Source organism: Poromitra crassiceps (genome assembly GCF_964638095.1).
Source record: "Poromitra crassiceps genome assembly, contig: HAP1_SCAFFOLD_59, whole genome shotgun sequence".
NCBI classification, from domain to species: domain Eukaryota; kingdom Metazoa; phylum Chordata; class Actinopteri; order Beryciformes; family Melamphaidae; genus Poromitra; species Poromitra crassiceps.
The window spans coordinates 1,167,948-1,312,126 of NW_028152258.1; the positions used below are offsets into that span (position 1 = coordinate 1,167,948).

Genomic DNA, 144,179 nt, shown 5'->3' on the forward strand with positions numbered 1-144,179 from the left:
TGTCCGGGGCCATTGGAAGGGCTTTTGGAGCTTTGGAGGAAGAGAGGGGGTGGGTCGAATAAAGCCAAGTTGTTTAGCTGTTGTGTATGGGGACAGGAATACAACTTTTGGGGGACAAGGGGACTTCTTTTTTTTTAGGTAGTTATTTTTAGATAGTTATTTTTGTTTTTTTATTACAACTTAAAAATATATAAATAGTTTGTGCCCTACTTATCCAGATTGTTTACTGTTCAAAGAAATAATCCAATAACTCAGCACATCCAGTCACTCACTGCTCCACCACAATAACAATTAATAGAAACAGCAATAACAATTATAAGTACAGTAATAGGTTATCATAAACCAGAAAGCAATAACCAACTAAGGGGGGGGGGGGGGGGGGGGGGTTGTTTTTTAAACTGTTTTTGTATTGACTGTTTGTGTGGTTTGACACTTTATTTTTTATTCTACTTCATTGTTTGCTGATTGAAATATTTTATGCCACATATAAAACATTTATTTACTGAGTTGTGTTGTTTTGGTGTGTGTAAATTACCTCAATGTCACAGCAAGCCGTTGTTTAGGTTCGATGGCTTGACGGTAACTAGTTGTCTGTCTGGTCAGATCTGGGCCAATCATAGTCAGCAGATGATCCATCTGTGTAGCTTCCATTCTGAAATATTTCACATGGCGGTCTCTGTCCAGCCGCAATTCGGCCACAAGATGATTGAACGCTCCAAGTTGTTTTCTTTTTTGGTTTATGGGATGTATCCACAGTCTTCTCCTCTGCAGACGCCTCCTTCGCAGCAAAAGATAAAGAGCGAGGGCTCTCCTACGATCTACAAAGATTGGCGCTGACAAATGTGAAAAGAAAACAATGTTATAGGCTACCTTATTAAACACAGATCCGCAAATGTAAGTGGCGGGCATGCATGGTGGGGCTATGTCTCGGATATCATTAAGCTACTGACCGAAATAAAATAGGCTGGTTAAAATTACAACACTTTGTTTGTGCACACTCCATTGTGCTATAGTCAGCGCAAATTCATTCACATGATTACCCGAGGGAAAAGAACAATTACAGCCGACCAGGAAATAGACAGACATCGTCACTTGCACATTACAATAAAAAATAGGTTTTTATTACTCACCCATGCTATAAATCAGATCGGAAAAGTGTAAAAAAACCCGCTGCTCATGTGTTCAGCGTAGCGCAGAGCGTGGCGTCCTGTGTGAACGAAAATAGGCGCCAGGCGTGCATGAAGCAATGCCTATATGCGTAGGCGTAGCTTAAAGCGTATGCGCAAGGCGTCGCGCAAAGCGTGTGTGTGAATCGGCCGTTACAGCCACTCAGCCTGAGGAAGAATTAGCCATGAACAAGATGTTTGAAAATATTTTTTCTGTATACATTTCATACTTAATACATCAAGTTATGCATGCACCTACAGAGATTTATTGGAGGCTTTGACCACTGGCAGCAGCCTCAGAAGAGCATCCTCTGAAGTATTTCTGAGTATTTCTTCAGGTCAAACACATCAAGCTCTTCTTCTGATGACAGTAAGATGAAGACCAGAGCTGACCACTGAGCAGGGGAGAGCTCATCTGTGGAGAGACTCCCTGCTCTCAGATACTGTTGGATCTCATCGACTAGAGAACGGTCATTCAGCTCATTCAGACAGTGGAAGAGATTGATGCTTCTCTCCGGAGAGGGATTCTCCCTGATCTTTTCCTGGATGTACTGAACTGTTTTCTGATTGGTCTTCCAGCTACTTCCTATCTGTGTCAGCAGGCCTCGTAGGAGACTCTGATTGGTCTGCAGTGAAAGGCCCAGGAGGAAGCGGAGGAACAAGTCCAGGGCCCCTATCGTTGCATCGGCGTAGTTTCTAGGCCGAGCGCCTGGCGCAGCGCTGATCAGTGGGCGTGGACCAGCGCACTTGATATATTGGTGCTGGCGCTCCACTCAGCCTAACGCATTACAACCACGCCTTTTAAGCGTAAAATTATGCACCGTCAGTTCATTGGATAAGTGCAATAAACGAACCACAAGCTTGCCTTTTAAGCTCCAATTCCAGTGGTCCAGTAAAACCAGACAAACCCAAGCCTCTGCTTCCCCCCCCCCTCCCTTCATCCCGTCTGTCCGTCTCCATATATCGGCTATTATTCCATATTATGATGCTTCTCAAACCAATCTAACTGCAGTTTAAATACTGCAAGCATGTAAATACGCTACACTATAGCAAGATCAAAGTGAAAATAATGTTCTAAACGCATCGGATAGAAAAAAATATAGCCGGCTGGATGTCATGAGATTAGATGAAAGTTTGGCCAGAATGATATCGTTTTCTCTCTTCTCCCCCACTGCACGATGCAACATCCTCTGAATGACACCTATCACTTTTACTGGATCTGATTACTTTATTCTATTTTATTTACTGGATTTTATTATTGAGTATTTGTATTTTATTTGGCCTATGCTTCCCCCCACCCCCTGCCCACAGGCTCTGACAAATATGTTAATTCTCAATAAAATCTTCAGTAATCAATCAGACTGGCTTTAAAAGCCAGGGGGTGCCTGGGAGGGGAGCGGCCAGGCCTCGAGCGACCTGTCGGCGACCCAGGCCAGTTGCGGGAGCGGGCGCCGCACATCCCAGGTCCCGGTGGAGGGGAGGGGGAGTGGATGGGAGGAGAGCAGTCGCCCTCGCCCTCCGACTCAGTGGTTTCCACTGCTGTAAATAAAATAATTGTATGAGCACTCAATCTGTTTGTCAGTCAGCTCCACTGTTGCACGACCCGCCTGCACGACCACCAGCGCCTCATAGCGCACCAGCGCGGCTCCGCTCCCCGCATCTCCTGCGTGATGCCCGGCGTCCTGTGAGGAGGAGAGGACGGCCCCGTGCAGGGAGAGGAGAACGTTGAGGACGCCCCTATTAATTTAATATTTTGCTTTGTCCCTTTTGCTTTGTCATTGTTTTTCATATTTTATTTAGAATTGTAGCCTAATTAAATATCCCCCTCCCTTGAGATCGTTTTGTGTCCAGTCTTTCTTGCACTTAATGTAGGCTACACGGCACCTCGGACAGCTCCGCTGCCACAGACGGGGGAAACATTTGGAAATAATTCTAACTACTCTGCTTTGCACACAGAAAATATAAATACAACAGACAATTCTGTAATGAATAGCTGTAATGAAGAGTGGGGTTTGAAGAAGCACTACACAAAAGTTTCTCCAGTTTCTTTCTCTCTTTCTTTCTCTCACATTAAACGATATACATGCCTATAATGTCAATTATCTGAATGAAATAATAATACATATTAATTAGGAATATTAGTAATATTAGAAGCCTAGCTAATTTCGGGGGGGGGGGTAATAAAACGTTGAGCTATATTAATACAAGTTAATATTGCTAATCAAAATGTTCCAAAACGATTTTTTTATACATCAAATATGTGTAGTTAGACAGCTATCCCATTTGAAATAGATCAGACAGATATAACTCTGCTGCTGTCTGGATGCTGCACATAAATGGGGATGATTATGATATGAAAAAAGGCGATGATTACTACTAAACTATGATTACTACTAAACGATGATTACTACTAAACTAAATAAATTAAACTGTGCATTACAGCTTCACCCAAAGCCTGAGAAGGGTTGCCACTGCATGCTGTAATCTTCCAATCTTATATTCTATTGTATTCTAAACTATTTTTTTCTATATATTCTATTCTCCATTCACTATCCTGTCCCCGGCGCACTGAATAGGCCTGCTTTTCAAAAGCGCAAAGCGCTAAATTTATGCCAGGTGGGAAGATATCAGTACGCCGAGATTTAAGGCCGACACGCCCATTCTGGCCCATTCTGCGACTGCGCCACGCCCATTCGGTCTAAAGCGCATTTGGCAGCGTAAAGCCATATTGATATCTTTCCGAAACAGGCGCAAGGCACGTTTTTTTGCGTTTAAGGCCCGTTTTAGCGCCGAAGGCCTGTGGGAGAATAGGGCCCCAGGTGTCCATTTGGACTCTGTAAGGCCTTGTTCACAGCAGTCCGGTAGAAGGGCGTCAGTTTAGATTTGACTCTTGATACTGCTGACCACCAGGATGTTTCTGACAGTAGATTGACACCAGTGTTGATGAAGGATAGAAAGACATAAACTGCAGCCAGAAAGAAAGACATACACTGCAGCCAGAAACTCTTGAATGCTCAGATGGACAAAGCAGAACACTTTGTCCTGGTTCAGCCCATGCTCCTCTTTAAATAGCTGTGTGAATACTCCCGTATACAAGGAGGCTGCTCTGATATCAATCCCACACTCTGTCAGGTCGGCTTCATAGAAAATCAGGTTGCCTTTCTCCAGCTCCTCAAAAGCCAGTTTTCCCAGAGAAAGAATCATCTCCCTGGTCTCTGTATCCCAGACTGGATCTGTTTCAGCTCTCCGATGATACTTGAGGCTCCCCTGTTTGGACTGAACTACCAGGAAGTGGATGTACATCTCAGTCAGGGTCTTGGGCAGCTCTCCTCCCTCTCTGGTTTTCAATTCATTCTCCAGAACTGTAGCAGAGATCCAGCAGAAGACTGGGATGTGGCACATGATGTGGAGGCTTTGATGTGGGAGATGATTCTGCTGGCCTGCTCCTCATCTCCTCATCTCTTTCTGAAGTACTCCTTCTGTGAATCAGTGAAGCCTCTCACCTCTGTCACCACGTCAATGCACTCAGGAGGGATCTTGGCTGCTGCAGGTCGTGTAGTCATCCAGAGGCGAGCTGTGGGAAGCAGTTTCCGCTTGATGATGTTTGTCAGCAGCACGTCCACTGAGGTCGACTCTGTAACATCAGTCACAATGTCGTTGTTCTGGAAGTCCAGAGGCAGTCGACACTCATCCAGACCGTCAAAGATTTACACAACCTCTCTCGGAAAGCGAATGGAAATATGAACTGTATATCTTGGTTGGCTTTGTCTTCAGCCCAGTCCAGAGTGTTCTTCTGTGTTAAGACTGTTTTCCCAATGCCAGCCACTCCCGTTGTCATCATTGTTCTGGTTGGTTCATCTCTTCCAGGTAAAGGTTTAAAGATGTCTTCACATTTGATTGTTGTTTCTGGTCTCACTGGTTTCCGGGATGCTGCTTCAATCAGTCTGACCTCATGTTCATCATTGACCTCTCCACTTGCTCCCTCTGTGAGGTAATGCTCTGTGTAGATCTGATTCAGAAGTGTTGGGTTTCCTGATTTAGCAATCCCCTCAAACAGACACTGAAACTTCTCCTTCAGAGTGGATTTGTGATTACGTTGGCACACTGCAGCAAGAGTTTCTGAAAGAACACATTACATCAGTCAGTGGGTGGTACTGTAAATATGAGAAGTGTAAATAATTCTCAGTTAATGCATTCTTTTCCTAATCCCATGGCATTTATTCTGCTCATCACTGGTGGACAAACTAGTCCTGACTTTGTGTGCTGCCCATTGTGAAAGGCAATCGTGGTGGCATTTCTTTGTTTTTAACCTCTTGCATGGCACCGTAACCCCGGCGTTACGTTTCAGATTTTTTGCTGTTCATCTGTCATTTATGTGATTAATTAGGTAGTTAATTCTGAACAATGCTATTCATGCTACATACCAAATTAACCGGCTGAATCTTGCGCATCGAACCATGTCTTCCTTTTTCAGATCAGATCAACACAGCAGAAGTTATAGCTGTCTTTGTACAAAGACAAAGACAACATTTTGGCTTTTTCAAATGGCTTTTTATAATGGCTTTTTGGAAATCCGCCTAGGTATCTCCCTACAAAAACCACTACCAAATACTCATGTTTTGGTATTTTTTCATCTTCTTTGAGTTGGGATGTGGTAAGGCCTCTGGCTATGTCTCCATTGGGTTTCTAGCCATAAATACAACAACCACAGGTAACTGTTTACACTCTAAAAGTGTTTTTTTATTCTAGGCGAGAATCAACCACTGTGTTTGAGCTGGTGTTACTCGGGGTGAGTAACACATAGAGTCATTCTGACACTTGGAACAGAAACTTCAAAGTCTTACCTTTCAGAAAAGGTCAGGCACTTGTCTGTAACCCTAGCGGTTCAGCCACAGTAAGCATTTTAGTTTGGGTATGTCGTTTTCACCATTTTCTTCAGAAATAGGTGGCTTTAAATAGACAATACTGTGTTCAGCATTATACACCTTCATTAATACTTACTTTCCAATCTAGGATTTAATCGATGTTTCTTGAGAAATGTCTATATTTACCTACATCATATCTCTCCCATTTTCCCACCACTTCCCCTCTCCATCATGTTAAAGCTGTTAAAGCTCTTACTGCTATGTAGAGTCAGCCAGCTCCTCCTGCTTCATTCTCCTTAGGAAGAGCAGTGTGATGTTTAGAAGACCCTCTGTGCTTCTCCTCCTCTGCTCTTCCTCCTCACCGTGCACCTCATTCTCCCTTGGGCTCTCTAAGCATTCTGGGTAATCTGGACTCAGAACCCTCTGGAATCTCTTCAGCTCCTTCTTCACAAAAGTGACAATGTTCTCCTCAAGCAGCTGCAAAAGAATAATATTTGAATTAAACTTTCTTACAAAAATAACAACATCAGATCCATCTGGCATATAGACTGAAAGGTCTAAAGACTGCAGCTTGAAGACTGTGACCAGACTGGTTGTTTTGTCTTTATTTGTAGTAAAAAGTAAAATGTGGTGTTGTACATTTACACACCATAAATATGGAGTCCAGGTCAGGTTGAAGCTCCTGGACAGACTGACCACTGGAAACCTCTGCCTCTCCTGATGGACTCTGGAGAAAACATGACGTATTACAGTGGGTCATATAATGTCACTCACACACGCACGCACGCACGCACGCACACACACACACACACACACACACACACACACACACACACACACACACACACACACTTGCTGTGATTATTTGATGTGATGTTTTGAGAGAAGAAACTAAGCGCCCATTTATGCTCCATTTTTATTATGAAAATAAATGTCTGTTTCAAACGGTGTAACCGTCACTGCCCACATACTTCCATGCGTCTTTCACGTTGGTATTATGTTAAGCAATACAACCACCAAATTAAAACACTTTATGGAGTTTAATGATAACGGTGAAGTATCAGACTCACATTATGGGAAACATTAAAAGTTGTTATTCGTGGGGATATAATTTCATACGAGTCCACGGCCAGGAAAGAGAGAGAGGCGGTTATTGGAGATTGAAAATGATCTTCCTTCCCTTGAAGCGGCATATCAGATCTCAAAATCCTTGGAAGATTATAATAAGATATTGAAGCTGAAATATGAATATAATTGCATCCTGGGTGGTCAAATAAACTCTTCTTTTAAAACAAAAACGAGACAAAAGCAATTTGAATTGGGAGATAAGCCTGAGGCGCTCCTGGCACGGCAGCTCAAGGGCGCCCAGGCTTCCAGATCAATCCTTTCCATCAAATCGAGGGGGGGCACCCTGCTGACCAACCCCAAAGAGATAAATTATCATTTTAGGGAGCTTTACAGTGAACTCTACTCGTCTAAATGTGGTTGCACTCGGTCTGACTTGAGCTACTTTTTTGACCCTCTTGAGACACCCAAGCTTAGTGACGCCGCCAGAGAGGACTTAGACTCTGATTTTACATTGGAAGAAATAACTTCTGCCGTTAAAAAATTCCCATCTGGCAAAGCAGCTGGGCCGGATGGATTCGGTGCTGAATTTTACAAGAAATTCTGTGACATCCTGGGACAAAATTTTGCCTAAGACACTGTATGAAGCCAACATCTCACTCATCTTAAAAAAGGGGAAGGAGGAAGATGACCCGGCCAGCTATAGACCCATAGCGCTCCAGAACTTTGACAGAAAGGTAATCACTAAAATGGTGGCTACCCGTTTGAATACGCATTTGTCATCCATCATTCACACTGACCAGACAGGGTTTATTCCGAATAGGTTCTCTTTCTTTAATGTCAGGCGCCTTCTTAACACCATATACGCAGACCACATTAAGACCCGTGGTGAAGCGATTTTGTCACTTGACGCACAGAAGGCGTTCGATCAGGTTGAGTGGCCTTATATGTTGGAGTCAGTGCACAGGTTCAGATTTTATCTTGGATAAAGCTCATATATGCTATAGTCCAACATGTTCAGTTCAAGATTCAAGATTCAAGATTTTTTATTGTCACTCCGTAGTACAAGTATCACGTGTGGAATTCTTGTGCTGTAGGCCCCGTTACAACATAGTGCAAATAACAGTATAACAGTGCAAAAACAGGGCATATGCAGTAAAACAAGAGAACAACAAGCAATAACAGTAAATGTTTCCTTTTCTTTTCTAGTGTAGACACGTTAAAACATGATTAAACATTCTGTTTGCACAGGTGCAAATAACATAGGCATAATTATCATATGGTAGCAGCTGCTACATGATTGTTTATTTGTATGTGTTAAGGAGTCTCGTGGCCTGCGGGAAGAAACTGTCCCTCAGGTGATTTGTTCGTGCTTTTGGGACCCTGTATCTCCTCCCTGAGGGTAACAGGGAGAACAGGCTGTTGTGGGGCTGGTATGTGTCCTTGATGATCTTCAGGTACCTCCTGAGGCACCGCTGATTGTACAGTTCCTGCAGTTCTGGTAGCTCACATCCTGTTACGTGCTGGGCCGCGCGCCTCACTCTTCTTAGCGCCCTGCGGTCCATGGTGGTACAGTTCCCGTACCAGGTGGTGAAGCAGCCAGTCACCAGGCTTTCAATGGCGCCTCTGTAGAAGTCCCTGAGGATTTGTGGCCTTAGCCCAAATTTCTTCAGGCGTCTGAGTCTGTGTAGTCGCTGTTGGGCCTTTTAGACAACAGTGGCGGTGTGGCTGGCCCATGTCAGGTCATGGTGGATGTTGACTCCCAGGTACTTGAAGCTGTCCACCTTTTCCACCACTGTGCCATTGATGGTGATTGGGGGGGGTGCGCCCCCCCCCCCCCCCCCCCCCCTCCTGTAGTCTACAATGATCTCCTTGCTCTTGGAGACGTTTAGAGAGAGGTGGTTGTCCTGGCACCATTGTTCCAGGGCCTCCACCTCCTTTCTGTAGGCCATCTCGTCGCTCCGGAGATCAGCCCCACGACCGCTGTGTCATCTGCAAACTTTTAGGTGGGATGAGGGGTGGGGGCAGAGGTGGCGGGGAGGGGAAGGAGAGGTGGCGGAGAGGGGGGGGGGGGTGGGTTGGGGAGAGGTGAGGGGTGAGGGGGAGGAGAGGAGAGGAGAGGAGGAGGGGTGGTGGGGGGGAGAGGTGGCGGAGAGGGGTAGGAGAGGAGGGGGGGGCGCTCTGGCAGAGGGGTCAAACCTTGCGTAGAACGCGTTGAGTTTGTCCGGCAAGGTGGGTGATATGTTTGCATTTTGTTGTTTTTCCCCTTTGAAGTCTGTAGCAGCATGGAGTCCACTCCACAGATGTCTGGGGTTGTTAGTGTCCAGTTTGGACTCCAGCTGCTTTCCGTATTCTCTCCGTGCTTTTTTGATTGAGACTCGGAGGGCGTATCGTGTCTGCTTGTATTCTTTAGGCGTTCCGGACTTGAAGGCAGTGGTCCTGGCGTGAAGGGCAGCCCGAACATCGCTGTTGATCCAGGGTTTCTGATTTGGCATTATTTTTACTATTTTTGTTGGGACTATGTCCTCGGTGCATTTTTTTTATGAAGCATGCCACCGTTTCTGCATATTCTTCCAAGCCTCCTGTGTTGAACTCCTCCCATGCCACTTGGCCAAAGCAGTCTCTCAGGATGTCGTCTGATTGGTCTCACCAGCAGTGGGCGGTTCGGAGGGCCGGGGGGTGTCGCTTGAGTTTTTGTTTGGGCCTGGGAACGAGGAAGAGCGTGGTCCAATTTGCAGAAGGGGGGTTGGGGTGTCGCCTTGTAAGAATGGGGGATGTTTGTATAGCATTGATCCAGTATGTTTTTGCCTCGTGTGTTGAAGTGGATGTGCTGATGAAGGGTGGGCATTCTCCTTTTCATGTTAACCCTGTTGAAGTCGCCCTCCACTACCAGCGCTGTTTCAGTTATAACCAATGGTGATAAGTTGACCAGGTTTCCACTACTTCGTTCGGTCCAGCAGGGCTGCCCTCTCTCGCTGGCCCTCTTCGCCGTTGTGCTCGAGCCCCTTGCCTTAAAAATACGTGGTCACCCAAGTTATGCGGGCCTGAAGATCGGAGGTATTGAGATGCGTATTAGTTTGTACGCTGACAACGTAATATTATATCTACATGACTCAGAGAAATCGATTCCCCCTCTCCTAGAACTAATCACCTCCTTCGGCAAGCTGTCCGGATACACAATTAACTGGACAAAGAGTGACTGTATGCCTCTATCCGATGTTTTCACTCCCGGTTTCTTGGGAAATCTCCCATTCAAATTGGCAAAGGACCACCTCACCTATTTTGGCCTGACCATACCCAAAGATCCAAAATTAATATTTAAGTTGAACTGGTTCAAGACTTAAACAATGTATAGTAAACTGGAAAATTATCCCTTTGTCTATGATTGCCGCATAAATTCAGTTAAGATGGTTTCACTTCCCAGGTTCCTATATTTGTGTCAAAACCTTCCCATTTTTCTTACATCTGCTTTTTTCAAGGAGCTGGACTCTATAATCCTGTCTTTACATTACATTACATTACATTACGTCATTTGGCAGACGCTTTTATCCAAAGCGACTTACAATAACACATTTTTGTCAGCAATAGAGCAATCTACTATGGAGCACAGTCTATGATAACTACAACTTCTGAAGGAACAGTGGTACAAGTTTAGGTTAGTGGTACAAGTTTGGGTTAGTTTTTTTTTTTTTTTTTTTTTTTTTAGAAAGAGAGAGAACGAAGTTAGATCAAGAAGGGCCCAGATGGAGCCTGAACAGGTGTGTCTTTAGTCTTTTCCGAAAGATCGGCAGTGATTCAGCTGTCCTGACCGAAGGTGGAAGCTCGTTCCACCATTGAGGTGCCAGGGACGAGAAGAGTCGAGATCGGGATGAGCGACTTTTGAGCCCCCGTAGCGAAGGAGGGGTGAGGCGACCTGCAGTGGTGGAGGAGCGAAGGGAGCGCTGAGAGGTTTGGAACCTGACCATAGATTGCAGGTACAGGGGAGCTGACTGGTGTACAGCCCTGTAGGCCAGTACCAGTGTCTTGAATTTGATGCGGGCCGAGATGGGAAGCCAGTGGAGGTCCTGGAAGAGGGGAGTGACGTGAGAGAATTTGGGTTGGTTGAATACCAGACGGGCTGCAGCGTTCTGAATGAGCTGAAGCGGTCGGATGTCAGTGGCAGGTAGGCCGGCCAGGAGCACGTTGCAGTAGTCCAGGCGGGAGATGACAAGAGACTGGACCAGGAGTTGAGTCGCTTCTCTTGTGAGAAAGGGACGGATTTTGCGGATGTTGTAGAGAGAGAACCTACAGGAGCGTGCTGTTGCAGCGATGTTGGCTGAGCTAGACAGCTGGTTGTCAAGGATCACCCCAAGGTTCTTAGCTGTTTGGGAGGGAAGTACAGTGGTGTTGTCAATGGAGATGGAGAGATCTGCGAGAGGGCAGTCTTTCCCTGGGAGGAAGAGTAGCTCTGTCTTACCAAGGTTGAGCTTGAGGTGGTGGGCAGACATCCAGTCGCCAATGTCTTTGAGGCATGCAGAGATGCGAGCCTCGATTTGAGTGTCGGAGGGGGGGAATGAAAGGAAAAGCTGGGTGTCATCAGCGTAGCAGTGATAAGAAAAGCCATGAGAAGAGATCACATAGGCAAGAGATCTGATATAGAGAAGGAAAAGTAAGGGGCCCAGGATTGAGCCCTGGGGGACACCGGTGGTAAGAGGACAGGATCTGGAGAGGGACCCTCTCCATGAGACCTGGTATGAGCGGTTCGAGAGGTAGGAAGCAAACCAGGAGAGTGCAGAACCTGAAATGCCGAGGTCAGACAGAGTGGAAAGAAGGATTTGGTGGTTGACTGTATCGAAGGCAGCAGACAGGTCAATGAGGACAAGAACAGAGGAGAGGGATGAGGCCTTAGCACTGTGAAGGGCCTCTGTGACAGCAAGAAGCGCTGTCTCAGTGGAGTGAGAAGCCTTGAAACCGGACTGCAGAGGGTCCAGGAGGTCATTTTGGGAGAGATAGAGAGAAAGTTGTTCGGACGCTGCTCGTTCGAGGGTTTTGGAAAGGAATGAGAGAAGAGAGACAGGTCTGTAGTTCTGAATAGCAGTAGGGTCAAGGGAGGGTTTCTTAAGCAGAGGCTTGACTCTTGCAGTCTTTAGAGCAGGCGGAACAAGACCAGAGGACAGAGAGGAGTTAATGAAGGTAGTGAGGAAGGGAGATATGTTAGGTGAGATGGTTTGGAGGAGAGAGGAAGGGATAGGATCGAGGGGGCAGTAGGTGGCTCGGTTCGAGCTGATGAGTTTAAGCACTTCATCGGGAGAGAGGGGAGAGAAGGAAGGAAATCCAGGAACAGGGGGCCGGGAAGCAGGATTGGAGTCGGGAGTGTTAGTGAGGGTGCCTGGAGGATGGAAGGAGGAGCTGATGTCATCCACCTTTTTAGTAAAGAAAGTTACACAATCATCAGCAGAGAGGGAGGAGGGAGGGGGAGGGGAGGGAGGGTTGAGGAGCATGGAGAAGGTGGAGAACAGTTTACTGGGGTTGGATGCAGAGGACTGGATTTCAGAGATGAAGAAGGAGGTTTTTGCTTTGGAGACAGCAGAGGTGAAGTTGGAGTGGATAAGGTGGTAGGAAGAGAGATCTTCAGGGTGATGTGATTTTCTCCATTTTCTCTCAGCTGCCCGAAGCTCAGTTCGATAAGTTCGCAGAGATTCAGTCAGCCAAGGAGAAGGCGGTGAAGATCAGGCAGGCTTAGTGGTGAGTGGGCAAAGAGAATCAAGAGCAGAGGAGAGAGAGGATAGAAGAGCGGTGGAAGCCTCGTCAGTGGACAGGAGAGCAAATTGCTCGGCTGGGGGAAGCAAGGAGAGGACGGTAGAAGAGAGGGAGTTGGGTGAGAGAGTTTTAAGGTTGCGTCGGGTGGTGGTAGAGTGAGGGGGAGATGGGTGGGAGGAGGGGAGGGGGATGGGAAGAGAGAAGGTGATAAAGTGGTGGTCGGATACAGGAAGAGGAGTCACAGTGAGGTTAGAGGTGGAGCAGGATCTGGTGAAGACCAGGTCAAGCACATTCCCTGCTTTGTGAGTGGGAGGAGATTGAGAGAGGTAGAGGTCGAAGGATGAGAAGAAGTTAAGGAAAGGCAGAGATTGTAAGGTTACTGGCTGGATGTTGAAGTCTCCCAGAAGGATGAGTGGAATACCATCCTCAGGAAAGATGGAGAGAAGGGTGTCCAGCTCGTCCAGAAAGTCACCAAGCAGACCAGGCGGGCGGTAGATTACCACAATGTTGAGCTTGATGGGTAGGGATACGGCAACTGCATGGGACTCAAAAGATGAGATAGACAGATGAGAGAGAGAGGTGCCAGTGTAGGTCCATTTGGGAGAGATAAGGAGACCAGTGCCTCCGCCACGGCCAGAGGCTCTGGGGGTGTGTGAGAAGGAATAAGGAGCAGAGAGAGCTGCAGGAGTAGCAGTGTTTTCAGGAATGATCCAGGTCTCTGTGAGAGCTAGGAAGTGGAGGGTTTGAGATAGAGCATGAGCCGAGATGGTCTCAGTTTTTTTAACAGCCGACTGACAGTTCCAGAGACCTCCGGCAATAGTAAAAGGACTATTTGCGCGCTTAGGGTAGGAAAGATTACCGGGGTTACTACACCTGAAGCTGCCATGTCAACGGCATCTGTGGGCTGATGTTACAACAGGGATGGGGAGAAAACACATAGTTAGGTAGATGAGTAGTTAGAATAAGAGAGGTAGTAAAAACCCTATTATCTTCGTGCCGCTTTACAGCTGCCGCTTTAGACTGACTATGCTAAGAAATACTCGTTCAGCAGGGGCTCAGAGCTCCGCCTACGCTATCAATCGATACAGCACGCCAGGTGTAGCAATCAGAGCAATCAGAGGGTCGTTGAAAAAATGTGTTCTGATAAGCAAGCCAGGTGGAGCACTTTTAAACTACAGTGACTCCTCCCCTCACAGCAATCAGAGGGTCGTTGAAAGAGGTCACCTGATACCAGTCAGCTGATTATCAGAGCCCACAAGACACTTTTCTTTTAAAATACAGTAAAGCTACTAAAACTCAAACTAAACTTACCAATTATACCAGCAGAGTAGAGTAGAGTAAAACAGATCAGTACAGCACACTAGACAGCTTAGAGCAGAAACTCAAATGTGTTCTGATAAGCAAGCCAGGTGGAGCACTTTTAAACTACAGTGACTCCTCCCCTCACAGCAATCAGAGGGTCGTTGAAAGAGGTCACCTGATACCAGTCAGCTGATTATCAGAGCCCACAAGACACTTTTCTTTTAAAATACAGTAAAGCTACTAAAACTCAAACTAAACTTACCAATTATACCAGCAGAGTAGAGTAGAGTAAAACAGATCAGTACAGCACACTAGACAGCTTAGAGCAGAAACTCAAATGTGTCTTACATCTGGAATTACATCTGGAATTATAAGAACCATAGAATTTCGAAAATTCACCTGCAAAAACCCAAGTCTGAGGAAGGGTTGGCCTTACCGGTGTTTAGACACTACTATTGGGCTGCTAATGTTAGAGCTTTAATGTTGGACTCATGACAATTTGGTTCTCGGGGCCCCCTTATGGCTAAAAATGGAGGTCAGCCCTATTGTAAACTCCTCCCTGTCGGCCATGTTATTCTCTAGGCTAGAGATGCCAGGGGCTCTAAAGGATTTAAGTTTTGTTGTGAATCCTGAACCAGATCAGGAGAGTTCTGAGTATACCAGATCTTTCTGTTCATACACCAATTTGTTTTAATCACTCCTTTCTGCCCGCATGGTCAGACAGAACCTATCGTGCCTGGAGTGAGAAAGGGCTGTTTTCCATCAGATACATAGATGGTCATTTCGCATCCTTTGATCTTCTGAGGAGGAAATTTGAGTTGGCCAACACACATTGGTTCAGATACCTACAAGTCAGAGATTATGTTCGGTCCAAGATTCGTGACTTTGAAATAATTCTCCCAGATGAACATGCTTTTTTGATGTCTTCTTGAGCCCCCCCCCCCCCCCCCCACCCCACTCCAGGCACCTTATCTCTATATCTGTTTGATGGCTGTGTCAGGGCCTCTACTGAGAGGATTAGAGAGGCATGGCAGGAGGAACGTGGTGTTGATTTGTCTGAAATTATATGGGACAGGAGTTTGTCTGTGGTCCAAGTCTGCTCGATTAACAGTAGACACCAGCTGATCCCATTTAAAGTCACTCACCGTCTTCACTATTCCAAGTCAAGGTTGCACAAGATCTACCCTTCTGCCTCTCCATTATGTGATAGATGTCAGCTGTTAAGAGGGTACACTCTCACATGCTTTTTGGTTTTGCCCTTCACTATCCGGATTCTGGGCCAAGATATTTGACTGGTACTCTAAGGCCTATAAAATAACCCTCCAGCTGGAGGCAGAACTCGCCATCTTCGGCTGCTCGGAATCCTCTCTGCTGCTCCCCACGGCTGTGCAGCAGTCTCTGACACGCAGGGTATGACTGTCGCCAAAAAACTCATTCTGAAACATTGGAAGTCCCCCTCCCCGCCTACTTTTCAATTGTGGCTGGCAGACATGGTTTACGTATGGAAAGACTCAGGTTCTTGAGGACCAACTCACTCGGGAAGTTCTCAACTATATGGGACCCGTTTCTGGCCTACTTGGACGAGGTTAGAAATGACTTGCCCAGTTGATTTCACATGGACTCCGCATGAGATTTTATATATGGGCACATAGGCATGTTAGGTAGCTGGTAGCACCATGTCGCAATGTTGGTATGTTTTTTTCTCTCTCTCTCTTTGTGTTTGAGTTTGTTTTGCTTCTTTATGTTTTTTGTTTATTGTTTTGTTTTTCATGTTCTAAAAGTTGAAAAATTTAAATATATATAAATAAAATAATGGAAAAAAAATATGTTAAAGCCCCATTCAACAACTTTTCCAAGTTTTGCTATTGGAGAAACTGCGCCCTCTGCGTGCAACAGTATCGATATCGATATCGCCGTTCAATGTCCTCAAAACACAGCGCCAGAAAGCTCTATGTACATGTTGTGACATCGGGTACTCACCACGTGATGAAATAATAATCAATAGTTACGTGAAACGTCATTTTCGTAGCAAATCCGCATCGACTTACTTCCTTGTTTCCAGGAACACAACGCTCCCGCTGTAGAGCGCATGCGCGCATCTTGCCTCTGGGACGCAGGCACCAAATTGCTTAGTTTCAGGAGAGGCCTTTGGAGGGCAGTGTGTGACCAATAGAGGTGACATTCTCCCTGTTACAAGTCACTCTACCATCCTCAATGACTAAAAAGCTGTTATATTAAGGTAAAAAAGTTACTGATTGGGGCTTTACGCAATACATACACTAGTGGGCAGTAGAGAGTCAAATGTGTGAGTCTGTGTGTGGTACTCCTCCCTTCCATCCGTATCCATAAGGTTTCAGAAACCGTGCAGAATCTAACTATTACTGACACCGGTGGCCGTTAGAGTAACTGCAGGCAGGCAGGCTGGCGCTTATTGATTATATTCGTTAGCTGCTTTTACTCTAGCACCAAGCTAAGCTTTCGAGAAATGATTTCTTAGCTAAACAAAATAATAGCGTAATGAAAGTTTGTAGGGTACCACATGAGTAAAAAAAAATAAAAAATTGCTGACCAGTTCTTCCTTCCCCCCTCCAGTCATTCATACCACTCCTTGCTCTGACCCAAACCCACTGCCTCCTACTTCCGTCATTTCTTCCTTCTCTTCTCTCTCATCGGAAGAAGTCCTTAAAATTATAATATCAAATCGTGCCACCTCCTGCCCCCTAGATCCCATCCCTTCCCCTCTCCTCCAGTCCATCTCCCCTGACATTTCTCTGTTCCTCACTTCCCTTATCAACTCCTCCCTGTCCTCTGGTGTTTTTCCGGCTGCCCTAAAAACGGCTAGGGTAAAACCACTCCTCAAGAAACCATCCCTCAATCCCACCGTCATTAATAACTACCGTCCCGTCTCCCTCCTGTCTTTCATTTCAAAAACTCTCGAAAGAGCAGTATCTGGTCAACTCTCTTCCCACCTCTCCCGAAATAATCTCTCTGACCCCCTTCAATCTGGCTTCAAACCTGCAGACTCCACTGAAACCGCTCTCCTCTCTGTCACCGAAGCCCTCCACTCTGCCAAATCTTCATCACTTTCTTCAGTACTTATACTTCTCGATGTCTCCGCAGCCTTCGATACTGTCAACCATCAAATCCTTCTCTCCACCCTCTCTGACCTGGGAATCACTGGCACCGCACTATCCTGGTTTTCCTCCTACCTGTCTGACCGCACATTCCAAGTCCTCTGGCGAGAAACTCTTTCACAGCCCTGCACTCTCACCACCGGTGTCCCCCAAGGTTCAGTCTTAGGTCCATTTCTCTTCCTTCTTTACATGCACTCCATCCCTTGGCCATATAATATCATCCCACGGTTTCACCTATCACTCCTACGCCGACGACACCCAGCTTTACATTTCATTCCCCCCCTCTGACACACATATCAAATCACGCATCTCCTCCTGCCTCAGAGACATATGTGAGTGGATGTCTGCTCACCATCTAAAACTCAACCTCTCTAAAACTGAACTCCTCATCCCCAGTAAAGACTGCCCTCTGACCGACCTTTCCATCTCCATCAACAACACCACTGTAGTCCCCTCCCCGTCTGCCAAGAACCTTGGAGTTATCATTCACAACCATCTTTCCTTCTCCTATTTTATTGCAGCAACGGCACGTTCCTGTAGGTTCTCCCTCTATAATATTCGCAAAATTCGCCCATTTTTAACCATAGCCACAACTCAACTTCTCGTCCAAGCACCTCGCCGGCCTCCCTGCCTCCACTACTCATCCCCTTCAGCTCATCCAGAACGCTGCAGCCCGCCTGATCTTTACTCAACCAAAATTCTCCCATGTCACTCCCCTTTTCCGTGACCTTCATTGGCTACCCATCTCAGCACGCATCAAATTCAAGACTTTAGTACTGACCTTCAAGGCAGTTCACTCCACAGCTCCTCCATACCTACAATCCATGATCAAATTCCAAACCTCCCACCGTTCCCTCCGCCCCTCCACCAGTGCAGGCCGTCTCGCCCCTCCGCCACTTCATGGATCATATCGCTGCACCTCACGACTGTTCCCACACCTTGCACCAAAATGGTGGAACGAACTCCCCGCCGCAATCAGAACCAGAGAAACATTACCCTCTTTCCGCAAAAAACTAAAGACACATCTTTTTAGATCCCATCTGATTCCCCCCTGACTGATTTCCTCATGCACCACCTATACACTGTTTTTAAAACACTGAACTATAGACTTGATATTTGGTTTCACCTGATTGTAGTATGAATCATTGAATTAATTATTATTGCTGTCTATTCAAATTGTCTGCTGCTGGTTTGTACTGTTTTTCTATCTGTTTTTATTGCTGTGCTGTACATAATCTCTGTACGTCGCTTTGGATAAAAGCATCTGCTAAATGCCAATAAAGTAAAAGTAAACATGAGCCCCTTCTAAACATGCAGTGGAATCCGGATTATAACCAGCTCCTAGCCGGTTGGCCTGCATGTTTAGAAACAATTAGCCAGCTTATGCGCACTCCCGCGAGTGCGGATCATGACCCTAGTATAGGATCCGCATTATAGGAAAAGCGGCTGTTGTTTAACACTGGCAGCTCATGATCCGGATCATGTAGCTGTTATGTCTGAGTGGGCGGGCGGGTGGTGGCACTTTACAAACCATTAATGTTGCAGTGATCATTATTTTCATGAATGGACTAGCTAGTTATGTGGCTGGATTATTTGGAAGAGAGCCAAATTAGGTGAGTACACAAGTGTTACGGTCTTCAACACAAAATATGGCTCCACAGAAGACCAGAACATATTAAGGACACCAGACAGTTGTACCAATAATCCAAATGTTTATTTTAACCAAAAGAAAGAAGAAAACGACCAAAGTAGTAAATAATATAAAGAAAGGAGGCTGAAGATCCGGCCAAACAGAGGAAAAGGCCTGGGCCAACCCCTTTGGGCCGTCGAAGCCAGCTAACTGTCCTGAAGAGACAAAAGAACAAAGGGTTAAAGAGGAACAGTCGAAAACATAACTACCGGGGACTTCAGCCTAAACAAATAAACAAAATAACAAAACAAAGTACAACTAAACAAAGTACAACTAAAGTAGAAAGTACAAATAATAATTACCACTGGAGAGGCAGAACCCTCTCCAGGCGCTGCTCTGTGTGTGTGTGTGGAAGCTCTCCTGTTCTCCACTCCAACCTCCATTTAAATAACCCTTGGGTTGATTGACTCCAGGTGTTGCTGCTCAGGCAATTAAGATAGAGCAGGAACTCCAGAGGGAGGGGAGAGAGCAAGAAGAGGAGGAGACTGGCTGGTCACATAACACCCCCACCCCTAAGATGGTAAATAGCCGAACATGATAGAGGCTATTCAGTCCATCCAACAGCGCGACAACGTGTCAGCCAGAACATTATCCTTGCCCTTGATATGTCTGACCTCCACGTTGAACGCCTGCAGGAACAGTGACCAGCGCATGAGCCGTCGATTCGAATTACGCATCTGATTTATGAAAACGAGAGGATTGTGGTCAGTATAAATTATAATAGGCGCACTAGCCGCCCCGACGTACACTTCAAAGTGTTTGAGAGCCAATAAAAGAGCAAGGGCCTCCTTCTCAATCACAGCGTACGCCCGTTGATGCCGATTAAATTTCTTAGAGTAATACGAGACCGGGTGCTCCACACCATCATCTCCATCTTGCAGGAGGACAGCACCCGCTCCGACATCACTCGCATCAACTGCAAGTTTGAACAGCCGCTCAAACATAGGCGCAGCAAGAACAGGTGCGTTTGTCAGCAAAGCCTTCACACTCTCAAATGAAGACTGGCAAGTAGGAGACCAGCGATAACGCACTTTTGGACTCAGCATATCGGTGAGCGGTGCAGCCACGGTCGAGAAGTTTTTGCAAAAACTTCTATAATAGCCTGCCATGCCTAAGAACCGCATTAGGCTACGTCGAGAAACTGGAGCAGGGAATGACACGACCGCCTCAACCTTGGAGTACACTGGTTTAACTTGGCCTCGACCGACAATTTTGCCCAAGTACGTCACAGTAGCCTGACCAAACTCACACTTTGCCAGATTTAATGTGAGATTGGCATCGCGCAGCCTCCCAAACACAGCATGAAGCTGCTGAATGTGGTCATCCCACGACTTGGAATACACAACAATGTCGTCCAGATAAGCTTCACAGCCTGGCAAGCCTGACAACACTGTATTTACCAAGCGCTGAAATGTAGCGGGAGCATTACGCACGCCAAAAGGCATTACTGTGTACTCGAGAAAAGCATCAGGGGTCACAAAGGCAGAGATCGCTTTCGCCCGGGGTGTGAGCGGCACTTGCCAATATCCCTTCAACATGTCCAACTTTGTGACATAATTGGCACCGCCGACATGATCAACACAATCCTCCACCCGAGGAAGCGGAAAACAGTCAGGTTTTGTGACCCCATTTACTTTGCGAAAATCTGTGCAAAACCTGTCTGAGCCATCAGCTTTGTCAGCTAGAAGACACGGTGAACTCCAAGAACTCATGCTAGTTACTGCAATGCCGTTGTCCAACATATATGTCACCTGCTTTTGCAAACGAAGGCGTTTATCAGGGTTCACCCTGTATGCATGTTGTTTAATCGGCGGTGAATCCCCCACATCAATGTCGTGTTGCAACACATGGGTTTGACTCGGCACGTCTGAAAACAGAGATAAATGACATTCAATTAAACTGACCACATCCTCGCGCTGAGACTGAATCAAATGTGCAAAACGATCATCCAGTTTGGATAGTATTTCAGAATTTTTTAACCGTCCATGAACGACAGCATTAGACAAGCCATCCACGTCATCATCGGTTTCAGGATCAGGCAACAGCAAGTCAGCCTGGGATTCAGGAGGACCCACGCTGGACAGTGCCATAACTACACCGGACTTTTGGCTTAGTTCAGCACTGGACAGCTCCTCAGCTCCAACAGGACAAGGTAGGGCAGCCTCCCTGTCAAGATAAGGTTTCAGCATGTTAATGTGACATAGCCTATTCCGTCGCCTGCGCTCCGGAGTGGCAATGATGTAATCTCGGTCATTAACCTTCTCTTTGACCAGGTAAGGACCACTGTAACGTGCCTGCAGAGCAGAACCAGGGATAGGCAACAATATCAATACCTTATCTCCTGGATCAAAACTCCTGTTTTTAGCATTTTTGTCGAACCATCGTTTCATTCTGGACTGCGCAACACTCATGTTTTGCTTAGCCAATTCACAAGCGCGATGTAGTTTGAAGCGAAATCCACAAACATAATCCAACAAGTTTTGTGGTTCACTATCACTGTCACCCAACCATTTATCCTGCAAGAGCTTAAGAGGGCCGCGCACCGTATGCGCAAACACGAGCTCCGCCGGACTGAAGCCCAAGGACTCCTGCACCACCTCACGAGCCGCAAAAAGGAGTAAATGAACCCCCTCGTCCCAGTCCTTGTCAAACTCCAGACAGTAAGCCCGAAGCATGGACTTTAAAGTCTGGTGAAAGCGTTCAATCGCCCCCTGACTTTCCGGATGGTATGCGCTCGACCAACAGTGAGTGATATCAAGTTGCTTCATCACCTGCGCAAAAACTCGCGACATGAAATTTGAGCCTTGATCAGTTTGTATTACCTTAGGTAACCCAAACATTGAAAAAAATTTCACCAAGGCCTTCACCACCACAGGGGCGGTTATTTTTCGCAAAGGAATGGCTTCAGGAAAACGAGTTGCAGAACACATAATTGTTAAGAGGAACTGGTTACCACCCTTTGTGCGGGGAAGCGGCCCAACACAGTCCACGATTACACGTTCAAAAGGCTCACCAACAACTGGTATTGGATAAAGCGGGTATGGAGAGATGGTTTGGTTCGGTTTACCAGTAATCTGACAGACATGGCATGTTTTGCAATGTTGCCGCACGTCGCCCTTAAGCCCCGGCCAGAAAAAGCATCGCAACACACGATCAAAAGTTTTATTTATCCCCAGATGGCCAGCAAGTGGATTGTCATGAGCCAATTTCAGGATTTCACTTCTAAAGGCCTGTGGAACTACAATTTGGTTCACCACACCCCAATCATCCTCCACGGACACGCGCAACGGTGTCCATTTACGCATGAGCACATCCCCCTTCAAAAAATAACCAGTAGGCGTTTTCTCAAAATCATCCACTGGAATAACCGCATCAAAAAGAAGGGACAGAGACTGATCTCGTTTCTGTTCAATAATAAGCTGCTCCCGTGACATGTGTATGTCAGAGCCTAGCTCATTCGCGGGAAAAGAAAACACAGTCGGAGGTGCGGTAGAAGACACTGGAGAAGCACTCTGAGTTGGAGGAGAAGCAGCAGGAGAAGAGTTCAACTTATCAACACTTGCCATAAAGCTATGAGCCAACTCTACTTCCTCTTTCAACCCAGATAAATCCTCTCCCTCCTTTTTCGCCATTGCACGCGTCATAGCGCAGACAGAGAAGACTTTTGGAAATCTGAGCACCAAATCATCTGGATGCTCTGACAGAGGTACAGCCGTAACCTCTGGATTCACGAGTACTTTGCCCCCAGCCAAATCATTTCCCAAAATAAAAGACACGCCCTCTATGGGAAACTCCGAGCAAACTCCCACTTTGACGCGCCCTTTAACTAGGTCTGAGTCCATGTAAATGAAATGCAGGGGGACACCCACAAACTCCATACCAAACCCCCTAACTAAAGCATCGGACCTAACCGAGGTTTCCTCCGATAATGGCAACACACTACTCAAAATCACTGACTGAGAAGCTGCAGTGTCTCTCAAGATGGAAACCGGCACTTTGTGACCTCCATCCGTCAGAGAAACACAGCCCTTCATAACAAAGGGAGCAAATACTGGGTCAGGAACCATTGGAACAGGTAGACTGGGCGGGGTTTTACCTGTCACCAAGGTGACTTTGGGTGGAATTTCTGTTTTTATCAGAACAATTGCTTTTGGCTTACCCCGGTTCTTACTATCCAGGGCAAAACAAGTATTCATGGCGTGACCACGCTTCTTACAGTAAGCACAAACAATTCTGTCCTTAGACCCCACCCCCTCTCTACCACCAGGCTTTCCTTCCCCATATACACTCTGCCTGGGTGGGAAAAAGAAAGGTTTGGCTACGGAAACATTACGCTCAGAGGAGGAAGGAAACTTCTCAAACGTCTCCCTGTGAGTGAGTACATACTCATCCGCGAGTACAGCTGCCTCAGACAGTTTGGACACTTTTTGCTCATTAATATAAGTCGCAATTCTGTCCGGCACGCAGTTCCTAAACTCCTCCACCAGTAACAGATCACGAAGTTTGTCAAAGTCATTCACATTTTTAGAATGGCACCAACGATCAAACAGAGCTTCTTTCTCGTGACCAAACTCAACGTATGTTTGATTTTCCATTTTCCTGAAGCGGCGAAATTTCTGCCGATATGCCTCAGGAACCAATTCATACGCACGAAGCACAGCGACTTTCACATTATCATATTCAAGACTTAATTCAGGAGACAAGGATGCATACGCCTCCTGCGCTTTACCAGTAAGTACGCACTGAAGAAGCAGAGGCCAGATATGTTTGGGCCATTTTAATGTCACCGCGACACGCTCAAACAGGACAAAATATTTGTCCACATCCTTCCCACTAAAAGGAGGAACCATGCGGATACATTTATTCACATCAAAGTCATCAGACCGACGACTTTCAGACCGAGGTTCGGATGTAATGGAGGAGGAAGCCTGCTTTATTTCAAGCTCCCGTAAGCGCATCTCATGCCTTTTAGTTTCCTCAAGGATCTCCTGCCTTTTAGTTTCCTCAAGGATCTCCTGCCTTTTAGTTTCCCCAAGGATCTCCTGCCTTTTAGTTTCCTCCTCCATTCTCCGAAGCTCCAACCTAGTGTCCATTTCTTTCGCCTGTAGTTCTAAACGGTACCTCTCCAGTTCTAATTCCCTCTCCCGGATCGCGTCCCCCGCGTGCACTGGAGACTTCGCCTCTGGCGACGCACAAGCCAAAACGCCTTTCTCAGTCAACGCGGACAATAGCTCTGATTTGATCGTTTGTTTATTTCCCTGTCTGGAAACAGTGACCTCAAAATGTTCGGCGATTAACATCAAATCATCTCGCCTACATTTATGAAAAACCCCAAGCGATGGTTGTGCCACAAACTCCTGTAAATTAAAGTCACCCATCTTCTGGACTAGACTATCAAAAACGTTCTTCGTCAGCTACAAAATATCAGGTCTCAAGCCTGATAACACACAACACAGCGCGCACACAAGAAAAAATCACTGCTCACACCGCAGCTTAATTAGTGGTGTCCAACACACGCGCGCAAAAGTTACCTAACAGGCAACAGGCACCAAGCCAAAATACTGCGCACAATACAAAGTCGCAAAGCAACACTTCACACTGTCAACTAGACAACATGTGAAGGAAAACAAATTGCTTTTAGACAGCTAGTGATCAAAAAATAACTATGTATAAAAGGTTACTTAAATGACAGCAAATGAACACAAAGTGTCCAGCAACACACACATGTCAATTGGACACATGGAGAAAAAAGTTGCTCTGACACAGTTTGCTATCACCAGTACCTTAACACAGCTACAACACTGAGGCCCAATCAATCAGACCACCAGCACCAGCGCGGAAAACAGCGTTCCCTGAAAAAGATGAAAAAATAGGATTACGCACCGCACAGATCACAAAACTTTGAGACGAGCCCCCATAATATGTTACGGTCTTCAACACAAAATATGGCTCCACAGAAGACCAGAACATATTAAGGACACCAGACAGTTGTACCAATAATCCAAATGTTTATTTTAACCAAAAGAAAGAAGAAAACGACCAAAGTAGTAAATAATATAAAGAAAGGAGGCTGAAGATCCGGCCAAACAGAGGAAAAGGCCTGGGCCAACCCCTTTGGGCCGTCGAAGCCAGCTAACTGTCCTGAAGAGACAAAAGAACAAAGGGTTAAAGAGGAACAGTCGAAAACATAACTACCGGGGACTTCAGCCTAAACAAATAAACAAAATAACAAAACAAAGTACAACTAAACAAAGTACAACTAAAGTAGAAAGTACAAATAATAATTACCACTGGAGAGGCAGAACCCTCTCCAGGCGCTGCTCTGTGTGTGTGTGTGGAAGCTCTCCTGTTCTCCACTCCAACCTCCATTTAAATAACCCTTGGGTTGATTGACTCCAGGTGTTGCTGCTCAGGCAATTAAGATAGAGCAGGAACTCCAGAGGGAGGGGAGAGAGCAAGAAGAGGAGGAGACTGGCTGGTCACATAACAACAAGTAAAAGTTGAATTGTTTCTTTGTCCCCCATCTGCCAGTTTAAAAATGCAACAAAGAGATGATAGCCTACTACTAGAGTTGCGCGATCTTGACCTCAGTCAGATCGTCAATCGCCACCCTTTGACATGTCATCGCGCAAGCACATGGCTAATTAATATGTATGTTAACATCCATATTAATTAGCCATGTGCTTCAGATGCACTCTCCCTGTACTTTGCTAACTTTGCATCGATGCTAGCGGGACTTACCCAGTTGAGAAGATCAGCTCCCATATGAACCTGACCCTCCCCCTCATAACACCGCCATACAGATTTTTAGCCCAATCCGACCTGGGGAGGTGGTTTCAAAGACTTTCAAGGTGGGTTCCAGGATCTTCCAGGAAACCACCTGGAATGTCCTGGAAACCAACTGGATCGTCCCATGACATTCCCTGGATCATACACCGCTATAAAAAAAATCAACCCAATCCAACCTTGGGAGGTGGTTTCCAGGACTTTCCAGGTGGGTTCCAGGACTTTCCAGTAACTACCTGGAAAGTCCTGGAAACCAACTGGACCTTCTCCCATGACCTTCCCCGGATCATAACACACGGTCATACAAATTTTCAGCCCAATCCTACCTGAGGTGTGGGCGTAGTAGTAGTAGCAGGAGAACTGATTACATCACTCACCGATGACATCACAATTGCTTGAGTGACATCACTGATGACATCATCATTGAGTGCTTGAGTGAAATCACTGGTGACATCACCAATCACCAGCAATAGTAGTAGTAGCAGTAGTAGTAATAGTAGGAGTAGTAGTGGTGGTAGTGACAACTCAGACTTTTTTTTGTATGTTTGAATGATTTATCTAATAAATGTTTCACAATTTATGTCAAACGTTGAGGCAGTTTTTCTCAAAAACATAGTTTGGAAACAGTCAAAACATAAACGGGTGTATCTCACTCAATATTACTTATTATTATAAGTACAAAGATAATATTTATATCCCCATAAAGTTTATGGTCTCCTCTTTCCAACAGTGTATTACACTCTAAATGTGTTTTGGGGTCAATGTGACTCAAAATGATGGAACAGGTCACAAATAAGAAGTGACAGTTAATGTAAGGGCAGAGAATCTGCTTTTTTGGCCCGTCGTTGTTGTCTTGTTGGCCAAGGAGACGTTTTTGCGCCAAAATGGTGGTAGCGCTATTGTCTAAATTAAAGCATACAGTTGTTGACTCTTGCCTTCAATACTCTTTGATAGCTAGCTTGATCTAGCTAGCCTGCTGGTTGCTAGTGTTAGGCTGTGGCCGGCCACACTGTTCTGTCAGAAAATGGACAGAATTATAAAATGGATAGGCTAGATGTAACGCTACAGTATGTCCGTTGCAGTGTTTTTGAGATCACCTGGGGAAGCGCTGCATGCACACTGTAGTCAGGAGGACATGGGCTCAGAGCTAGAACATGTGTGTGTGTGTGTGTGTGTGTGTGTGTGTGTGTGTGTCAGCACACTAGCCTATCAGCTGTCGTTGTGTATGTTATAGATAGATTATACATAGTTGTGTATGTTATAGATAGATTATACATACAATATTACAAAAAGGAAAGAAAAAGAAAAGACAGTCACCCCCTAGCTATCATGGAGACATGAAGAATTCCATGACGTGAAATTTTCTACTTTAGCGCCATGCATACGGGCCACCGACATCTGTATTTAAATTTTCTTTAAGAAAAAATATTCATGTTTAATGCAAATAACAACTTACCTTTTGTCAGATAAATGCTCTATTTTAAAATCAAAAAAGAAATCCTCAAAGCATCACTCTTCATGGACACACAGCTGGGCACAGGGGAGTCTGCTCTCTCCTGCTGGACTGGGCTTGATAATAAAGGGTTAATGATGGCACTGAGCTGTAATGATGTCACTGCTGCAGCTGCCTGAATGTGAACTGGAAGTCGGAATTTCATGCAGGAAAGGCGGAGAAATATGGAATTGAAATTTTTTTTGAGGTGGTATTGTTCACAAAACATCTGAAAAATGACTTTTTGAAAAGGAATTATTGTGCAGGAAATACATTCAAGTCATTCAACATGTTTATTTGACGACAAATAACCAATCGAGGAAGCAAAAGTTACAACAAAAGTTGTAATCAAAACAGATATTGGAGTCATTAAACCTGTCAAAATAAGAAAAGGTGTAAAACAAAGCAATATTCTCTCAGCCATATTAAATTAAATTGACCCAATCTCTTTTGACTGTTCCTTCCTCCCTTCCTCTCTCCTTATTTCCATCCTCCATCCTCCTTCCTTCATCCTCCTTCTTCCCCTCCATCCCTCTTTCCTCCTCCCTCCCTCCCTTCCCTCCTTTCTTTCCTCCTTCCTTCCTTCCTTCCTTCCTCCTCCCCCCTCCTTCTCTCCTTCATCCTCCTTTCTTTCTTTCTTTCTTTCTTTCCTCCCTCCTTTCTTCCTTCCTTCCTCCCTCCCTCCCTCCTTTATTTCCTCGTTCCTCCCTTCCTCCCTTCCTTCCTACTTCCTCAGAAGTGGACAATACAGTACTGGACAGCGTTCCAATATTGTTCAAGGGTGGTACTCCTCGCTGGTACTGCCGCCGCAGCCTCTGCAGCCTTTCCTCCACCCTTCGCCACTTTCGATGTTGGGGGGGTGGAGGATCCCCCCGTTCGGCGGTCACACAAACCCTCTCCACCTTCTGCTGTTCATCTTTAAGGCGGCGGATGAAAACCCACAGCGAGGGGTGGCGCCTGTCCATCGCTGCATTCCATCTGTGATGGAAGCCTGAAATAATCATAAATGTATAAGAATTACATGCAGCACACATGGCACATGGCCCACTGACATTCATTCATACGTTTCTCAGTGACATTCAAGCTAATTAAAACGATTTTGAGTGAGAAGATGCACTATTTAATCCCTGGTTCACTTGCGGGAAAGCTTTTCAGCACCATGGACAGCAACGGGGCAGCCTCCGTGCTCTGTGAGCGGCTGGACAGGTTTCTCCACGCAGCCAGGAGGGACAACAGAATTAGCCTATATGTTCCTGCGGGCGTGTCAGCATGTGTGTGCGCTGCTCTCTAAGCAGGGTGTGTGCGTTGTGCACCCGCCTATAGAGACACATAGCCTATTACTATCTTGCACATTGTGGAGTTAGAGGGAGCACCAACAACATCTTTGAACAACACGTCTTTATTTTAATTTTGCTGGGCTCCACAATCATTTCGAGGATTCGAGGCAACCCATTTAGCAGCATCTCAGAGAGGAAGAGAGAGAGAGAGAGAGAGAAAGCGAGAGAGAGAGAGAGAGAGAGAGAGAGAGAGAGAAAGAGAGCGAGAGAGAGAGAGAGAGAGAGAGAGAGAGAGAGAGATAATTGCGCACACAGCCTACAGAAGTTTAAAAGTCCAATCGAAAATGTTTATTGACAAAGTAGATTTTGGGAAAGATGTAGCTTTCACGGTTTGGTTCATAGTTCAGGTTTGGTTAATATTTAGACACCAGATATATTATATATTGGAGGGCTCGAGTGCGGCTTGTAGAGGTGGGCTGCCGTGGTTTTGTGGCAAAGTCCGTTATTGCCTCTTCTGTTCTCGCCCTTGGACTGAGCGGACGCCTCCTCCTCCTCTCCAGCTTTCCTGACTTACCCAGCCTGCTCCCTGCAAAAAACCTTCTCCTCTCCGCTGTCTATTCATAAACCAAAACCTGAGGAATTATGGAATTAATAAGCTGGTCTCTCAACACGATTGATAAAATTATCTCAACAAAGAATGCTGGGTCGGGTGAGCCAAAATGCCCGGACGGAACGTTTTCAGCGGGGTACGTGATGGATGGTTGGATGAAATGGCAGACCCTTTGCCTTGCCATTTTGACAGTAGAAGATGTAGAAGATGTCTACCAATTCGGATTCATGATAGCTGGACATTTGCTAATTGGTGTTGGCATTGGAGTCGTCTATCGGAAAATTTGCATGTTGATGGGGAAGAAGGAAAGCCCACAGATAGCCACTCTTGTCAACATGATAAACGAGTTGGCCCGTGTTGTGAACTCTCAGTCTAATGCGATCATAGAACGCATGAACTTTCAGACTAATGCGATCACTGAACGCATTTCAAAGGTGGATGCTATGCTTGCAGAAGTGGTCAAGAAACTGGACGAGATCTTGGTGATGATGCAATAACGGGACTGAAGTGTCTGAAGCTGAAGAGACAAGCTCCGAGAGAAAGATTTGGATTATACTTTCACTCGGATAACCAAATTATCCATCATTGTTTTTCATTTGGACCCCCAGACTGCCGGATGGTGCATGATAAATTATCCCCGTTTGAAGGGCTGTGGAGACGAGGAGCCAACCCCCCCCTCACAGGTCACCCCTCACCTAGACAGCTGCAAGATAAAGACATTGGTCGAGGCCGTTCAACAACCGAGGAGGCCTCCATTATCTGGTTGTTTAGGCTTATAGCTCACATGGACAATCTACGGACATTCCTGCCAACAAGCAAACTGACTCACACACATATCCTCCCCCCACCCCCCACCCCCCATGCCGCCCAGTCCGGCCTGTCGCTCTTGCAAAACTCTTCCTGGACGCCACACCCCCCCCGCCCCCTTTCTCTCGGTCACACACATTGGAGCCCTAGTGGATGATGTTATGCCAGATATGCATAGCCTTCAATCATGCGTGAGCGAGCTTCTCCACCCCCCTCCCTCTGCTATACCCCCATTCCCTGCAACCCCTACTCCCTCCCCCCCCCCTAGTTTGTTTGCAACGGATGTTAATTCCTTACATGTAACAACAAATGTATATGTATTGTATAATATTCAAGCGTGCCATTATTCCTTTCAATCTAGAAATAATGTAAATAGTCTTAATTCGAGTATTGAATGGTGATTCCCATTCGTGTGTGTTTATGTCTCTAAATGTTGTACGTTGAGGACCGCAATGGAAATAAGCCGCAAGGCTTTATTGTGTTTTTATCCTCGGTGAACTGTCTGTTTCCCTGTTTCTGTGTTGACTTTTTCACCAAAATCAATCAATCAATCAATCAATCAATCACTAACTGAGTTGGGCATTCGGGGACGGAGCCTGAAACTTGCGGTTAGCAACATGTCTCAGGCAGCAGAACGAGCAAGTGAATGGCTGTGGATAGGGAGGAAACATGCTAGCTGGGGAGCTCGCTAAGGTCAGATTGATTGTTTGTTGTTGGTCATGATTAACGGTCCGCATCAACAGGGCTGAATCATTGACAGTGGTGGTGTAGTTAGGGATGGTTTGTTGTTGGTCATGATTGACGGTCCGCATCAACAGGGCTGAATCATTGACAGTGGTGGTGTAGTCAGGAATGTCATACTGAACCGACCTGGATAGCTAGGCTTAGATAGTGAGGTAATATGCAGTTGTGCGGTGGTAGCATGGAGGGGGGTGTTTCCAGGACGCTGGATTACACCGTTAAGCCTTCTTGAGGTGTCGTGGGCCTAACTTAACGAAACATCGGTGAAGGAAGGTGCCCACTTGAAAACCCCAATGACATGCTTCATACTGCTGTTGGCTAGGGTAGGTAACTGGTGATTTGTGTCTTGTTTATTAGTTTGTTAGCCTGTTAGCTTGTTTTATTCTGGATTGGGCTTCTAAATGTGTTTTTCCTCGGATTTTGGCACAAGGGATAGTAACATCTTGTCCTGTGTATTAATTAATATTGTAGCGAATTTACATGTAATGTGGTGTTTCCGTGTTTAGCTAGGAACTGATGTGTGTGGGTGTGTTCCTGGGGGGAAGGGGGTGTAGGTTGCCATCCTGTCTCGTGGCAGGAGTCAGTCTGGATATGTGAGCGAGCTAGCTGGGTGTGTGTATAGCTAGCAGCGAAGCTACCGCTAGGAGCTGTGTGTGAAGCCAAGAATAAAAGCCCTGTACCAACTTCAAGTCTCCGGTTCCTTGGACGAATACCTGATTTGTTACATTGGTGTCAAGAAGTAAAGCGGTATCGCCTCTGCGTCGGCCGAGAGGGGAGAGGGTGAGAAGGAACGGCAAAAGAGACTGTGTGTGGGACGGCTTTTGGGCTCGAGCGACCTAGCGGTAGTAGGTTAGCTACCAGGGGTGCTAACTACTAGCTGTTACGAGCACCACGTGCGATGGTGCGCGGCGGAGAATGGCCGTCGGTGAACGGGAGGAAAGAGGAGCTGACGGCGGGGATCAGCTCGGTGCTGGCGGGCATGGAAGCCCGTTTGTTGAAAGAAGTCAGACGGCTGGTGGAAGCGACTCCTGCCTGGGCAGTGGAGCTGATGCGGGCGCTGCGGGAAGTCATGCAGCGTGTGGACTTGATGAGCACAGAGGTAATGCAGCGGGGAGAATGGCCGGAGGAGCCGCAAAAGAGACTGTGTTGGACATGCGGGGAACCGGGCCATCTAGCAAGGTGGTGTCGCAGCGGTCCCGGGGGAAAGACCAGGTACGCAGCGCAACGGTACTGGGAAAGGCCGGGAGCCTACTGGTTATGTGGAGCGATTGGACACCTGGCCAGGGAGTGTCAAGAGGCTGTCGGAGACCGGAGGACAGCGGGAGAAGAGAGACGTGCAGGCGGCGGGCAGGTGAGGCTCTGTTGGACGTGCCGTTCGCCGGAGCACTTAGCCAGAGAGTGCACTGAGACTTTGGGGAATGGAGGAGACATGCAGCCGGAGCAACAGGCAGCGGAGCAGCGGAGCAGTGCAGAGCCGGTTATTCAGGGCAGGAGAGTGACACTTGAGCCGGCCCAGGCTAGCTGCTCTGCATACCAGCCGGTAGAGGGGGAAATCATCATCAGTGACGAGACAATCAGGAGAGCGGGGATCGTGCTCACAGCCAGAGGGAAGTGAGAGACATCATCTGCAGCGCTGTTACAGTCGGGAGAGCGAGGCTCGTGTCTCCGGGTGAGCGAGAGGGGTTACTGCCGGAGGAGCCGGCCCAATCTAGCCGCTACACACCCCCCACGGTTGCTGTGCAGAAAGCCGAGGTGGAGATGGATGCCGGTGGTGTTCGCCCTGCTGCCCTGAGCACGCCGCCCCCTGGGGGAGGGGGACGGGAGGACGACCGAGTGCAAGAGGTGGAGGAAGACGAGGAGGACTGTGTAGAAGTGGACCTGACAGATGACGACATGGCCATCTGGGATGTCGATGTGGGTGAGTGGAGACGCAGGCAGGCGGAGGATGCGGATATCGGTCCGGTGTACGCATGGGTAGCGGCCGGACGCCGGCCCCCTGTGGAGGAGATTCACACATGCTCCAGTGCCACGAAGGGACTGTGGAACATGTTTTCGGACCTGCAGCTGTGTAAAAATGGCCGTTTGGAGAGAAAGGAGCGCAATAAAAGATGGTGGGTGGTACCCGGCTGCCTACGGGAGTTGGCGCTACGGTGGGCACACAGGGGCCTCGGACCCGATCATCGGGGGGTTGAGGAGACGCTGCGCCGGGTTCGTCTGGGATTCTACTGGGGCAAACACAAGGAGGATGTGCGGAGCTACTGCAGTGCATGCGGTGGCTGTGGAGCGCAGAAAAGGGACCGAGAAGAGTCACCCTGCGGGGGACTAACCCCACTGGGGGCTGAGAGGGACTAAGGTGCTTCAGGTGGGACCGAAGCTTTGAAAGGGGGGAGGGAAATGGTGGTGGTTGAATGAAGGTAAAAGGGGAAAAGAAATAAGGGAAAGGGAATAATGTAAATGTTGGGGCTTGTGTTGGATTGAAATGTGGGTGATGTGAAGTAGCTAAATGTTGGTGGTGGTGGAACGGAAATTAAGTGGTGTGTGGAAAAAAAAGAAAAGACTGTTGTTGAGAATTAGAATTTGATGCGGTAACGGGAAAAAAGATGGTGGGGGTAAAAAGTGTTGGTGTGTTTTGGTACAGGGGGATATGTGTGGGTTGTGGGTGTCAACGTGGGCATTGACTTATTGTTGGGCGGGGAATATGTAGCGATCCGGGGTTTTACATGTAATGTGGTGTTTCCGTGTTTAGCTAGGAACTGATGTGTGTGGGTGTGTTCCTGGGGGGAAGGGGGTGTAGGTTGCCATCCTGTCTCATGGCAGGAGTCAGTCTGGATATGTGAGCGAGCTAGCTGGGTGTGTGTATAGCTAGCAGCGAAGCTACCGCTAGGAGCTGTGTGTGAAGCCAAGAATAAAAGCCCTGTACCAACTTCAAGTCTCCGGTTCCTTGGACGAATACCTGATTCGTTACAATATAGACATAAGAAATCACAGAATGCAAGTTGCAGGCCGCGGCAATGCCCGAGTAGCCTACTTTATCTGACACCCGGCCGGTTCAGCACCCTGGACAGCTGCCCTGAACGGGAACTGGAAGTCAAATCAAGTTCAGAGTGGCGGACCTTATGAAAATCGGAGTGGCGGGATTTCTGAGTGGCAATATTTCTGAGTGCCGATATTACTGAGTGGCGGAACGTCGGAGTGACAGCACGTCGGAATGGCGGCATGTAACCAAATGTAGTCTAATGCCGTGCATCCCGCAGTAATGTTTGATCATTTAGAGATGTGGGTTTATGTTGTGTATGTGTCATGTTAAAATGTGTTAGTACTTTATCAGTGTTTACAAATTAGATGTATTATTTCTAGAGTAACTTTATGCTTGTTGAGTTGCCACAGCCATATTATGCACCTTATCAACAGAGTACTAGTGAATAGATACAACATAATATTAAAACAGTTTTGATACAGTAATGGCCGAATTATTGTTTTGGTTTGAGAATTTGGGATTTTGATATCAATAAGCATATGTTTCAGTAATGGGACCAATGCAATTATTATTTTCAAATGGTTTATATTTTATTTGGTACATAATCTATTTTTATTTTATTAATACAGTATGCATCGGACAAGGAAGCTGGAAGGTGGGTGCTGAGGGTGCTGCAGCAGCCCCTGGTGGCAAGAGATGGGATTTTTGAAATTGTTGGATTTGGCTGTCTTGTGTTTATACCACCAACAAAATGCATTAAAAAACAGTTTGTGCTTCCCAGCTCTAATCTTGTTTCATACGCTCTCTCTTCAAAAGTGTTTGATTTTCATCATAATCTGGTTTTCCATAATAATAATAATAAGTTCAGTGTTTATGCCTGTGTTGCTGTCTGTTGTAGTGTAAAACGACTAAAGGGAGAGCAGGTGCTTACATGAAAGTGAGTGAGAAAAGGAGAAGATACTGAATAATGACATCACAACAGTATAATCCTAATGTTAATTTAAAATTAAATATTCTTCTAAATATGGATGAAAGTCCAAAAAACGTCTTTGTTTTCTTCGCCGCTGCCCTTGCGGGCACTACCGAGAGTCCTTACTTACAGCACCCTCTACCCAAAAGTACTTCCAGCGCCACTGTCGGTGAATATAATGAAGTCTATAGACCAATATGGAAAGATGTGTTTTTCTATTATTTTTGAAAGTAAAGTGAACATAAAGAAAGTGAATAAGTGAATTAACATAAATATGTTGATGTCAGAAATAAATGGCGCTGGCTTGGTGAAAACGTTCACTCTTCGTCTCTCTCTACTAATTCATTCACAGTCATCAGCCAGTGGTCCAAGGATCCACGGTGCTCTTTCTTAGCCTGTGTATCTCATGGGCCGGAGCCAGATAACCTCTAGGTCTGGCGCCGGTTACACAGACACACATACATTTGCATATTATATGTCCCAACATGCATTGTGGCATTCATAACTTGACAAGGAAGCAACCAAATCAAGGTAAATAAGTGGTAAATAGTAATGATTTTTTATTTTTAGCACACCATGCAATTCTGGAATATTTCAATGTTGGCCAAAATAAAAAATAAAAAATTACTATATGAATTAACACCCTAAGTCTAAAGCACATTTTTCGAAGGGGGTATATATAGATCCCGAAAGTAGAACGAGTTATAAGGATGACTGGGAACTTTGGAGACCGTGTTGCGGCAAAGCATGTGCATAATATTTTAATATCCGGGGCAACGCCAATGTGTGGGATGTGATTATTTGTGTAAGTTGTCTTGTTTACTTTTAAACCATAATAGGTCGGAACATTGAGTAGTCGAACTGAGGGGAGGTCGGACTAAGGGGAGGTCGGACCAGCGACATGTTACCGTGATCACGTCACCTATATGGGAAAAAGAAACAACAACAACAAATGGACATTCCCTTTATTCTCAGTGGAAAATGCAATACTGTATTTGCAGATTTTCTCATTTCATGGGCACAAGCCATCCCAGTAAAGTTCACTATGACCTGCACTCAAGATTTTTTTTTCTATTTCTACAACACAATGTCATAGTTTCAGACATCTCAGCTCCTGCCTTGGACATTCCAAGGAGAATTTTTTTCTGTGAGGTAAACAGAGAGAGAAGATAAAACACTGCCCATGTGCTTATATTACCGAGATTATATATGATGCAAAGTGGTTGATTACCGGTAAAGCCATCCTTTAAATATCCAATAGAGCTTCTTTACAGATCATTTCTGCCTTCACCAATCCCATAAATCTCAGTCCTCCAGTTCACTCCAGTTACAAATGGGCCCACCTTTGACTTAATCTGCCTGACTGAACATGCAATTTTGTTGTTTAGTTGAATATTTTGAATAAAGTTTGTGTGTCTTGTTTGCGGGAAAAAAGGTAAATAGTCAGTCAAACTCGGACTACGTCTGTGTGCACCCCTTTTCTGTAGAGCAGACGAGCGATGTACGTAACGTAAGTGGACTGGTCGTAGACCTGCTTCGTTCTGGTGGCTACACCTGCAGCGGACATACAGCCTAATGCTACGTTCACACAATACGCCTTACCTTGCCTCAACCCACGCCTACGCCTACATACCTTGAGCTGGGTTTGAACCTATCACACGCTTTTGCGATCACACTGGATGCCTATTCCACGCTGAACCTGAGCCGAGTCACAAGCGCCTCTCCTCTCTCCCGAGTGTTTTTTTTTGTCACGTGTGGTCCCGAATTATCATGGGTAGGTAAAATAAATCTGATGTATTTAATGTCCATCTTGCTTCTTCATGTAAGGCTGTGCGTGTGTGTGGACCCAAATGCAGAGACACGGAGACAAAAGCAGGTTCAATGTCTTTACTTGACTTGACCAAACGTAAAATAACAACAAAGGTTTTGCAAGTAATTGCTGCAGACTAAAACTGACTTAAACGGGGCTGCGGAGCCAAATAAACTAAACTAACACAGGAAGAATTGTCCAAAGAATAGGTCAGGATAGTCCAACAGGAAAAGTCACAAGGAGTCGAATAATCCAACAGGCACAGGAGAATCTCAGAACAGGTCAGGACCACAGCAGCACAAGATAATAATCAGCGACTGGGTCTGAAATGACACGTGTTTAAATAGACAGTTGACCAGGTGCAGAAAATCACAGAATCAGTGGGGTTATTGAATTATTGTCTTTGCCTTCCTATTGGCTCTGGCGCTGCTCTGTCTCCCGCCATCGTTCCTGAGGCGGGAAGGCAGATCAGCACCTCGGACAGGGACGGGACAACTTCCGCGTGCCCGGGTCGCTCGTCCTCCAGCCCTTTCAGCACCACGGCCAGCTCCGCTCCTGTGACCCCTTCCAGTGCCGCTAGGCCCTGCCTCTGCGTGCATGTCACTTCAGTCACTATTCTCTCCTGAAGATGTGTTTACCGATGGGGAGAAAGCCCCACGTGATAGCCACCCGTCAATCACTCTCTCTCTCTCTGCTCAACACTGTTGTAGTAACACCATTTTATTTTGAAATTCAGTTGACTTTGCCATTTCCCACGGATATTGTCGCGTTTTTACTTCATGGCTTGACAGAAAAAGTCTGCCTTCACGCGCCTAGTCGGCTTGAAAATAGAACTCACGCCTAAACGATCAAATTGGCGCAGCTCAGGCAAGGCGTGGGTACACGCAATTTTCACGTTGAGGCGCCCTGTGTACACAGCCTCATTGACTAAAAAGGACGCCTATTTAAAAGCGTGGGTAAAGGCAAGGCGTAGGCAAGGCTTGGGTGCTGTGTGTGAACGTAGCCTAATGTCACGGTCAACACAAGATGTTGGATCTTGGGTTTGGGATCGTGTCTTCAGCTTTTGGACCTCTGAAAAGCTCTCTCTGGTGGACAGATCCATAACTGCGTTTAGATCGCATAAAAAAAAAAAAGAAGACAGGTCTATAATTATTACTTATTGTATTAACAGCATGCTTGCCCACTTGGGTAACACTTTATAATAATGTTTCTGTCATAATTCATGTATAAGCCTTTAGTTGAAGTGATCATCTCAAAGATTTCGTTGATCTTGTGCTGAAAGAAGACCACAAATCTATCGCAGAGATTTAGTTTACTTTATTTGACACTCATTTAAAAATACACGCTACACAAGACATGCATCTTTAAAAAAACATCAAGGATATCACAAAAACTCAAAGACTTGTTTCCAGTGGGGTCCTTGGTTTCGACAGACAATATAAAAAATAAACCCATTATCAACATTTTAAAAATAATTTATTTTTAAAAGCACTGGACTAAAAAACGGTAGAAAACGAGACATTTAGGTGTTCATCCAAACACCATCATCAGTTGTAAATGCAGCAGGAAGTAACTGGCAAATAAATCCAAACAAGAAAAGTCACATGCCAAGGCATGAAGTCACATGACTTCTTGAGATATAAACATCAACAAGCACAGATCAGAGGAGGATGAGGAGTGCCCACGTAGTCCGGCTCAAGTCTAAACACATGTTGTAAATTCATCCGCTCCCTAACCTGCACAGCTGTTGAATAAAACAGCACAGCTAACATTATTCAACTCACTATCTCAGCTTCTATGAGCTGAGCGGACTAGCTTCCCTGCACCATACTGGCTCGGATCCAAGGTTTGTCCTATTTACTGGAACAGCAAACTTGCTTGTTCCAGGTATTAGTCGGTTTGGTAAATGGTAAATGGATTGCATTTATATAGCGCTTTTATCCAAATCGCTTTACAATGTGCCTACATTCACCCATTCACACACCGAAGGCGGCAAGCTGCCACGCAGGGTCCTGGCACAGTCATCCGGAGCAATTAGGGGTTCAGTGTCTTGCCCAAGGACACTTCGACATGCGGACTGGAGGAGCGGGGGATCGAACCACCGACCTTCTGATTAGTGGACGACCTCCTGAGCCACAGCCGCCCACAGTTTCCCAACTGCTGCTATAGTTGCTGTTGGCTTGTGAAAAACTTAAGATTTTGATTTCTAAACTAACAAACGCTAGTGTTGGCAAATGACCATGGTATAGACGGGATAATCAACTCGTATGTGTGCATTATATGATTTTAATGCACTTTGCCTCTGTTGCCAGTCATGCATTAAAATCGTATAACGCACATCTAGTCGTTGATTATCCCTTACATAATGAAGGGTCAAACGGTGAAACGCACATGTTGCAAATTCACCCGCTCCGCAACCTGCACAGCTGTTGAATAAAACAGCACAGCTAACTATTATTCAACTTGTTACCTCAGCTTCTATGAGCTGAGCGGACTAGATTTCCTGCACCATACTCGTGTCCAAGGTTCACCCTATTTACTGGAACAGCAAACAACGTTTCTCTTGCATGAGAAGCTGACGGGATGGTAATGATCTTGTCCTGTCAGAGGTGCAGGCTGATCTTCTTCTCCGTGGCCAGGCGGTGGATGATCTGGATCTCAAAGCCCGGGCTGTGAGGGTCAGGCTTCCTGACAGCTCCACCGCCGCCGTTCTTCTCAAAGTAGTGATGCCAGTTTCCCTGCTGGTTGGGCCCGAAGCCAAACACCGACACCTGCACACAGGTTGACACTTAAAACCCCCTGAGATTAATCATGTTGTTTTCAAGAGGGTCCATAAACAAACAACAATATAATAAGAAAGCAACAACAAAACTAGAGGGCACTCGGCAGAGTGCCTCTGCCACGGCGTGGTGTTACGTGAATCCGTTTGGAACTTAAGTTGGGCGCCTTTTTGTGATTAACAGGTTGACTCTTTAGTGAAGGATAAAACTTCTTGAGATTAGTCATCAGAACATAGGACCACACACACACACACACGCACACACACACACACATACACACACACCTGGTCACACATGTGCAGGGCGAACACCAAGGTCAGCATGCCGGTGGAAGGGTAGCGTCCATGACGCTCGGTCCAGCGCTCGTGAACATAGTTATGGAACACCGGGTTCACCACGAGAATCTACACACACACACACACACACACACACACACACACACACACACACACACACACACACACACACACACACACACACACACACACATGCACAAACACACACACACACACACACACACACACAAGGCCGGATTAACCATAGGGCAACTGGGGCAGGTGCCCCGGGGCCCTCGGGGTGAAGGGGCCCTCCAAAAAAAAAAAAAAAAAAAATTGGTCCGGCTCATGTTGGGCTCAACAGAACTATGACACAAATCTAAGACCAATCAGGACAAAATAAAATGTGTTTCCAAGAAGATTAAGTCTGATGATTTAGTCTCAGTGGATGCCTGTGGGCAAGTGGTGACCAGGGGCGCGGGAAGTGGGGGTGCTTGTGGTGCTGCGGCACCCTCTGCTGTTTTGTATTGGAAATGTAATGTAAATTATTTTTTCATCATTGTAAAGCCACAGCACAGTGAAGAGGATATTAATGTGAAGATTAGCCTCTTCCTTTTTCTCTCAGAGTGCATCAGATTCATGCATTTTACTTTAAAATGTACAAAATTTCTTTGAAACCCCCCAGTCAGACTAATATTTTTATCCTGCTGGTGCTACCGGTTTGCAAAGCCTAGAATCGCCTATGAGTGAGTGAGAAACTGAATCTCAGAAACTGAATAATGACATAACAGTATAATACTAATGTTAATTTAAAATGAGATATTCCTCTAAATATGGCGAAAAAACATCCAAACATCCGGACAATGGGTGGGGGGCCCCTGGGAGCTTCAGTGCCCAGGGGCCCCTGGGGGTGTTAATCTGGCTCTGCACACACACACCCCATGGCTCCGCTCACTACTCAATATCTCCATTGATTGATTGATTTGTTGGTTGATTTGATGTTAGGTTAAAAACACATGAAATAAAAGACATGCACATCTCAATACAAACTAGAACGACCGCACCGCATATTTATGCCTCCGCCATTAGTTCATTCTTGAGTCCAAATCACAATTTGAGGCAAATTGGAAGAAATTTCATGAAGACATTCCTGAGATATTGCGTTAACCAGCTTGAAAATGGCATTTGAGAGGTCACAGTGACCTTGACCTTTGACCTTTGATAACCAAAATGGAATCTGTTCATCATTGCGTCCAAGTCGATGTTTGAGCCAAATCAGAAGAAATTCCATCAAGCCGTTCTTGAGATATCGCGTTAACTTGGGAATGGTGTTTGTGAGGTCACAGTGACCTTGAACTTTGACCACCAAAATGTAATCAGTTCATCCTTGAGGCCAAGTTAATGTTTGAGACAAATTTGATGAAATTCCGTCAAGGCATTCCTGAGATATGGCGTTAACAAGCTTGAAAATGGCGTTAAGAGAGGTCACAGTGACATTGGCCTTTGATCACCAGAATGTAATCCGCTCATCCTTGTGCCCAAGTCGACGTTTGAGCCAAATTGGAAGAAATTCCATCAAGCCGTTCTTGAGATATCGCTTTAATGAACTTGGGAAGGGCATTCGTGAGGTCACAGTGACCTTGACCTTTGACAAAAATCAAATCAGTTCATCCTTGAGTCCAAGTCGATGTTTGAGGCAAATTTGATGAAATTCTGTGAAGGCATTCCTGAGATATCGCATTAACAAGCTTGAAAATGGCGTTCGAAAGGTCACAGTGACCTTGACCTTTGACCTTTGATCACCAAAATCTAATCAGATCATCCTTAAGTTTAAGTCGATGTTTGAGGCAAATTTGATGTAATTCCGTCAAGGCGTTCTTCAGATATTGCATTAACGAACATCGGACGGACGGACGTACATACGTACGTACGTACGTACGTACGTACGGACGGACGGACGGACGGACGGACGGACGTACGGACGTATGGACAACCCGGATCCATAATGCCTCTGGCCTAGCTATCGCCGACGGAGGCATAAAAATATCAAGGATAGACGTCAGTGGGATAGACACAATACATTCATGTACTTATTTCAGACAGACAAAACAATCCAACAAAGAACAGCCATCAGTACATACTATCCTGTTCATCAGTACATCCTATCTTCTTAGTTAAAATTGGCTACATGGGTGGTGTCATCAGTGTTGATGTCATGGGATCATGTCTATGTTCCCCGGGTTCAATATTCCCCGTTTTTCACTAACCTCTCCCAGCCCCCACGCCAAACCTAACCTCCCCCCATGCCTAAACCTAACCTCCCCCAGACCCTAACCCAAAACCTAACCTCTCCCACCTCCACGCCTAAACCTAAGGTCGGCATTGCGGGTGGTCGGCATAGCGGGTGGACACCATTTGGGAAAAACGGGGAACATAGGACCCAGGGAACATAGGACCCGGGGAACATAGGGATGACCCCGATGTCATCAGTGATGGCATCAGAGTGCAATGTCGAATAGCACGAATAGCACCACCTACTGGCAAAGACAAAAAGTGGTTTATCTTGAGAACCATTTGTCTCATCGAATTCAAACAGGGGGATTGCGTTTAGGGGGAACTGACGGAGTTCAGTGCCGAATTTTGTGCTATTCGGCATAGCGCCACCTACTGGCAAACACAAAAAGTGGTTTACCTCGAGAACCATTGGTTGAATCGACTTCAAACTCGGGGAATGTGCTTAGAGGACCTGCCAGAGTTCAATGCCGAATTTTGGGCAATTTGGTATAGCGCCACCTACTTCCAACACAAAAAGTGGTTTATCACGGAACATTCGTCCGATCGACTTCAAACTTGGGGAGTGTGCTGCTGGGAACTCGACAGAGTGTAGTGCCGAATTTCGTGCAATTTGGCATAGCGCCACCTACTGGCAACACAAAAAGTGGTTATCTCAAGTAGAGGCCGACCGATGTATCAGCATACCGATATATCGGGACCGATGGCGCCCTCATTTGGCAAATCAGTATCGGATAAAAAAATCCATATTCCTCGGGCTCTAATCTCGAGAACCGTTCATCCAATCGAGTTTAAAACAGATTTGTAACATTTGTATAAAAAAATGGATAATCTTTTTAATATAAAAATAAAAACATGTAAAATCCCAAACTATAAAAACCCACGGAATATTCTGCAGGAAAACTGAAGCCTACCTTGTCTTTAGCAGCCACACCTCCGTCTTTAACTTTCTTCAGAGTCCTAAGCACACAGACACACACATCCACGCACACGTGCGCGCACACACACACACACACACACACACACACACACACACACACACACACACACGCACACACACACACACACACTCGCACACACACACACACACACACACACACACACACACACACACACACACACACACACGCACAACTCATTAATGTGTTTGTTTCGGCAAGTCACACTGATACACCAGCTGATTTACTTATTTTCACACACTCACACCTTGTCACGGTTGGGGGTAACACGTTGCATAACACAGAGTAATCAGATTACTTTGGTAACTTAACATGTCACTTATTAGCTACTTACTCAACGTTACATTTCGGTACTTTCATTTTTCTTTCAGGGGGAATTGGCAAAGTACAATAGTGCTTAAATCCCACCCTCTTCCGGGTTCTGCATGGGATCTATAGGATTATATATTTCCCCATCCATTTTTTTCCATTGACATTTTGTAAAATACTTATGAAAAGAGTTTTACTTTGACGAAGCGATTCAGCTATGAGACAAATCAGAACATTTGACAATAACAACAACAACAAAATACACTCTATTGTACTTGGCCAATTCCCCCGTCTGCTGACCTGGGGAGAGTTTTAAGGTCCTTACACATCGGGAGCGTTTTTTTTCGTGCGATTGATTCGCACGTCAATAATATTTTCCGAACCTATATCAGTTAATGCAACCATGCATACCAACGGCGAAGTTTCGCCGAACGTTATTGCGGTGTTTATTTTTTCGAACCACGGTCGATTTTTCAGAAATTCGCTTCCGACGTGTACACATATGTGGCTGTGATTGACAGGTGGGTCAAAACTCGCATCGCAATTTCATGCCGTATATTCGCATCGCTCTTGATGTGTAAGGACCTTTAGACTACTGTAGCATTATGCTTCCTCCGATACATGTGCAGCCGCCAGCCGCTTCTTTTCACCTGAAAGTGAGGAGTTTCGGATGTAAGAAACGATCACGCTATTCCCCCAATAACTTCTTTCCTTTGTTCACTTTCTTACTGTTGCCATAAGGTCCGCCATATCGTTTTTTAATGGGTTGCCATGGTGAAGTACTGTCGGCTGGAGCTTACACCAGTGGGGAAGGCTTAAAGGAAGCCTTTCCGGGTTGGGGTGACCTCTCGTCTCAAGCTACTTATCCACTTCTGCATATACTGTATAGGAACACTGTTGTTGGTCCAATCAGGTGCAGCAAGGTACACATATCGAAGGCCTCCTACAAGCGTGCAATTCTGGGGAGGAAGGGCGCCCTCTACCACAAGCTGTGCTCCGCTGCTATCTATCGCTTGCCTGCTTTTGCTATCTCCTGCGGCCTCTATCTACCAGCCTGCCTGGTGTGGATTTGGGACCCTGTCCCCGCTAAGGGCATGTCGCCCTGTAAAGGATGTACTGGCCACCCTCAAAAAATTGCAATACTGGAAACTACCATATATTGTTTGAAAGACACTGGGATTACCTCTACACAGCCTCAGAGCTCCGTTTCCAATGGATTCACAGAAGCTACGATGCCGAATGCTAACTTAGCGTTAGCTACTCCCTCATCGGGTAATGTATCTTCCATCACAGATACCACGAATGCTAACAGTCTGCTAGCTCCCACATCCTTGGGTAAACTGCCCACTCATGTTCCCGAAAACATTGCCTCCCAAGCCTGTGCTATCTCGGGGAAACAAACTGATACTGTCCTCTGGAATGTCCAGGGAGCGAAGCCGAAAAGATTAGTGATCCCTGGTCCCTCAGAGACTGCCTCTTATCACCCGGAAATTAGCTCAGCCACGGGCTGGCCTGCATTAGCTACTATAGCCCCTGTTAGCACTAGCACTGATCAACCATGGATTGTTGTGAGAAGTGGAAAGAAGAGTTTTGCTCCTCCACCACTGATGTCCCTACAGCTGGTAAACAGATTTCAACCGCTATTGGGTAGCCCTGTATCGACTGCCGATATGGATATTGGACTGGCCCATCGGCTATCCGACAACCTAGGTAGCCCCAAAGCTAGGAGGCTATCAAGAGCAAGCAGGCCACAGCCTCAAAGGCTATCAAGAGCTAGCAGGCCGCAGCCCCCTATAACATCCTTGCTCATCGGAGACTCGGATATTAAACACATTGGGATTAAAAACAATACCGCTACACTCTGTTTCCCTGATGAGATGATCTGTGACATAACAGAGAAAATTCCTGAAATCCTGTCTACTCACAGCTCCCTAAACAAGATTACCCTGCATATCGGAGCCAACGACATTCTGAAACAGCAATCAGAAACACTAAAACGTGACTTCCTGGACCTACTGAAGCTCCTAGCCTCACTCAATATTGAGGCATTTATCAGTGGTCCCCTGCCCCCCAATGGATACAAAGTCAATAAGTTCACCAGGTCCCTAAGCCTAAGCACGTGGCTTTCAAATGTCTGCCCTCAGTATAATGTGAATTATATTGACAACTTCAATCTCTTCTGGGATCGAAGCCATCTCTACAATCGTAATGGTCGACTCAACAGAGATGGCACAAGGCTGTTCACTGCCAATCTTATCTTCAACATCAATCACCCAACATCTGATTACTCCACGGCCAGGAATGAGCCCCCCATCCTCTCCACTATCTCCAACCCTCGCCGCGAGGTCACATTGCCAGTCGACACGTCTCATCAACAACAATCCCTGTTGCCACAACTCGAGGCCAGCCGACTAGACGAAATATCCTCTGCCATGCAGGTGATATCAGCCCACCCCCCCCCCCCCCCCCCCTTCGGGGCCTCTAGTCCCCCCCGCCAACTCCCAGCTCATCAACAACCAACCATGACGTCCTTCCGGGATGAAGTGGAGGACGCTGCCCCCCCCTCCTCCTCTCCTGCCCTCTGCTCTATCTTATCCCATTCCCCCCCCCCCCCTTCGCGGCCCCTACACCCCTCCGCGACCCCCCAGTTACGTCTTCCTTACAGGAAGCGGAGGAAGCTGCCTCCTCCCCCTCCTCTCCTCCTCTCTGCTTCCAGGATGAAGAGGAGGGCACTGCCCCCCCCCTCCCCCTCACCTCTTCTCTCCCCCCCCCCCCCCCTTCCGGGCCTCTACACCCCTCCGCGAACTCCCAGTTACATCTTCCTTCCAGGATGAAGCGGAGGACGCTGCCCTTTCCTCTACCTCTTTGCTCCTCCACCTCTCCCCACCCCCCTCCCCCATTCCATTCTCCAGCAGGATGAACGAACTGATAAGCTTTGGACTGTCTATGATCCCCCAGTCCCCCTGTCCATCTAAGCCCCCTCGTTCTACCCTCCCGACCCTGAACCTGGCCCCTCGACCGTCCCCTCCCTCACATGCCCTCCAGCCCTCTCCCATACTGCCATCGACCAGCCCGACGCCAGACCCCTCCATCCCGGCCTGTCCCCATAGAAACAAGGTCCCACAGCCTTATAAAGGAACTGCGCCAGCACACACTAGAAGTGGAACTGGCTGCGATAAACCACTATTGGTCTATCGATACAATGCTTCGATACCAGTCTTGATTTCATACAGACGTAATACTTTCCCCAACACGATCTGTTTCTAAATCAGACTTAATCGCCATTCCCCTTGTGAAGCAAACGATACAAGTGCCAGGCTCTAAAAATATTAAAGCCGCACTCCTTAATGTTAGGTCGCTGTCAAATAAATCTCTCCTCATCAGTGATCTGATTACCAGTCATAATCTGGATTTAATTTTCCTCACCGAAACCTGGCTCGATATGAACAACAGAGTGGCTGTTCTGCCCAATTATAGCTTCATTGACACTCCCAGAGCTGATAAGAGGGTGGGGGGGGGAGTAGCGATTGTCTTTTCTGATATGTTTCAATGTAAGCAGGTAACATTTGGAGACTTTCCATCGTTTGAATACCTTGCTGCTATTCTGAAATGCTCAACCACTGTGTTACTGCTGAATATCTATAGACCACCAAAATACTCAGCCAGCTTTCTCGTTGAATTTGCTGATCTTCTGTCCTTAATTTTCATTGAACATGACTGTATATCTATTGCTGGGGATTTCAATATTCATATTGATAACCAGACGGATAATTTTGCCAAAGAACTGAATATCTTACTTGATACTTTTGATCTGTCTCAACATGTTTCAGGGCCTACTCACAACCGAGGCCATACCCTGGATTTAGTTATTACTAGGGGCTTCAAGTCCTCTTCTGTGTCGACTATTGATGTTGCATTGTCTGACCATCTTTGCGTCTTTTTTGAAATGGAAATCTCCCCTGAGATCATTAATAGGTCACAAACCGTTAAAAGACGAGACATTAATGCAGGCACCAGCGCGCTGTTTATGGAGACATTTTCTTTATCTCCTCCCACATCAGCTTCTGTCAATGAGATTCTTGATAACTTCAATTCAACAATTCTGAATACTATTGATAGTGTGGCGCCTGTTAGATTAAAATTGCTGTCTGGCAAAATTAAAGCACCCTGGCGAAATTCTGCATCCGTTAGATGCAAAAAGAGAGATTGCAGGAAAGCTGAGCGTAAATGGCGGAAAACTAATCTTCACATTCACTATGATATTTACAAAGAAAGCCTTCACTCCTACAACCTCGAACGCACTCTATTTGCCACAGTTGATAGACTGACTAATCCGCCTCTCTGTGTAGCACCTGAATTCCTCTCTACTGTCAAATGTAATGAGTTTGCTGCCTTTTTTACGGATAAAATTATTAATATCAGGCAGGCTATTAGTGGCTCCACACCAAGAAATGCTGTGACATCATCCTACCCGCAGATCCCTAGTTCGATAAATTTGTCCCAGTTCAGCGTTATCGACCACGACATCTTAGAGGAAACTGTGCAAGGCCTTAAATCATCTTCGTGCTGTCTCGATACCCTTCCAACAAGCTTTTTTAAAAGCGTTTATAACTGTCTGTCGTCGGACCTATTGCAAATAGTTAATAGATCCCTTGTGACCGGCACTTTTCCTGAGTCCCTGAAAACTGCAGTTATTAAACCCCTACTAAAAAAGCGTAGCCTTGATGCATCGGTAATCAGTAACTACAGACCAATATCTAATCTCCCCTTTATAGCCAAAATAATTGAAAAGGTTGTTTACCTACAACTCAATAGATTCCTAACCTCAAATGATCTCCTAGATAAACTCCAATCAGGCTTTCGCCCCCATCACAGCACTGAAACCGTGCTTACTAAAGTCATAAATGACATCAGAATGAATACAGACTCAGGCAAAAATTCGATTCTAGTGCTACTGGATCTTAGCGCTGCATTTGACACTGTTGACCACTCAATTTTATTGGACAGACTGGAAAACTGGGTTGGGCTATCGGGTACGGTCCTCCAGTGGTTCAAGTCCTATCTTCAAGACAGGAAGTACTTCGTCTCCATTGGCAATTACACATCTGACCTAACTAGGATGACCTGTTGGGTGCCTCAAGGATCCATTATGGGGCCCGTTCTCTTCAACCTTCATATGCTCCCTCTAGGCCTAATTATGCAAAAAAACAAAGTAGCCTATCATGACTATGCAGACGACACTCAGTTGTATATAACTCTTTCCTCAGCTGACTATGCCCCCATAGAATCATTGTGCCAGTGCATTGATCAAATAAATAACTGGATGTGCCAGAATTTCCTACAGCTAAACAAAGACAAAACTGAGGTGATCGTGTTTGGCCCCAAAGAACAAAGGCTTAAAATCACTGCACGCCTTGAGTCTCGATCCCTGAAGCCTAAGGATCAAGTCAAAAATCTTGGAGTTATTATTGATTCCGATCTCAACTTTAACTCCCACATTAAGTCAATTAGAAAATCTGCTTTTTATCATCTTAAAAATATAGCAAGAATTAGGGGATACATGTCCAGACAGGATCTAGAAAAACTAATTCACGCCTTCATTTATAGTAGATTAGACTACTGCAATAGCCTTTTTTCTGGTCTCTCCAAAAAAGAACTTAGGCAACTTCAACTCATTCAGAATGCTGCTGCTAGAGTTCTAACGAAGACTAAGAAAGCTGATCATATCACTCCAGTTCTTAAGTCCTTACACTGGTTGCCAGTGTGTCAGAGAATAGATTTTAAAATACTGTTATTTGTCTATAAATCACTTAATGGCCTAGGCCCAAAATACATAGCTGAATTGCTCCCACGCTACGAACCGTCTAGAACTCTTAGGTCAACAGGGTCCAGCTTATTAAAGCCCCAATCAGTAAGATTTTTGACATTTTTTAGTGTAATATAACCGCTTTTTAGTCACAGGACATGGTAGATTGACTTGTAACAGGGAGACCCTCGTCTTTATTTATCCCACACCGCCCTCCATTGGCCAGCACTGGGACTAAGCAGTTTGTCTGCCACGTCCCGTAGCAAGAAAAAAGACAAAAAAAAGCATGCGCGCATGCGCTGTACAGCGGAAGCGCTGTCTTCAGGAAAACAAGGAAGTAACTCGATTCGGATTTGCTACGAAAATGATGTTTCACGGAACTATGGATTATTATTTCATCACGTGGTGAGTACCCGATGTCACAACATGTACATAGAGCTTTCTGGCGCTGTGTTTTGTTGACTTTGAACGGCGATATCGTTATCGATACTAATGCACGCAGAGGGCGCAGTTGGAAAGTTACTGAATGGGGCAAATCAAATCACGGGAAGGCTGCATTTACCCACTATGCTTCTGCTAGCTGGAACAAATTGCCTGAAGACCTCAGATCTGCCCCAACCTTACTTACTTTTAAAAATAGACTAAAGACTTTTATGTTTACCGTCGCTTTTAACTGCTGACAGCTACTATGCAAACCCAATGAGTCCTCTATAAGTTTTAGCTCTTTCTGCAACTGCCGCGCCTGTTGCTTATTGCACTTTTTATACTCTTTTTTTTAAGTTTTGTTGTGATGCTTTTAAATTTCCATTTTATTTCTTCTTTTCGTTTATTTTCCTGTGTGCTTAATGAAGTTGCTTAATGCACTTTTTATACTCTTTTTTTTTAAGTTTTGTTGTGATGCTTTTAAATGTCCGTTTTACTCTCTTCTTTTCTTTTATTTTCCTGTCAACCATTTTATGTGAAGCACTTTGAATTGCCTCTGTGTATGAAATGTGCTATACAAATAAACTTGACTTGACTTGACTTGACTAGCATGAAAATACGCAGACGTGGTTAAGCACCATCAGTCTCAGATGCCCGAGACATGTGTGGATAATGGCGATCTGCTGAGCCATGATGTGGACAAATGGATTGTGTATTTTTCCAATTCCCTGATGGACTTTGTTGAGTGTTGTCCAAGTGTTGTGCGTCTATAAATGAAGTATCAAATGGACACCGAGAACGGGCTGGAGGAGCTGATGCCAGTGTGGCTACATTAGCAGTTACGCTACACCATGGATGTAGCTTTGATTTCGAAGGTGGAGCGGACACATTTTGTACAGGTCCACATTCTCAGGCCCAAGGCGGCGACCTAGGGTCGCCACAAAAAAAAAAAGAAAAAAATCGACAATTTTGGCCGTTTAAAGCCAGATTCAGAGTAATATCACATTTTCTCATTTCAAGTAAGGGCTGCATTTAAAAAATTACATACAGGGATGTGATTGGGGCAGCCCAGACACAGAGGGGGAGAGCTGGGCCCAGTAAGAGATGTAATTGGGCCGGCCCATTGTCACTCAGTATACTATACTGGGCCGGTCGCTGGAAGATGGGGCGGCCTGCCGTTCTCAGTTTTTTAACATAACTTTAGTTTTGGGACTTCAAAAAGTGCAGGGGTCCAATGTTGCCTTCTTAAAAAGTAGGGGGGACGTGTCCCCATCCCCCCCCCCCCCCCCTTCCTACGTCCCTGAGCTACACTCTACAGCCCAGTTTACACCAAAGAGACGAAACCGTTGCAGGAAAAGTTGCATCGGTGTAAGCTGCCCATCTCGACTCCAGCCAGCTGATGGCATTGCCAGCAATTCAGCTTGTCAAGTCGCAGAGGCTGGTGGCAAGTAGTTGCAAGTAGTTGCAAGTTGCAGCCAGTCTCATTGTCTATCTTTGGTATAAACTGGGCTTTAGGTTGCGTGTCCACATAGCACCTGCGTCTTATTGGAGTGGAGAAAGCGCTGCCTGGAGCGCTTTTTGTGAGGAGAAACAGATGATAACGCCTGCTGCTAGCTTACCAGCCGCTAGGGTTGCCACCTTTCATGCAGAAAACTAAGGGACGCCCCCCGCTCCTCAGGGCCACGAGCATCACAGGCCCGAGGGAGGGATGAGGCACCAGTGGTAGTAAATCATAACTTGTTTTAAAAAAGCATTTCTAACCCTAACCCTAACTCATAGATAACTTTTCAGTTACAAACTCCTAATATAGTATAGGGTTGTGCGATGTCAACCAAATAGCCATTGTGATGGTTCCACAGTGAAACATCGTGATGGATGATGACATCGTCGTTGATGGGGGTGGGGGGGTGCTAGGTTAATTAATGATTTATGAAGTCGATATGGTGCCGTAATGCCGTTTGGCTCTGCTGCTGCAATGCGGCCATTCATATTAACAACAGGACAGCTGAGCTCTACATGAGACCAGCAAGCAAGCTACTAACAGCACAGAGCCAGGCGGCTGGCGCAGTGGCTGACACTATACCAGCAATATTGAATGCCGCAAAACAAACGTTCACATTATGATCCTGACCAACAACATGTGTGTGTTGGATTTAACTAGCTGGCATAAAACTGACAGAATTACTGGTGGATATAATGTTAGATCCGCGTGGGCTTTTGAACCTAATGAGAGAGAGAGTTGAGGAGAGACAGAAACACAGCAGCAGCAGCTGCTGTATGTAATGGAGCGATTTCAACTTTCACTTTAGAAACAGGCAAGTTAAATTCACAGTTGAAGACTTGTACTCACTTTGGGTTGAAAACAGAAAAAAAACATGAAGTTTCTTCTTTGTTTAAAGTTTTCACAACACAACCGACTTCTCACGCGCGGGGGACGCACGGGCGACATTATAGCTGCATTCAGCGTTGTTTTTGTGTTAAAATAAGTTAAATGGCTTTATATTCTGACAGCAATCACTGAAATAGAGTATTTGGTCAGTAACTTGGAACTCCCAACCCCCCTGTACCCTATCTGTCTCCTGTAGCCCTGCATGCAGGGCAGACGTATCTCCGCAACCGTAACTCGTAGAGATTCCGCCCCCGTGACCACCACGTCACGTCTGTGCCAGCAGCCAGAGACCTCACTCAAGCATCCAGCGACCTGCTGTTCCATAACGAAAACAGCAAGGCTAGATGTGAATCCTTGTTCTCACTCGTAAAACCTCAGTTGTAGGACAACCCCAACGTTTTACTTCGTTTGAAACTTCAGATTCTCACACTATATCCAACCAACCTTGCTGCCAGGAAGCACCTCGTCTGACCCTGAGACCTAAGGCTCGCAACAGGGCACATGGCCGTAGCCCATGGCAACCTGAAGGCAACGAGTGACTCGGGCACTACTGCCTGGCGGCCGGCAAAACAGTGTGCGCAAAGGGCGCACTGGCCACATCAAGGCTATAGAACCTGACAAAAGTGTGGTGGGTAGACGATGAGGCAGCCGCACACGTCTTCCACTGACACACCACTCAATAACGTCCAGGATGTTGCGACACCTCGCGAAGAGTGGGCCTTAATACCCTCCGGGGGAACCTTCCCCGCGGCAGAGGAGGCCAAAGCAATGGCCTCCACTATCCAGTGCGACAAGCGCTCCTTGGACAGTGCCTTGCCCAGGGCTCTCGGCCAAAAGCACACCAACAACTGGTTACAGGCGCGCAAGCATGCATGTCCTGCCTACGTAGGCCAGGACAGCCCGCACTGGGCATAGTGTGTTTAGCCACTGCTCCTCCTCCAAACTGAAAGGAGGGAGACAGGAAGCTGCCAGGTCTACAACCATAGACCGGAAGCTGGCATTGATATTCTTAGGCTGGTAGGTGGGGTTGGGCCGAAGCGTAACCCTCCGCTCGTCATCAGCAAATACCAAGCAAGACTGCTGGACCGACAGGGCAATCAAGTCGCCAACCCTTTTGCCTGAAGACAAGGCTAACAGCAGCGCAGTCTTCAAGAACAGGAACTTCAGGTCCACAGTTTCCAAGGGCTCCAACAGGGGACCCGAGAGACCCTCCAAAACCGTGACCAAGTCCCACAAACGTTCCGCACCCACGGTCATAGTCTACGCACTCCCTTCATGAACCAGGAGACCAGCAGGAGACTCCCTACCGGTTTGCCCTCTATCTCCATGTGACAGGCATATATTGTGGCCACATACACCTTGAGGGACTGAGGGGACTGGCCCGCATCATACAGGCTCTGGAGGAACCTGAGGATGGGCTGAACACTACAACACACTGGGTCCACGCCCCGCTCCGCGCACCAGTGCAAGAAGGCTTGCCACTTGTAAGCATACTGAGAGCGTGTGGCGGTAGCCCTAGCACTCTGTATAGCGTGTACCACCCACATAGGTAGGCCCTGAGCTAACAGGCGCTCCCGTTCAGGGACCAGGCTGCCAGCTTCCATCTGGAAGCGGTGGGATGGAGTATTTCGCCCTTCGCCAGCGACAGGAGGTCCTCCCGGCGCGGAAGCGGCCACAGCGGCCCTTGTGACAGCAGGATGAGGTCCGCGAACCAGATCTGCTTCGACCAGGGTAAGCCGCAGGCCCTGCTCCCTCACCCTGTCCAGGACAGTCTGGATCAGGGGAATGGGGGAGAACCACAGGGGGCAATGCGTTGTGACCAGCAATGCAAAGAGATCGACGCAGGCGCGGCCGAATCTGGCCCAAATCTGCTCCACCACTTGGGGGTGTAACCACCACTCTATCTGCTGGGGATTGCCCCGGAACAAGTCCGCTCCGAAGTTCAGCCGGCCCGGCAAGTGTGCCGCTGACAAGGTATAGGAGGGCTCCGCTGTGGCGGCCTGGCTTTCCGCCTGGGGGCGGCTCACGCCTTGGCTGGGGGCCCTTCTCCGAGAGCGCAGCACCGGAGAGAGGGGGCGGACGGGCCCTGGAGGGCGGCCCAAGCCCGTTCCGGTCCGAATGGCGGACAGCTTGCTGACCGCTGCCCACGTGGCATGATGGACCTCACGCCCGTCGAGTCTTGCCGCTGTCTCTCCAGCTGCTGGCCAATGTTCTCAACTGAGGGCCTGAAGAGGCCAGACGGGGAGACAGGCGCGTTCAGCAGCCTCCTCTTCTCAGGCTCAGTGAGCTGCGTGAGGTTTAGCCAGAGGTGGCGGTGGGTCATCTCCATCTCTGTCTGGTTTGGGTCGGCCACCAAACAGGACAAGCGCAGACTTCAACGGATAGTCAGGACCGCAACCTGCCCTCCATCCAAGACTTGTATTCATCCAGAGTCAAAAAAGGGCAGGAAAGATCATCACGGACCCATCTCCCCTGGCCACGACCTGTTTGAACTCCTCCCCTCGGGCAGACGCTTCAGAGCTCTGCACGCCAAAACCAATAGACGCAAAAACAGTTTCTACCCACAGGCCATTACTCTGTTGAACACCTAAACCACTTAAACCAGCCACTCACTTAATTTATGTTCACTGTGTTCACTATCAACTCAAGCCTCGTTCACATTGAACGGCATACAACTGTACTGTGTACCGTGTAATATCTGCATAATCCTTGTTTACTAAACTATGTGGCGTTGTTGCACATTTTACTGTACACATTTATTGTACATTCCCTTATATACTCATATTTAAAATGCAATCCCTGTATAAGCCTTGTTTACAAACCTACTGTATGTAGTGTTGTTGCACTACTGTACATCATCTTATATATTCATATTTAAAAATGCAATATCTGTATAAGTCTTGTTCACAAACCTATGTAGCGTTGTTGCACACTTACCGTACACTTTGACTGTACACTCCCTAATATATTCATATTTAAAAATAGCCACTTTACTACATTGTATATAGCACAGTCACCACATTGTACAGTCACTGTACATTGCTTATGTCCAACAAAGTATTCTTGCCTTGATCACCTTGACTATGTGTAACCTTCTTTCTCCTTTTCTTTTTTTTTCTCTATATGTGTGTACTTGAGAGCAAAGCTAACCGGAGCCCAATTCCTTGTATGTGTTTGCATACTTGGCCAATAAAGCTGATTCTGATTCTGATTCTGAGGACCAAGAAGGCCATAACCTTCCCGGCGTTCAACGCCACGCATTCCACCATATGCAGGGCATAGTCCATGACCATACGTAGCTCCGTATAGGTCTCCCGAGGGGCGACACCCTGCAGGTCTGCAAGGAGGGCTGCCTGGTAGCCCTGGAGGATGGCCAAGTTGTTGGCCATCACTGCCACCTGGCCGGATGCCAGATACGACTTCTCAGTCAGCTTGGCCTTCGTCTGGCATGCCCTGGAGAGGAGCTGAGGCCTGGTGGAAGAGGGGGACAGGTGGGCCATCACCGTGTCCACCAGTGGCATGGCAGCGTAGCCCAGGTCGGGCTTGCGTACAACACTGACCACGCGCGAACCCCTGAGAAGGGGTTCTGGCCTCGTAGGGGCTCTCCCAGGATGCCCGCACGGAGTCCCGTACGTCTGGGCACAGGAGCATGTGAAGTTGAGGCTGGCCATGGCGGGCTGGAAAAAGCGCCCCCGCAGCAGGGAGCTCGGTGGGGAAAGGCACCCCCTTTTCTATCATCTATTTTACTCCAAACAGTTATATAAAAATGACCCCCCTACAGTTAAGTTAAACTAGCTATATAGACCAAAACTGTGTTTTGCCCCTCACTGGAAATATGTTTAATCCTGTTACAAAGTCTGGCATGGAGTCGGGAATGCCCCTGACGCCTAGTGGCCATTAGAGGAACTACAACTTTTCAATTCACTTCCGCATCATCAGAGGGAAGGGGGTGGCCTTGCCCACTGGTGCCAATAGGGCAGGTGAGGCAGCACAGCGGCCGAGCCTAGGCATCGAGCATGCGTAGCGCGCGAGTCACACACCTCCTATATCTCTGCTCTGTCATGTACCTTCTATATCTCCACTCTGTCACCCACCTTCTATATCTCCGCTCTGTCACCTTCTATATCTCCGCTCTGTCACCCACCTTCTATATCTCCGCTCTGTCACGCACCTCCTATATCTCTGCTCTGTCATTCACCTTCTATATATTCACTCTGTCACACACCTTCTATATCTCCACACTGTCATGCACCTTCTATATCTCCGCTCTGTCATGCCCTTCTATATCTTCGCTCTGTCACCCACCTTCTATATCTCCACTCTGTCATTCACCTTCTATATCTCCACTCTGTCACACACCTTCTATATCTCCGCTCTGTCACCCACCTTCTATATCTCCACTCTGTCATTCCCCTTCTATATCTCCGCTCTGTCACCCACCTTCTATATCTCCACTCTGTCATTCACCTTCTATATATTCACTCTGTCACACACCTTCTATATCTCCACACTGTCATGCACCTTATATATCTCCGCTCTGTCATGCACCTTCTATCTTCGCTCTGTCACGCATCTTCTATATCTCCACTCTGTCAGGCCCCTTCTATATCTTCGCTCTGTCGCGCACCTTCTATATCTCCACACTGTCACGCACCTTCTATATCTCCGCTCTGTCATGCACCTTGTGCATACACGGGTGCACAGTTAGACAAGCACTGTGGGCTTGTCTCCTTGGGGCTCTTAAGGTTAGGCATTGGGGGGGGGGGGGGGGGGGGGGTTAGGATGAGGCACTGGTAGCCATGGCCGTAACTAGCTATGAGGACGGGGAGGTCCCAGGGCTGTATTACTGAACGGGCAAACCGGGCGAGTGCCAGGGGCCCGAGAGCTCAGGGGGCCCATGAGCTAGAGTCTCTCTGCGAAGAGACTAACTGATGGGGCCCCTGAGCTCACTTTGCAGCTGAGACTCTAGCTTATGGGCCCCTGAGCTCACTTTGCAGCTGAGACTCTAGCTTATGGGCCCCTGAGCTCACTTCGCAGCTGAGACTCTAGCTTATGGGCCACTGGGCTCACTTCGCAGCTGAGACTCTAGCTTATGGGCCCTTGAGCTCACTTCGCAGCTGAGACTCTAGCTTATGGGCCCCTGAGCTCACTTCGCAGGCGGCCTGCGAAGAGACTCTAGCTAGCTTATGGGCCCACTGAGGCCTAGCCGCCTCGTATATCAGGCCTGGCCGGGCCTGGGACGAAATTATCCCAACCCTTTATTTTTACAAAATGTTCCATATGAATAATTATTTCTGGTCCCAGGGCCTGCACACCTGAAACTGTCTGGCCTGTCAGCGGGCCTGCCTCTTTGTGTAGTCGCTGTTAAATATACTGTTATAAACTAAGCTATTTTGAACTTCTCATAGGGGCCCACCCACCTCTTGCAAAAATCAGGGGATGCCCTATATTATTTCAGATATAATAGGCTATTATTAAGCCTATTATCATAATTTCTCAAGAAAGAAGCTTGTAATCTATTTATATTATCAGATGTAATATTATATGTAATTGTATTTTCCATGGTTTGAGTTGTCTTTTGTTATTTTTTGTTAAGGTAAATAATAAAAAAGTATGATCAAAGCTTGTGTGTGTCCCATGGGCCTGCCCGGCCTGTTCACATGCCCATTAGATTAATGAACTGGTTGATAGAGGGCGCTAAGTGAGTTTAGACACAGGTCAGTGAGTTCAAACAGGTCAACGAATCAACGAATAAGACAATTTGTCAATGAGCAGCAAGCATTAGCATAGCCTATTAAAAATGGAGCAGCGCCGAACAGCATCAGGGCCTCTAAGCGGAGCAGCTAAACTGAAGATAAGAAAAGAAAAGGAAGCAAGGCAAGCAGGGGTTTTACAGCAAATTCCTCGCATTTCAAGTTTCTTTCCAAAAGTTCAGAGGGACGAGGAGGACAACAATGTGGCAGCATCAGCGGCTAACGAGGCCGCCATGACGGGAGGTGTTGAGGTCGAGGAGGAACAACAACCAGGTAGCAGCACTGCTGCTGCACCAGCATCGGGGCTACTGTTGGTGGGTGAGGAGGAACAGCAGACCGGCATGGCCATGGGAGGATTACTGGATCATGGGGGGGCTACCAACGACGGTGGAGATGGCGAACGGCAGTGCACATCGCCTCCCCCCGGCCCCCGCCCGCCTGATACTGATAGCATCATTGAGGAGGATGATCAGCCTGCTGAAAGAGAGCAGGGCCAGGGCGAGCAGGCTTGGTTCTTCACTGTTACTGACCCAGCTTTGTGGGGGAATCATTATAAAAGTGAGCGGGCCAAATCAGTCCTTATTGACAGAGGAGTTCAAGTGTTCCAGAATCGCCGTGCACATTATCCAGCCTCTGTTAGGGAAAGTGGGATTGGTGGCAAGACCCGCCGCATCTTAACAAACGAACAGTTTACATCCAGATTGCTCAATGGTGACGTGGTTGACAGAGAATGGATTATATATTCCCCATCCACAGGAAATATTTACTGTTTTGCATGCAAGCTGTTTTCCATCAAATCGCAAGCATTCGTTACTGGCTACTGTGACTGGAAACACCCAGAGCGAATCAGCGAGCATGAGAGAAGTGTAGAGCATGGAGCCTGTATGCGTGCCCTGCATCATAGATCCACAGGTGCTGGTGCAGCCACCGTGGACTCCGGCATTATGAAGCAACTTGAGGGAGAGAGGGAATATTGGAGAGAGGTGCTTAGGAGAGTTGTCTCTGTCATAAAGTTCTTGGGGGAGAGGGGTCTCGCATTTAGGGGAGATGACGAAGTGTTAGGTTCACCACACAACGGTAACTACTTAGGCATCTTAGAGCTGTTGTCAGAATTTGATCCATTCTTGGCGGAACATTTGAGAAAGTGTGGAGGCAAGGGGAGGGGCAGTGTTTCATATTTATCATCAACCATTTGTGATGAGTTTATACAACTTATGGGGGAGAAAACTAAACAAGCGATTATAAAGGAATTACAAGATGCTAAATATTTCTCTGTAATAGTTGACTCGACTCCTGATTTATCCCACGTAGATCAGCTCACCTTTATATTCCGATTTGTGAGCAAAACAGGAGATGTAGTGGAGCGCTTTCTAGGATTCGAGCCCATCACGAGTCACACAGGGGAAAGCTTAGCAGACTGCGTTGTCTCAATGGTGCATGATCTTGGACTGGACTTGGCAAACTGCCGTGGGCAATCATATGACAATGCAAGCAATATGTCTGGGAAATACAACGGCGTGCAGGCACATCTAAAAAAAAGGAATCCGTTGATTCACTATGTACCCTGTGCTGCCCATTCTTTAAATCTGGTGGGAGTCAACAGTATTGAGGCCTGTAGTAATATAGTTGGTAAATATTTTGACTTGTTGCAGTCGCTTTATACGTTTAGCTCTGCCTCCACGCATCGCTGGGCCACAGTATTTGGTGATGCGCGTATAAACCTAACTCTTAAATCTCTCTCCAATACGCGCTGGAGCTGCCGTGCTGACTCAACGAAAGCCTTGTGGCAAAATTATAAAACTATACAAGAGAGGCTTAACAGTGTTTCTATGGATGAGACAGAAAAAAGGGACACGCGCGCTGAGGCGGCTGCGCTCTGTGCGCAATTGGAGACATTGGAGATGGCGTTCATGGCCAAGTTTTGGGATACTGTGTTGTCAAGATTTCAAGCAACTAGCACTACTTTGCAGAAAAGTGACATATCCCTTTCAACTGCAGTTAGGGCACTTGAATCATTGCGTGATTTTGTGGCTTCACAGAGAGAGCTTTTTGACAGTTTTGAGAGGGCTGCGCTGAGCATACCTTGCGTCAGCCAGACTTACAGACACGACACTCATCGCAAAAAGAAACGCAAGACTTTTGCTGACGAGACTGCGACTGGAGAGCAGGATATTGAGTTTGATGGCAGACGCAAGTTTCAGATAGAGACCTTCAATGTTGCCATAGATACGCTTATTCAGAGCCTCGGACACCGACTGGAGGCCTACGGGCACCTGTGCAGTTTGTTCAGTGTGCTTTTCTGTGCCAAATCTGAATCCGCATCAGTAATTATTGAAAAGGCTAAAGTCCTGGCATCTGCATATCCATCCGACCTACAGGACACTTTAGGAGATGAACTAATTCAGCTCAGATCATTTATTAAAGCTGAAGATGATACAAGCGCAAAAGGACTGCTGAAAATAATTTTAGATTGTGGCCTGCAATCACTGTTTCCAAATGTTTATGTCGCGCTGCGGCTGTTTCTGACTTTGCCTGTCACCAACTGCGAAGGGGAGCGGTCATTCTCTGTCCTGTCCAGGATTAAAAACGAATTGAGGACTAAGATGACACAACATCGCCTCAAAGCACTTTCTCTCATGGCAATTGAGAGCGAACTGACCAAATCACTGGATTTTAATGACATCGTGGATGATTTTGCAAGAAGCAGAGTCAGGAAAAAACACCTATAAGGTAAGACTGCTTTCTGATTATTTTATATGCTTATAAAGACAGTATTTATGTTTTTGCTAACATGTGTGACACCTATTGTTTTTTTTTACTTTGATTTTGTTAGAGGTGGCTAAAACATCTCTTATTTGCGTTGGAGTGTAGCCTACGTTGTTAATGTGGTGTGTCGGCTGAGACCCGCTGGTTGCTGCGCTGTAAATCCTGTGTTGGATACAGGTGAATTGAATAGCCTACAGTAGCTATATGTGATTGTGCTGTGCCATGTTGGCTTTGAGTGTTCAGGTGGCTTGGCTGTGCTGTAAATCCTGTTGAGATGCAGGTGAATGTGTGTCTTAGTTATTAGTCTGGCCGACTGGCCGTAATAATGCGCATGGGCGCTGTGAGGGGGGGGGCCCGTGAGGGGGGCTTGCCCAGGGGCCCGTGAAGTCATAATCCGTCTATGGGAGGTCCGGACCTCCCCTAATATTTCAGAGAGAATTTTTTTTTTTTTTTTTTTTATAAAACAATCTGCATGGAAAAGCATGAAAAACACGGGATCGCTTTTATTTTGAAACGAAAGGCAGGTCAGGCAGGAAGTCATCTGACGCCGCGTCCGCGGTAACTTGATTCCGAGAGAGCAGCAGCATGGTGGTGAGTGATGACTGTCTGTCTGCCTGGCGAGATAATTGAAGGTGAGCGAGCTGCGAGACAGTGAGCGAGTGAACGACAGACAGTGAGTGACACTGACAGATTTTTTAGCAACAACCAAGAAAGTAAGTGTCTAGTCTGTCTCTTAAGTAATGTTACCTGTGTGACACGTTGGGATGCTACTGGCTAATCATGCATGATGCCAATTGCCAAGCTCCCGAAGTCAGGTATGCAGGTGGCTATATGCATGGTTTCAGTTTCATGACTCAATAAGTAACAAAAAGAGGTGGTGTAAAGTTAAAAACAACATAATATATTTTATTTTATTTTTCAATCGTTCCTATCAGGAATAAATAAATGTCCCTCTGTATGTTTTTTTTATTATCGATGATGACTTTGTGTGTTGTGTACGGCTTGGGTTGTGTACCTGTGTTTGTAGGTGTCATTTTGATATGAATTTGGCTAAAACAGTTTGTTTGTTAGTTACAATTATGTTGACAGGAGAGCTGAGCAGGTGGTGACATGAAAGAGAATATACTGAATAATGACATCACAACAGTATAATCCTAATGTTGATTTAAAATGATATATTACTCTAAATATGGCTAAAAAAGGGGGGAAAAAACCCTCAAATTTGCGCCACCGAATCTGCCTCCCCTTGTTGGACCTCCCCTATTTCGGAACCCTGGTTACGGCCCTGCTGGTAGCCACTTGGTTGGTTGGGGTTAGGGTTTGAATATGGTGGGGGGCATTTACCGTTCCCTTCCCCACACGCTTACTGCTTTTTAACGGTGCATGTACATTAATTGCGCAGCAGGGTACCGTGTTCATTAACATCCGACACACAAGGTGTGTGACAGAATGCTGATATAGGATGCCGTTGGAGGGATAACAGGCTGTGCTGCGACATTGCTTCATCTGTTTGTTCTACTCAAAATAAACCTTAAAGGAGAATTTTGTTTTTTTTTTAACCTGGAGCCCTCTCCTCACATTAATTATTATCTGACGACTCACCCAGTGTTCTCCGGTGCGATTTGGAGCGTCGTTGTGATCTAAATAGTGTCCAAGCCAGTCCTTGAATGTGCTCCGTCGGGGCCACATGGCAGCGTGCTGTTCCTCAATGTAAATAGACAGTTTTCTTCCCCTGTTCTACCCATATCGTCATTATATGATCCCTAAAGAAACATCAGACTGCTAATCACCCCCGGGCTATTTCCAGTAGTCCTTACCAGGGAGACAGGACAGACGCGCGAGAGATATGAGCGCAGGAGCTGAGCTTCCGCACACAGGCCAGCCGGCAGGAAAAGTCTCGCAGGACTTGACGAGATTTGGTGACACAGACCACGCATGAGGAAATGAAATCCCTGGTAAAGACTACTGGAAATAGCCCGGGGTGATTAGCAGTCTGATGTTTCTTTAGGGATCATATAACGACGATATGGGTAGAACACGGGAAGACACGATTTGAAGTGGGAGCTGAACATCAGGGCCCTCACCAAAAAGGCACAACAGAGGATGTACTTTGTGAGGCAGCTGAAAAAATTCAAAGTGCCAAAGACCACGATGGTACAATTCTACACCTCCATCGTTGAGTCCATCCTCACCTCCTCCATCACCGTCTGTATGCCGCTGCCACAGTGAAGGATATAAACAGACTGCAGCGCATCATGTGCTGAAAAGCTCATCGAATGCAACCTGCCATCCCTCCAGGATCTACATGCAGCCAAGACACTGAAACGCGCCTGTCAAATCATGGCCGACCCCTCCCATCCTGGCTACAAGCTCTTTCAAGCACTTCCCCTCGGCAAGAGGCTGAGGTCTGCAAAGACCAAAACCACCCGCCACAAGAGCAGCTTCTTTCCATCTGCCATCGGCCTCACCAAAATGGCCCGAAAGCCCCTCCCACTAGAGACTCACTGTCTCCCCCCCTGCCCCAGCTGAATCCCCCCCCCTCCCCTCCCTTCACACAGCAGACTGTGACTCTTGTAACTCGGGCCTGGTTGGCTTGGACCGTGATGATAAATTGCATTGACTTTTTATTTTTTATAGATTTTTAAATAATTATTTTAAATTAAAATGAAATGAAACTTCGTTTTAAACTTAAAGTCCCTGGAAACCAGAAATATTTCTTTATTATTTAGCATTTTGAGTTCATCACATCACAGGACCCTATGTTAATAAGCTACCAGCCAAATTTGAACGATGATGAACGTTGCAAAGTATATAAATTTAGGTTTGACAGGTGTGGCAAAACGCATGAGATTTCATTATTTTTTAGAGTGTACTTTCTCCCGCGGAATGTGTGGGCGTGTCCGTCTGCAGCAGGGACATTTATCTCCTCCGAGAGAGAGAGCGCGAGAGAGAGGGGGGGGAGGGAAACGGAGAAAGAGATCAAGTTACACAGCACTTGCGAGTGTGTGTGTGTGTGTGTGTGTGTGTGTGTGTGTGTGTGTGTGTGTGTGTGTGTGTGTGTGTGTGTGTGAGAGAGCCACCAGCCTGTGTGTCTCTCGCTCTCTCTCACTAGTCGAGAGAGAGAGAGAGAGAGAGAGAGAGAGAGAGAGAGAGAGAGAGAGAGAGAGAGAGAGAGAGAGAGAGAGAGAGAGAAGCACATGGCCTGGCTGAAACCCGACACCTTGCTAATCTCACAAGCATAGGCTTGGCAGATGCACACAGAGGGAGACGGACAGCAAGGGAGCGCTGTCACTGGGGGCAAAGAACGGACTTGCCATAGGTGGGTGCGGATTGCGCGCGTGTACAAAGGTTATATAGAGCTTATGACGTCATAAGCTCCTGCGTTTTAGCACCTCACGCACTGCTGTCTTCAATGAGGAAGTACTTTGTAGAATCTTGTAGAAAAGTGGCGATTTTAAGGCTTTGGGTTGAAAGTAATGTATAATAATTTCGGAGGCACAAAATTACTAACATAAGACCCTAAATAACATAGTTAGAACGTTTTTGTGGATTTTGGTTTCCAGACACTTTAATACTAGCTTTAAACTAGTTTTAACTTCTTCTAACTTAATATCAGTTTATCGTTTTTTAATGCCGATCTAACTCTGACTGCTAATGTCGTGTAGATTTTGTGCAGACACAGGTTGCTTCGGAATATTAACTCATGTGGGTCTTTAATGTATATTGATTTTAATGTACATACACACACACTTAAGCACATTGTGCATGGTATATATGATCTTTTGCACTAGCAATATTGAGTTGTTGTTGTTTTTTTTCAAGATTTTTTATCCCCCATTAGTGCTAATTAATTAATTAATCCTGGTTGCTACTCCACCCTCTGCCGATCTGGGGAGAGCCGAAACTGGCTCCATGCTTCCTCCGAGACATGGGCAGTTAGCCAGCCGCTTCTTTTCACCTGACAGGGGAAGCTTCACCGGTAGGACATAGCAAGTGGGAGGTTCACGCTATTCCAACCAGTTCCCCTCCCTCTGAACAGGCGCCCTTAACGACCAGAGGAGGAACCACATTAGCAACCAGGATATTGCATGTTTTGGTGAAGGGGGTTCCTATATGAAGGAAACCCCCGGGAGGCACGGGGAGAACATGCAAACTCCACACAGAATATTGAGTCTTTTGTGCTTGCATATTGTGCATATTGTATATTGCATATTGTGCCAATAAAGTGATTCTGATTCTGATTCTGAAAACTGTCTATTTACATGGAGGAACAGCACGCTGCCATGTGGCCCCGACGGAGTGCATTCAAGGACTGGCTTGGACACTATTTAGATCACGCCTAGGACGCTCCAAATCGCACCGGAGAACACTGGGTGAGTCGTCAGATAAGAATTAATGTGAGGAGAGGGCAGGTTAAAAAAAAAACGAAATTCTCCTTTAAAGCAGCTACGAGCAACTTTTTCGATTGTTATTAAACAGTATAAATTTAATATCAATGCATCACATCTTACCTCTAATAGTCGACGATACCAACGCAGAGTAGTCTCGCTTGAACCCCGAGTGAATCGGCCAGTGTTAGTGTGTCTGTAGCCAGGGCAGATCAGGAATTGAAATGAAACGGTTTGCAGCAGCCACTTCGGCCATAACCACAAAATAACTTCCAAAAAACCTGTTAGAATATAACGAGAGATGTTCCCGCGAGTATGCGTGGCGTTCACATTGTTTATGTTATGTTGCTAGGCAGCGCAAACGGCGTAAAAAGGCAGCTGCGTTTCACTTCCTGGTTTCACTTCCGCGTTTCACTTCCGGGTTACCCGGTCCGGTCGCTCTAGAGAGCCCCCTGTTGGCGCGAGTTTAGACAGACTATAGACTTAATAATCACCTAAGGGAGCAATCTCAGATACACGCGGCTTTGGTCTCGTCGACTATTAGAGGTAAGATGTGATGCATTGATATTAAATTTATACTGTTTAATAACAATCGAAAAAGTTGCTCGTAGCTGCTTTAACATGTTTCTGCTATTTGTGCTCCGTCTATCCAACAACACAGTCTCACAGACAATTGTAAAATAGCAACGTTTTGGACCGACGTTGCTATGTTACAATTATGGGCTCCAAAATTGTAAAATGGTAACATTCTGAGATTTTAGGTTTAGAGTTAGGGTAGGGGGAAGGGTTAGAAGCGGAAAATCTGCGGAAACCTCGCCCACCCATGTATAAATGTACGTTACCATTTTACAATTTCTGAGCCGAAATTATAATATAGCAACGTTGGTCCAAAAACGTTGCTATTTTACAATTTTTTGGGAGATCGGGTTGGTCTATCAGTCCTGTGTTTGAACAAAAGCAGGCGATGAGTTCAATGCAACGACAAGCATTTTCTCCACAAAATGCACGTGTGCTTCTGCCCAAATTTTGGACTGGAACTATTTTTGAACCATGCTGTTGAAACCATTCAAACTTTCAAATGTTCAGCATACTTGGAAACAGTGCACGTGTATTTTCCTAAATAAATCAATGAATACATAATAAATATATGTAAATAATTAATTTATACTTTTCTTTCTCCAATATCAGTTTAAACATGATGGGTGATGTCACATATTAGATAGTCTATAATTATATTAGGCCTACATTTTGGCAGTCAGCCACTGCAGGTCTCTCAGTTTGAAGGGCAGCAGCACGAGGCTGACGTCCGGCCCAACATTCACCGCACTCTCCGGATACAGGAAGTGATGTGTCGTACGATTCCCCACATCCTGCTCAAAACCTCCAGTCACCGCCTTGTTCATCCTGAGGAGGAGACAGCAATGTTTGGTAACACTTTATTTGGATAGTTCACCTACAGAGTATTTGTAACATTTCAACAGCTTTTTAGTTGACATTCAACAATTCATCTGTCTGTAGATGTTAAACAGATGATCTATTATGTGACCATTCATGAACATAGTAAGGTAGATACTGTACCTATTACACTAGGTCACCATACACATGGAGTTCTGACTTTGAACACAGGGGGGAGTTCAGGAATGCATAGGTAATGAGAATCAGAATCAGTTGTTGGATCTATAGTTTTGAAGCCTAGTGTGGCCGTCGCCTAGCTTGGGGTTCTTACGCAGCGCGCGTGAGACGGCACGAGACCAGGGGTTTCCCAGAGCTGTAACTTCGCCTGCTATTGTCTGCACCATCACTGGACAGGCGACCTGTCAATCATCCCCAAAAGAGTATTTTCTATCATCTATTTTACTCCTAACAGGTGAGTTATATAAAAATGAATCCTCGTACAGTTGTCATGAAAGGTGAAAGTAGCTAACTAGAGACCAAAACCGGTAACTGTCTGCCTTTCCGAAACCTTGATGTTTGTCACTATTATGATAATTAAAATGATAAATATCTATATATAAAAATACACAAGTAGGCTACATGATTCTTATGTAAAACAAGATTATCATTCTATAGGGAGTAAGATTAACCTACTCAGGTGTGACCAGTTGTTAAAATGTCAATATATAAAGTGTTGCGCAATGGCTGTGCACTTGTGCCAAATGGCACGCGCTCATCCAGCGGAGTGAGTGCTGGGTCTCCTCTTGAGTTCACAATCAGTGAAATTACGCTTTCTACACCTAAATATACACAGAGTTTTATACATCTGGCCCCAGGGCTCTACTCGAGAGTGTGTAGCGCTGTCCTTGGTGCTGAACAGAAAATCAGCTGGAAATCAGTAGAAAACAGAAGAATGGGCAGTTCCCCTTTATCTGACACCCGGGCCGTCAGGCACCCTGGACAGCTGCCTGAACGTGAACTGGAAGTCGGAATTTGATGCAGGAAACGCGGAGAAATATGGACTTGAAAATAAAATTCACAAATGGGCCTATAGTTTGACAACCACCTGGATGCGGGTGTGCAGCACCTTGGTGGAGGAGCTGATAGCAGCAGGATGATCTCCTCCGCTCACAGGTGCAGCCCAGGGATTCCATTAGCCAGTAATTGCCAGCTTTTAGCCGTTATTTGTTGACGTGGGCCGGCAAATTAAAAGGTCGCCGGCAGGGGCGGTTTTAGCATCAGAGCTTTGGGTGGGCTCAGCCCACCCAAAGGTCATGGACCACTGAACCCCTAGGGGGGTCCGGGGGCATGCCCCCCCGGAAGAAAATTTTGTACAGTTTCAAGTAAAAATGGATCAAACTGGCGCACTTTGAGATCAAAATGAAGAGACTAGATCTATGAAGAACTGCACACATCAATATCTTCTTTACCGTTCTGTGGTTTTACAGCAATGAAAAAATAATTGTTTCCCTATATATACTATATATATTCTGCATACAGGTTACTATATGGTAGAATTATGCTTGCATAAATAATACCAAAATCACTTCAGGGGAGTTTCAAGTAAAGTAACATTTTGCTTTGTAGGCAAAACAAAAGTAAAATTAAATCAAAAGGGAACTTCCTAACTTATTGGCTGGAATAATATTCCGACAAGATAATAATATACTGTAAGCACTAAAGCAGGAGTTTGCAGTCAACTAGTTGAAATTAATATGTGGCAGTATTTGTGGGCGTCAAAATCTATGTAGGGTGTACCACCACAAATAGATCAGTGTATGGGAAACACTGACTATTAAATTGTGTGACTAGAAAGACACCAATAAATCTGAGAAAATGTACTTTAATTTTGAACAACAGCACTACAACGGTGGCATTACAAATGGTATTATGAAATTATTGTGTGAAAAAACAAGAATGCCACTTTTTTCATGAACTTTAAAGGCCCATTCCGTTGGTTTTGGCGAGAAATAAATGTGCACAAAGTGTTTATTATTGGCACTGAGTGAATGCGCCTTGACGTCACTTAAAAATGGCGACCAGGGGCGTTTCTCTCCGACCAGCCGTTCAGAAGATACATGGAAAACCGCAGTTTCGAAGTGGATAGCATCTCCCGCCACAGCTAGAGGATGTGACGTCTCGCGCGTTCACGTCGAGCTTGCCCCTTGTCCTAGACGCTAACAGGAAATGGCTGAAGTAGCTTTTAACGTTACGCTCGTCGCTAGCTGCTAGCTAAAGGAAACAACAAACACAGACTCCAGAAAAAGTCCAGACTAAATAAATAAATATTTATCTAATGAAGCCCGTCTGGCCAGACAGCAGCAATGTGACCGACATCGGGGGGAAACTAGAGTCAGGAGGACTGTGTTTTCGGTTCATGAAGGGAACTTGCTGCTTGTAGCTAGTGTAATGTGGTTTTGACCAGATAACGTTAGCTGCTTGCTAATGGATTTTCAAGATTCAAGATTTTTACTGTCACTCCGTAGTACAAGTATCTGACCACCTGGTCAGAAACTCTGCTAACATTACCGTCTTGTGTGAAGTAATGCAACCCTAACGTTTCTACCGTTATGCTTATGGTCATGGAACATTATTGTTTGACTGCATTTAGCTGCGGTGGTGATTCGTTAGCTTGATGCTATACGCGGCTAACTAATAGATTTAGCTATATTTATAGAAATTACCACCAGCCCCACTAATAACGTTACTGTCTTGTGTTGATAATTAATCTAACAGTCGGAAATATGCCTATCGTTAGCCTACTGTCTGTTATGCTTACGGTACATTGTTTGACGGTAGGCTACCGTACATACAGGGGGAGCAGGCTATTTCCTGGCTTGTGCTAACATGAGTATCCACTTCCCGCAGCCAGCAGGCTCTGACTGCAGTGGGACTGCACATACTAGTAATGTTAGCTTGATGCTAATCGCGGCTAACTAATATTAATTTACATTTATAGAAATTACCACCAGCCCCACTAATAACGTTACCGTCTTGTGTGGATAATGAATTTAACAGTCCTAAATATGCCTAACGTTACTGTTATGCTTATGAAACATTGTTTGATTGTTCAGTTTGGTTCAGTTTGGTCAACTCCAGGCATTACCGTACATACAGGGGGAGCAGGCTATTTCCTGGCTTTTGCTAACATGAGTATCGACTTGCCCGCAGCCAACGCAAGCCAAAACACGACCAAACATGCCACAATAACGTCCCCTAATTCATCCAGAATCCTTCCTGGCCATCTCGAGGCTGATCTGACCGATAAATTGTCCAGGTTGCCGTTTTCAAGTGACTTTTATGAGTTAACGTTACAAAGCAACTAACAGCTCTGCTGTTGCCAGGCAACTGCTTGTGCGCGTGCGAGTATGGTGCCCGCGCGTCAGCTCGTTCACACGCTGCCTGCAGTTACACTAACGGCCACCGGCGTCAGTAATAGTGAGTTTTGACGGATTGGGCCTTTAAGCAGAAAATTAAAAAATTGTTTTAAAGCAAAAATAAATAATAAATAAAGATAATTTTAACATTGGCTCAACCAGCCCACCTTACTGACCACCAGGGGTCCTGGTCCTTAATCCCTTTTTATTACTCCCATGCCACTGGTACTGTACACAAACAAGGATGTTTAAATATCTGCCTTGCACTCCCTTAGAGCAGGGGTGTCAGACTCATATTAGGTAGAGGGCCGGATTTGTTCAACTGAGACCTCATGGGGGCCGGATTTTTTTTTTACTAAAATCAATTCGACTCATTTACCCATTTACTTCACAAAAGAAATACTGCTCTTTCCATTTCTCTTGAAACTGCCTGCATTCCGTGTCAACCTTTCTCTTTTTCGACAGCATCTTGTTCAGGGGCGACGCGCCGACGCGCGTGCCGGCGTCAGAAAAATTTGGGCCGTTTAAAGCTCAATTTGGGCCGTTTAAAGCCAGATTTGGGCCGTTTGAAGCCCAATTTGGGCCGTTTGAAGCCCAATTTGGGCCAAGTCCAATTTTACAATGAGATGCACCCACTTTAATCCTGAATAAAGTAATAAAACCACTAGTAAACCAGTAGGCGGCGCCTGGCCTGCTGTTCAGTGAGTGGCCTGACTGCGGGCACAATTTTTTTTTTTTTTTTTTTTTTGCAGGCCAGGCCAGGCCAGGCCACCGGGCATTTGCCCAGCGCCGCGCATTTGCCCAGCGCATTTGCCCAGCGCCGCGGGAAGTAGGGGTAGATTTTTTCAAATTTTTTTTTATTTTTTATTTTTTTTTACAAATGTAATTAACTCATTGAGTGCCAAGGACGGACATGTTCGTCATTTCAAATAGTAACGTAGAGTGCCAAGGACGGACATGTTCGTCAATTGCGTTTTTTGACGGTGGGGCGTCGATCAAAGCCTTCTGCCTCTGATGTACAAATATTATAGCTATTGGATGTGTCTAACCTATTTTACAGAACCCTTAGGTGGCGACAGTGCTCTCCACATAACAGAAAGGCAAGGAAAAAACAAAGAAGAAGTCGTTATGGAAACGGAAATCGCATCGCATCCGTATGCATCGATATGCTGAAGCACGTTACTGCAGCTGTGCCTGCAGCAGCCAATCTGCTCCCACAATTGAGCCGGACAGCACATCCGCACATCCACACCGTGGAGTTGTTATTATTCTCAACTGGAAGCATCGTTGCCGGTGACAAACACACGCGGAACGCTGTAAAAAAGCAGGATGTCGATGTCCCTTCACTGTGCGCACAGCAAACTCAGCAGAGAGCCACCACAGACAGGAGGAGGAGTGTGCAGTTGAGGCGAGGCGAGGCGGGGCGGGGCGGGGCGGGGCGGGGGGGGGGGGGGGGGGGGGGGGGCACGCAGAGCAGCGCGCAACACCCAGACAGACCCAGGCAGCAGGACAGGATTGACAAACGCGAGCCAGAATATCCGATGCCCACCAGCAGCAAATCAAGACCAGCAAGAAGCTGCAACCAGCAGCGCACGCAGGGGCCAGCGCTGCTGGTTGTAGCTAAAAAATATTATTCTGCCAAACAGAATTCCCTGGCCTTCACTGTTTTATTGAAGGAAATTATTTTTGAGGTGTGACTACATTAGAAAAGATTAGCTTCAGAGTCAGTGATGTGCTTGAAATGTTTAATTTCACAAAAGGCCAATTATCTCAGCTTCTAGAAAAAAATTGCTGTTTTTGGATGAATCAAGCTATCTTCTCCGGCTCATAACTAAAGAACGGAAAATGGGATCAATAAACTTTTTTTTGCAGATGATAGAATAGAGTCTCATCGTTCTTTGTGCGTGTTCAGTGTTTACATAGTAATATCACACAATATTCTGTGGGCCTCGAGAAATCACTGAAAACGCTCTGAAACTCTGGCACTGGGAGCATCCGTTCTCCAAAAGTGGCTGGCACTCAATGAGTTAAAAATATTTTGCAGTGCACTATGTTCCTTTCTTGTTTTAGAATGTTTTGGGAAATGAAAATGTAGCCTATTTAAATAGAATTATCAACAATAACAATCAAGGAAGTTACATGCTTGTAGGCTAGAGAAGAAGAAGACATGTTGTGTTGAACCAACCAACAACCAATACGAATTGTTTAATCTGGCAATAAAGAAATGTGAACTTGACATGCTATTTTAATAGCCTACTCAAAAATGCACCTCCCACTATACAGCAAAGAGAGGAGTCAATGTTTATTGATATATGCCATTCAGATCAGAATAACTAGTCTAGTCATTAAGTTTGCTGATAATATTTCTATCATGTTAAGTCTGTGTCATGTTAACTGGTGTATTCAGAGCAAATAGGGAGATATAGAGCATTATCATCATGCTATATATCTCCCTCTTTGCTCTGAATGAGTGAGAAAAGGAGAAAATACTGAATAATTACATCACAACAGTATCCTAATGTTAATTTAAAATGAGATATTCCTCTAAATATGGCAAAAAAATGTAAAAAAAAAACGTCCAAATTTTTTTCGGCGGGCCCCACCGAGAGTCCCTTCCTCCCATCACCCCCTGCTTAAAATGACTTCCATTTGCCCGACGTGCCCGATTATGCAGTCCGCGCCTGATCTTGTTGATTCTTTTGTTTTTTGGTAGGTAGCTGAATGCGCGATTCAATTCCAGCGTGGCATCATGGCGGCTTTGTTTACACCTGATGACCTACTGACATACTTCCTTGTAGTGCAGGTTAATTAACTTATGAATGAACTCTTAGCTTGCTTATTAGCCACACGTAGTTCATGATAATGGGGTGCGAATTTAATAATAATAATAATAATATATATATATATATATTTTTTAATATTCCAAAACATCTCGCGGGCCAGATGAAACCTGCCCGTGGGCCGGATCCGGCCCGCGGGCCGTATCTCTGACATCCCTGCCTTAGAGGGAAATAACAAGCCTGTAAGAACTTTTATTGAGATACTGAACTAACATCACAGCAAGACATAAGTGATGCCATGCACGCATGTTAAGCTATCGTCATCATCACATCAGACAGGCTGTGTAAAGCAGCCACTTGCGATTCTGAAGGGCTTAATTTCATTCAGATAACAAGGGACCCGTTTGAAAATGTTTGTCACTTATGCCCATATGTTTCTCAAAAAACATCACATCCATTTACACCCGCTTACTGCGAGCTAGCATGACATGGCTGGCTGGTGCCATGGTAGCCTACCTACCTTCCTCCAGTCCACCTGTTTGTCTGGCAGGCACAGCGACAAGTTCTTTTGTTTAGCCTACGACAACGTTACGTGCTAATTTGCATATTAATATGCGCTAATTAAGTAACTACTAACGACTCTGACTGCTCAATGCTCACCTCAGTTTCATTGATCATGAGTGGGGAGAACGATTGTGTGGACTGTGGAGGACCACTTCGCTGCTGTACTGTGTGTGTGACCTGTGTGAAGTGATGTGGGATTAGGCAGATAGATGGAGGAGGGAGCGCCTGCGCAGCCGCGGTTCTAGAAACTTTTCGGGTGGGCTGAACCCCCCTAAATTTTTGTCTCAGCCCACCCTAAGAACATAGAGGGGGGGGGGAAACAAGCACACAGCGCATTGAGTGTAGTCAGAAACTGCTACTAATGACCACCATGGATTTGGAGAGGGACTAAAAAAAAAAAAAAAAAAAAAAAAAAAAAAAAAAAAAAGTTTTTTTGCCTCTATTTTTTTTGGGTGGGCTGAGACTATTTTTGGGTGGGCTAAAGCCCACCCAAAAACGGCCTAGAACCGCCCCTGGTCGCCGGCTTAAGCAGCCGGTTGGAAATGACAAATAAATAAATTCATTATATAAAATAGCCCAATATTGTGTGACCAGTGATGTTGCCATAAGCTACAACTTAAATATAGACTTAAATATAATATATATTTTCGCCCCACTGTTAATGTTGAGTGTTGGTTGAAAAAGGGAAAAAATACAGCAGACGCTCTTTAACTGCCATGCAAAAGCTGCACACTGCAGCTGTGCATCCCGCAGCCGACAACGCTTTGGCTTGACACAACAGACCGAAATGTCAACACAGACATCCCTCGGCCAGTTCTTTTTATGTAACTATGGTCCAGAACAAGATCCAAACAGCCATGAAAAGCCGCCACAGCGAGGAAAAGTTGGATTGATAAGAATAGCAAGTTTGCTTTGCACATGTAGCGGAGCATTGATCATGAAGAAACTGCCGCGGCCGTATTGTGAGAATTCTCGCAGCGACAGAGAAGTGCTCTGCAGGTTGTAAAGCTTATTATTATGTTCGTTAATTCAGCCATTAATTGTCAACATCATTTCAGCATAAATATGCCTAACCTATAGAACCTCAGTTGATTTGCCATTTAAGGAGGAATATTTAATGGGCAGCTTTCATTTATTTGTCTGAACGACTTTATCGCGCATCATCTCAAATCTCACAACATGCAACAAGGGATTTCGTTCTCAGATGTAGGCTATGGGTAACACAAGGCTAATATTCTTACCTTTGCCCTTCAGTTTAAAGTAAAGCAAATATTCTCATGTTGTGAAGTAGGCTAGAAGTCTGTTCTGAAAGCGAGTTGGATGCCCGCGTGTCAACCAGCTGCAGTCCCTCGTCATCGTTGTCAATATAGACCCGCTTCAGAAAATATAGGCTATAAAGTTTGACTGACTGCATGTCTCATCTCTGGCTTGTTGCAGGTAGGCAACTTCATAATTTAGATTATCTTTCAAGTTATTTAATTTCACGTTCTTGGATGCAAAGAGACATTTAATGTAGGCCTGCCAGTGTCTTCCTTTAGGCTTAATTAAAAGGGAATATATGACAAGCTCAGTTCACAAAGTTTGTAACGAGTCCATTCACTATAATAAAATACATTTGTTGGACGATTGGATAATAGCTTTTGTTGCATTTTATTGATTCATCTTAATGGGTCTGCAAACCCCAACCGAATTAATTAATTAAATTAGGAGTGGTGTGCAGCTTGCTCCCTTTGCACTCGCAAGTGCAGACCGCAGTGAATAGTTAGATAATTATTTTGAAATCAAAAAATTATTTAAAATTAAGATTTCGTTTGCTAAAAATGATGCAATAATATGTTATGTATTTAAGAAATGATTAGGCTACATCTATCTTTTTTCAATAGGCTACATTTTGACTGGGCCGGTAAATATTCTATAAGGCCGGAATTCTGGAATGTCGCTGGCTCAATTGGCTGGCCAGAAAAAATCATAGCGGAATCCCTGGTGCAGCCTGTGGGACACTTCCCTATTTCCAGCCAATATCTGATTTAGTTTAATCATTGTTTTCATCTCATTCTGATAAATATCATGATTAACCATTATGACACGTATTATTTAAAATATGTTAATTGACACATTGTAATATATATATATTTTTAATTTGTAACCGTTTGCATGTGTGTGCGCTGCTCTCTAAGCAGGGTGTGTGCGTTGTGCACCCACCTATTGAGACACATATTACTATCTTGCACATTGTGGAGTTAGAGGGACCACCAACAAAATTAAACAAAATTAAATTAAATTAAATTAAATTTATTTTAATTTTGCTGGGCTCCACAATCATTTCGAGGATTTGAGGCAACCCATTTAGCAGCATCTGAGAGAGAAAGAGAGAGAGAGAGAGAGAAAGAGAGAGAGAGAGATAATTGTGCACACAGCCTACAGAAGTTTAAAAGTCCAAACGAAAATGTTTATTGACAAAAACGATTAAATTCCATAATTCAAAGTAGATTTTGGGAAAGATGTAGCTTTCACTGTTTGGTTCATAGTTCAGGTTTGGTTAATATTTAGATTGAGTTGAGGAGGCTTATGAGCGCAAGAAAGCTAGGTATGCTGAAATGGCAGCAGAGGCAGAGCAGCGATGTTGGAGGGCTCGAGTGCGGCCTGTAGAGGTGGGCTGCCGTGGTTTTGTGGCAAAGTCCGTTATTGCCTTACTAACTGAGTTGGGCATTCGGGGACGGAGCCTGAAACTTGCGGTTAGCAACATGTCTCAGGCAGCAGAACGAGCAAGTGAATGGCTGTGGATAAGGAGGAAACATGCTAGCTCGGGAGCTCGCTAAGGTCAGATTGATTGTTTGTTGTTGGTCATGATTAACGGTCCGCATCAACAGGGCTGAATCATTGACAGTGGTGGTGTAGTTAGGGATTGTTTGTTGTTGGTCATGATTGACGGTCCGCATCAACAGGGCTGAATCATTGACAGTGGTGGTGTAGTCAGGAATGTCATACTGAACCGACCTGGATAGCTAGGCTTAGATAGTGAGGTAATATGCAGTTGTGCGGTGGTAGCATGGAGGGGGGTGTTTCCAGGACGCTGGATTACACCGTTAAGCCTTCTTGAGGTGTCGTGGGCCTAACTTAACGAAACGTCGGTGAAGGAAGGTGCCCACTTGAAAACCCCAATGACATGCTTCATACTGCTGTTGGCTAGGGTAGGTAACTGGTGATTTGTGTCTTGTTTATTAGTTTGTTAGCCTGTTAGCTTGTTTTATTCTGGATTGGGCTTCTAAATGTGTTTTTCCTCGGATTTTGGCACAAGGGATAGTAACATCTTGTCCTGTGTATTAATTAATAATAGACACCAGATATATTATATAGACACAAGAAATCACAGAGTGCAAGCTGCAGGCCGCGGCTCCGCCCGAGTACTTTATCTGACACTCGGTTCAGCACCCTGGACAGCTGCCTGAACGTGAACTGGAAGTCAATTCAAGTTCGGAGTGACGGACCTTGTGAAAATCGGAGTGGCGAGATTTCAGAGTGGCGGAATGTCGGAGTGGCGGCATGTCGGAGTGTCGGCATGTAACCACCAAAACCGTAATTTGAACCAGGCGGTAAACATGTTTAATCCTGTTGTAAAGATGGCCATTTTAACATGGGGTGAACAGGGAATGACTCCCTTTTGGAGCTAGCGTCAAGTGGCGATTCGAAGAACTACAGCTTTCAGTATCATTTCTTGTCCGGCTTCCCCTGTCAAACCCTGAGCTAGCCCACTAGTGTGTGTATGTGTGTGTGTGTGTGTGTGTGTGTGTGTGTGTGTGTGTGTGTGTGTGTGTGTGTGTGTGTGTGTGTGTGTGTACCGGATCACAGAGCCGTGGGAGTTGATCAGGTTGCCATATCCGGAATGTAGCAGGTTGCCCGAGTTGCCGACGACCGCGCAACTACGGCAATGGGAAGGGAGGGGCCTGAAGTCCAGCGTGGGAGGGGAAATTACCTGGAACATCTTCGACATCACTTCCTTCAGAGTCAGGTGAACATTGTTCGACTGGAGACCCTGGAAATGTACAATAGGTCTATGAAGCTGAAGCAAAATGTATTTATTTTTCTTTTCTTTCTTTTTTTCTAGATTTTTCTCCCATTTTCTCCCCAGTTGTACTTGGCCCAATTCCCTCATGCTGTCCGGTCGTTGCTCGACCCCTTCTGTCAATCTGGGGAGAGTTGTAGACTAGCACATACTCCCTCCGATACATGCAGTCACCAGCCGCTTCTTTTCACCTGACAGCGAGGCGTTCCACTGGCAGGACGTAGCACGTGGGAGGATCACGCTATTCCCCCCGGTTCCCATTTCCCCTGAACAGGCGCCCCAACTGACCAGAGGAGGCGGTAGTGCAGCGACCAGGACTCATACCTCACCGGTTTCCCACCCGCAGACATGGCCAATTGTGTCTGTAGGAATGTCTGACCAAGCCACCAGTACCGCTGTGGGAATTGAACCCGGGTCTCTGCGATGGCAAGTGCTTTTACCTCTACACTACCCAGATGCCCTAAATACATTGCATTTTAAAGTCCCTGGAAACCAGATTTTTTTGTTTATTATTTAGCATTTTGAGTTCATCACATCACAGGAACCTATGTTAATAAGCCACCAGCCAAATTTGAACGATGATGAACGTCGCAAAGTATATAAATTTAGGTTTGACAGTCATGACAAAAGTCATGAGAATCAATTCGATTTTAGACTGTCTTTTCTCCCGCGGACTGTGTGGGCGTGTCCCGTGTGTGTGCGTGCAGGTCTTATCCTCCTCCTCCGAGAGAGAGAGAGAGAGAGCGAGAGAGAGAGGGAGGGAAACGGAGAGAGAAGGAGAGAGAGAGAGAGAGAGAGAAGGAAAGAGAGGGAGTGTGTGTGTGTGTGTGTGTGTGTGTGTGTGTGTTTGTTCGCTCGTTGCTCGGCGCATACTGACAGAGAGGAAGAGAGACTGCCGCTGAAGGGGGGTATGGTGGTGCGCTGAAGGAATGCGTGCCCGTCCGCATGTCCTCGAGTGGGGTCGAGGGGTCGTCAAAAGGGCATTTCTGTGTGGAGTTTGCATGTTCTCCCCGTGCCTCCCGGGGGTTTCCTTCATATAGGAACCCCCTTCACCAAAAACATGCAATATCCTGTGGTTCCTCCTCTGGTCGTTAAGGGCGCCTGTTCAGAGGGAGGGGAACTAATAATAATAATAATAATAATAATGATTGGATTTATATAGCGCCTTTCCAAGTGCTCAAAGCGCTTCACAGAATCATTATTCGTTCACACCATTCGTACCGGTGGTTCGAAAGGGTGGCAGCCACACATCGGCGCTCAACGGCCCCTCCGACCACCATCATTCATGTCTACATTCATACCAATCATACGAGGCAAGGAGGGTTAAGTGTCTTGCCCAAGGACACAACGACAGCAGCTGGGAGGGAGCGGGGATCAAGCCGCCAACCCTTGCGTCATTGGCCGACCCGCTCTACCTCCTGAGCTAAAGCCGCCCCGGAACTGGTTGGAATAGCGTGATCCTCCCACGTGCTATGTCTTACCGGTGAAGCTTCCCCTGTCAGGTGAAAAGAAGCGGCTGGGTAACTGCCCATGTCTCGGAGGAAGCATGGAGCCAGTTTCGGCTCTCCCCAGATCGGCAGAGGGTGGAGTAGCAACCAGGATAAATAAATTAAATTAGCACTAATGGGGGATAAAAAATCTGAAAAAAAAAAAAAATTGAAGAAGATATGCTTATCTGAATGTTGGTACACCTCAAATCAACTTTCAGAGAAAAGGTCAGAACACTTTTCAGCCCTGGGACAGCCAGGTAATGGGGGAGTGAACAATAGCTGCTCATTTATATGAACCACTCCCCATCCACTCCAGCTGTCATTACTGTCACTCCACTGACAGATGGAAGACAGTCTCCACAACCCAGCGGCTCAGCGGTTCTCAAAGTGGGGTCCGGGGTCCGCCACTCGTCCTTTGGGTGGGTTCCAGGAGTTCCCCAGCAAAAAGGGGGATACTTATTTCCACTATAATTCCATCCATAAGTAACATAATGATAGAATGTAGGACTGTTTTGGTCATGGGTTTCATACATTTCTGTAATAAAACATCTAAAAGCAAAGATCTTATGAAATGGGGGTCTATGGTCAACTTTTTGTCAGTTTAGGGGTCCTTTACGTGAAAAAGTTTGAGAACTACTGTCTTAAATGACCTTGGCATTTTCAGTAAAGTTGTAGGTAAGCAGATTCCAGGCAAACTGGGTTAAATGGATGAAATACTTTACTGCCATTGTACTTGGAAAAATATGAGTAATAATGAATAATACAGTATGATAATAATAATATATCCAGCAAAAATGCTTTAAAGATTTAGAATTGATACATTCTCAAAATGATACATTTTTAACATTGACACATGTTCAAACTGTGGAATAAAAAAATACACTGTGACATGTCACTTCTACTCTGCCTCTGATTGGCTTACCCTCAGAACAAACTCAACCACAAATCAGAGGCAGAGTAGGATGGGTCTTGAGTCAGACTTCACATCACTTCTTCATCTAAACTAGCAATGAAGCCTTGTGTTGGTGGAAATTCCCCCAGAGATAAATTACTAATATAAATATGATGATTAGATATTGCATGCACTGGCCTATCTGCAAATGAAACGGTTTACTCATATTTATTATTATATTAGAGAGACACAACTAATATATCTTAATTAAAATTGACTAAGTGGTGTGTGGCCACGGTGTGGCGGCAGTGTGGGTCACGATTGTGATGTCATCAGATAAGTCATCAGTGATGAGAGCAATTGTTGTGATGTCCTCATGTCACTCGAGCAACTGCACAACTGTGATGTCACTCAGGCAGTTGTGATGTCAATCAGGCAGTTGTGATGTCACTCAAGCAACTCTGATGTATGAGCCGATGGCGCACAGTTGCACGATGGTGCCTAGGTGGGTGGGCGGTGTCTGTCTGTCAGTCACAATTTTGGGAGCCCGTGGATCATCATCTCCAGAGTCTCCACCTATCTTATGATGTCAGATATCTATGGCTAAACATGGTGAAAGTACCAAAACTTGATGTTAACATGTAGAAATGCTGCCTATAAGTCAAAAGCCCTCACAGAAGGTGAGCTGAAGTGAGGGAGAAATGAACTGTGCTGAAAACAGCTAAAACTGAAATGGAAGAACTGTAGTGTGTTAGACTAGTTAGAGGGTACACAAAGGAGAATACCATCAGAGAGGACTAAAGAGATGATTTACCATCTAAAGAAACCAGAAAATGTCACATTTGAGAAGCTGGAATCAGAGAATTAGGACGTTTTTCCTTAAATAAATGGCTCAAAATGATTAATAGATCATCAAAATAGGCAATTAATGTAATTTTTGGCAATGAAACAATGAATTGACTAATTGTTGCAGCTCTTCATCAGTATTTATAAAATGTATTTTTATGTATTTTCAAAATACAAAATACATATTTGTATTTGAAATACATTTTTCAGAACAGTATTTTGTATTTGTATTGTGATAAAACATTTTAGCAAGTATTTGTAATTTGTATCAAAATACTTTTTGATGTATTTTCGCCCATCTCTGCGGGCGGGGTTAGGCGTATGAAACACACCACCCCTTCGGGAAACGAGAGTGAAACTCATCCAGCGTCCCCGAGAGTGAAAAGCGTCCTTTCCGTTCCATATGACTGACGCTGAATAAACGGTGTCTAGACCAGAGGCCTATACCACGAAGCAAGATTAGTGGCTTAGCGAGGTAACTTCAGGTTTAACCCTAGGTTTGCCATACCACGGCGCTAGTTAACTTCTTACTGAGATAGATCACCATAGCAACTTATGCTCTATGGCTAACCTGCTCTGTAGCAGGTTAAAGGGGGACTTACCCCCCCAGATATGTGACAAAACGGCATGCTGCTTGATTTGAAAAAACCTATGGGAAAAACTGAAGAAATGAAGGCGAAGATTGTCTCTTGTCTCACTATACTCTTTGGCTGTGCTCAGACCGGCTCAGACTAGGCTCTGACAGGAAACTTTGGAAAGGTTTTACCGGAAAACGCCGCCATGACAGTTCGCTCACCGCATCAAGAAAAACCTTATATGAGATCTACAAAATCTTTATAAATATCATAACTAGCCAACGCTGGTGGCCTGTCTGGAAACAGCGTTGTTCAAAATGGTTGAAAGTTATATCAATTTGGTCATTCAGTGGCGAACTAGTTAACTGCCATTGACTCCCATGTAACTAACGTTAAAAGAGCCTGGTGGCGCGAGCCGGCCGCAGCAGAGCACGATACACGCAGGACAAACCCCCTGCTCTGAACATGCTCTAATGTAATCACAATGGGAGATTTCTGCATTGAGGTAAACACGTTAAATTGTTCACCAACTTGTCCTCTAGAACGCTATGAAGTCAGTTTTTCATTTTCGTTTGGGATTTGTTTCGTGATTCTTGTCCAAAGGTGCAGTGCGCCCTCTGCACCCTCTGCAAAATCACCCTCTGCTTTTTACTCTCGAGCGCGCGACCAGAGCTGGGCCGCAGTACAAACACAACACTCTCCCTCCTCCTCTCTCTCCTCCTCTCTCTCTTCTCTCTCTCTGCCATTGCTCTCTGTACAATCAATCAAAGTGGTTGAGTGGTTCTCAATGTGGGGTCCAGGGACCACCAGTGGTCCTTGAGAGGATTCCAGGATTCTATGTTATCTCTCAACCTAATATATATTGTAGCCCGGTGGACTTGCCGTAGCGGAGTGGCTGATCCGGCCAGAAGTGTATCGAAGTGCTGAGCTGTGATTAGGCAATAAGAGGCACCTGTTGGCAATCTGCAGATGTTAGACTGGGCTTGGTCGCCTTCATGAAGGGCTGGGATCCTTCACGCTGGGGTACACGTTGCCCCGATTTACTGTGGCTGGACTCAGCTGCATTTAGCAGTTACAACCAGTGGCATATTGAGCAGCTTGCGAGGCTGTGACAGGCTGACGACAGCATGTGCTGTATTTGGGGTAAGTCCCTGCCGTGGCCCGTGTGTTATGTTCTCTATAGTAAAGACTTATATTTTTAGATAAAACTGCTTCATGGTATACTGTATGTGCCTTAACGGTGTCAGAACCTGCGGTCTGTGGTATTCAGCTGCCACAATATGGAATTCTGGACAAAATCATATCTAGTCTACATTAAAAAAAAAAAAAAACAGATTTGCATCTGAGAGATCAAATCTCATCATATGGGGGTCAATGTGCCCCAATGTGAACTAAATTTGGGCTCCTTAATATGAAAAAGGTTGGGAATGATTTACAGCAACACAGTGTCATTTCCTTCCTTTTATTTATATTTATGATTATAGTGGCTTTTATTGATAGTATTCTGTTACATCACCACATGGCCATCTTGGTAGGAAAATAACAGGTGATTGTAATCAATTAACAGGTGATTAACAGGTCAAGTGACACAAACAGCCAATGAGCTGTGTGTATTGTAGCGCCATATTGGTAGGAAAATGCTTGTGACATCCTGGGAATAGGCTTGGAGTTGTGAGGAGCCGGGAAAGGGTACAGGGGGAGTAGGGAAGTTACTATCTTGAAATCCCATAGTCTTTGGTTCATCGTGACGTCAGGTTGTACCACATTTTGTAAAGGTGAAGTAAAGGTAAAGTCCCACTGATTGTCACACAATGTGTGAAATTTGTTTTCCGCATTTCACCCATCCCCTGGGGGAGCGGTGAGCGGCAGCGTGCGCCGCGCTCGGGAATCACATGGTGATTTAACCCCCCAATTCCAATCCTTTGATGCTGAGTGCCAAGCAGGGAGGCAAATGGGTCCCATTTTTATAGTCTTTAGTATGACTCGGCCGGGGATCGAACTCACAACCTCCCAGTCTCAGGGCGGACACTCAGACCACAAGGCCACTGAGCTGGTCTTGTGCATTTTTGAGGGCAACAAAAAGCAGGTTTGAACCCATAGAGGGCACTTATGCAGCTGGAAATGATACAAATGGTACAATGGTAACAGTGTGGTCTCAAATGTGGAAATTTTGACAAGAATTCTTCACACCCCACCCCAAAAGTCATATATATTGGTTAAAAGCTGAAAAAAAGTGTTTTGGGGGTTAGTTACACTTTAAGTTCAGAGGATAAGATCAAAACCCATGAAACCCACCTTCTTACCAATCAGCTCTCTGGAAACAGCGAGTCGCCATAGGATCCCCATATCAAAAATATATTGCATTCGAAAGAGAAAAAAAAGAAAAAAGAAAAAAAACATATGGTTCCTGTTGAATTAATCGAGGACTGAAGCCTTGCCTTGTTGCAGGCTACATTTAAATTAAGCCCTATTTACCACTTTGGAATATGTTTTTATATATTCATTTTTGTGCTCCCAAGGAGGCTAGATACGTTTGACCCCGCCAATCGATGAACGGTGAGTGGAGAAATATCACTAAGCTGCCGCAAAAAGGTTACATAAACGTTGCACGGTGCCGTGTGCGCAACGGAGCTGAAGCTGACGTTGGGTTGGACATGGTCATACATGCCAGAAGAATAGCCTACTACATAAGCAATTTAATATGGGATCGCCTGCACACAGATTATTCATATCTAGGTTACTCCTGCATTTTGCAGCTGCAACTGTGTTGCTTTTGGCCTGTATGATGTAATTGAACTTCATATTATTTCCAGCATAGTCCTTGTATGAAATATGGAGATATGTGACTCTGCTGCCAATATATGTGACCACAAAATAGGCATTTTTTTATAAATGAAATCTATGCCCGCACGTACCTTGTCGATTAAGTTCAGCAGCCTTTTTACATTTTATTATCATTATTTTTTGATTATATTATAGGAATTATTCCATCAGTGTGACCAAATGCATGATGAGATCATTATTATTCATTGAGCCTAAATGGTCTAACTACGCCTATGGATTATGGAAATTCAGACTGAGATAGATTACACATTACTTCCACTCGCAAAAAAGACATGCAGGTTTTATAAGGTTTATTGATAGGGTGAATTGAGCTGCTGTAGGATAATACGTGGAGGCAGAAACCGCTCTTCAAAGAAATGACTGATGTGAATAAAAGCGGTAACTTTAGACAGTCATTCGGGAACAGACTAATAATATCCAATGCAGATTTTGATTCTGACATACAGTAAAGCTTCACTTATTTGTGTTTTGAATGAATGAGGAAATAGGCGTGTCTGGCACTGTAAAAGCTGGAGCAGTCCATATTGCATTGTGATTGGCTAGTTGTTAAAAAACCACTCCTCTTTTGTGTCCACGAGCTCCTGTGCACGAGCATTTTCATGTGCATGCGCTCTCAGAAAATAGCAACGTTTGTGGACCAACGTTGCTATGTTACAATGTCGTCTCCGAAATTGTAAAATGGTAACGTATACGTTTCTACAGGGGTGGGCGTGGTTTACGGAGATTTTCCGTTTCTAACCCCTCCCCCTACCCTAACCCTAACCCTAAAATCTCAGAACGTTACCATTTTACAATTTTAGAGCCGAAATTGTAACATAGCAACGTTGGTCCAAAACGTTGATATTTTACAATTGTCTGTGAGACTGTGTTGCAAAAACCTGGATCAATTTACCGAGTTGCAAACCAGACTCGTGGTACGAGTTCGCTAGATTGCAATCTTCTGGTTAAGCCAAACCAGATCAAGGGACAAATCCTGGATCTGCTTATCCTACATTCGTGGTATGGGCCTCAGTGCTGGCGCACATGGTAAAAATAAAGTCCCTGTCACATATGATGAAATGTTTCATGTTCTCTTTACAGTCATGCTAGATAAAATATTAGTGATACGAATATTACCAGGAACGGCAACAAAACGGTCCTTACCAGCCACCATTTGAGCGCGCCATCATCCATGTTGTTGTTGTTGTTAAGGATGAGTTGTTGTTGAGGCTTGTAACGTTGGCGGAACCAGTCTGACCCCCCCAGTTCTGAAATACAGGAGTCAGCACAGCCACATGGCCTAGGAGCAGAACAACAAGGAGAGGTCTGATAGGAGCAGAACAACAAGGAGAGGTCTGATAGGAGCATAACAAAATGGAGAGGTGAGTCTGATAGGAGCAGAACAACAAGGAGAGGTCAGACTGATAGGAGCAGAACAACAAGGAGAGGTCAGACTGATAGGGGCAGAACAACGAGAGGTCAGACTGATAGGAGTAGAACAACAAGGAGAGGTCAGACTGATAGGAGCAGAACAAGAAGGAGAGGTCATATAAGCAAATGGAGCAATGCATGATTGGTGATAAATAATAATAGGGCAAAAATGTTGGTATTAAACTGAACCCTCTGGTGCATAAGCCACTTCTTCATAACCGCAACCCTGTAATGCACAATCAAGTGATATACATCATTTTTTTTAGGACAACCTGGACTATCATAATGTATGATGCAGTGATGTCACATGAATGTATACATTCATGTGACATCACTGCATCATACATTATGATAGTCCAGGTTGTCCTTGAAAAAATGATGTATATGCCCATAAAGACAAAATAAAAGACAAAGCAGAAATTTAATCTCACATAAATGTTTTCAAATCACTTAGGGCCCTATCTTCCTAAAAGCGGTAATATAGCAATTGGCACAAGCGCATGCCTGTTATAATTGTACTGGGCATAGGCGTGCCACATGCCAAAGCAGGCATTTCAGCACTAAAATGTGGGGATAGATGGCATTATCCTATCATCAGCAGCGTGCAATTACTTTGCGTTAAGAGCTTTGAAAAGGACCTCTTATGCGCTAGATACCTCGCTGCGCTGGAGCGCACCATAATCTCCACGCAGTGCAGCGCAGAAACGTCATTATGCACGGACGTGCCACCCCAGCACATCAAATTCTGCTGCTAAAATTGGGTAACCAGCAGATTATTCGGTGAGGCAATCAACTATAATTCACTGAGAAACTTTTAAGGAGGAGTTATGGTAAATTAATTGAGAAAACGTGTACATTGTAGCCTACTTGCAATAGGCTATTCACCTTCCCCTGCTATAACACAGAGGGTCGTTGGCATCACAGCCGATCTGGCACAAGCCTCGGCACGAGTCGAGTTTTAATTGAGTCCACTGTAAATCCTCAAATCTTTTCTTTTGTCTCCGTCGTTTACCCGCTGCAAACACGCTTCTATTGTCCCACCCCAGTCAACAAAATAAATTGCATCAAAACTCAGATGTTTTTAACAGGTATGATGTGATGGTGTCGTTATGAGATAGGGATAATATATACAGTCAATAGGCCTACACCTATCCAAATTACGCATGGGAAGAATTACAGCATGCCTCACGCAAACTGTATTACATGGACAGCAAGACGGGAATCTTGTTTGATTGATCTAACGCCCAGGCATTGCCAGGCCACACCTGTGAATAATTCTGGTGGTTAACACCGCCCAAATCCCGTTTGCGGCATGCATAAATGATTTGGCACGCCTCTAATCTGCGTTTGCGCCCGTTGTTGTGACGAGTTATGCTTCCCCGCACCACTATGCATCGCCACCATATTTTGGGATTGTTTTAACTTAAAAACAGGGAGGTCATGTCTACCCAAACAATTATATAATTTTTAAACAGTTATGTTTCTGTATAAATCATTATAATATGTTCCCGTGAGGTGGGGATGCATTTTGCTGCTGTCTGGCGGGTGTGCAAAACGTTAGGGTTGTACTACAACCCGGGTTTTACGAGTGAGAACGAGAGCTCTCACTCTAGTGCCTTATCCACTGCGCACGCAGCCCTATGGTCATTTTGCTCCGAAAAATTACTTTTCATTGAAACCGACCACCCACCAGTAGGTGGCGTGGTGCCCCCCTGGGGCTGACGTGGCCACCCACCTCACCCACGTGACTATGTCACGTCCCATCAGCCCCGGGTACGCCACTCATCCTTCCAGCCAGCTGAGATCCGACGCAACCAACGACGCATCGACGCAGCAAGGCTGGGGAGTGAGAGTTCTCGTTCTCACTCGTAAAAACGTTTTACTTCGTTTCGAACTCAAGCTCTCACTCTAGTGCCAAATTCAACCGCCCTTGCTGCCGGGAGCACCCCACAGGGTGACCCGAAAGGCATCGGTGAACCACGGCTGTATGGCAACGTTCATGCCTGACCGTCTGACATATTAGAGCGGCAACGATACTACTTTCTTGCCACTGACAGTACCGCGTGCGCGAACCGCGAACCGGACACGTCGAGACTGTAGTACCTAACAAACGTGTGATGAGAGGACCATGAGGCCGCGGCACACATGTCCTCCACCGAAACACCACGCAACAACGCAGAGGATGTCGCAACACCCCGCGTAGAATGCGCCTTGATACCCTCCGGGGGTATCTTACCCACGGCAGAGTATGCCAAAGCGATCACCTCCACTATCCAGTGTGATAAGCGATCCTTGGAAAGGTCTGCCCAAAGCAGACCAACAACTGGTTTGTAGTGCGTAATGAACGCGTCCTGGCCACATAGGCCGAGAGCGCCCTTACGGGGGACAGCATGTGCAAGCGTCTCTCCTCACCCGAACTGAACGGCGGGGGACAGAATGCTGATAAGTCTATGACCATAGACCTAAAGCTGGCATTAATATTCTTAGGTTGGTAAGCCGGGTTAGGTCGCAACGTAACCCTGCGCCCATCATTCCCAAAAACCATACAAGCCTGCTGCACCGAGAGGGCAATCAGGTCACCAACTCTCTTTCCTGACGACAAGGCCAGCAGCAGCGCGGTCTTTAAAGACAGAACTTTTAAATCGGCGGAGTCCAAGGGCTCAAACGGATGACCCGTTAGCCCGTCCAGCACCGTAACCAGGTCCCATTTGGTGAAAAATGCACCGCGACGGCGGGCGCAGTTTACGTGCCCCCTTCATGAAGTGCGAGACCAAAGGGCACGCCCCCACGGGGCTCCCTTCAATTCCCATGTGGCAAGCAGAAATCGCGGCTACGTACTCCCTTAAGCGACTGCGGGGACGGACCCGCGTCAAGGAGGCTCTGAAGGAAACAGAGAACTGGTCGCACACCGCAGTTCACTGGATCCACGTCCTTACTTGTGCACCAACGCGAAAAGACCCGCCACTTGTACGTGTACTGAGTGCGGGTCGAAAGCAGCCCTAGCACTCTGAATAGTGCATACCACATTATCGGGCAAGCCCTGGGCTAGCAACTGGTCCCGTTCAGGAGCCAGACTGCTAGCTTCCACCTGCCTGGGGAGGGGTGGAACACCTCCCCCTCCACCTGGGATAGGAGACCGGACCGTACCGGCAACGCCCAGGGCGGACCTTGCGCCAGGGAGACCAGGTCCGCAAACCATGTCTGCCTGGGCCAGAACGGGGCCACTAGAACGAGCCGGAGGCGCTGTTCCTTCACCCTGTCCAACACCTGACGGATCAGGGGGATCGGTGGAAACGCATAGAGCCCCTCCCGTGGCCACGCGTTCGCTAGTGAGTCGTGTCCCAACGGGGGGCTGTCCTCCTGGATCGAGAACCACAGTGGGCAGTGCGTCGCGCGCCGCGATGCGAAGAGATCGACGCGGGCACGACCAAACCTGGCCCAAATCTGTTCCACCACCTGAGGGTGGAGGCACCACTCCGTATGACGGAGATAGCCTCGAGACAGCAGGTCGGCGCCGTAATTCAGCCGTCCCGGCAGATAAACCGCCGAAACTGAAAGGAGACAGGGATACGCCCACAGGTGAATCCCCGCCGCTAACTGGTTCAGCGCCTTCGACCGCACACCGCCCTGTTTGTTCAGGTGGGCGATCGCCGCCGTATTGTCCGAGCGAATCAGCACATGGTGTCCATGTATGATCCGCTGGAAGTGAAGCAGAGCCAGGCGAATTGCCTCCAGCTATAGCACGTTTATGTGGCGAAGCTCCTGAGCCTCCCACCGTCCGTTTGCCGAAAAATGCCCGCACACCGCGCCCCATCCCCAGAGGGAGGCGTCGGTGCGAATTACCAACCTGAGCGGGACAGGGCCCAGCTGAGTGCCTCTCGAGAGGTAGCGGGGGTCCGCCCATATGGCCAGCGCCTGCCGGGCCTGACCTGTCAGAGGAACCCTGCGATGACGGTCCCTGGCCGGGTCCAGGTGAAGCCTGAGGAACCAGATTTGGAACGGACGCATGTGTAACCTCCCCAGAGGGAGCACATGCAGTGCTGAGGCCATCAGGCACAACATGACTGTGCACCGATGCACTAACACCGAGGAGTACAGACCTATTGCCCTCGCTGTCCGCACCGTGCGAGCCTGTCGCTCCGGCGAAAGGCGGGCCCGCATGGCCCGGGAGTCTAGCTCGAGCCCCAGCAAGGTCGCCACCTGCGCTGGGACGAGGCAACTCTTCTGCCAGTTCACCAAAAACCCTAAGGTTTGCAGTTGATCGGTCACCATCTTGGTATGTTTCATGGCACAGACCCTCGAGTCGGCCACTATAAGAGCTTCGTCGAGATATACATGTAGGAAGACGCGGACCTGCTGTCCCTGCTGAGTCCCGGACCGAAGTTGAGCGCTGAGCTCCAACGGCGGTGGGCTCATAGCCCCCCCCTTCCCCAAGGGAGGGGACTAAGAATGGGTCAGGTCACCCGCTCCCTGCGCACCCCCTCGTCCCTTTTGGGGGCGGGGGCCGCGTACCCTGGCCTGCCGTGGGACCCAGGACGGGCCCACTGCCTGGTAACCTTGCAGGATCGCCAGGTTGTTGGTCATGGCGGCGGACTGCCCCGCCGCCAAGTACGCCTTCTCGGCCAGCTTAGCCGTCAATTGGCACGCCTTTGAGGGCAACGTGGGCCTCGCGACGTTGGAGGCCAGGTGTCTGGCCACCATCTCCTCGAGGCGAGGCATCGCGGCTAACGCAAGCTTATCCCCCCCTTCTAAGGCCGACCACGGAGCCATGCCCGCGCAGAGCAGCTTGGCCTCCTGAGGCTTCTCCCATCCTGTCTGCACCGCGCGAACCACGTCTATACAGACGGGCATGCGGGGCTTCGGGCGGGGCGCCTGTGGCACCTGGCATGCCTGAAAATAGCACCCCAACAGTACTGATTCGGGGGGCGGGGGTGGTTCGGCCCGAGCGATGCCGAGCTTCGCTGCGGCCCTTGACATCACCCCCTGAAACTGCTTCTGGTAGGGCTCGTTGATGCTCATCTCCGAGCGGGCCTCTACCGCAGAGGTGACGTGGTTGCACCGTCCCAGTCCTGACCACCTGGGGGGATCGACTATGGGGTCATAGGGGAAGAGTCCACCCTGCTCCAATACAGGATCGATGGGCTCATCCCCCCAATTTAAATTCTGCTGCTCAGGCTGGCCCGGGGAGCCCTGTTCAGCGGGTATCTCCCCCCCGACCGAGTGGTCAGACCCAGCAGACGCGCCTCCCTTGGGAGGTGCACCGCTGAGCGGCGGGCCCACCTGGACAAAGAGCAACGCTCTTTCCCGCAGCTCGCCCAGGGTGAAGCCATTGCAGGTCTGGCAGAAGTCAGACTTCAGCAACGCATCCGTTCACTAACACGTGCACTTTAATACACAGCATTATTGCGTAGTTTTGTAGTATTTTTTTGACCACTACAGATGATTTTATGATTTTTATGAGTTGTGTATGTTCTTGTGTATGTTAATGTGTCTGTGTCCTCAAGTACTGTGCTGTACAACAAATTGCCTCCTTGGAGGACATTAAAGTTTTCTACTACTACTACTTCATTGCGCGAGTTCAGCGAAGCTAACTCGCAACAAGCCCCGCCGACTGTACCAGGAATTAACGGGAGTTATACCGTGTAAGCTAACTAGCAGTAGCCTGCAACGGTGAAGATAGCTGTAGTGCTACACAACGCTAGATGCTAGCTGCACTGAGCAAGCTAGCTATCTATCTAACTGGAGAGCACGGCTATTCTAGCCCCTACTCTTGCCTTAAGGTTTACTCCAGCCGGAGTAAACGTGCGCGCTCTACACAGAGGTAGCTGGCGCCTAAAGTACCTAGCACACAGACGCTAACTGCACGCGTCTGTGTCTCAAATTAATAACTCATTAACTCAAATCAACTCTCAATAACTGTCAAACTATTCATCATTCATCTAGTTTGACAGTTATTGATAGTTGATTTGAGTTAATGAGTTATTAATTTGAGTTAGTGTGGACCAGTGATGTCACTGGTCCACACTTTAACACTCAATAACTGTCAAATTAAATGACAGACTTCAAAACCGTTTACAGTTTTCTGATATACTACTGATGTTCTAATGATACAAAGCTGGTTGAAAATGGGCAGAGTGTTCCTTTAAAAGACTATTATGCTCAAAAGAAAAGGGGGGTCTAGTCTTACCCAACATGGAAAAATATTATTGGGCAGCTCAGCTCAGATCAATGGTAGCATGGCTATCTCAAGACAAAGACACAATACGGGTGGGGATGGAACAAAATCATTGCCCAAAAGCACCATTAGATGTAATCCCATTTTTGAACAAGGATTCTTGGAAAATACATAAAATTAATAATCAATGGGTAAAAACCACTCTGAAAATATGGTCAACCGTGAGACAGAAGCTAAGCTAAGACATCAATATCTATAGCGATGAAGATTGCACGAAATATTGATTTTCTCCCATCCAAAATAAGGGCAGGGTTTAAAGAATGGGAAAGAAAGGGTCTAATCATGTTGGGTCAAATGTTTGAAAGAGGGGTCCTGATGACCTTTGAACAACTTCAGCGCAGATACAGTATAACCTTCCACACAATGATTTTTTTTAATATTTACAAATAAGACACTACCTCCAGAAACACAAAGAATGGGACAAATTATGTAATACACCATCACATCTAGAAAGTTTTTTTATGCTAACAATTGATGGGACTGTTAAAAAGAAAATCACCTCCTAAAATACTGCAAGGAGATTTAATGGATAATAGTCTGGACATTAAAAGAAAATGGGAACTGGAGATGGAATCTATAATTTCGGAAGAAGATTGGGAATTAGCATGCGCAGGGGGACACAAAACAACTAGTAGTCCCATCTGGAAGGAATTTGAATGGAAGGTTAAGATGAGGTTTTTCAGGACTCCTCTCATCACGTCAAAGTTTGGTGGTACCTCAGACAGATGTTGGAGGGGTTGCGGCCTGATAGGAGAGCATTCACACATATTCTGGGACTGCCCAAAATTAGGGGATTATTGGCAGAACATACAAACAGAAATTAAGAACTGTCTAGGGATTTGACTACCCTTGGAACCATCTTACTATTTATTGGGAATAATACCAGAAGATATGGGAAACAATAACTTGAAACGAATACTTAAGAGTCCTTCTGTTAACCGCTAAGAAAATGATCACAATCTCTTGGCTGAGACCGCAGCCCCCCACGATAATACAATGGAAGGAGAAGGTTAAAGATGTTTATCAGATGGAGGAAATAACTGCAAGGTTACAATTAAGGACAGATGCATTCTTGATGAGGTGGTCACCAATTCTTTTGTATTTTGTTTTGCCTAGAGTGTAGTGAACAACACCTGTAGTAGGCTATTAATTTTATTTCTTCTTTTGCTTTAATTTGTCTATTATCTTCTATAATTTTGAACTGATTGTCATGCTGTATGTCTTTCTCTACATATGAAGAAAAGACAATAACAAACCCGGTCATATGGGAATGGAGACTATGGACATTGAAAAGACAAGATTATATGGACTGCATTTCAATACACCCATACCTGTGATGTAAATGAACAAATAAATGTATGATTGCACTTGAGAAAATAAATAAAAATAAGTTAAAAAAAAAAAAAAAAAAATCGATCGGTCAAAAATTTAGCCCACAGTGCATCAAAACGTTGAATTCTGGCCCCGTGTATAGCCTAATTGCCTTAATTACCTATGGCAATTAGGTTGTATTTGTGATGTCACGCGGACGTCACGCTGGGATTACACTTGTGCTTGTCACGCTAGGATTACATGAGGTGAGGTGAGGTCACTAGGATTGCGCGTGGCGAGGCAGCGTGTCTGGTCTTCATCTTGAAATTAGGTCGAGACCACCATTTCAATCATGAGAGACCAGAGGGTAGAGTTTTAACAAGCAAGCTTTATTCAAGTATAGGCAGAGCGATAAGATCTATGGCATGGGACGGTATGGCAACTAATTCTGATGGCATGGCAGCATGGCGACTAGTTCTTTGGCGTAATGACTCCGCGCTAAGATGCCTCTCTTCTTGCGGTGAGAGAGGGCATCTGCTCAGACTAGAATAGGGAATCCCCCAAAAGAAAGAAAACCCAAACTGCCAACCGGTCTGCTTGCCTCAGCGCTACAGCGGGCGCTGGGCAGAATGCAATGCTTGTCGCCGACCGGTTGGCTTGGCGGCCGCGACTTACGAAGCCCCCCGGGCGTGGCCGCAGCGCTGCAGCAGGCACTGGGTGATCGACCAATCCAGCGAGCTTCGGCGCGCTGACTTAGGAAAACCGCGGTTTTACTTGGTTTACTTGGTTCACGGCGGCTTACGAAAATCACCGCCCGGGCGTGGCCGCAGCGCTACGGCAGACGCTGGGTGATCGACCAATCCGGTATAGTTCGGCGCGCTGACTCAGCATTAGGAAAACCTCACAGCGGCTTACGAAATCACCGACCGGGCGTGGCCACAGCGCTACAGCGGGCGCTGGGTGATCGACCAATCCGGCATAATTCGGCGCGCTGATTTAGTGTTAAGAAAGAAAACCCCCCTTTTAGCCAAACCCCCCCTAGCATTGAGAAAGACAACCCCGGCTTTCAGCCCTTTGCATAAAACTGCCAACCGGTCTCCTTGCCTCAGCGATACAGAGGGCGCTGGGCGGAAGGCGACGCTTGTCGCTGACCGGTTGGCTCGGCAGCACAGCGACTTACGAAAACCACCGACCGGGCCTGGCCGCATCCAGCGACCAATCCGGCATAATTCGGCGCGCTGACTCAGCATTGAGATTTGAGAAACCCCGCAGCGGCTTATGAAAATCACCGTCCGCGCGTGGTCGCAGAGATACAGCGGGCGCTGGGTGACCGACCAATCCGGCATAATTCGGCGCGCTGAATTGGCATTTAAGCCAGACAACCCCCCTTTTTGCTTTAAGAAAGAAAACCCCCCCTTTGCCTAAAGAAAACCCCCCCTTTGCCTAAACCCCCCCCAAATGTGTGCACGATGTGTAAATACATTTAATATTAATTGTTTAGGCCTAATTATTTGTAAAGTCGCAACACATTAGAGATGTGTGTAGTTCTTCATAGATTTAGCCTCTTCATTTTGCTCTCGAATGCACCAGGTTAACGGATTTTACTTTAAAATGTGCCAGATCTTGGATGCGAAGAGACCTTTAAGGTAGCTCTGCCGTCTTTCTTTCGCTATAGGCGAGGATATAACAACCGGAACACGCAGATTGTCAAGAGTTCATTCATTCACTATGATAAATGCATCGCTACTTGTGCCCAGCTCGTTTCCTTTGCGCGCGACGTGCAGACCGCTGTGGATGGTTAGATGATTGTTTTTGAATTACACGCCACATGATTTAAAATTAAGATTTGATTGCTAAAATATATGACACTATGTTATGTATTTAAGAGATGATTACGACTGATTTTACTGGGCCGTTAAATCGCCCGATTTAATACTGAAATGCTGATGCTTTCCTCGCGGGTCCTTTCACGTCCACGGGTGCCTGGTCCTCCATCGGGCCTTCGCAGTGACGTGGCTTCATGAGGTGAGGTGAGGTTACTAGGATTGCGCGTGGTGCGAGGCAGCGTGTCTGGTCTTCATCTTGAAACTAGGCCGAGACCACCATTAGTGGCCGTAGCCTAGGTAAACCCAGCCCCCACGTGACCTGCTCTCTCAGTTCCCAGTCACTAGCGTCTAGACTCCGGGCCATTCACAACGATTTCTGGGGCGATTGAAAGACCCGCGCAGACCCGCAGCCACCCCGCAGCCAATGAGTGACGGCGTGACTGCCAACATCAGTCCTGCCGTGATCGGCCAATCAGAGAGTGCGTCTTTGTCAATGACGTGTAACAGCTGCTGCGGCTCAAGCACTGGTAGCCGTTAGCATTTGGCCTCTCTAAAGCATAGCTCCCGAGCTAGCTACTAGCTATATGGCTATGCAACTACATTGAGGAAATGAAAACAGCTGTTAATGTTAATGTGGGAATCATGGTGGAACTGAATAAAAATGTTTTTGTTTGATACTCTATTCTGTTGTATTGTCATGTGAGAATGAAAACAGCTATAGTAATAGTACTTCAAAACAGTGGTTCTCAAAATGTTTCCACATAAGGATCCTTAAACTGAATAATGTGATGCTAGGTCTGTTGATCAAAATAACACCTATATCGAAATCGGATTTTAGCGGACCATACAAGCCGGGGCTTCAGAGCTGATCACCTGGACACATTTTACGGCGAAATTATCTGATAAACTTGTCTGTGCAGCTCTGTGGTGATCAGCTAATGTCTTCATAGCATTGTGATTATGATTTAATGCATTATGGAAGATAAACGCTGGAAGGCTGGGTAGCATTAGCTAACGTCATCCAGGCTACAGTAACATTAGGCTATTATAGTTATGAAACGCTGATTCAAACGTTACCCTACTGTAGCTAGAGAGTAATTTCAGACCACCAGATATCACCATATTTATGTTATTAAATGCTGTAACGTTAACGGTAATTCTCATGTGTATGGTTTATTTATAAGCATTCATTGATTGAAGCAGAGTGCTGGTCGGTTAAGTTTCTCTGTAGTCATGTCCTCTGCTCCAATCTTCGTTCGTAGTTTCTTCTGTCTCTCGTCCAGCAGCTGCAGATGTCATTATCCACGTTATTGATGATTATTTATAAATAAAAAAATCTCATTGTGTAAATATTTTGTGAACGCACCAATAGTTAGAGAAGGAAACCTCTCTTTGCATTTTATTTTGTTTTTTAATAAAAGTAGGCTACTTGTGATAAAATGCTGATGTGAACAGCTAGGTTTAATGACAAATATGGAATATCACCCAAGGAAATACCACGGTTTAATGCCAACAGATAAACCATACAGATTTGTTGTAATTGTGAACACATAAGGGAGCAAAGACATGGTTTTCAAGTATAACACAATGTACAACTTTTATTCAAAGACAGGATTGAAAAATATAGGTCACTTGTATTCACTTCAGTAATGTCAGGTCTCAGTCGCATTCACGCTAACCTCTTAACGTCTAGCTATAGCTAGGTTACATCTGGATTATGTATAATATACAGTATAATACTACGCTCACTAGGTCATGACATTCACATTAACGCCTCCAAAAATCTACTGTAGCTAGCTAGCGTTAAATAGGTTTATCTGTAACCATGCTGAAATGTGAGGGCATTAACGTTAATATTTCAATTAGGTCAAACACACCTTACCGTTATGACTGCGGCCGTTTTTGATTAACATTAGCGTTAAGTCCATGATCAAATCTAGCATTTCGGTATATTCAGTGTGTGTGTGTGAAAAGGATGTTAGCATGCTAGCATTAGCACAGAATGTATACAGTCCATGGTACAACGTTAGGCCTTCAAGTCCTGAGGCGAAGAGCGCCGGAGGATGAAGTCTGCAGACTGGCATTCAGTGTCCAGCATAACAAGCACGCCTGTTTCCTCATCAGGTTGGCAGCAGCTGACCAGTTGCCCTTCTCCACAATACCTGCGGCTGATGTGGGGCATGGCACCCTGGTCTGTTTGGAGGGGTATCGAATTAATACCTGAAAGAATAAACAGAGAGGACGTCAGTACTTACATTGCAAGTTGTGATAAAATAAACAGATCATGACAGGAGTCTATCCAGAGAGAGAAGGAGAGACAGCTGTTGAGGTTGAGGTATGTTGATCAAAATAACACCTAGCGTTATCGAGCTAGATACTCTGACGCTGTAGCTAGATACTCTGACACAGAAAGGCAGACAAGCTAGCAGCAGGGATCTTGTCACACTGATTCCAGATAAACTCGTCTGTCTAGCCAGCTATACAATATTAGTGTAGCCTACATAATACCACAAGCTAAATGCAGCTATGCCAATGTAAGGCTGGGTAGCATTAGCTAACGTCATCCAGGCTATAGTGACTAGACAGAGAGAGATGTAGTGTGTGTGTGTTGTTTTGCCAAGGCAGGCAGGCTAGCTAGCTAGCAACGTAGCCTTAGATTAAAACTAAAGTACCAGGAACAGCGTTACATTTATGATCTTTTAATGATGTTAGTAGACACATGTAACAGTATAGATCACTGTTATGGGGTCTGTTGATCAGAAATCGCGTTTTAGTGGACGGGCAGTGAACATCCAAACGGGTTCATAGCTGGTCTACGGCTAGCTAGCTAGCTAGCAACGTAGCCATTGATTAAAACAGCGATACATTTATGATATTTTAATGATGTTGGTAAACACACGTAACAGTATAGGTCCCCGTTATATAACCTTTATTTAATCAGGTAAAATCACATTGAGATCAAGATCTCATTTTCAAGTGAGAGTTATGAGGTCTGTTGATCAAAAGATCACCAAACGCTATATCAAAATCGGGTCTGAGCGGACGGCAGCGACCATACAAAGGACAGCTTGTACAGCTGGGGCTTCTCATCACCTGGACACATTTAACGGCGAAATTATCTGATAAACTGGCTGCGCATAACATTACTTATTTGCGGGAGTGCACGGGGGAAGTGTAGATGAATCGTGCTGCACTAATACATAAGGTTACAAGTACATACCTCAGTCAGACTCTGGCAAATCCGACATGATTTGCTATCCTGTTGGTGTAGTTTCACACCAACCCTCTCCAGGCGTAGAAATACCCCCTTCTCGAGTGGTTTGCAGCTGCCCAACTTGCCTTTAGAACGAAGGTTTCTCTTACACAACCTGCAAAAATCGTTCACATTGGTGGTAGCCATCGCACTGCTATTGTGGTCGCTAGCAGTAGCCTAGTGAATGAAAGTGTAGTTAGCTCGCTTGCTAACAACAAAGGTCGCAGAGCGATGACGCCATCTGCTGCACTGCGCATGTGCTCTGTGCACAAAGCTGGTTGGATGAAGGTTGCGTAATGGAGCGGTCTATCGGGGGGGGGCCAACAACCGCAGGAAATCGTTTAGCACAGGCGGGGGACCAGACCATAGTGACTGAGAACAGGTCTGAGAGCAGGTCACGTGGGGGATGGGTTTACCCAGGCTATAGTGGCCGGGCCAGCGAAGCGGCAGGGCCACTTGTATTTGCCTGTATTATTATTCTTCTCCCGGGAAGTTCGACTTCCCATGCATGAAAACTAACCAAACTTTGCACAAAGGTCCAGTCCCATGCCAAACGTCTTTGACGCAAATTTGGCGCCAATAGTCCTAACAGCGGCACTACAGCGACTGTCTAAAGTTTCAAACTTTGAAAATTCATAAAAAATCAGGCATACGTGCTACAGCTTTGCAACTTTCACCGAAATGTGGGCCCAAATGAGAAGAAACTTTTGTACAATGCAACCTATGGCCAATTATGAAGTCTAAAGACAGCAAAACTGCAAAAACTGTAAAACTAATTAAACCCTACTCCTCCCACATTTTTTCTTCAAATGACACCAAACTTCAGCATCTACATTGTTAGACTGTCCTACATAAAAGTATCAAACAGATTTTCGATTGGTCAAAAATTGAGCCAACAGTGCATCAAAACGTTGAATTCTGCCCCCATGTATAGCCTAATTGCCTTAATTACCTAGGGCAATTAGGTTGTATTTGTGATGTCATCAGTCACTCAAGCAATTGTGATGCCATCACTGATGTCACTGGAGCAATTTTGATGTCATAATAGCTCAAAGCCTTGAGACTTGCCCAGCCACGACCCATTGCTGCGCAGCAGCTATAATTTAGCCTATTGTTCTGTGCTACACAGTACCAATGCTTAATCGCACGTATGCAACTTTAGCTTTAAACAGTTTTGAGCGCGGACCTCGGTCAGCTCTCAAGCCAATACACGCTACCCCAGCCGGGGAAACGTTTAATACAGATGTTAACTGCAAGAAAGACACTCTTAGCTTCAGATGACTTGATCCGACGCCGCTGGTGAAGAGAACAGGATCGGGTCCCCGAAGCCTGCTTTATCTCGTCCACGCAAACCTCTCGAGGTGTGAGACGGAACGAGCCTTATTTCTATAGCTACTGAGAGCGCTAACTTTGAGCTAACACACGGAGCTACTAGATAACACGTCCTCTGCTGGCTGGAAGGAGCTATGAGTGGCGTACCCGGGGCTGACGGGATGTGACCTAGTCACGTGGGTGAGGTGGGTGGCCATGTCAGCCCCAGGGGGGCACCACGCCACCTACTGGTGGGTGGTCGGTTTCAATGAAAAGTAATTTTTCGGAGCAAAATGACAGTCTTCCATAGGGCTGCGTGCGCAGCGGATAAGGCACTAGAGTGAGAGCTTGAGTTCGAAACGAAGTAAAACTCGGCATAACACCTGGACAGCGGACTGCAATCTTCCCTGCTTTAAGGCACGTGCAAACAGGTGCGCAAGCGCTAATAGGGGATATCGCCTGTACGAAGATAGGGCCCATTGTCTCCAAAAGGACACTGTAGTTCAAGGCTGGATTACAATGCTTCTGAAAGGGCTGCAATCACACTGGAGCAATCCTACTAACCGTGCAGCCCTTAGCTTTCAGAGGAAAACAGTAAGTGATATTCAGAGATATTCCAATCACAGACTGCGTTTACATGCACTCAATATTCCACTATTTTTCTGAGAATGACATTCTCGCGAGAGCAGAAAGTAGCGAGGAAAGATATTTTGGGTCTGTTGCTACGGCCGTAAACCGCTTCGCTCTGCCTAGCAACGGTTTACAGCTGCCTAGCAACAGACCCAAAACAAGAAGGACGGCTTTCCTCTGTACTTCAAAGGGCTTTATACTCTTGTGAACATCTCTCGTTATATTCTAACAGTTTGTTTGAACGTAATTTTGTAATTTTGTGGTTATGGCCGAAGTGGCCATAATCACTTCCTGATCTGCCTGGCCTGCACACAGACTATAATCAATACAACACTCGCCGATTCACTCGGCGTTGGTCTCATCTACTATTAGAGGTCAGATGTGAGGCATCGATATTAAATTTAGACTGTTTAACACGTTCACTGCCAATGACGTGTTAACACGTCAAAAAAAATCCAACGGTTGACTGCCAATGACGTGTTAACACATTCACTGCCAGCCGTTTTTTTTTTACTGTAGGTAGGTTCTGCCAGAGGGTTTTTTTGAGGATTCTGGCTCATCTTTCAAGACCCGAGGATTATTTTCTGCTAAGATTTTGTGAACACACAATATCTCAAAAGAACTAATAGAATGTGTGCTTTCTCTGTCTAAAATAGTTAGTTTGTAGAGTTAGTAGTTATGTAAGCATTAGCAGTTGAATACAGCATGGTTTCAGCGTCTGAAAAATTATTCTGAGATAAACGGCTTTTGGTGAAATTCGATAGAACAGTCACTTTAACCATTCATTTTTGGCATCAGTAAGACGTCAGACATCTAAACAATAGTTTTGAACAGTAATTTCCTCCATAACAGCAGGAAACACCCCTCTCCTTCAAACTCCTCCCTCCGTGTGTGTTCTTCTTGGCTGCAGCAGGCATGTCACAAGCTCGTTTCTGTTGCTGCTGTAACCTCGCGTCACCAGGCTCACTGCTTCTGCTGCTGCTGCCTGTCTGCTGGCGGCCGCTGTGCAAGTCTGGATCGGCTCGCTCGTTTCTTGTGGTTTGTGTTGAGAGCTTTGATGAAGCTTTTGCGATTCTGGTCTTATTTATGCTGCGTGTTTCAAAGTGTGTTCCACCCGTAATCTATTATGCAAATTTGCAATCCCGCACCGCCAGCAATCAGCGCGAAAACGAAAGCGTTTTCGCCAATCCATTTTCACGAGAATGGCTTCCTCACACTGCTTTTTGCTTGCCTTCCTCTAGTCTGGGAGAGCACTGTCGCCACTTAGTGGGTCGGTGGAATGGGTTGTACATGTTCGGTGGCTCCAATATTGATATAAGAGATGTAAAAGGGTTAAGACTTCGTGAACACCAATCATCTAAAAAGAACTAATAGAATGTGTGCTTTCTCTGTCTAAAAGAGTTAGTTTGTAGAGTTAGTAGTTATGTAGATATTAGCCGTTGAGTACAGCATGGTTTCAGAGATTTTCAGAGAGTTTTGAGATAAATGGATTTTTAGAACCACCTCACGTGCCTGTGATTATGGGTGCCCTTGGGCAAGTCTGTATACTGTATTGTGTGTGTGTGTGTGTGTGTGTGTGTGTGTCTCCAAACTCCTCCCTCCGTCTGTGCTGCTGCTGCTGGCTCTGCAGCCGCTCTCGGGCAGTCTGGATTACTGTAAAACGGGCTCGTTCGTTTCTTGAGGTGTCGGCTGAGAGCTTTGAAGAAGCTTTTGCGATTCTGGTCTTATTTATGCTCAAAGGTACTCGAGTGTGTGTGTGTGCGCGCGCGTGTGTGTGTGTGTGTGTGTGTGTGTGTGTATGTGTGTGTGTGTGAAATCGAAAGCGTTTTCGCCGAGCTATTTCCTTGAAAATTAGAATGGCTTTCTCCCGCGGACCCGCGGCTGTGGCTTTCTCTCTGTCTGGAGAGCACTGTCGCCACCAGCTGGTCGGTAAAATAGATTATACACATTCTCTTCCTCCAATATTGGTATAGGAGACGTAAAAGGGGTTGATCGATGTCCCACCGTCAAAAAAAAAAATGTTTATGTAAGCCGAGATATCTCGTCCTTGGCACTCAACGGTTGGATTATGTAAGCCGAGATATCTCGTCCTTGGCACTCAACGTGTTAACACGTCAAAAAAAAGATTTTTTTTTTTTTGACCGTGGGATGTGCATCTAACCCTTTTACATCTCTTATATAAATATTGGAGCCACCGAACGTGTACAACCCATTCCACCGACCCACTAAGTGGCGACAGTGCTCTCCAGACTAGAGGAAGGCAAGCAAAAAGCAGTGTGAGGAAGCCATTCTCATGAAAATGGATTGGCGAAAACGCTTTCGCTTTCGCGCTTGGGAGCTGGCGGTGGGCGATTGCAAATTTGCATAATAGATTATGGGTGCAACACACTTTGAAACACGCAGCATAAATAAGACCAGAGTCGCAAAAGCTTCATCAAAGCTCTCAACCGAAACCTCAAGAAACGAGCGAGCCCATCCAGACTTGCCCAGCGGCCGCCAGCAGACAGGAGCAGCAGCAAAGCAGCAGCAGAAACGAGCTTGTGACACGCCCGCTGCAGCCAAGAAGAACACACACGGAGGGAGGAGTTTGAAGGAGAGGGGTGTTTCCTGCTGTTATGGAGGAAATTACTGTTCAAAACTATTGTTTAGATGTCTGACGTCTTACTGATGCCAAAAATGAATGGTTAAAGTGACTGTTCTATCGAATTTCACAAAAAGCTATTTATCTTAGCTTAAATTTTCAGACGCTGAAACCATGCTGTATTCAAGTGCTAATGCCTACATAACTACTAACTCTACAAACTAACTATTTTAGACAGAGAAAGCACACATTCTATTAGTTCTTTTGAGATATTTTGTGTTCACAAAATCTTAGCAGAAAATAATCCTCGGGTCTTGAAAGATTAGCCAGAATCCTCAAAAAAACCCTCTGGCAGAAGCTACCTACAGTAAAAAAAAAACGGCTGGCAGTGAATGTGTTAATAACAATCGAAAATATTGCTCGTAGCTGCTTTAGAAAAAGAGAAAATGGCATGACGATCGCCCCCCAGAGTCTGGACCTATCAGTGTGGCCTGCATAATTCTCATTATAAGCACATCCATTAAATCCTTTTGCGGGAGCGCACATGGCATTTTGCGGGAGTGCACATGGCATTTTGCAGTGTTGGGAAAATAGCGAAGCACTTTGGCACACCTCCAATTTGCACTGCGCCTGGCGTTAAGCATGCGCAAGCGCTAAATTACCGCTTTTGTGAAGATAGGGCCCCAAGATTTATAAGGTTAGACCATACAGATGAGGAAAGGGACCCAATACACTGAGCAACCTTGGACATGATGCTGTCTGAAGCAATAATGATCTCAGTCTGATGTCAGAGGTAAATTAAGATTAGCACAGAGGAGTTTGGCTTACATATACACCATGAACTTCACTGTGTTACCTGGGTTCAGCCTGGCTCTTGGCCTGGGGCCTGGCAGGCTCCGCCTCACTGGTCTGGGGCACGGGTTCGACACCTGGAAACAGAAACAGACTGTGACCATATGACCTCTCCTAAAGCTGTTAGCATCGAAATGCTTGGTTCTCAAAGTGGGGTCCAGGGAGCCCCAGCGGTTACTGAATGAGTTCCAGGGGGTCCTCAGCAAATAAGGAGAATAATTTATTGCCACTATAATACCATCCATAAGTAACACAATGGTAGAATGTATGACTATTTTGGTCATGGGTTTCATACACTTTCTAATATAAACAATAATCCTTACACATACAACAGGGCTCTGGCACCTGCGCTCCTTGGACCCTTAATAATAATTATATAATTGTCCCTCAGTAGTCTCCCCACTGACTGCTCCTCTGGTGGCCGTGGCCTGGATGATGGCTGGGGCTAAGGACAAGAAGTGTCTCCTCCAGATGGTCTGACTGGCGATGAGGATGAGAGCAATCACCATGGCAACACATAGTTTCCTCTTCATCAACATGGCTGACAGAGGGGCGGGGTCTAGACAGCCCATCAGCACAACTGTCTCTCAGCCGAATTGAAAGTGTTGTTGGCAGAGACAGCCTGTCGTACTGTAACTTCTGGAACGACATAACAAAATAAACAAAAACATCATTATTCAAATATAGCCTACTACAGGTATGTCACGGATAAGATTTTGCATTTCATCTCTGATCAAGGCTAAAATGTGTTGGCATGGTTAGCATTCCTCATTACTGCTACTGGTATTAATTTGTTTCAGTGAGGAATACTAACCATGCTCAGAGCCGTTGGGACGGGTGGGTCATTTGGTGGCAATGCCAGTTTAAATGGATTTAAAAAAAAGAAGAAAGAAAGACGGAGTCCACTCGTTTAGTGTCACTGTTGAGAGATGTCAATCGGTTCAATACAGTAGCACTGTTTAGTAGTGTTTAGATTTGCGAGTGTCAGTCATTGTCAGCTGATTTGCTGTGAAGCCTGTCTCTGTCATGTATAGCGCATTTGTATAGCGTGGCTTTGAGTGGCAGAGAGTAGGGGGACAGGGGAGGCGTTTGTTAAGCGGTAGTTTTGAGATCATCAAACTAACAATGTTACTGAAACTCGCACGGACTGTAGCCTAAACAACCTGCTTAATCTATGATGCAATGTGGCCAGCAAGACTGTCTGTACTGAACTGGAACCTGGATGTCATAATTAAATCAGGAAGCCCACTGCTGCAAGGAGTAATTAACGTTAGCCTAACACTTTCCTTCATTGGTGAGTGAAAAACAAATCCATCTTTTAAGTATTTTTTAGGCCACTGTTGCTTGTCCTGCTCTGTATGGGTGTTAGGTAGCAGCGGTGTCTATACTATAGCAGTGTATTGAGCGTGCACTTGGCCTATACTGTATGTCCAGTGAACCTTACTAAGTAATTCCGATGTAACCTCGGGTCACCAGGCTCTCTCAAAGGAGAGAGAGAGCAGGGTACCCATTACTACAGGCAGGAAGACCTGCCCTGTTTTCCCGGTGGTCTTCCTGCTTTGTGTGCCACAGTGTTTTTGTTCCCCCATTTTACAGTTTTGACCAGTGTGTCAGGCAGCGATGCCATTATTTAGTTTTAGTTGTTTGTTTGTTTTTTTAGCTTTTTGGGTAGCTAGGTACTCGGGACGGGTCGCCCATGTTTTCTGAACAGAATGCAAGGATTGAGCGGGAGCACAGCTGCACTTTGGTTCCCGGCGGATGTCGTGGTGTGTTCCACCCAGACAATTGGACTCGAGTCATAGGGACTCGGACTCGAGTCGACTCGAGTCGCAAATTTGACGACTTCCGACTCGACTCGGACTTGGAAGGTAAATACTTGAAACTAGACTCGGACTTGGAAGAAAATGACTCGAAACTCGACTCGGACTTGTGACAAGATCAGCCGAGTGCACCAGCTGGGCGTACGCCTAGGTTTACACGCTACGTCCGATGTAGAACTCAAAGTTACGACTAACTTAATTTTATGACTAGTGCACCCTGTATGCGCTGCGTCTGTGTATGGAGCAGGCGTAAAAGTTACACCCAAATGCGTAGCTACTCACTGACAGCTGTCTCATCTTGATCTGCGCGTGATGCGGCCGGAATCGTCGGCGGGTTTTTAAAAGCTGATCTTTCATCAAGAAGATGTTTCAATTTCTTCCTGACTTCGTCAACTGCCCGCAGTGCGCAGTCTGCCATCGCATTCAGTACTGATTGCACTTGTGATCAAACTGCTTGTGTTGGCGCTGTTAAATTGAGCTGTGAGAACGTTTCTATGCTTTGAATACAACTCTATAAGTTTGAGCTGAGTTGGAGCTGTCTGTCAGCTGTCTCGAGCTCATCTGAGAGAAGTGTGTTGCTTGGCAACAAGCACGTATTAATGTGAACGCGCACGTCTGCAGCCTAAATAATCTCTGCCTTGTCATTTTTTCTAACCTGTGACTCGACTTGACATAACCTGTGACTCGACTCGAGACTTGACTTGAAATAACATTGTGACTTGACTTGACTTGACTTGCCGACAAAAGGAAAGACTTGGGACTTGCTTGAGACTCGGGACCAATTGACTTGAGACTCGCTTGGGACTCGGATCAGAGGGAGTTGGACAATTGTCTGGTTCCACCCATAGCCGGATGAGGCCAAAAACCTTGTTCCGTAGGTAGACTAATTCTGATGGAATTGATTATTATTTCCCCTGCATTTCATGGTGCATATGTGTGTGTGTGTGGAGAGAGAGAGGGGGATGGGGGGCAGTACATTGAGAAATCATGCCACTCCGGTCAAACTTTATGCCCACCTAGCTACAGTATGTGTTCTGACCATGCTCTAGTTACTGTCCATACAGGAGGTGTAATGGTGTGAGCAACCGTCGTCATCATCAGATAAAATCAACTTGATTAATCCCATACCTGGACATTCACTTGCTACAGCAGCTCAAGAGCGTTTTTTCCCCCCGTGCGATTAATTTGCACGGGGGGATATTTTTCGAACCTATATCAGTAAATGCAACGTGCATACCAATGGCGAAGTTTCGCTGAGCGTTATTGCTGTGTTTATTTTTTCGGAGGTCGATTTTTCAGAAATTTGCGTCCGACATGTACACATATGTTGCTGTGATTGACAGGTGGGTCAACAATTGGTGCATCACAATTTTGTGCTGTATATTTGCATCGCTCTTGGGGCCCTATCATCATATGGCGCTATCGTTTGCGCTGCCATTTGTACGCCTCTTATGCTATCTTCCCTGCCTCCCTACGCTATCGTCTGCCTCCACCATTCAGTTTTGCGCCGGGATCTAAGTGCAGACACAGGTGTAGGCGTGGCCCAGATGTGTCCATGCGCCTCTTAGCCTATCATCTGCCTCCCGCAAGTGTCATTTTGCGCTCTGGCGAAGGTACCATCGCCATGTTCCGAGCGTAAACAGGTTTGGGCGTTGCCCGTGCCAAAATAGGCGTTCCAGGGCAATGTGTTATAAAAAATGGCCTTGGGTGCACGCAATTTTAATGCCACCTAAAAGCAGGTCTTAGCTCAAAAACCTCCACTACGCCAAAGCGCACACAGTATTGTGCCCGCCTCCTCACCTCCACCCGCCGCCAAGACCATATCACCCCTGTCCTTCATGACCTCCACTGGCTCCCAGTCAAATATAGGATCAACTTCAAAATACTACTCACCACTTACAAAGCCCTAAACAACCTGCCCCCCCCCCCCCCCCCCCCCCTACCTCTCCGATCTCCTCCCCCACCACGCCCCCACTCGCAGCCTCAGGTCTGGAGACACCAACTGCTTGAAGATCCCCAGGACCAAGCTCCGGACCTGGGGCTACAGGGCCTTCTCAGTCGCTGCACCCTACCTCTGGAACACTCTCCACATCCGTCAAGCAAACACCCTACCATCTTTCAAACAGGCCCTCAAGACCCACCTCCTCACACTCACCTTCACCTGCTAACCCCATCACTTATTTTCTATTTATTTTCCTATTACAAATGTACTTATTAAATTATTTTACTCTGTGTGTAAAGCGACTTTGAGTACTTAGAAAAGCGCTATATAAATTGAATGTATTATTATTATTATTATTATTATTATTATTATTATTATTATTATTCTCCGCGCAGTGCAGGAAATACTTGCTTGGATACATTACACACGGCACAATGTCACTCTCTCTCCAACACCTCGCGAGCGGACACACTCTTCCCTCCTGAGAATACCACGTTGATTTTCAACTACATTGCGAACAATAGCTTAACCCGAGTGGACAATTTCAACTACATTGCCTAGCCTACATTGCAGAAAAAACACACCTTGATTTAAAAATGAGAATTCGTTTGTCATGCTTTTGTGCCAAAAAGTTATTTGCTGCCAGAAACTTATTTCGCTCTGTGGGACCGCGCATAGCGCTGCCTCTACCCACCCTGAGCCCACATTCTCCGAGGTGACCACCTGTGCCAAAAAGTGATTTGCGTTTTGAATTGGATTACCGGGGGAATGAGGGTCTGGCGGGGCGGGAGTCTGTGTGTAGCCTGGGGAGGGGTGCTTAAGTGTGGGGTGCGCAGGTTCAGCTAGTGTGCCGGGGGGGTCATGCCTATGTTCCCCGGGTTCTATGTTCCCCAGGTTCTATGTTCCCCGCTCCTGCTAAAAAGGGTTCTATGTTCCCCGGGTCCTATGTTCCCCGCTCCCAAAAAAGGGTCCTATGTTCCCCGGGTCCTATGTTCCCCGCTCGTATGCGTAAAGTCGGCGAGTGCAAACCACAATATCTCCAGGTTGTGAGACTTCATTGACAGACTGCATGAGGGAAAGCTCGAGTCTATAGGCTCAGATATACAGTATGCACACATTCAGCAGCAGGAGCAGCAACATGCTATGAATGAATGAAACCTTTATTGCCCCTCAGGGAATTTGTTATGCACAGGGAGAGCCCAAAAAGAACACAGGCACACATAAAGCACAACATATAAAAATAAAAATATATAAGCATAAAATACATACATCATAAAAAAGCATAAAATCGCATGATCAATAAGGCACAAGGTGCAAGGTGCAAATTTAAAGTGCTAAGAAATCAAGCTATGAGCTAAAGCTTGTTAAGCAGCTGAATGCTGCGTGGGACGAAGGATGTAATGCCTCGTTTAGTTTTCATCCTGGGCATACAGTACCTTCGCCCTGAAGGTAAGAGTGCATACTCAGACCATAGGGGGTGCAGTGGATCACCTATGATCTTTTCCGCCAATTTCCTGGTGTTCTGATCTGACATGATGGTAATATTGCACATTGGTTCACCAGTTATCTTACCTCCTAGTTTAGCGACCCTGTCTAATTTATTCTTGTTCTGCACACTTAGTGCTCCTCCCCATCACTGAATACAGAAAGTCAGAACACTCTGGATGCAGGTCTTATAGAACAGTATCTGCAAGGTTCTGTCCACTTTAAAACTTCTAAGTTTCCTTAGGAAGTAGAGACGTTGTTGGGCCTTTGCAGACCTGGCATTGGTGTTGGCATTCCATGTGAGTTTACTATCAATAATAGTGCCCAGGTATTTGTACTCCTGTACTATTTCAATTGGTAAATTATTTATAGACACGGGGGACAGAGAAACCGGGTTTCGTCTAAAATCAAAGACCATTTCTTTGGTCTTTTTTGTGTTTAAAATCAGTGAGTTATCTGAGCACCAGTTATAGAAGTGGTCAATCACAGCTCTATAACTGGTCTCGTCGTCATTCAAAAGGCCGATCAGAGCTACATCATCTGCAAATTTAATCATTGTACAATAGTCCTGATGACTAATTAAGTCGTTAATGTACAGTATGAACAATAGAGGCGCAAGGACGCAACCTTGTGGCACCCCGGTGTAAGTGCGGATGACAGATAGTAAGTAAGTAAGTAAGTAATACTTTATTTATATAGCACTTTTCAAATCCATGGATCACAAAGTGCTTTACATACAGGAAATAAAAACAGATTTATAGCAGGTTCGTTCGTTCAAAATTTAGCCAACAAGTACACAAAAAGCAGGCTAGAAAAACGTCAACCGGCACAAACTGCAACAGGTACATAACACAATAGCATGTGAAGGAACAACACATAAAACAACAAAAATTAAAACCAATCAGGCAACACAAATAAAAATAAAAGAAGCGAGTGGGATAAAATTAATAAAAGGCTTGTTTAAATAAATAGGTTTTAAGAAGTGATTTAAAAGTGGACACTGAGTCTGCCAATCTCATACCTAGGGGGAGGCGATTCCACAGTGTTGGCGCTATGGACGAGAAAGCCCGCTCACCTTTTGTTCTGAGTCTGGTTCGGGGGACAATTAACAGTCCTTGGTCCGATGACCTGAGTGGCCTTACTGAATTATATGGCTTCAGGAGTTCAGAGATGTAGCGAGGGGCTAGGCCTCGCAAAGCTTTAAAAGTGATTAAAAGTATTTTAAAATAAATTCTCTGTCTCACTGGCAGCCAGTGTAAGGAGGCCAGAATGGGGGAGATGTGAGACCTACGGCTTGTCCTGGTTAAAAGCCTTGCAGCTGCATTTTGGACCAGTTGAAGCCTGGACAAGGTGGCATCACTGAGGCATGTAAAGAGGGCATTGCAGTAATCAAGGCGTGAGGAAATTAGGGCGTGAATGAGTGTTTCCATATTTTTTGCAGAGAGAACTGATTTAATTTTTGCAATATTACGCAGATGAAAGAAGCAGGATTGAACAGTTTTTTTAACGTGCAAGTCAAAATTGAGGTGAGGGTCAAAAATAACACCTAAATTTCTTGATGAATCTTTTATGTTGTTTCCAAGAGGGCCTATACAGTGACTTATATCAGTGGCAGAGTGATCAGGAGCAAAAATCAAAATCTCAGTTTTATCAGCATTTAGTTGGAGGAAATTTAGCGACATCCAATTTTTTATGGCAGCCAAGCAATCCTGGAGGATAAATAGGTTGCTCTGGTCGTTTGGTTTCACCGACAAATAAAGCTGCGTATCATCTGCATAACAGTGGTATGACATATTTTGGAAGCTGCTTATTAACAGGCCAAGGGGGAGCATGTAACAGGCAAATAAGATGGGGCCACGGATTGATCCCTGAGGGACCCCGCACAGCAGAGGAGCATACGCTGAGATGCAGTCATTAAAACACACAGAGAAAGATCTGTTAGAGAGGTAGGAGGAGAACCAATCCAATGCAGTTCCAGAGATGCCAACCCATTTCTTTAGCCTCTCCAGCAGGATGGGGTGATCGATGGTGTCAAAAGCTGCACTTAACACATTGAATGCCAGCCATGTTTTCATTCCTGTAGGTAAGTTGTGCCAGGGGTGTTTTTGACGATTCTGGCTCATTTTAGAACAGCCGAGGATTCTTTTCTGTTAAGAATTCATGAACACCAATCATCTAAAAATAACTAATAGAATGTGTGCTTTCTCTGTCTAAAAGAGTTAGTTTGCAGAGTTAGTAGTTATGTAGATATTAGCCGTTGAGTACAGCATGGTTTCAGCGTCTGGAAATTTATTCAGAGATAAATGGCTTTTTGTGAAACAGTCACTTTAACCATTCATTTTTGGCATCAGTAAGACCGTCAGACATTCTAAACAATAGTTTTGAACAGTAATTTCCTCCATAACAACAGGAAACACCCCTCTCATTCAAACTCCTCCCTCCGTGTGTCTTCTCCTCCTTCCTCCTAACAGCGGGCGTGTCAGAAGCGCGTTGTGCTGCCTGCCTGTCTGTCTGCGTGCCTGCCTGCCTGCTTGCCTGCGTGCGGGGACGAGTCTGAAATGGATTACTGTAAAATCGCCAAGCCATTTCCTTGAATGGCTTGCTCCCGCGGTGTGTGTGTGTGTGTGTGTGTGTGTGTGTGTGTGTGTGTGTGTGTGTGTGTGTGTGTGTGTGTTCGCGCGTTGCTCCGCGGCTCTGGGGGGAAGAGATCTCTGTCCGTTCTGTGTGTGTGTCCGGGCTTCTGACTGTAAAATCGCCAAGCCATTTCCGCGGGAGGCGGCTGCTTTTGGGTCCCGTGGCTGTGGCTTCTCTCGGTCTCTGTCGCCACTTAGTGGTCGGTAAAATAGATTACACACATGCTCTTGCTCCAAATAGTTATCTCGAAGATGTAAAAGGGGTTGATTGATGTCCCACCGTCAAAAAAAAAAAATGTTTATGTAAGACGAGTTAGCTCGTCCTTGGCACTTAAGCGCTGGATTATGTAAGACGAGTTAGGTCGTCTCTGGCACTTAATGTGTTAAATCAAGCAGCACTAGAATTGAGTGATCCCCCGCATCCGCATGCATAAGAATGTCGTTTGTTACTCTGAGCAAGGCAGTTTCTGTACTGTGCTGTTGGCGGAAGCCAGACTGAAATTTATCAAAAATGTCATTTTCATTTAGTACCTGCAGGAGTTGATTAGCAACCACCTTTTCCAGAATTTTGGATGGAAATGGTAACTTTGAGATGGGTCTATAGTTCTGTAGCTGGGATGGGTCTAGGTTGGGTTTTTTAAGGAGGGGATGGACACTAGCAAGCTTAAAGTGATCTGGGACACAACCAGAGGAGAGTGATGTATTTATAATACTCAGCAAGGATGGTGCGATTGTGGCAATAACCTCTTTGAGAAAGTTAGTAGGTAAACAGTCCAAACGGGAAGAGGATGAACGCATATGACCCACAACGTCAAATAAGTCTTGCAGAGAAATCTGGGTGAATTGGGTCAGGAGAATAGGACAAGTACCATTTAGAACTGCAGATGAGGAAGGGGGGGTGATATTTAATCGGATGGAATTTATCTTTTCCACAAAAAAGGCTAGAAAATCATTGCAGTTTATTTCGGAGCAAGCTGTGTCAGCCTGGGGGGCTGGATTAAGAAGGTGATTAATAGTGTTAAATAAGAATCTCGAATTATGCTTATTCGCATCAATTAACATTGAAAAATATTCTGATCTCGCATCCTTGATAGTACGATTGAGATTGAATAAAAGTTCTTTCATTTGGAGATAATGTACCGGAAGTTTAGTTTTCTTCCAAAGTCGCTCCACCTGTCTACAATTTCTTTTTAAAAGCCTTATACGGTCATTCATCCATGGCGAGGGATTTACAGCACGCACTGACCTGGTGGTGAGAGGAGCGATGGCATCAAGGGTTTGTGCGCAAACATCATTAAAGCAGCTAACCAGGTCATTTACATCAGAGTGGTGGAGAAGACTAAAGGTATTACAACGTTCAATAAAAATAGAGGAAAATTTTGTAGCAGACTGGTTATTAAAAAGGCAAGAGCGTATAGTGCGTCTATTTAAAGGGGCAACATAAAAACAAGACTCAAAAAGAATTATGTTATGGTCAGAAATAAAGTCGACCATAGAGAGGCCAGTTACAGGCAGACCGAGGGAGAAAACAAGATCGAGAGTGTGGCCTCGGTCATGTGTTGGCGCTGATACATGTTGTGTAAGATTGAAGGATTCACAGATGTTTAAGAATTCTATTGCAAAAGAGTTTGAGGGATCATCAACATGAATATTAAAATCCCCAACCATAATAACCCTATCATATTTGAGAAGAACAGATGATATAAAATCAGAGAATTCAGATAAAAATTTACAACTAGATTTAGGAGGGCGATAGAGCACAATACAACATATGGGATTGTCAAGGTTGATTGTGCACATTGAGACTTCAAACTCAAACTCCTTCTCTACAGTGACAGGACTGCAGTTTAGGTGGTTCTTAAAAACGATCGCAATGCCACCGCCCCTACCAGTGAGCCTGGGAGAATTAAAAAAGCTATAACTAGGGGGGCACAGTTCAATAAGTGTGCAATTTTCACCGGGCCTGATCCATGTCTCTGTAAGAAATAAAAAATCTAAATTCTGAGAGATTATAAAATCATTTAAAACAAATGATTTATTAGACAGGGATCTTACATTTAACAATGCAAGCTTAACCGAGGACGGCACTAAGGTCTGAACTGTCTGACAGGGGATAAAGACTAGATTATTTGAGTCAGCTGAGATTCTTCTAGGGATCCTTACGGAGCCACGAGAGGAGATGATAGTATAAATACAGGAGGGATTACAACTTGATGGAGGCTTAATGCCAGCAGGACCCGCATTTTCTGGTACTGGGCTAAACAATGCAGAGCCAGAATACTGGGCAGGGTCTTGCTGGGAAAACTGTCACTTAAGGCTAAAAGCAATAAAATTAATAAAGTTATAAGTCAGCATTCCTATTCCCTTCCTGTTAGGATGCAGACCATCATTTTTTAACAGGCTCCATTTGGTCCAGAAAGAGTCAAAGTTACTGATGTAATCAAGACCAGTAGCTAAACTGTAATTTTGCATCCATGTATGTAAACTAAAAACACGACTAAAATGCTCAGAGCTTTTTGACCTAGAGGGAATGGGGCCGGACAGGACACACCTCCTTCCCAGGCTCTGAACTGTGGTCACTACTGACTCCAGATCAGCATGAAGTTTCAATGATAACCTGGACATGGCGTCATTAGTGCCAGTATGCACTATCACAGTGTGGACAGAGGGGTGGACATCGAGGAGGGCAGGAATTAGCTCATTAAAATCAGTAGTCTTGCCTCCCGATAGACAGAATGTAATTGCACCGGGAAGCTTTACAAATCGGATGATCGAGTCTCCAACAATTAAAATCTCGGGTCGCTCAGGTTCGGGGTTACATGTATAAACTGCGAGCCTAGCATTAAGGCTAGCGTTTTGGCTAACGCTAGTTGCTAACATGCTAGCTGAGACCAGGTGAGCTGGGTGATTGCTCTCCTGGACTGGCGACTCCGTGGGTGTGGGCAGGGGCTGGATAATATCAGCAACAGGCGGTGATGATGAAGGAGAGAACGATTTCGGAGTGGACACTGGGTCATACACATTGGCCGGCTGCTGAAGGGACAGACGAGCTCGTTTGCCCTCGGCGGGGACTGATGGAGGGGAGAGCGAGCCCGTGGGAGAGGAGAGGCTAGCAGCGGTACGCTTCTTATTGACAGTCCGTCGGACAGTGATCGATCTGCGGGCAGGAGGAAGGATAGGTGAGGAGACGGTGTCCTGGGAGGCCAACGGAGAGAAGAAGTTTGAGAGTGAGATCGATTCGTCGACGATACTGGACGGGTCGTAGAGTGGAAGTGGGAGCCCATTATTGTGTTTATTGCGACCCTTCACAATCGTTGCCCAGGAAGGAGGACGGTCAGGAGCGTGACTCGGACCGGCCGCTGGCTCGAGGTGCCATAGCTGGGAACTCAGCTCTGTCTGTCGCTGGAGAAGTTCTTCGATGAGCCGCTCAATGGACTGCAGTTCAGTTTTCAGCTCGGTGATCTCCGCCGATGTGACCATCACAGCTGCAACAGATGGACAAGACACAGGCAACAGACAGGGGAAGAGCCAGGGAGCCACACAGGATTTTTAGCTGTCACAGCAAGCGGGCGAGGAGTAGGAGAGAAACTTACACGCAGGGGCTCCAAGAGGAGCCCGCAGCGGTGAAAGAGTTGAATTCAGCCCAGGGAGGAGAGGCAGAGCGGGGTGCAGCAGAAACTTACCACGGAGGGCCCATAAAAGGGCCCGCTGCGGATTGATCAGCGCTGGTAAGTTTGTCTGAATTGGCTTCCTCTGGGAAAACGTCTCGGAGTAGACACAGGTAAAATCCGATTGTAAAACAGTTTAAATCCTCGATAAAAGCAGCCTGTTTAGCCGGCTACAGGCTACATGCTAAGAACAGGGCTAAGCATAGCCTGTGAGTCAGGGGTCGGTGAAATTGGATCAAGATAATATAAAATCCAGGGAGCCGATCCTTAAAACATTTAGTCCGGTGTGAAGAACGAATGCAGCAGAACAAGTGAATAAAAGTGCAGCGTAAAATTCTAGCTTAAAACTGGATAAAATGTCAAATTAGGACAGAGCTTCTGGCGGGCAAAACACAAACGCTGACGCGTCACTGAACGTCACTTCCGTGAGATGATTGTCCTCCATGGACGTGGACATACTGTTGCCTCTCAGTAAGGAAGTTGTATATCCACCTTATGAGGATGTGATTCACACCCATGCTGCCCAGCTTCTCTGCCAGTCTGTCTATCCATAATATTACATTTTTCAGAGAGAGAGAGAGAGAGAGAGAGAGAGAGAGAGAGAGAGAGAGAGAGATCAATATTTGCACCATTCACGCAGCACAAATCGCCTCTGCCTATATAACCCACGAACATGCACAAGTGCTGTAAAGCCATTAAAATAAATTGTTTAATTTCGCTTTCCTCTGCAACAGGCTACTTCCCACAGGCTACTGCGCAAGCATATGGGCGAAGAAAAAAGAAAGCGAAATAATAAGTGTTATATCACTACGTGGCCGACATATGCTTCTCTAGCCTCTGTATAAATGTTACAAATTGCTAGGGAAAACTTTCTTATCATGGCATTGTGCCAGGAAAACATGAGGCATAGCCTACTGCGCCATAGCGCATCAGAAACATCCATATCCCCTGAAAATACGCAATAAACACAATAAATACTGTTGTTTCAAAGTTTAATTGTGTATTTATTTCTCATTTAAATGCGGCTCTGAAACTGGAACTTTTGCAAGCCAAACCCCATATTTTCAAGATGAGCCAGAGAGCGCCAGCGACCCGAGGCAGTGCACTGTAGTATGGAGTCACGCTGAAAAAGGTGCGCTGTCTCTGGGCAGTGGGTGTTGGGTGCTGGGGGTGAAGTGAAGCATGGTTGTGGAGGCGTCCGGCGGTGCGCTACTCGCCGACTTTATGCATACGAGCGGGGAACATATATAGGACCCTTTTTCGGGAGCGGGGAACTAGGACCCTTTTTCGGGAGCGGGGAACATAGGACCCGGGGAACATAGAACCCTTTTTAGCATGAGCGGGGAACATAGAACCCGGGGAACATAGAACCCGGGGAACATAGGTACGCTCCCGTGCCGGGTCGTGGAGGGGGGTCTCCCTGGAGAAGGTGGGGGCTGGGCCGGGTAGGCAGGCTGGGTGTTGGGGGTGAGTCGGGAGAGGAGGTTTTTCCAGTAAGGCATAGGAGGATGGTCCTGCTCTATTAGATTGGAGATTTTATATACGGTAATATTTTTTTTATATTTTTTTTTTTTCATTTTTCATATTTTTTATAATAAAATATCAATCAAATGTGTTTTACCCTGATGTGCAGACGCTCATTTTTTCATTCATTATATTCTTAGAAAAATAATGGACACCCGCACACTGTCTTCACTTGCTCAAAATTGGAAAATGTAATACACAACGTTTCGGTATAAGACCTTTTTCAAGTATATGCTGACAGGAGGAAATGGAAAACATTATATACAGGAGTCTGGCTTCTCAGTGACCAATCATTACAGACATCATATCAGTGGCAAAAGCCTTCACCTTGTGGCTCACAGCTCACAGCCAGCTCCTCCCTCCTTGTGGCTACTACTACACAGTAGTACAGTAGTCTTGGCTGACCCTAGCTACCCTCTGAGCCTAGAGTTTGAGCTGCTCCCGTCCGGTCGCAGATTCAGTCTGCCAAAGTGCAGAACCAACAGGCACAAAAACACAAAAAATGTGTTCCTGCTGCCATCGGCTTCTTAAATAGCCCCATGTGATTTCCACTGTAACTGCTGTCAATTGTTGTGCTGAGGTCTGTTTGCTGTCTGTTTGTTTGATGATTTGTTGCTTGTTATTTTTTGTGCTTCTACTGGTTTTTTGTGCTTCTACTTGCTGCTTCACAAATTGCCCCTCGGGGATAATAAAGACTACCTTGAACCTTGGCATGGATGTCACTCTCTCTCCAACACCTCGCGCGCGCACAGACTCTTCCCTCCTCAGAATGCCACGTTGATTTTCAACTATAGCCTACATTGCAGAAAACACACACCTTGATTTACAAATGAGAATTCATTTGTCATGGTTTTATTAGGCTACATAACCGACCATACAGGTGTAAGGTAACAGTAGATTGGTTTTGAGATAGTTGTGCCGGCCAAGAGGCTATACAGTAACCTCTTTCCCCGCAATTGCACCATGCAACAATAGCTTAACCCGAGTGGACAATTCTGATATAGACTATTGAAATAGGCTAGAATTAAAATCTCACACATCCCTACCCTATTAAAGAAACAAATATTTTTAAATGTGTATGTTATAGCCTATATCAAAAAAACAGCCATTTCAATGAGATGCACGTTTGATAATCTTTGGGAACACTACACAGTACCACAGCCTTTCAAATGAAACACAGATTTAACTAAAACAGAAAGATAGCTCAGTAACAAACAAATAGCTCACCAAGTGCTGCTGGATCCCAACAAAAATACTTTTGTGAACCAAGCCTGACGTAAAACAAAAGGTTCTACACTGCAGACAAAATGTGTGGTTTCACACAATTAGTTCAACTATCCGATGTGATGCTGTCAGTCCCTGCAAATGGCAAATACATGAATGCCAGTTGAGTGACACAGCCAAAAACGGGTTCCAACAATAACAGACGTCACAGAATGTCCTTCCCTAAACTCAACTGACAGGTTATTCCAGCTTGGGTGCCAAGGTGGCTTAGTCACCAGCCGGGCCGAGGAATGATCTACAGATCTCATAGGCTGCACTCTGGCTCATAAGGGCTCAGAATATCACTAAGGTATCTAGGGGCCAAGCCATGTAGGGCCTTGAAATTTAATATTTTAAAATTAATTATGCAGCCCAACTAACTGGGAACCTGAGGAGAGCACGGGGGGGGGGGTATGAGTGTTTCTTTGCTATATCTTTAAAATAAATGTCTTTTATCAATATCCCAGGTATTCATTAAATATCTTGTTTTTGATTATCATAAATCATAATTTTTCATTTTTCTTTCTTACTTCATGAACATACATGTTACACACATGAGTCAAAATAACTCATGTATTCACTATGGAATTTGATAGGAACTTTTGATATTTGTAAATGTTTCCAATTAGGAACACATTTACTGCAGACAGGTACTCATTCATTAATTCATTCATTCATTGTCTACTAGTTTACGTATACCCGGGGATGCGTGTGCCACAACTCTGCACAGACTTACCAAAAAAAATGCTCATAAACAGCTTAAATTTGACCAAATGGCAAATCGGCTTGGTCAGTCCCTGCCTGTACCAATACTGAATGTCCATGTGCAGTTTCAGATTGACTGGCCAACCCGTTGGGGCTGTGTGATGTGTGGGCTGTGTGAAGTATGTGTTGTGTTGGACTTTTATTGTGAAGGGCTGGGTGAAGTGTTCAAGGATGATCTGATTAGATTTTGGTGGTCAAAGGTCAAGCTCACTGTGACCTCTCGAACGCCATTTTCAAGCTTGTCAACGCGATATCTCAGGAATGCCTTAACGGAATTTAATCAAATTTGCCTCAAACATCGACTTGGACTCAAGCATGAACTGATTCGATTTTGGTGGTCAAAGGTCAAGGTCACTGTGACCTTTCTAACGCCAATTTCAAGCTTGTTAACGCGATATCTCAGGAATGCCTTGACGGAGTTTCATCAAATTTGACTCAAACATTGACTTGGACTCAAGGATGAACTACATGACCTACATAATAAACAGGTCCCTGGCCACTGGCGAAGTCCCCCCTTCCCTCAAGCTAGCAGCCATCAGACCGGTGCTTAAAAAACACAACCTCGACCCAGAGGTGCTCTCTAACTATAGACCAATTTCCAACCTGCCCTTCCTTGCTAAGGTTCTGGAAAAAGTTGTTGCCGTCCAGCTGCATGACCACCTCCAATCCCATCAGCTCTATGAGACCTTCCAGTCCGGCTTCAGACCATCACACAGCACTGAGACAGCCCTGGTGAGAGTCGTGAATGACCTGCTCATGGCGGCAGACTCCGGCTCCCCCAGCCTGCTGATTCTCCTGGACTTGAGCGCCGCATTTGATACGGTGGACCATGTCATCCTGTCTCAGCGTCTCAGGGAGGTGGGAGTCACAGGCACTGCCCTCGACGTCTTCCTCTCCTTTCTCTCAGGAAGACTGGAGTATGTCGCGCTGCGCAGCTTCATCTCCAGCATCAGGAGTGTCACCTCTGGTGTCGCACAGGGATCAGTCCTGGGTCCCCTGCTCTTCCTGGTGTACATGCTCCCCCTGGGGAAGATACTGAAGAGCCACAACATCAATTTCCACTGCTACGCCGATGACACTCAAATCTATTTTCAAACCTCCCCAGACATCCATCTGACTCAAGCCCGGGCCACCAAATGCCTCAATGACATCCGTCACTGGATGAGCAACAGCTCCCTTCAGCTCAACGGGAGTAAAACTGAAGCCATCCTCATCGGTAGACCTCACCAAATAAAACAGGCCGGCATCATCCACATCACCATCGATGGACACTCCATCCCCCTCTCCTCACTGGTCACCAGCCTGGGTGTCAAACTTGACCAAACACTGTCATTTGACGCCCACATCAAATCCATCTGCCAAACCTCATTCTACCATCTCCGGAACATCTCAAAGCTCAGACCCCTCCTACCCCAAGCCGCCGCATAAAAACTGGTCCACGCATTCGTCTCCTCCCGTATCGATTACTGCAACTCCCTGCTTGCAGGCCTCCCCACCAAATCCACCCAGAGACTGCAATATGTCCAGAACTGTGCACCCGGAAGTCAGAACACATCACCCCTGTCCTCCACTCACTTCACTGGCTCCCCATCAATCAACGCATCACCTTCAAACTCCTCCTCCTGGTCTACAAGGCAGTAAACCACACTGGTCCCACCTACCTTCAAGAACTCCTCCCCCCCAAGCCCCCCTCCCGGTCACTCAGATCCGACACCCTCAACCTACTTGTTGTCCCCCGCACCAAGCTGGCAACGATGGGTGACCGAGCCTTCTCCACCCTGGGGCCACGCCTGTGGAACCAACTCCCAGGAACTGTTCGGGCCTCTAAATCCCTCGCTGTTTTTAAAACAAGCCTTAAAACCCACCTGTTCCGCTCTGCTTTTTATTAGCTCGGAGCTTTTAGCTGTTTTTAGCTTGTTTTTATTTTTTTTTATTTTTTTTTATTTTTTTTACTATTTTAGCTACTGTAAAGCACCTTGAGATTTGTTTTACATTTTAAAGTGTGCTATATAAATTAAAGCCATTATTATTATTATTATGAACTGATTAGAAGTGTATGTATTGGACTTTTATCGTGAATAATGATGAGCGATGTCATCAGTAATGATGTCATCAGTGAGTGATGTCATCAGTGGTGACCTCATCTCATCCGGAATGCAGGAAATGCAGGACGAACGCTAATAAAGATCTTAAATCTGGGAAAATGGGAAAATGTAGGGGTTGTTATACAACCCAGGTTTTACGAGTGAGAATGAGGATTCTCACACTATGCCAAGATGCACCTCGCAGCGAACCCACTGGATAAAAATGTCAATGTCACCCATTACGCCTGAAGGTGTCATGGCTTTGGCTATGACGCGGCCACCCGCTCCGCCTCCGTGACTGGAGTCACGTCCATGCCAATAGCCAACACGTATCACTCACAAGCATCCAGCAACTCTGCTGCTCCGTAACGAAGGCAGCAAGGCTGGGTGTGTGAGAATCCTCATTCTCACTCGTAAAACCTGGGTTGTAGAACAACCCCTACGTTTTACTTCATTTTTCGGGTTCTCACACTATACCGATATACAACCAACCTTGCTGCAAGGAAGCACCTCATGCGACCCTGAGACCTAAGGCTGGCAACGGGGCACATGGCTTTCGCCCATGGCAACCCGACGGCATAACAAGTGACTAAGGCACTACTGCCTGGCGGCTGACAAAACAGCATGCGCAAAGGGCGCGCTGGCCACATCAAGGCTAACAAAAGTGTGGTGGGTAGACCATGAGGCAGCCACACACATGTCCTCCACTGACACACCACGCAGTAACGTCCAGGATGTCGCGACACGTTGCGTAGGGTGGGCCTTAATACCCTCTGGGGGAGCCTTCCCCACGGCAGAGTAGGCCAAGCAATGGCCTCCACTATCCAGTGCGACAAGCGCTCCTTGGGCCCAAAGCAAACCAGTAACTGGTTACAGGTGTGTAGCGTGCGTGTCCTGCCCACATAAGCCAGGATCGCCCACACCGGCCAAAGCATGTTTAAACGCCGCTCCTCCTCCGAACTGAAAGGAGGGGGACAGAAGCTGCCAGGTCTACAACCATAGACCCGAAGCTAGCATTGATATTCTCATGCTGGTACGCAGGGTTGGGCCGAAGTTGGCCCCACTCGTCATCAGCGAACACCATGCAAGGCTGTTGGACCGACAGGGCAAGTGGCCAACTCTTTTACCTGAATACAAGGCTAACAGCAGCGCAATCTTCAAATACAGGAACTTTAAGTCCACAGTTTCTAAGGACGGAGGACCCGAGAGACCCTCCAACACTGTGACCCAGTCCCACTTAGGAAAGACGTTCCGTACCCGCGGCCGCAACCTGCAAGTGCCCTCCATGAAACGGGAGACCAGCAGGAGGCTCGCCACGGGCTTCCCCTCGATCTCCATGTGGCAGGCAGAGATCGCAGCCACATACACATTAATAATAATAATAATAATAATAATACATTTTATTTCGAGGTGCCTTTCATGACACCCAAGGTCGCCTTACAGTGCATAAAAACAGTTTCAAGTAATAAGAACATATACAACATATACATAGAACATATACATATAGTTTCAAGTAATAAGAACATATACATATTAAGAACAAGGCAAATTACAGCAGGAGTGACATTAGAAGCAGAAGTGACATTAATTAGAGGGAGTAGGCCAGTTTGAACAGGTGGGTTTTGAGGTGGGATTTGAATGTTGTGATGGTGTCGGACTGTCGGATGTGTGGGGGTAGGGAATTCCAGAGCTTGGGGGCAGTGCAGCTGAAGGCCCTTGCACCCATGGTAGTGAGGCGGTGTGAAGGGACAGTGAGGAGACCAGTAGTGGAGGAGCGCAGGGAACGGGAGGGGGTGTAGTCGTGCAGGAGGTCAGAGAGGTAGATGGGTGCTTGGTGGTTGAGAGCTTTATAAGTGAGCAGGAGGATTTTGTAATTAATTCTGTATGGAACAGGGAGCCAGTGGAGTTGGATGAGAATGGGGGTGATGTGATCAGAGGATTTAGTGCGGGTAATGATCCGGGCGGCAGAGTTCTGTATGAGCTGGAGTCGGTTGAGGAGTTTGGTGGGGAGGCCGGAGAGAACAGAGTTACAGTAGTCAATCCTGGATGTTCCAAGTGCATTCTTCTTTCTTCTGCATTCTTCTGTGCTGGATTGGGAGAGGGATGGGCGGAGTCTAGAGATGTTGCGAATGTGAAAGAAGGCAGTCCGGGTGATATTTTTTATGTGGGGGGCGAAAGAAAGGGTATTGTCCAGGATGACACCGAGGCTTTTGACTTGTGCAGAAAAGGGAACAGGGAAACCGTCAATGGTGATGTGGGGGGTGGGGGGGATTTGGGATTTGGTGAGTGTGTTTTTGGAGCCGATGAGCAGGGCCTCAGTTTTATTGCCATTAAGTTTTAAGAAATTCCTGCTCATCCAGCTGTTGATGTCATGGAGGCAGGCAGTGAGGGAGGTGGGGGGGAGGGTGGAGGTGGGTTTAGTGGAGATGTAGAGCTGTGTATCGTCGGCGTAACAGTGGAATTGAACACCATGGTGACGGAGGATTGTGCCCAGGGGAAGGAGGTAAGTGATGAATAGCACTGGGCCCAACACTGACCCCTGGGGGACACCCAGTGAGACAGCAGAACACCCAGACCTGTGATTCCCAAGTTGTACAAACTGATGTCTGTCTGTGAGGTATGAAGAAAACCATAAGAGTGCAGTGCCGGTGATCCCAATGTCAGCTAGTCGTTGCAGGAGTAGTGGGTGGGAGATGGTGTCGAAGGCGGCGGTGAGATCAAGAAGGATGAGTATGGTGAGTAATCCAGAGTCAGCTGCACGGAGGAGGTCATTCGTGATTTTGACAAGGGCTGTTTCGGTGCTATGTTTAGCGCGGAAACCGGACTGAAAGGGTTCATGGAGGTGGTTTGAGTCAAGGTGGGACTGTAGTTGTGCGGCAACCACCCTCTCAAGTGTTTTGGATATGAAGGGAAGGTTGGAGATGGGGCGGTGGTGGTTCATGTCAGATGGGTCGAGACCGGGTTTTTTGAGGGTGGGTGTGATTGCGGCCATTTTGAGCTGGGGGGGGGACAGTACCAGAGGTGAGGGAGGAGTTGATTATTTTTGTGATTATGGGGGAAATGGAAGACAGACAGGCTTTGACAAGGGTAGTGGGGAGGGGGTCAAGCTGACAGGTGGTGGATTTGGCTTTTCGGATGAGATCAGAGATGGAGTGTTCTGTGACTGGAGTAAAGTTGGAGAGGGGACAGATGAGTGGCTTGGCCAAGGTAGCCATCCAGGGTGGATCACTGGCGGGAGTGTTAGATGAGGCCAGCTGTTGGTGGATGGTATTGATTTTAGCGTTGAAGAATTGCAGAAAGGCAGTGCAGTGATCAGAGGTGATGTTTGGGGGGAGGGTCCTGGGGGGCTGAAGTAGATGGCTGACTGTTGAGAAAAGGGCCCGGGTGTTGCCTTTACCAGTGTTGATGAGGTTGGAGTAGTAGGAGGATTTGGCAGTGGAGAGGGCGTTCTTATAATGATGAAGGTGATCGCCGTATAGTTGGATGTGAACAGAGTCCGGTTTTTTTGCATAGCCGCTCCAGTCGGCGGCCGGCGGCTTTGAGCTGGCGGAGGTCAGCAGTGAACCAGGGAGCAGTGTGTGTGAAGGAGACTGTGCGGGTTTTCAGGGGGGCCAGAGCATCAAGTGAGGAGGAGAGACAGTCGTTGTAATGATTCACCAAGTCAGCAGGGGAGGAGAGTGGGGGGGGGCAGGGGTAAGAGTTGATGAGGGAGGTGAAATCAGAGGGGTTAATGCGTTTTATGTTCCTAAAGGAGATGGTCCGGTGTTCTTTTGCTTTTAGTAGGGGGGCGTGGATGTCAAATAATACAACTTTATGGTCAGAGATGGGGAAAACTGCATGGGCGAGGTTACAGGGGGTGAGACCAGTGCAGCAGATTAAGTCTAATATGTGACCTTTGTTGTGCGTTGGGAAATTGACATGTTGAGTGATACCGAGACAGTCCAGGATAGTTTGGATTATTGGACATGAAGTTGTATGAACTCCATACCAGTTGTAGAGTGTATGTATTTATTTTTATTTTTTTAACTGACAACATTGTTAGATTTAGGTACATAGTCTCTTTTACCATGGGTTTTGGCACAGCAGTGCTCTTCAGTACATGGGTTTTCCTCTGCTCTGGACGTGGAGGTAAATAATCCTTTTATAGGTGAAATGAGCACCGTACACTCAATTGCTTTATCCTCGCTGGCTTTGTGTCGAAGCTCAACCCTATTGCAACAAGCCAGAGTTGTCTAAGGGCATGACAGGGAAATGATGGAATACAGTTATCACTAAGGTTTTGATTGCTACAGCCTGGAAAATCACAAGTGGGCACCATTTTGTCAACTTGCCTCGCTGTTTACAGACATACAGAGCATGCTGTGTCTGAAACACCTACCTAAATAAATACATAGCCCAAGTTAGTGACAATTGAGTGTACGGTGCTCATTTCACCTATAAAAGGATTACAGCCTTTACAGCAGGGAAGAGCTCGCTAACCCGCCAGGGAGGCGAGCGTGGCACGCTACTAAGCGGGCCGGCTATAGTTGGTTCGGCAATGGCTAGCAACCTAGCTTAACGTTAGCTAGCGTACAGTCGTTAAGGCTAGCGTAACACAGCCCCTGCTAACAAGGGAAGCTAGGCTAACACAAGGTGAACATCGCCCAAGCTAGTAATCTAGCTAAAATGCAGTGAACGCCCCAGCCGGGGGAACACAAACAAGCCAGCTAAGCTAGCGTAACAACCCAGCTAGTTAAGCCGTGCGGCTGACTAGCACACAACTGCAAAGGCTAGCAGACAAGCATGCGAAAAAACACTATTCGCTTTCGCAGCAGGTCAGGCCGTTCCTGGCGAAGAGAACCGGGTCAAAGAAAGTCGCCCCGCAGTCTCGTCCGCCTTCTCGTGATCGTTGAGGGAACAAGTAAGACGGGGGTAGCTACTGACTAAGAGCTAACAAGCTAGCAGTGGTCTCAGAGGAGGACAGACTAAAGGGGTTGCTGGATAGGCGAAGAGTGATACGTATTGGCTATTGGCACAGACGTGACTCCAGTCACAGGGGCGGAGCGGGTGGCCGCGTTATAGCCAGAGCCATGTCACCTTCAGGCGTAATGGGTAGTTATATAGTGGTCAATTTTTTTTTTTAATTTACATTTTTATGCAGTGGGTTCGCTGCGAGGTGCAGCTTGGCATTTCATTTAATTAATTTATTTATTTCACAGGGACAGTGCATATTAATAAACAGTGTGTGTTAACAAACACCATAAATATGCCAGAGTTAGCCCGGAGGCTAGTTTACATCTGTAGTCCCTGGCCAGGTGTAAAGATGGCATCCTAAAAACAAAAGACAAGTTTACAATAATAATAATAGACATGCAGTAAGGTAGATACAGTACAAACAGCAAGACAACGTTACAGCACCACCGCAGACATAGTTAAAAACTCTCGTAGCGGGACAAGCCCCGTCTTTTATTGTCACACGAGCACCACAACACATGCATGCGGCCACAACACACTCATGCTGACGGTGGCCGGTGAAAAGTGTCCTCTGCATTTAACCCATCCAGGCATGTCCTTTCCTCCGGGGGGCAGGCCAGGAGCAGTGGTCGCTTTCTCGTACAGCGCCCGGGGACCAACTTCGGATGTTGTCGTCACTGGTCGGATGACGATGACGATCTGATCTTCTGCATGTTTTTGGTGGGCGGGTAATATACGGAGGAACCCCCTGGGGGAGCACGGGGAGAACATGCAAACTCCACACAGAGAGAAAGGCCCTTACGACGAGATACCCCACCTGGGCAGTAGGCACTGAGGATATGGGGGGGAACACAACCACAGCGCCCACAGTGTCCCAGGCGAGAATCGAACTCAGGACCTTCTGACTGTGAGGCGACAGCTCTACCACTGAGCCACCGTACCCCCACCGTACCCCCACCCCAGTTACTGTAGGGACAAGCGACAGGAGACAGCAGCATCACATGAGGACATGCAGACATGTGCAGCATAACACAATGGGGCACACAGAATGGTTTCCTAAATTAATGCGGGCAGATTTGGTGACTTAGTAACCATGTCCTTAATGCTCTGGAAAAAGATCTGTAGGTGGTAAGTTCTCTGATATGGGCTGGTATAACATTCCATTCATGTGCGGCTATAGTTGAGAAGGCTGACTGACTGAAGGCGGATTTTCTTAGGGGGATGATGCAGTTTCCTTTAGTGACTCCTCTTGTGATATGGTTAGTGTTAGGTCGTTGGCTAACAAACACACTGAGTGGGGGAAGAGCCATGCCATGAATAATTTTGTAAACGAGACATATGTTTGCATGTTTGATCAGGTTTTCCCAGCTCAAAAGGTTGTGTTTCTCTATGCTACAGTGATGAAAGCGGTGTGGGTGAGAATCGGAAGTTCGAAATGAAGTAAAACTGGCATTGTCACTTACTGCATATTCCAATGCTCAATGCCCATTTAAATTTGGGAAAATGGGAAAAAAAAAATTCTAGGGGCGGTATGGGTGACGAATATCCTTAACGATCCGTGCAGTGTATTTCTTTTACACTCATGAGTGAACTGCATTGAGCAAAAAAAGCTTCTCCATTGTCAGGATTACGTCATTACCCGGTGTCCTGCCAAAACGTCATTGCCGCTGTAACATTATATTGCCCAGTACATGTAGCTGCTTTTATCTGGAACAAACAGTCATAACGTGCAAACACGCATCACTTTATGTCCGTGGTAACACCAAAGGCACTTGTGAAACTTTGACTTCTGTAACTGAATAACTAACCTTAATCATGTGTTCACGACAGGTGTCGGATGTCAGAGAGTCAAGTCAAGTCAAGTCAAATTTTATTTATATAGCACCTTTCATACACAAAGGCAATTCAAGGTGCTTTACAAAAAAATAATCGAAAAAACAAGCAGCAAAGCAATGCACATATAAAAAACACATAAAAAACACAGCCGACAGTTTTAGTTAAAATATATACTCAAATTAACAAACATGAAACATTATTTCTGTTTTAAATAAGTTACAAGGCATTCTTCAGTATTATTATTACATGCACAGTCCATTTGTTGGAAATGTACAGGAATCTTTTTTTTTAAATTACAGGCCGAGAGAGGCAGTAGTTTAGTAGCAGTTAAAAGCAAGAGTAAACATAAAGGTCTTTAGCTTGGATTTAAAAATAGGCAGAGTAGGGGCAGATCTAATGTGTTCAGGGAGTTTGTTCCAGTTATGAGAGGCATAGTGGGAGAACGCGGCTTCACCATGTTTTGATTTGGTCCTCGGGACAATTAGTAGACCAGTGCCTGAAGATCTCAGGGATCTGGATGGTTCATAGTGTAGAAGCATTTCAGAGATGTAGTGTGGGCCTGACCCGTTGAGAGATTTGTAAACTATTAGCAGAATTTTAAAGTCTATTCTAAGATTTACTGGCAGCCAATGCAGGGATTTGAGAACTGGTGTAATGTGTTCAGCTTTCTTGGTTCTTGTTAGAACTCTAGCAGCCGCATTCTGAATGAGCTGTAGTTGTTTAATAGCTTTTTTGGGAAGACCATTGAAAAGACTGTTGCAGTAGTCTAGCCTGCTAGAAATGAAAGCATGAATTAGTTTTTCAAGATCTTGTTTGGACATATAGCCTCTAATCCTTGCTATATTTTTTAGATGATAGAAGGCAGATTTTCTTATAAGCTTGATGTGGGAGTTGAAATTTTAGATCAGAGTCAATAATAATGCCAAGATTTTTTACCTGGTCCTTTGGCTTCAAAGATAGGGATTCGAGGTGAGCAGTAACTTTGAGCCTATCTTCTTTTTTGCCGAAGACAATTATCTCTGTTTTGTCTTTATTAAGTTGGAGAAACTTCTGGCACATCCAATCATTAATTTGCGCAAGGCACTGACACAGTGTCTCTATGGGGGCATAGTCATCCGATGAGAGGGCTATGTAGAGTTGGGTGTCATCTGCATAGCTATGATAAGCTATTTTGTTTTTTTTGCATAATTAGGCCCAGAGAGAGCATATAAAGGTTAAACAGGACAGGACCTAAAATTGATCCTTGGGGTACCCCACATGTCATTTTGGTTTGTTCAGATGTGTAGTTGCCAATGGAGACAAAGTAGTTCCTGTCTTGCAGATAAGATCTGAACCACTCTAGGACCGTGCCGGTTTTCCAAGCCCGACCCAGTTTTCCAGTCTGTCCAATAGAATTTCGTGGTCAACCGTATCAAAGGCAGCGCTGAGGTCTAGTAACATTAAGATTGAGATTTTACCTGAATCAGTGTTCATTCGGATGTCATTTATAACTCTGATAAGCGCAGTTTCGGTGCTATGATGGGGTCGGAAGCCTGATTGGAAGGGATCTAGGAGATCATTGGAGGATAGAAAGGTATTGAGTTGTTGGTAGACAGTTTTTTCGAGTATTTTGCTATTTGATATTGGTCTGTAATTGCTGATTATAGAGGGGTCGAGGCTACGCTTCTTTAGCAAGGGCTTAACAACTGCAGTTTTTAGAGATTTTGGAAAAATTCCTGTAAGAAGAGAGGTATTAATTATCTTCAGTATGTCGGTCGCCAGGCAACTGTAGACATTTTTTAGAAAGCTTGTTGGCAGGGTGTCTAGGCAACACGATGAGGATTTAAGGCCTCATATCGTTTCTTCTAGTTTCTTGTGGTCAATGACATTGAACTGAGTCATGTTAATTAAGCACCTATTCTGTGGGTGCGGCGGAGCCACATTTGTTCTTGATGTGGAAATAGTTAGTCTGATATTTATAATTTTATCCCTAAAGAAGGTCGCAAATTCATTGCATTTGACATTGGATAGAAGATCAGGGGCAATTTGTGGGGGGGGGTTTGTCAGCCTGTCAACAGTGGCAAAAAGAGTGCGAGCGTCACTATCTCATGCCTTCTGGTTCTGCCTTTCGCTGATGGACTTCTGGGCCAAAATATTTGATTGGTACTCTAACGGCCGGGACACACATCTTGCGTCTGCTGTGCGTCTGCGTGGCATTACCTGTTGATTTTCATTTCGGCGCCCATGTTAACAGGTTACATCAGCCACACCACCGGCATGAGACGCGCATCTCAGGCGCGTGTCTTGCGAGACGCAGCGTTGCCAGACGTACGATAATTATCGTATTTGTACGATAATTTGGACCTCTGTACGATGTACGATCAATAATCCCAAAATCCCCCAAATGTACGATAATTTCATCATTTAGTGACACTCAGTCGAATCCTATGGCTACACATCTCTTCCCACAACATCTTTGCAGCCAATACGTGCTTGGTTTTCCGTGGGGAATATGAATATATATTAAATCTCACGCCCCTAAGGTTTTCGAATCCGTTGAAATTTTTGAAATTGGTGGTTTACTCACAGAGATATCAACCGAAATCCACTCTGTGTGTGGGGGGGGGGGGGGGGGTGGGGGGGAGGTGCGGGTGCGGGGACTCGAAATACTACATTTCCCACAATGCACTGGGCTCGCGTGGCCTTCGTTTTCATGCCCACCCCTCAGGCATTTGGCTGATATCAAACTCCAGTAGGTGGCGGTAATGCACATATATGTTTGCCAACCGCCATAAAACTCAAAGAAGAAGAAGAAGAAGAAGGCTTCGACAATAAAAGATACAAAGAAGAAGAAATAAATCGAAAATAAAATTGCCTCCAAATTGCACCAAATGTAAACGGTAGTATATATGTCGGGAGATGTCTTCATAAAAAAATTGTCATGCATTTTAAGGCATTTTCGTAGGAGTTACGCGCATCTGATGTTGTAACTATTTTCTGTAAAAATGTGTAAAAACGGGTACATTGCTCAGCGTTGATTTCGTTACTTCAACCCACCTACTACTAGATGTAAAATTTGACGATCTTTCCAATGCCGCCAGTCCCGTGTCTATTAGTGCTTCCGTTCCCGAGATATGGTCTCTTTGCAAGGAACTATGGGAAGCTAATATTAGCTACAGCAGGCTAGGCGGTTGAAAAAGATGGCTGCCTTTTTGTTTTTGTCAAGGCCTCTGAAGGGGCGTGGAGGACCTCTAGAGGCGGGACCATGGCCAACAACAGTTGTAGTTCATAGGTGCACGACTTCTGCAAGGCGGGGGGTGTCGCTCTGACGCGTTTTGCATCAGAGCGACATGGAAATAATGTGATAGATGCTTGATAGGCATGGCAGTGAATATCCAATTTCAAAAATTTCAACGGATTCGAAAACCTTAGGGGCGTGAGATTTAATATATATTCATATTCCCCACGGAAAACCCATCCTTTAAACGTGATTAAAGATTCAAGATTCAAGATTCAAGATTCAAGATTTTTTATTGTCACTCCATGGTACAAGTATCACGTGTGAAATTCTTGTGCTGTGGACTCCGTTTACGACATAGTACAAATAGGCAACAAGCAATGAGCAATAGGCAATAAGAAATAGGCATCAATAAGCAATACTAAGCAGCAATAGGCAATGAGGCAGAATAGCGATAAGACAAGTCAGTGGCATATTCCTTGCACATAGGTGCACATGTCTTGTGCATACGTTAGACGTGTTCGGACATTTTAATTCAACGTATTTGACATACAGTGCAAATAGCATGTACCTTATTAAACATACAATTAAACATTAGGCATTGTGCATACGTTAGACGTGTTCAGACATTTTAAATTCGACGTAATTGACATACAGGTGCAAATAGCATGTACCTTGTTAGACATACAATTAAACATTAGGCATACATAATGGTAGCAGCTGCAGTACGGTACGGTACTACTACTACACTATTTGTGTATGTTAAGGAGTGAGGCATGTGATGTGAACGTGAGTCATGATTGGTTGGAGGGGGATTGGGGAAGGACAAGGAAATGAAATAGAACCCGCCGGCCGGGGCAGCGCGTGAAACCTGAAACCCAAATCCAGACAGTCACAGTAGGCGCGGTCACAGAGCCGAATGCGGAAAGAAGATACCATCATACCGGGCGAGTCTTGTAAAGTAAATAAACAAAGAAAATGAGCGCTGCAGCTGCAGCTGCTGCTGCTGATGAGGAGGAACATGACGAGAGGGGGGAGCCGCCTGCACAGCCAAAAAGTAAGCACAGAAAGCAGATGTACAGGACTGAATGGGAAAGCGATGCTTTGTTCACTGGCTGGCTGAAAGCTGTTGCAGGCTGTGACTCTAAAGCCTTTTGCCGTTGTTGCAACATACAAATGCAGGCTGAGGTCACAGTTTTGAAAAATCATGCAAAATCAAAAAAACATCTGGAGAAAAAGAAATGTCTTGCGCCAACACAAAGATCAACAGCACAATGCATGCAGAGGACGTCTGAAAAGGAGCAGCTAGAGACTGCAGTGAAAACAGCAGAGGTGAAGATAGCCGGGTTCTTAGCAGAGCACAACATCGCAATGAGAGCCACAGACCATCTGGTGGATGTTATCAAGGACATCTTTAAAGATTGAAAAACAGCACAGAACATCAATCTTGGCCGCACAAAGGCAAGTGCCATAGCCAAGCATGTTATTGGCGACTGTTACTTTGAGAACCTCTCAGAAATCCTGAAAAAGAAGAAATTCAGCATATTGATTGACGAATCAACAGACATTGGGAACGTAAAAACCCTCTGTATTGTTGTACGTTTTTTTGATGAGAGCACAAACAGGGTTCAGACCCGATTTTGGAGCCTGGTGCAGATCTTTTCAGATCAACACAGGCATTTTGTCAGAGAGGGAGCGACCGCAGAAAGGCTCTATGATGAAATGATAAAGTCATTCACCGAGGCAGGCGTGTCTCTGGAAAACATAGTGGGGTTCGGGTCGGATGGCTGCAACACCATGATGGGATGGCACAATTCTGTCTCCAGTCGTCTCAGAAACAACTTGCCAGGGATCACAGTGCAGCGCTGTATTTGCCACTCTTTACACCTGTGTGCCAGTGAGGCGTGCAAACAGCTTCCTCGTAAGTGTGAGGATTTAGCCAGAGACATATATGGATATTTTAAAAACAGTGCTAAACGTGTCGCACAGCTCCGTGAATTTCAAGAGTTTTTTCATGTGGAACCACACAAAATACTGAAGCCCGCCCAGACTAGATGGCTGTCATTAAATGAAGTTGTGAAACGTGTCTCCGCCCAATGGGATGCCCTCCGGCTGTTTTTCACTGACCAGTGGCTCGATGCCAGATTGAACGCTGCAGAGAATATTTTTCATGCACTTAACGATAATTGTCTCCGGATGTATTACCACTTTCTGGAGTGGGCTCTGCCAAAGTTTACATACCTCAACCAATATTTCCAGAGCGAAAAGGTGGTCATTACGTCACTGAGGAGCAAGATGTGCGAGACCTACAAAGACCTCCTGCTTTCATTCATGAAGAGGGACTATGTTCTGTGCACCCCAATTGATCAGATCAATATCAGTGACGACTCACAGCTCTTACCACTCAACACAATGTACCTGGGTATAAAGGTGATGCAGCAGGTCCAGCAGTCAAGGATTACACCAGCCACCCTGACAGATTTCCATGTGCGCTGTCAAAAATTCCTGCAGGTTGCCTGCGCAGAAATCAAGAAACGCTTCGACTTTGATGATGCCCTGTTGACCCACATTGCATGCCTCTCTCCTGCTACTGCGACTGATGCCACGGCACGAACAGAGCATCCATCTCTGCTTCCACTCATGCGGCAACTGCCACGGATAATTGACATGACAGACACAGATCGTCTCCAAGCCATCGATGACCAGTGGAGGCAATTACCTCTCGTGACCTTAGGCGAAGACACAAAAACAATGGCTGTGGATGAATTCTGGCACCATCTCTCCACTTTGAAGGACTTTGGGGGGGTGAAGGTGTTCAGTGAGCTGGGAAAGTTTGCCCTCGATGCACTTGTGTTTCCACATTCAAATGCATCATGTGAACGTGTGTTTTCCAAAGTGAACCTAATCAAAACAAAACCACGAAACCGGCTCATCACAGAGACACTTAACGGGCTCATGCACACATCGGAGTGTGTGAAGAATGCAGGTGGATGTGTCACATTCAAGCCATCAAAGACTATGCTGCGCTCCATGACAGCAGCAAATCTGTACCGTAAAAGGCCTGCTCCAGCGGAGGATGTAGCAGCAGCCACAGACAGCGACTCAGATGTGGAGCTACTCGAACTTTAAGGTAAGCCCAGTTATTTATTGAATTAGTCTAGCTGATGGCCTAAACTGTTTTCATTCAGATAATTGACAGACTTCCAGTTCAGTCATGTTGCTTTTTAATTTACATTTATGTCATTATAAATCTAAATAATAGTCTCCTCTCTGCTTCCATTCATGCAGAAAGTGCCATGACAGACAGCTGGAGGCGATAGGCTACACTACCTCTCATCATGATCACTGAGGACAAAACAAAACAAAACACGATGGATGTGTATTTTCTGGCATGGCCATCTCTCTTTTTGACAGTTGATCATCAATTCAAATTTAGTTATGTTTTTGTTTTATGTGTTATGTTATTTTACATTTATGTTAGTAAGGTCTAAACAAGAAGTTAATGGTTTTCTGATAGAAAAACAGTCTCTTGGTGAACTGGAAACGTTTACCCTTGATTTATTTGATTGTTTATTGTTCATTTACAGCACTTTAAATTTGTATTTGTTTATTATTTAGGCTATTTACTATTATGTTGGTCTTTTGCAGAATTACTGTTTTATAAGATTGTTTCATAATTTACAGCACTTTAAATATTAGTTTAATCACATGTTCATATGTGAAATATTGAAGGTAACTTGTTCTATACGATTGTTTCATTTACAGCACTTTATAATTTTATTCATGTGTTCAAATGTGAAAAATTGAAGTTATACTTCATGTGACATGTCCCCTTTGCCTAAGGACAAAGTAATTTTAGTTACTACCAGTGGTAGATGGAGAGTGCTGGAATTTTCTACTAAAGTGTTATTATTTTGCTGCTTATTTACTTCAGTGGAAGTACGTGAAGGTTCAGTAAAAGTAAAAAATGCATGCTGCTGTGAATAATGACAAATTAAGTGTTACCAAATAAACTTCACAAACAAAGCAAATACCGTGTCTCTATCACAAGGAAGTAGACTTGCTATGCTCACTACCTAACAGTAGGTGGCAGCATGAGAGTGGCTCACACTGTCTCAGTCAGTAGCCTGCCTGTGTCAGCCGCAGTCCCCCATCATAGGCGCGCCATAGGCGCGCCGCGCTGGGGGGGGGGTGTACGATAATTCCACTCCAAATACGATAATTTTGACCCTCTGGTACGATAATTCAACATTTGCCATCTGGCAACACTGGCGAGACGTGAGACGCGCGTCATCTAGAGAATAGATTCTGCTTACCGCGCGCGTGTCTCTACACAAATAGACATTAAAATGATTTTTTACAGGGGCAGCCACAGCCAATCAAGGCTCGTTTTGATTTGAGACGGGAGGATGAGCTCACAGCTGCAGTTCTCCTGCCCTCTGAAAACCACATACAGTAGCCTACATAGGCTACAACGTGGCTTCGTTCCTCCCCTCCCCACACCCATAAATCAATACTGCCTCGGTTATGAAGTGAGCACAAGCGATCTTCAGTTAAAATCATCATTGTATTGTTTAGTCTATAGCAAATTTAATAAAAGGTAAACTCTATAGGAAGAGAGTTGGCAGACAGACCGCAGTGCAGCAGCTGCAATGCAGCAGCCACGCTGCCTGTGTGGATGCCGCGGGCGTGCCAGCAGCAGCCCCCACGCGACGCACACGCACTAGGTAGGTAGACGCAAGATGTGTGTCCCGGCCATAAGGCCTACGGCCTAAGGCTGACCCTGCAGCCGGAGGCAGAACTCGCCATCTTCGGCTGCTCGGAGTCCTCTGAACTTTCCTACAGCTGTGCAACAATCCCTGACACTAGGGACAACTGTCGCCAAAAGACTCATTCTGAAGGAATGGAAGTCCTCCTCTTCACCTTCTTTTTATGGCTGATGGACATGATCTCTGTTATACAGATGGATCGACTCAGGTTCCTGAGAGCCAATTCGCTTAAAATATTCTCGACTATCTGGGACCCGTTTTTGGCCTACTGTGGTTGACAGTGACGGGTGACTGATGTTGAGGGCGGCGGGTGGCTCGCCCGGCTGGTTTCTTATGGACCACTTGAGTGGGATTCCATGCACAATGTCTCTTGCAAGCACATGGACACCTTAGGCGGCTGGTAGCACCAAGTTGTAAGTGCACGTTCACACCATACGCCAATCCGATGCCAATCCCTTGTTTAGTTTTGTATTTGGAAACTAGAAGCTATAATAAACATGATTTAGCTACAGATGGGTTATATATAAAATAAGGAAAACCTTTTGCAATTAGCCTCATGACTCTGCATTATTTTACCTGCGCTGTGCCCTGCATTATAACCAATCCAGTACTTTTTACCAGTTTAAATAGCTGCAAATTGACAGGAATTACTTTTGGGCGGACAATCACTTTTTTGCACAATATGCTATATTGATAATGTCAGTTCAGAGAAGAGAGAAGAGAAGATCAAAGGATGCAAAATGACTGTCTATGTATAGGTCTCTGAAGGAAACCAGCCCCTTCTCACTCCAGGCATGCAGTTTCTGTCTGACCATGAGGACAAAAGACGGATTAAAACAAATTGGCGTATGAACAGAGACATCAGGTATACTCAAAACTCTCCTAACCTGGCATAGGATTCTGACTGAGTTTTTACAACAAAGCTTAAATTTTCTGTTATGCCACTTTATTATGTTTTAATGGTTTTCAGGTGAGAAAGTAACCGATTCCCAGTATGTGGTACCCAAATAACGGCTGTTTGGAAATCTGCAGCAACTTTGTAAGCGATGTGAGGAGGAGCCGATGGGCTAGGCCAGTGGTTCTCAAAGTGGGGTCCGGGGACCCCTAGGGGTCCTTGAGGGGTTTGCAGCAGTCTCCAGCAAAAGGGGGATCATTTATTATGCCTCCGCCGGCAATAGCCAGGCCGGAGGCATTCCTGGATTCGGGGTCGTCCGTCAATCCGTCCGATGTTCGTTAACGCGATATCTGAGGAACGCCTTGAAGGAATTTTATCAAATTTGCCTCAAACGTCGACTTGGACTCAAGGATGAACTGATTGGATTTTGGTGGTCAAAGGTAAAAGTGCAGGGTCACGAATGCCATTCCCAAGTTCGTTAACGCGATATCTCAGGAACGGCTTGACAGACTTTCTTCCAATTTGGCTCAAATGTCAACTTGGACACAAGGATTAACTGATTAGATTTTGGTTATCAAAGGTCAAGGTCACTGTGACCTCTTGAATTCCATTTGTATGCTCATTAACGCAATATCTCAGGTATGCCTTGATGGAATTTCTTCAAATTTGCCCCAAACGTCCACTTGGACTCAAGGATGAACTGATTAGATTTTGGTGGTCAAAGGTCATCAAAGTTCAAGGTGACTGTGACCTCACACCGATCGTTTCATGCTCGTTAATGCGATATCTCAGGAATGGCTTGACAGACTTTCTTCCAATTTTGCTCAAATGTCAACTTGGACACAATGATGAACTGATTAGATGTTGGTGGACAAAGCACAAAGGTCACTGTGACATCACAACTGCTTGTTTCGTGCTCGTTAACGTGATATCTCAGGAACTCCTTGACTGAATTTCATCTAATTTGCCTCAAACATCCACTTGGACTCAAGGATGAACTGATTACATTTTGGTGGTCAAAGGTCAAGGTCACTGTGACCTCACAAACACAATTTTCAAGCTTGGTAATGCCATATCTCAGTAACACCTTGACGGAATTTCTTCACATTTGGCTCACATCTGGACAGACATGGGTGTCGTCTGCTCACTTGTTGGCGGAGGCATTTAGCCGCGGTGCGGTCGTTCTAGTTAAATATAAAAACACCATAAAACATACATGGTGTAAAATATATTTCAATACATCTCATCATTTAAGTACCTGTGGTGTCACAGAGGTGGTGGGTAAATCATATTACTTGCCATTGAAAACGGCGATCCAGCTATATATATTCAAGGCCAATTGTGACTTCAGCGAACAGATAGCTCACTCTGTAAGTTACGGTACTGCCACGTCGGAGCTTTGAGTTTTAATTTAGAGAATTAAATTAATAAAAAAGAAATCTTGCATAAGTAGTTAAATCTGAACATAACACTGCCATATACGGTTTAAGCCAGTTTCCGAAAGTCATATTAACACATTCACTGCCAGCCATTTTTCAATACTGTAGTTAGCTTCTGCCAAGGTTTTTTTTGAGGATTCTGGCTCATCTTTCAAGAGCCGAGGATTCGTTTCTGTTAGGATTTTGTGAACACACAATATCTCAAAAGAACTAATAGAATGTGTGCTTTCTCTGTCTAAAAGAGTTAGTTTGTAGAGTTAGTAGTTATGTAAGCATTAGCAGTTGAATACAGCATGGTTTCAGCGTCAGAAAATGTATTCACAGGTCACACTTGAAAATGAGACCTCGGTCTCAACGTGTTTTTACCTGTTTAAATAAAGGTTAAATAAATAAAAAATAAATAAAAATTCTGAGATGAACGGCTTTTTGTGAAATTCGATAGAACAGTCACTTTAACCATTCATTTTTGGCATCAGTAAGACGTCAGACATCTAAACAATAGTTTTGAACAGTAATTTCCTCCATAACAGCAGGAAACCCCTCTCTGCTTCAAACTCCTCCCTCCGTGGGCGTTCTCCTCCGCCCTCCTTGGCTCTGCAGCGGGTCTGTCACAAACGAGTTGCTGCTGCCTGGCTGCTGCCTGGCAGTCTGGATGGGGCTCGCTCGTTTCTTGGCATTTCGGTTGAGAGCTCTGATGAAGCTCTTGCGATTCTGCGCTTATTTATGCTGCGTGTTTCAAAGTGTGCACCCAGTCTATTCTTGGAACCCCCCACCGTTGCCACCGCTGTGCGTCAGTGCGAAAGCGAAAGCGTTTTCGCCATCCATTTTACAGTATGAGAACGGCTTCCTCGCGCTTTTCCCTGCAGTTTTGGCTCGCCTCTTCCTACTCTGGAGAGACATGTCGCCACTCAGTGGGTCGGTAAAATAGATTATACACATTCAATACCTCCAATATTTGTATAAAAGACGTAAAAGGGTTGGATCCACGTCCCACCGTCAAAAAAAAAAAAAAAAAAATTTAAGCCGAGATATCTCGTCTTTGGCAGTCAACCATTGGATTCTGTAAGCCGAGATATCTCGTCAATGGCAGTGAACGTGTTAACATATAAAAATTATTAAATTGCATGTAGAGGACTGTTTAGAGTAAACTGTAAACAGGACTGTTTACAACAGGGTGCACGTACGCCAAAAAGACGTGCACCCGAGGTTGGCTGACAACGTTCCGCCAACAGAGGTGCAAACGGTGGGCCACCGTTGTTCCAACAGGTCATTGTTATCTGGGTAGTCTCATTATTAATTAATACACAGGACAAGATGTTACTATCCCTTGTGCCAAAATCCGAGGAAAAACACATTTAGAAGCCCAATCCAGAATAAAACAAGCTAACAGGCTAACAAACTAATAAACAAGACACAAATCACCAGTTACCTACCCTAGCCAACAGCAGTATGAAGCATGTCATTGGGGTTTTCAAGTGGGCACCTTCCTTCACCGACGTTTCGTTAAGTTAGGCCCACGACACCTCAAGAAGGCTTAACGGTGTAATCCAGCGTCCTGGAAACACCCCCCTCCATGCTACCACCGCACAACTGCATATTACCTCACTATCTAAGCCTAGCTATCCAGGTCGGTTCGGTATGACATTCCTGACTACACCACCACTGTCAATGATTCAGCCCTGTTGATGCGGACCGTTAATCATGACCAACAACAAACAATCCCTAACTACACCACCACTGTCAATGATTCAGCCCTGTTGATGCGGACCGTTAATCATGACCAACAACATATCATAATATCGATATCAATGTATTGTTCAGCCCTAACTACATCCCACATGGGAGGAGAGAAGGGAGGGCGAGACAGACCATGTTTGGCTGGAGTGGAAGAATGGATGAGGGATACAGAGCGAGAAAGAAAAGGAGGGAGAACAGTGAAAATATGAGTGGACAGTGTGATATAGCCCCTTTTAACAATTGGTCACATTTTATCATCACATAAATAATGATTCCCTGGTCTATTTATGGGGTTGTTTTCTGAATAAATAAACCTCCAAGTCCACTTGGAATACTAAAGAACAGTGTAAAAAAAAGTGTCAAGCTTCATAGGCAGTTTTACCTACTCCAAATTGTAGTTTTCAGGGATTGAATGGGTGAAATGAACTCCATCACCCAGAAAGAGTGTCAAACTTCATGCAAGGATGATGTACCATGCTCCCACCAAAATCCCGAACAAAAGCACCCACCACCCTGTTCACCCATACTCTGGCTTTATAGATCTTCCCCGACTGAGCAGCATTCCTCCACCGGCGTCTTAGGGTCATTGTTGTGTCACGGGATGGTTTGGATTTCCTTAATGAACTCATGTCTAGTGGTATTTGATCACTACACAAACATCTGTAACATGAAAATGAACAAAGGTTACAACATTGGTCATTGAAATTAACTTGGTTACTTGGCGTCTGGCGTAGGTAGGTAGACCGCTGGTAGTAGCTCTCTCCGTGGCTAGCAGGAGAGGTCCCGACCCTTGACCAACCCAGATGGTCGGGTGAGTATAAGAAAGTCCAAGCTTCCCACATCGCTCAGAGGGCCCCATCCACGTAGAACAAACACAGAAGGTAGAAAACAAGATCCAAAAAGGGGGCGCAAACATATATTGGCTGCCCACAGGCTACAATGCGTCCATCGCAGCCATGTATCCGAACTGAGCAATAACGATGTAATTGCCTGACAAGGACATTGTTAGTCAAATGTTCACAGCATTTTTGGTCCGGAACATCGCAACACCTAACTTTTCTGACTATTCAGTGCCATATATATTGAAGTAGCCTAATACTGTAGTTCTATCAACATCTGCATGTAGTCAACAACATGACTGTTAAATCAAATAAAGTAATTCAGTATTTCAACAATGTATATTTCCAGAAAAAATATATATTTTCAAATAAAAAAAAACGTTTATTTTCAGTTTTCACGTTTAACTGGTATTACGTGCTTTCAAGTAAAATAAGGGCTGCATTGAAAAAGTAAAATACATAGCAAAGAGCTTAATTTTAGAAGAAAAAAAAAAGTGTAGTGTAAGTTCCCTTTTTCTTCTTTTAGTTAAGTGCACTTGACATTTTAACAGTCTCAATCAAAACTAGAATATCAAAATATCCTAACGGAAATGTAATTGTGCTTGCTGTCCTCACCACGCCCGCCTACTTGTAACGCCCCTACCCATGCAGCCCCAATCGGCAATGTGTAGCTAGGACGTCTCTAGGTGGTTAAAGGGTGTAGTAACTGGTTGCTAGGGTGTTTCCAGCTAGTCGCTAGGGCATTTGTAGATGGTTGCTAGGGTGGACTAAGTAGTTATGGGCAGGCCTATGTGAGTAGAAGTGGGAGGACCCAAGGAATCCAGGGGCAAAATAATTTTGATTGTAGATGCTACAGTTCTAAAGTTATGGACAAAAACATAAAGATGGCTGTTATAGCGCCACCGTCAGGTCAATCGCTGTAATCTTTTAGGCCAGAGTAGAAGAGTACTCTGAACATTATGGACCCAATTTTGGAACTGTTATGGTTTGTGAGCTACAGGTACTCAATGTTGCTATAGCGCCCCCTATAGGCGAAATTACAGAATTGTTTTTTAGTCAGCTCAGAGTACATCACCTGTGATGTACCACACCTGTGGTACCACACCTGTGGTTGGTTAGCATCGGACGTTGTGTTACGGAGTTATGGCGATTTTTGTGAAATAGGCCCCACCCACAGAACTTTGGAAGTCGATTATATCAACGGTGCGGTTTTTCCAAAAAACGTGAAGTCAGTGTTGTGCAGGACAGTCCACACATGATGTGTGCTTTGGTTTGGTGAAGATTGGACAACATTTCAAGGAGGAATGGCAAAAAAAGGTTTTGCACAAAATTCAAAATGGCGGAAATATGAGTAGATGCGGAACGACCCAAGGAATCCAATTTCATGGATAGTAAAAGGCCCCTCTGGGAACCTCCCTACCAGGTTTGGTCGCTCTATGCCATATGGTTTCTGAGATACAGCAAATTGAATGCAAGATTTTGCCAGATTTATCGAAACCCCATCCAAGTGAATGGGGAAAAAACTGGGCGCTTAATCGCGAATAGCGCCCAGACCGCTCGATGAAACTCTTAGCAAAGTCATAGCACACCTGTCATCAATGAGCCACACGTTTTGAGGTCTTGCATGTATATGTAGTGTGGAAAATGTGTGTTATTACACGCCAAACTTTTGGCAGATCGAAAAATAGGAGTTTAAAGATTGTGCTTTGCTTTCAGCAAGGATAATAACTATCTGAGCACATTTTAACAATTCCCCCACGTTCTCTTGTTCAATGAGAGAAGTGTAGCCCAGCTACACTAGTGTATCCCAGTTCCTGAGACCATGCGCATTCATGGTATTTCTCTATCCTTTCACATGTTCTTTTCACCTTCTGTACCAACAGGTTAAGACATAGATAATTTCACCAAAATGATAATTACAAATGATAAAAAAACAACAATGCAAAATACACCAGAGGGCTATACCACGAATGTTGGGTAAGCAGATCCAGGATCTGTCCCTTGGTCTGGTTTGGCTTAACCAGATAATTGCCAAGAAGCTCGATTCTAGTTAAGTCATACTACAAATGTAGTTCTGTACTTGTGTGGAACCAGGTTTTTCTAATCAATCTGAGAGCGCGTGCACATAAAAAGGGCATTATCTCCGGCGTCTGACCTATCACAACATGGAGACGCCAAACACGTCATCGGCTGCGTCTGGCCAGCAGCAGTAGAGCCACCTACTTCACACTGGAGGAGCAAACTCTCATATTAAGGAAATATCAAGAACTTAAAGATATAATAAAAACAAAGGGCAATACTGTTGCACATAATAATCGCCGAAAGGAGGGCTGGCAAAAAATTGCAGATTGTCTAAACGTGCAAGTTATTCAGCTTGTTTGATTTCGCCACAAAAGTTCAGCCATTTCCATTGCGCACACGGTTACACCCTGCCTTTTCGAAACCCCCCCACTCCCAAGATCGACCTCCATTCCTCGTAATGGAGGGGTTTTCCCATTTTTTTTAAAAGCACCGCTATTCCGAATGGGGACATCCCCTCCATTTCGAAACCCCCCCACTCCGAAATTGATTTTCAAGTCCATATTTCTCAGAGTTTCCTGCATCAAACACTGCAACTCATTGTTTTTTATTGAAAATATGCATAGGCGGCGCTAGACCATCGGGAATGGGGAAGTTAAATTTCCTCAGATTTTCATAAAACAAAATCAGTTCAACCCGACTGGCATTCACAAATAAGAACGTCCTCATCTTGCTAATATATGACTCAATGAACCTTATTCAACTGTGAGCATTTCACTCAAAGTTACAATTAATTTTTTTCAAACACTTTTCATGGTATGAATGTGGGCGTGTGTAACAGCTCACCTTTAGATGTGTAGAAAACATAATTTATGATTAGATCCTGTCGGCGTGTCAGGAGATATAAATAATCAGTTGAATATGCTGCTGTGGAACAGATCCTTGCGCTCTCGGATTACGCATTTGGCAAACTTAACAAACTGTATGGCAAGACAACATAAATTAACAATGTTTAGATTGTAGAGATATCTCTGTGCACCTGCAGAAAACTGCGAGCCAGGAATGCGCAAGACCACACCTGGTATTTAGACCAGCAGAGTGGAAAGTCTGTGTGCCAAAAAATAAAAACACTGCTCCGGGCCCGATACACGCTTAACTAGAGTGTGCGTTGTCAAGGTGTATTTCTTTGCGGAGTGGGGGAGAAAGCAAGCGGGACAGCTGTGCCCAGTCCCTGAGCAGCGGCTCGCGCGATTCTGAACAACACAGAGTGCAAACATGTCTGTGACAGCTGATTTTAGGATGTATCCAACGTTCACATTCCTGTATCTATCTGAATGCAGCAGGCTCGTGTATAGTGAAATTATATGAAGACAGTGACATATAATAAAAAAAACTATGAGTTGAAACCTTTATTTCAAGCTGCAGGAAAGCAGGAAACTCGGAGAAATATGGACTTGAAAATCAATTTCGGAGTGGGGGGGTTAAATCTATTTAAATTTCTGAGTGGGGGGGTGTCGGAATGGAAGCCGGTCCCCTGCGCACACGGCGCGCTTTGGAGACGTATGCTTTGATGTGGCGATTCCAATGAAATTAATGTGTTGCTTATTATTCTGCTGCAATTATGACACAAACCTTATTCTTATAGTTGCAACTCCAGCGGAGCTAAGAGAACCTGGGAGCAAATAAGAAATAAATATAAAAATATCATCCAAAGCGGTAAGTTGGCTTAACCTTAATATTTTATAAGTAGGCTAATACACACATAGCTTAGGCCCTACATGTATATTGCTCCAATCACTCTGTCTCAGGACGACATTGATAAAACACAATGAAATAGCTTTTACTTTGCTTGCAGCTAACAGAAAGAAAAATGAAAGCAGGAAGACGGGTGCCGCGTCTATGTGCCGACAGACTGCAGTGCCGACAGTCCGCAATGCCGATAGCCACAAGCAGAACCAGCTGAGCGAGGCGGTGTGCAGCGTGTCGGGGGACCAGCTGGAGCTAACCTCTCCCAGCCCCCACGCCTGTACCTAACGTCTCCCACCCCTTATGCCTAAACCTAACCTCCCGCAGACCCTAACCCTAATTATGGTTTGTGAGGGGGAAATGACAGATCGGTACCTATTTTTTACGTCATTGATATTCCTTATTGAACTTTGTTGCAGTACTGCCAAAAATCAGCCAGGGGACGACGTTGGCAACAAACTACAGTTAGCAGAGGAGAAGAAGAAAGTCCAGGGGGCGCTCTTGAGAATAAAATATGGTTCAAAGATAGGATTATTGTAAGAGAAGAAGAAGCGTGTCATGGTGTGTGTGTGGGGGGGGGGAGGGGTCTAACAGATGTTGTGCCAGTTCACTTGGAACATTGCTTGAGGGAAATTCCACTGATGGATGGGGGGGGGGGGAGGTATGGGTCACCATCTGAACCAGTTTGAACCGGTTCCTT

General features: G+C 45.8%; 1 protein-coding gene across 3 annotated transcripts; it reads right to left on the reverse strand.

Moving 5' to 3' along the window:
• Nucleotides 1-37,818: 37,818 nt before the first annotated feature.
• LOC310800758 (CMP-N-acetylneuraminate-beta-galactosamide-alpha-2,3-sialyltransferase 2-like) lies at nucleotides 37,819-117,280 on the reverse strand. Of its 3 annotated transcripts, XM_083664687.1 has the most exons (10): nucleotides 117,145-117,277; nucleotides 116,617-116,712; nucleotides 103,352-103,484; nucleotides 102,850-102,922; nucleotides 84,580-84,715; nucleotides 76,566-76,759; nucleotides 65,817-65,975; nucleotides 42,693-42,738; nucleotides 39,496-39,615; nucleotides 37,819-39,202 (listed from the first exon to the last, which is right to left on the reverse strand). In XM_083664687.1, the coding sequence occupies exons 2-10, from the start codon at nucleotides 116,629-116,631 to the stop codon at nucleotides 39,035-39,037; spliced, it is 1,044 nt and encodes a 347-aa protein (XP_083520813.1). In that variant the 5' UTR covers nucleotides 116,632-116,712; nucleotides 117,145-117,277; the 3' UTR covers nucleotides 37,819-39,034. The 3 variants fall into 3 exon arrangements, with proteins under 3 accessions (XP_083520813.1, XP_083520815.1, XP_083520814.1); XM_083664689.1 differs by lacking the exon at nucleotides 116,617-116,712 and having other exon boundaries at nucleotides 117,145-117,280; XM_083664688.1 differs by lacking the exon at nucleotides 39,496-39,615.
• Between the last annotated feature and the right edge of the window lie 26,899 nt (nucleotides 117,281-144,179).

What these genes read in the sequence shown, in the direction of transcription:
- LOC310800758 (XM_083664687.1), bottom strand. An exon ending in TCCCACGGCTCTGTGATCCG is followed by an intron (nt 65,976 to 76,565) that starts GTACACACACAC and finishes TCTCCTCCTCAG; the next exon opens with GATGAACAAGGCGGTGACTG. An exon ending in CCCTGCACATGTGTGACCAG is followed by an intron (nt 39,203 to 39,495) that starts GTGTGTGTGTAT and finishes ACCTGTGTGCAG; the next exon opens with GTGTCGGTGTTTGGCTTCGG.